The sequence below is a fragment of the Carassius carassius genome, chromosome 42 (genome assembly GCF_963082965.1).
Source record: "Carassius carassius chromosome 42, fCarCar2.1, whole genome shotgun sequence".
In the NCBI taxonomy this organism is placed as follows: domain Eukaryota; kingdom Metazoa; phylum Chordata; class Actinopteri; order Cypriniformes; family Cyprinidae; genus Carassius; species Carassius carassius.
In genome coordinates, this window is record NC_081796.1 from 21,137,939 (window position 1) to 21,259,983 (window position 122,045).

General features: G+C 39.0%; 2 protein-coding genes across 7 annotated transcripts; both read right to left on the reverse strand.

Annotated features, from left to right (window-relative positions):
• Nucleotides 1-9,878: 9,878 nt before the first annotated feature.
• Nucleotides 9,879-24,510, reverse strand: LOC132124192 (noelin-3). Of its 2 annotated transcripts, none has more exons than XM_059535092.1 (6): nucleotides 24,082-24,510; nucleotides 14,871-15,014; nucleotides 12,545-12,700; nucleotides 12,114-12,333; nucleotides 11,298-11,404; nucleotides 9,879-11,123 (listed from the first exon to the last, which is right to left on the reverse strand). In XM_059535092.1, the coding sequence occupies exons 1-6, from the start codon at nucleotides 24,148-24,150 to the stop codon at nucleotides 10,446-10,448; spliced, it is 1,374 nt and encodes a 457-aa protein (XP_059391075.1). In that variant the 5' UTR covers nucleotides 24,151-24,510; the 3' UTR covers nucleotides 9,879-10,445. The 2 variants fall into 2 exon arrangements, with proteins under 2 accessions (XP_059391075.1, XP_059391076.1); XM_059535093.1 differs by lacking the exon at nucleotides 24,082-24,510 and adding an exon at nucleotides 18,885-19,093.
• Nucleotides 24,511-49,551: 25,041 nt separating this feature from the next.
• LOC132124164 (collagen alpha-1(XI) chain-like) lies at nucleotides 49,552-121,495 on the reverse strand. 5 transcript variants are annotated; one of them, XM_059535041.1, is made up of 67 exons: nucleotides 120,998-121,494; nucleotides 116,965-117,129; nucleotides 115,609-115,822; nucleotides 106,966-107,128; nucleotides 100,431-100,556; nucleotides 98,091-98,177; nucleotides 97,003-97,095; nucleotides 95,049-95,348; nucleotides 93,866-93,928; nucleotides 93,718-93,759; nucleotides 93,560-93,622; nucleotides 92,146-92,220; nucleotides 91,118-91,201; nucleotides 90,344-90,400; nucleotides 89,219-89,272; nucleotides 89,084-89,137; nucleotides 88,879-88,932; nucleotides 88,743-88,796; nucleotides 87,767-87,820; nucleotides 87,615-87,659; nucleotides 87,416-87,469; nucleotides 87,301-87,345; nucleotides 86,694-86,747; nucleotides 85,469-85,513; nucleotides 84,494-84,547; nucleotides 84,129-84,173; nucleotides 83,660-83,713; nucleotides 83,529-83,573; nucleotides 82,500-82,553; nucleotides 82,316-82,423; nucleotides 82,098-82,151; nucleotides 80,483-80,536; nucleotides 79,835-79,879; nucleotides 79,686-79,739; nucleotides 79,564-79,608; nucleotides 78,998-79,051; nucleotides 78,862-78,915; nucleotides 78,444-78,497; nucleotides 78,051-78,158; nucleotides 76,512-76,601; nucleotides 72,071-72,124; nucleotides 70,410-70,517; nucleotides 70,140-70,247; nucleotides 69,110-69,163; nucleotides 67,073-67,126; nucleotides 66,862-66,969; nucleotides 64,390-64,443; nucleotides 64,089-64,142; nucleotides 63,905-63,958; nucleotides 63,204-63,257; nucleotides 62,441-62,548; nucleotides 61,678-61,731; nucleotides 61,467-61,520; nucleotides 60,721-60,774; nucleotides 58,322-58,375; nucleotides 57,335-57,442; nucleotides 56,555-56,608; nucleotides 56,363-56,416; nucleotides 55,652-55,759; nucleotides 54,795-54,848; nucleotides 54,458-54,493; nucleotides 54,314-54,367; nucleotides 53,977-54,223; nucleotides 53,414-53,526; nucleotides 52,874-52,942; nucleotides 50,952-51,185; nucleotides 49,552-50,869 (listed from the first exon to the last, which is right to left on the reverse strand). In XM_059535041.1, exons 1-67 carry the CDS (start codon nucleotides 121,116-121,118, stop codon nucleotides 50,723-50,725), a joined length of 5,442 nt encoding a protein of 1,813 aa, XP_059391024.1. In that variant the 5' UTR covers nucleotides 121,119-121,494; the 3' UTR covers nucleotides 49,552-50,722. The 5 variants fall into 5 exon arrangements, with proteins under 5 accessions (XP_059391024.1, XP_059391026.1, XP_059391025.1 ...); XM_059535043.1 differs by lacking the exons at nucleotides 95,049-95,348; nucleotides 97,003-97,095 and adding an exon at nucleotides 97,310-97,474 and having other exon boundaries at nucleotides 120,998-121,495; XM_059535042.1 differs by lacking the exon at nucleotides 98,091-98,177.
• Between the last annotated feature and the right edge of the window lie 550 nt (nucleotides 121,496-122,045).

Sequence of the window (122,045 nt, forward strand, 5' to 3'; positions counted from 1 at the left end):
TTTTAAGTACACAAATATCACATGATGTAATTTCTTTCTACAAAAATGTTCTATAAAAACAGAGTTTAATTGCTTTAAATATTTAGCTACATTAATTCATTTATGTATTCTTGACTTGATTTTAAAGAAATAGTTCACCTAAAAATGAAAATTTGATGGAAAGGATTACTCTCAGGACTCCTTATCCGGAACAAATTTGGAGAAATTATGGACTGCTATTTTGGCCAGAAGTGATGGATTTAAGTTAAAATGCCTTTATGATAGATTTGTTTCTTACAAACATGCAGCGTTTAACTGATGTTAATTGATGGACTGGAGTTGTGTGCATTATTGTGATGTTTTTATCAGCTTTTTGAACTCTCATTCTGACGGCACCCATTCACTGCAGAGGATCCATTGTGAGCAAGTGATCTAATGCTGAATTTCCCTAAATCTTTTAAGAAAACTTCATCTACATCTTGGATGGCCTGAGGGTGAGTACATTTACAGCAAATTTGTATTTTTTAATGGAATATTCCTTAAACAAATAAAATTGAAATATATGCTACTATACTGTATTATCAACAGTGTTTTGTTGATTTAAATATTATATGGTGAGTATAAAAATAATAGGTCTAAATGCAGATTTAAATAAATTGCTAATGACACATTATGTATATTAATTACTCTCAATAATGTGCAAAAGGTTTTGCTACTTGAAGCTAGAGCAGACGGTGACATGAGCACTAAAATGTGTGTATGCTTGATATTCTGTCAGCTGTTTACAAGCCTAGTTTTATTCATTCATTCATATTTTTGAATAGCGAGGGCTGAATGCATTATGTTCTATTTCTCTCTGTGTCCCGTTTTCTTAAGGCTCGGTCAGTCCCCACTCACTGTTTTATGATGAAGTCATTGCTTGTTCCAGCCTGGTCAACCATGACCGTCGAACTCTTATTAACAGCGTGGCAGAATCCCTCAGTCAAAGCAAGAGAGACCAAGAGCTCCTCCACACCTGCTATGTCGGAGTACATCATTGCTCCTGGCATATTGAATGTCTGGATGGGCTCCAGACTCTCTCAGATTGGTGGAGGTGGGGAACAGCCAGAGCTGTGTGCTGAATGAGAGAGATATGAGCAAATAACCTCAGCTGAACTTAGCTATGCTAATCATTATCATGAGATGAAAAACAATAGCATACTGGTGATTGTTTACTGAGCCAAATCTACACAATCAAAGCTTTGAGTCTTTATTTAATAACCCAATGTTTTATTCAAAAACTGTCTGGTCAACCAGCACATTTAAAATATAAGCTAGCCAATCCGGTTATGTTTAAGGTGCATTATCCAGACAGTGATGTAGATGGCGATCAACAGGTAGCCTGTAAATAACTAGAGATCTCTTCTTTCATAGAGTTAAATGGATTATCAAAAAAGAAAAAAGGAAAAAGTTAACATGCATGGATGAATTTATTATAAAAAAAAGATCAATACAATGCATTTAGAAAATAAATGCGGTGAATTTCTATTTCATTTCGAAAGTGTACCTTGTGAACTAATTAAATAAATAAACATAAAAAAATGCAAAAATAAAACAACAAGAAGAAGAATTCAGAGGCAAAGATAGAGGGAGAGAATAAAGTGCATTTTAAAGAATCATGTAGAATTTGTGTTTAATTATTTATTTAGTTCAAATATGTGTTAATTTTTTTTTGTTACGTTTATTTTTTCCGATTTGTTCAATGTTGTATTTTTTTATTTATTTCATTAATATTCTGTTTGAATTGTTTTTCAAAAAGTATAATAAATCTAATTAAATGAATGCAGGAAAAATTGATATTCTGAAATAGTATGTGCACCATATGACCTGACAGATACTTTGAGGCAAACACATGGAAAGAAGGCCGTTACGTGAGAGTGATGGACGACAGCCTGACAGCCCTGGACAGCCCGAGTCCTACTGAAATCTTTTTATGTTTGTGTTTCAAGAAAATCATGCCCGTAGCTTTCGGTAAGCCTTCATCACCCTCTCGCTTGCGGTTACCATGGCACTAGTGCGTTAGGTCAGGCCGGACCCACAGACCTTTCCTCTGAGCATAGCAATCCCAGAGGACCGTATGATGAGGACTAAAATGACAAAAACAAAGCAGATGAACAGTGGGCCGCTGCCACTGCATTCCTTTTCATTTACTGCTTTTCTTTTGCTTTAGCAAAATAGACTCATGATTAGGTTTATCTACCGTAGCAGGGAATGAACATCTAGTCCTTGAAATGCACCAGACTTTAAAAACATCTTATGTGATTAAGCATCTTTCATCTCTGTGGCCCATCTATCATGTCGCAGACTGTTTCTCTCGGTCGAGAAGCAAGATGATGTTATTTATAAAGAAAGACGTGCATTGAACCATGTGCTCTGTGACACATTCACATGTTATTTTTCGTTGTGGAACAAAAAGTTAATTTGTTTAAAGTCTGTGCATAGAGGGGAAAGTAATTACAGAGCCAAAAAACATTTTCCACATGATACAGAATGTTCACTTATGAAAAAACAGGTGAGTGACTCTGGTAATTAATTTCCAAGGAGACTGAATCAACATATTGAAATTAGCGATGTTTATTTGAAGTCCTTCCTTCTGCGGCACATTTATGATGATGCTTTATGGAATGGAATAGCCTTTTTTATTTAACCTTTTAAAATTGTTTTTGTGTGTAATCTTATTATGTAATCCAATTCCAAAAATTGAGTACCTATAATTAGAATGTATTACATTTTTAAATGCTCTAAAATAATCATATTACAGACACTTTTTTTTATAGATTACATACATATATAAATTTTTCTGTGTACAGTCGTGACCAAAAGTTTTGAGAATTACATAAATATTAGTTTTCAAAAAGTTTGCTGCTAAACTGCTTTTAGATCTTTGTTTCAGTTGTTTCTGTGATGTACTGAAATATAATTACAAGCACTTTATATGTTTCAAAGGCTTTTATCGACAATTACATGACATTTATGCAAAGAGTCAGTATTTGCAGTGTTGGCCCTTCTTTTTCATGACCTCTGCAATTCGACTGGGCATGCTCTCAATCAACTTCTGGGCCAAATCCTGACTGATAGCAACCCATTCTTTCATAATCACTTCTTGGAGTTTGTCAGAATTAGTGGGTTTTTGTTTGTCCACCCGCCTCTTGAGGATTGACCACAAGTTCTCAGTGGGATTAAGATCTGGGGAGTTTCCAGGCCATGGACCCAAACTTTCAACATTCTGGTCCCCGAGCCACTTAGTTATCACTTTTGCCTTATGGCACGGTGCTCCATCGTGCTGGAAAATGCATTGTTCTTCACCAAACTGTTGTTGGATTGTTGGAAGAAGTTGCTGTTGGAGGGTGTTTTGGTACCATTCCTTATTCATGGCTGTGTTTTTGGGCAGAATTGTGAGTGAGCCCACTCCCTTGGATGAGAAGCAACCCCACACATGAATGGTGTCAGGATGCTTTACTGTTGGCATGACAAAGGACTGATGGTAGCGCTCACCTTTTCTTCTCCGGACAAGCCTTTTTCCAGATGCCCCAAACAATCGGAAAGGGGCTTCATCAGAGAATATGACTTTGCCCCAGTCCTCAGCAGTCCATTCACTATACTTTCTGCAGAAGATCAATCTGTCCCTGATGTTTTTTTTGGAGAGAAGTGGCTACTTTGCTGCCCCTCTTGACACCAGGCCATCTTCCAAAAGTCTTGGCCTCACTGTGCGTGCAGATGCGCTCACACCTGCCTGCTGCCATTCCTGAGCAAGCTCTGCACTGGTGGCACTCCGATCCCGCAGCTGAATCCTCTTTAGGAGACGATCCTGGCGCTTGCTGGACTTTCTTGGACGCCCTGAAGCCTTCTTTACAAGAATTGAACCTCTTTCCTTGAAGTTCTTGATGATCCTATAAATTGTTGATTTAGGTGCAATCTTAGTAGCCACAATATCCTCGCTTGTGAAGCCATTTTTATGCAATGCAATGATGGCTGCACGCGTTTCTTTGCAGGTCACCATGGTTAACAATGGAAGAACAATGATTTCAAGCATCACCCTCCTTTTAACATGTCAAGTCTGCCATTCTAACCCAATCAGCCTGACATAATGATCTCCAGCCTTGTGCTCGCCAACATTCTCACCTGAGTTAACAAGACGATTACTGAAATGATCTCAGCAGGTCCTTTAATGACAGCAATGAAATGCAGTGGAAAGGTTTTTTTGGGATTAAGTTAATTTTCATGGCAAAGAAGGACTATGCAATTCATCTGATCACTCTTCATAACATTCTGGAGTATATGCAAATTGCTATTATAAAAACTTAAGCAGCAACTTGTATCCAATTTCCAATATTTATGTAATTCTCAAAACTTTTGGACACGACTGTATATATATATATATATATATATTTTTTTTAAATATATTTATACCAACTAAATTAACTGAACAGTGCTTCATCAGTATCCTTTTCAATCATGTCCACACTATTTTGACACTATGCAATTTAAACACATTCAATCAACAAACAACACAGTCCTTGCACAAACATGCATGTTCATTTTATCATGTTCATCATGAACATGATAAGAGGTCAGGGCAAACAGTGATGGTCTTTTTGAAGCAGAGTTTTCTTTGGTTTCATTTGACCAAGCAAATAAAACCTTCAATTTAATTTTGGATTTGGACTGCATCTGTCTGGAATCAACCAGTTCCAATTTGTTGTTACATTTGCTCGCTGCTGAGAGTAATTATAGAGGCGGAAGAACTTCTGTATCATTGATCAACCATGTGGGATAATAAATATCTTCAAGGAAAATACATGTTTTGGATTTCGTGACTTTATTGCAGCTGCAACAATTATTCTCTGTTACTTGCAACATTTCTTTTGGCTTCTCTTATCTTTTCCTCTTTTAGGACCTTGTTGTGGTCTCAGGTTCAAGCTGAGTGAGCCTCTTATTCGACTGATCCATGAGAGTGATCAACAGGGGAGTGATGGGTTTGGAGGGAGACAGTTGCTGGCAGTACACCTGGATGGCAGAATCAGGCACTGGACTCATTATTCTCAATGACATTTTAAGCATCCCTTTATAGCAATCTTCAAATGTAAGTCAATGACAAAGAGATGAAAAGGGAATTGTGTTCAGTACAGCCAGCCAACTAGGTTCAACTGATGTGTTTCTTTTTTTTCTTCTTTTTTTGGTTGTCCCAGGACCGCAAGTTATCCAGCACCAGTCTATGGGCCAGATTTGCTAACAGCTTGTGCTTGTGCCAGCACAAAAAAACTAGTCAGTATTTACTAAAGGCACACAGTGAAGAAATAACACTGAAAAGGTATTTACGAAGTCATTTTTGTGACAAACCTTACTGAATATCCATTTGTTTGGCCCAATGTGTATAGATAATTCAGACAAACATCCACATTCACCTGCTGCATTATGTAATATAGTGATCAGATTTGCAATAACACAATAGCAACCACCTATTAAAAAATAAAATAAAGTTTGTATATTTTGCTACTCATTTTCTGTATAAAAGCATAGCAATCCTTTGAAACAACACTTGATCAAATGGTGTCTCTTTGATTGGAACTGATCATGTGGAAACTATTAATTTTCCAATTAAGCGCCATGCTCAGTCTACGTACCTTCTGATGTAAATATTACATTGTTCCCTCAATTTGCATTTATAGTGCTTCTCAGCCTAGCTATAAAGACATGTTTAGCACTTAGTTTTACTATTAGTTGACCAGCCATTCTAGCAGATAAAAAAAAAGACATATTTTCAGAAACCCCCACGATCACCCACACCCCCTGAGAAGAGAAATCCATACAAACAAATCCTTCTAACAACTTCATGAAGCTTCAAAAGGGAAGGACTCATTCACTCAGAGCAGAAGGAAATAAAGTAGTGTAACTAAGATTTATGAGGACAATTTAATTTAAACTAGAATGTAAATAACAAACAGAATGATTAATTCTCTCCGGAAAGTGACACATTACGTTTGTGTTGCATTAGGAAGGCTGTGAATAAGCTGAAATCAGTTTTCATTAATACAGAGACAACTTTTCTTCTTTATCCTGGAGGAGTCCAACAATATGACACCACACGGTGTGGAATAGATCCATGTCAATAGTCTATGGGATTTTAATAGGACCTATATGAAACTGTTAAACGAAACAAAATTCAATACATTTTGGATGTATAAAATAAAGTTAAAAGGCATAAATAAAAAATTGGATGTATAAAATAACTAAATATAAGATGACATTAAGAGGCCCATTGCCTGATTTTGTGTCCTGTGATTGAATACTGAGTTTTCGCTCTCTCGAATATGATTTTTTTTTTTTTAAGAATCTACTGGAGCTACTAAAAAGAGCCATTTGTTTCACAGGACTATATAAATAAAAAAATATGTTTTTTTTACAATTCAGAATGTTTAAAAAGGCTATTTTGATTAATGTCTCAAACATAACATACCAGAGAAATGCTGAACAATGAAGGCGGACTTTTTGATTTCCATATTTTGGCTCCCTCATAAACAGGTCCGGTTGTATTGCATAACTTTCAATCGAAAGATTGATTTGCCTGTGCCTTTTGTTTCATTTCGGTTATGAAACTACCCTTGTATGCAAACAGCACATTTAAGGTGGCCTCATTGATTTTATGCTTGCATTTTCACCAGCAGATGACCACAAATTATCACAATGTCACCCACCAACTTGATTTATGTCCATTTTATTTTGATTGAGTCTGTGGTGTTTTCATGACCATAATCTCATATTCTAATCAGTGGCGGAAAACTCAAGGGTGAGGAACGTGGCCTGCTGGCACGTAAAGACCGTTAAGAAAACAGAATGATAAGGATAATAATTGGATTTTTTTTTTTTTTAATTGGACATTGAGGGAGAGAATATTAATCTGACACTGTTATTTTCGATGTGACCTGATTAGGCAGAAATGGACTGTGGGGTTGTGCTGATTGTGCCTTGTCTTTTCCCCTAGCATCTTTATTGAAATTCATGGCAGTGAAAAACCTTTCCCTCAGGCACTTACCTCTCTCCATTTCAAAGATCCTTCACAAAGATTCGATGTGCCTTTTTTGAGGGGGACTTTAGATTTCCTAACATAGCACTGGGCGACACACCAGCAGTGGAGAAATCATAAAGAATACCAATAATACAACACTGGGGAGCTGTTAGAAACGGATCACACCTACACGCACACTCAAGTACATAGAGAAATAACAGGTTACCATGATATGGAAATCAGCTGGGGTTTTTTAAAACTCTTTTCAATGTGAAATGAAATGCAGGCTGCTGTTGATGTGCCGGTTAAATAACTCTTGGCTTTAGTTTGGGCCAGTGACAAGATGGCGAAAAGCAATGTTGGAATGCTAGGCTTGTGTGGGGAAATAATCAAAGGTTGTTCAAAAATTCCGCTCTGCATTCATAATGTGGTGAGAAATTGAACATGTATCATTAGACTTGGCTTTCACCCTTTTTTTTTGTCAAATTGTGTTGAATTCTCTCTAGAGCTGTTGGGATTTTGGAATAATAGCAAAAAGAAAGAAAATAAATGGACCCATACGAAAATCACCTATAACTCAAACAAACTGACAAACCCAATTGTGAGTTTATGTTTAGTCATGTATATTTATATTTAAAATATAAATTAAAATATAGGCATAATATATGAAAATATTGACATTTTGCATATTAATCCATGTAGCCTACCCCCCTAAAATAGGCTACCACTTTTAATGCTCTGATGCAAAGTAAACCACAATTTATTTTGAATGATATAACGCATAATTAATATAATATAAATAATATTGCACACCTTTTAAATGTGTCAAATCTAAAATATGGTTTAATACCATGTAGCTTAGAAAATATAAGCACAGACTCAGGCACAGGCTTGACATTTATCCTGCTTGAATTCGTTCTAAGAAATGCACATAACTTCATAAATACCAAACTTTCATCTGTGAATATTAAATATTAAAACTATAGTGTTTTTCTTTCATTTTCCGTGACTGAAGCAGTCAAATGTAACACATCAGCGAGGCAAAACTAACGTCTATTTGCGAAAATGTGCTTTGATGCGCTTGTTTGATAACTTATGGTTAAAGCACCACTCAGCGGTCAAAAGCTGCAAATGCACTTTACAAACGCCGCGCCGGCGGTACCCGTGGCGGTAAAAAGGGCATTTTGAATGTCTACTTACTGTATATAATAATGTAATGTTTATTCTTGTTTTTTTTTTTTTGGCAATTGTAATTAATTGCCAGTCTTAATACATACGATTATGAATTAACTAATGTCTGATGATGCTGCATATCTATAAGCTTAGAACTTTAAAAGCAGTGTGATTAAACTAGAAATTGGCCACTTTCACAAGAAAAGCAAATTCCTTAAATCGAGAATCAAGTCGACCATCAGATGTATTGTGTGATCTGAACTTCCTGCTGGGATATAAGCCTGCTGTTAAAGAAAAAAAAAATTTCTCCCTCAAGAAACAGCAGCACTTTAAGAAGTTTATGTCTTTCTAGTGAAGATCTGACACAGACTGATGTCTTAGATCAGTTCTGCAGACAGATGTCTTTCAGGAAAGGTGTGAAAGCCAGATTGGTGTTAGATTATTCTTCTTATTATATAATTGACCCAGTGTTTTTCATTTGTTTGAGAAAACTCAATAAAATAAGAACGGTTTCTAAAAGTCACTGAAAAGTCTGACGTTTGTTCCTTTTATTTTGCGTTATTATTATTTTTTAGAGAAAGCTTGAACAAATTACTTGGATGAACAATAGATTTAAAGTGTGACTGCATTTCTGATTTCTTGATGATTGAATTCTGTGCTATTGATTTTCATTCAAACTCAAAGTTGAATTTTTGTGACAAGATATTTTGGAGAGATTAGAATAATTTTCACGTGACTAAACTTTACGGCAAATTAGTTTTCTGAAAAAGCTTGCAAATATGAAGTCCAAAGTAAGGCTAGAACTAAATGTCTGAATATGAATATTGCTCCGTAATACTATAAAATAGTAAAGTGAACCTCTCAGTGAATTTAACGTCTGTATGTGAATTGAAGTCTCATGGGATTGTAATAAAAGGGCTTTAGTTTCCTCCAAGGGGAAATTTTTCTAGTGGGTTACAGAAGAAGAGGTAAAATGGATCTAAAAATATCTGTGAAAGGATGGAGAATAGAAATAGTAGGGCATCCCACAGAAGTTTTCATTTTTTTTGCACATTCTCTGGAATTTTAAATGAGTTGCAGTGTGAAGCAAAATACACTCCATTGCCTTAACTAAAACCGCCAGGTAACTGTTTTACAGGTATTGCAGTGGTAGAAATATAGGAAAAATATTGCATTTTTGGATTTAAATGAATAGTTCTCCAAGTTACATTTTAATTTGAAAAAAAAGAAAGAAAAAGAAACATCAAAGCTAAAAAGCTATTTAAACTTTCTGCTAGCAGATATGTTACAAGACTATGTCGCAAGAAATATTCATGATAAGAGGAAACAGCATTAGTACTGTAAATCCCTGTGGGTGATCTATTCCCAGTGCAGAATTGATGGTAGTAAAAGTGCATTTAAATTCCCAGTGCCCTAGCAGACATGAAGCGAGAGGAAATTGCAGAGAGGAGTTGAAATCATCCCCTCCCAGATTCTGTGCCCTTGATCTTGATTGAAAATGCCAAAGGACAGCATTCAAAGTCATTCAAACGCTACTGCAGTCTGGCTTGTCACAATCATCAGCAAATGACCTCATTATAACCCCCCTGATTTCAGGCTGAATCCCCGTGGAATTGTTCTGTCGCACACAGCCATTTTCTCTTCTGTTGTTTGCATTTATGGAAATAGATTTGTGGCTTGGTTTGGTTTGAGTTGATTTATTGTTTTGTTCTAGATTTAATATAAAATATTTCCTCTCACAGTGACAATTAATTTTATAATCGTTTACATAGGTTCATATTCAGGGCTCTACAGTTTGTACGACTAAACTTGACACAGCATTAGGTTACCAGGAGAGTCTGGAGAAATCAAAGTTGCCAAAAACACGTCACTAGATAAGAAAAATGGAATTTCTGATATACAAAGACCACATTACGGATAACAAATGGCGAAAGAATCAGACATTCATGCAGTAGAGCAATTCGTCTGTGGCTCACGTTGTGAAATATTGCAAGTAAGGCCCAACTTTTAGAGCATCTATGAGCAGATAAATAAAAGAACTTCAAATCATTCTGTTTGTAATGGCGTTGCATCATCAAGTCTTCATGTGTCATCAGTCACAGCAAGGTGATGTTCGACTCAGACGTCAGTCTATGGTGGAGTAAAGGCAATATATCTCATTAACTTTGGGAAAAGAACCATAAATGAGTAGAAAATAACAGCATAAGTTTAAACTGAATCGTCCTTCTTTCTTTTATCCAGAAGTCCATTAGGAGTCGTCTTCCGTTTTGATGACATGAAAAAGCGTGACGTTAAAAATGACCTGATGTCCATTGTTCCAGGCATAAAGTGCCCGTTCTCGAGCATTGTAGTCGAGCATGGAGATGTGAAAGTACTGGTTGTGGAACGGGATGTCAATGTACTCGTACGTCGAGGTCTTTGTGTTGTAGGAATAATACACCTTGGCTCCGGTCAGGTGAGAATTTGTAATGTAGAGTGTGCCGCAGATCATGAAGGACTCACCTGCGTTCCTTTTGGAGTATTCCGTGTTCCACGTCTGGAGAACTTCCAGTGTCTGCGGTTCTAACTGAGAAATCACAATGTTTCCTGCGTTCTGATTGGTGGCATATACAGCCCACAAACCCAGCTCGTCCGCCATCAGGTCGATGTCTGAGAAGCCTCCCCAGGTGTAGGGGTAGACGTTGTGGAAGCCGGCGTACTCCAAGGCACGCTGGGCGAGAACCCGTCCAGACTCGAAGCTGTATTTGACAATGATGTTGCTCTGCTCCTTGTTGTAGTACAGAGAGCCGTTGTAGACCACATGGTTGGTTCCAGCCCATTTAAAGGGAAGGTAATAGGTTCGCGATTCCAGGCCGGAGATAAAGTCTGCGATGCTTTTGTACTCTCGAACCACCTTGCTGTTGGTGTAAGTGTCCATATACCAAACCTGTGGGAATATTACAGAGTGAGAGTATGTAGATGAGCGGCACACTAAATTATTTTGCACCTGGTTGAAAGTGGGTGTTAGTAATCCTGGGGATGAAGAAGATCAATCAGGTACTGTATATGGCAGAACATTCATCAGACTGAAGAAAGTGGTGCTGTCCACTCCAGAACTCACCCGGTTATTTCTTGGAGATGCTAGAGGGTCGGTCATCCATGCACCAAACCGCGTTCCAGATGTCTTTATAGTCACAGGGCCAGTGATTTTCATTAATTTCCCACATGCTGGGGAAAAAAAAATCTTTATTTTAATATCACCATCTTCTCTTGAATGGCTGATTCAGTAGAAGCAATTTCATGACTTCTAAAGACTGTTCTTTCAGTGCATGTGAAAAACAACAGCAACTGTTAATGATGTACTAGCTTAGTGCATCCAACTCCCAGTGCTAGGATGTAATTATCAGAGATATTAATAACATATCGGAACATCTGTTGAATTTGCCTAACCAACTTATTAATATTATAAGGCTTTTTAGCACTTCATCTTCAGAATCCCAGGTGTCATTTGAGGACTGTTAAAAACACATTGTTATTTAATTGCAATTAACTAACTAAATATAGGCAGAATATTTTTTTTTTTTAACTGAGACATCACTTTAAGACAGTCCAACTACAGTTAAATCCCTGCATTTTATGTATATTGCTTCACTTCCATCTCCCATCAAGCTGCTTTCAAATGAGATAGATGTATATGCCACTTAAGAAACTCACCTGGGCAGGTGAGCCTGAAACCAAATTAGCCTTGTTGGTCACTAACTGAAAAGTTCAGTCAATCATAGCAGAGGTAAATTACATATTTTGAACATTTCCCACTGTATCTTTAAATGAAAATAATGAATCAATCAAAATGAAATAAAACTGTATTAGAATATGGTCCCTTTAAAATGAAACAAAAATGCTTTAACTATGCATGCTGTGGTCTATACTAACTTACTGAGTTTACTCATGCAGTTTCGTAGACGGCTGTCCAAGCTGAGGACTCTCTGATAGAGCTGCTCATAGTCATAAGCTCCCAGCTCCTCCTGGATGCCCGTCAGCACGGCAGACAGATTCCTGATTTCCTCTTTGAACTGTGAGATCAGCTTAGCATCTGTTTTGTACTGCTCTAACACAGGAATCAATGGCTGGAGTTCATCCATACGATCTTTCAGCTCCTGTGGACACACACCCACACAGATGTTGTTACACTTTGCACGTTGGTCCCAATAAACAGTGTTTAGCCGTAATCACATTTCATGATGTAGTTATAGTAAAATTCTATTATACATACATTTTACCTTTTGACATAACACATCCAATATTCATGGCTAATGCTGATGTTTGCATTTCCAGCAGCAGGTCTTCTGTAACCTAATAAAAATGTACCTGAAAGTTTCTAGCCATTGTAGTTTTCCTGTCCTCTTCAATTTGCAGGAACTTGGTCCGTAACCCTTTCATTTGATTTTCCATTTTCATGACATACTGGAAATCGCGCTGTGTACGCAGATTCAGGACTTCAATTGACTGAGACATGTTCTGCACCTGCGTCACAAGACCACAAGTTAGATAAAACTAGGGGTCAGTAAAATAAATAAATAAAAAGTAAGTAAATAAATACATACATACAAGTAAATAATAGTAATAAATAAAATCATAATGAAAACAGCATAACTGTATTCAGCATTGATAATAATAATATTTATTAAACTGTAAATCAGCATATTAAGAACGATTTCTGAAGGATGTGACTATGAAGACTGGAGTAATGGCTGCTGTAAATTCAGCTTTGCCATCACAGGAATAAATTACATTTTAAAATATATTCAAAAAGAAAAGTTATTTTAAATTGTGTTAATATTTTATAATTGTATTGTTTTTACTGTATTAAATAAATGCAACCTTGTTGAGCATAAGACACCTCTTTTCAAAAAAAAAATTATAAAATAAAATAAATAAAATCTTACTGACTTTTTTGATCTGCATTGTAGATGTAAAATGATCCATGATATTTTTTAACTTTTTAACACAAGTAAATGATAATCCATTGACAGTTTCAACAACTGGTCACCATTTTTTCACATTACTTGGGCTTCATGAGGGTGAGTAGATTAATTTATTATTGTGTGATCTATACATTGAACCTCGGCAGGTCTCTGTAAGACGTAATGGGAAGCACTTTCCAAAGATACATTTCTTTGCATAAGTTATGGATAAACTGACTACAGTTAATGAATCTTTAAAAAGGGACTGATTTAAAAACAACAACAACACCAAAAACATAAACAGTGGCTCCAATCTCACTGTGTTTGTCCCCGTCAAACGTTCTGATTTGCTACCTTGACTGGGGCGCGAGAAATGCGGAAATCCATGAATCATGAATGAGAGGCGTCCTCTATAGGCCCTGACTTTCTTTTCAGGCAATAGGGAAAATGGAGGCGTTAATAAATGTACATATCAATATTAACGGCAGTCAGGCTCCCGCTGGATTGAGGCATGTATCATTTATCATAAAATCAGGTATTAATGACCTGCATAAAATCAGCCTCTTGTGAACACAGCTGAAGCATCCATCAGCGCTTTTTCTTTTTTCCTTGTGTGTTTAATGTTCCTAAGTGTGAATTAGATGGATAAAAAAAGGATAAAATCGATGGGGGAGAAGAATATTTAATGTGATTGAAAGACTGAGAGAAAGAAAGAGCAAAAGGACAAGTGTGTGTGTGTTTGTGTCATGTCACGCTATTGAGGAAGTATGAGTAAATGAGAACTGTCTTTAAATCAAGGAAACACACGAGATAATCCACAATAGGCCCTTGAGCCAACTCACGTAAACAACAAGTAGACCTGACCAACTCAAACTGAACAGACTAGGACTTTTAAACACAGATGAATCAATGGAACATAATCAAGCTAAATGAGGACAGGAACATGATCAAATAAGGACACACAGGAACGAAAACTGGGGCAAAACAACACAAAACAAAACAGGTCACTAATCCTGACAGTTTATGTCAGGATTAGTGGCAGGCTACAGTAGCTCCTGAACTGTGTGAGCCCCTGAGGCAAAACAGTACATTAGTTGTCCACACAATGTATACTAGCCAAGTGATGCCTGTGTGTGTGTGTGTGTGTGTGTGTTGTTTGAAAGAACCGAAAGTGAGAAGAAATGCAGAGAGAAAAAAACTTGTGCTATTATTAGGTTTTGCAATGTTTTGAATATTTTTTTTCACAGTGCATGTGCTAGCGATATAAAACTAAGAAAGAATGTCAATATCATGATTTTAATGTGCCGTCTTGTTAGGCCATTAAGTTTCCAAAAGATTGTTCCATTTGGCTAGTTTTTCACCCTTTAATGAGTATGAGAACATTAAGACAGAAATATTCTAATGACATTAAATATCTTAAGTATTAAGTTGCAAAAATAGCATTAGAGTTGTAAGTTTGATTCTTAGTTGTGACGATGGGGCGGGGCCGAGAGACGTGGGAACAGGAGCGAGGCCGGTGGAGTGATTCGAGATGAACGACACCTATATATATATATATATATATATATATATATATATATATATATATATACACACACACACACATATATATATATATATATATATATATATATATATATATATATATATATATATATATATATATATATATATATATACATCAGAAAAATAAAGAAGTGTGCTAAAATGTGTGTGTTTCTGCATGAGACCTTCTCCAGCAGCTGTCGGAGCTGTCTGCTCTTGGCATCCCTGGAGCAGAGGTTTTGTTCCGGTGCGACCACAGTGCAGATACAGCGTCCGTCGGCATCCTGTGCCGAACTATACACCTGCCATCCTTCCTTGGGACCAATTGTCTGGAGAGACACACACACATACATCCAAAAAATTAAAATTCTGTCATTATTCACTCATCCCGATGTCTATTCAAAACAGTATGACATATGACTTTGACGGTATGACTTTCTTCCACTCGAAAGAGAAGACGGTTCCATGCAGTTACAACGAACAGGGGAAATTAATACCTCAAAAAGCATACAAAAGCACCTTAAAAGTACTTTGGAGAGGTCCATGTTCCTTAATTGCCTTATTCCAGTTTACCTAAGTTGTTCAATAGCTCTGGGCAAAAAACAGGCAGGAATTTACATGTATTACGTGTACATATCTGTCCGATTCATAATGAAACTGGATCAGGTGTTTCATTAAAGGATCCAAATAAAACAAATTATTTGTTTATGGATTGGACAGTGCTACTTTTCATGAAAATGCCAAGGAAAACTAGGGCAGATGTCAAGATTTTCAATGCATTTCCATCTATTGGTTGCACAAAGCTATCATAACTTCAAAAGACTAAATATTTCACACAAGTCATATTGATTGCTTTTTATGGTGCTTTTGTGCCTTTTTGGAGGCTTGAAAGATTTAAGCTACGGCAGAAAAAAAGTCAAACTGGTTTGGACTGACATGAAGTTGAAAAACTGACTGAATTTTTTTATTTTGGGATGAACTGTCCCTTTTACTTATCATTGAACTCACTTATTGTATTGTGCTGTAGGCAGGTAAATATGACAGATTTTATCCACTGGGTGAATTCAAAGGAATGTTGTTGTAAATTCTTCTTGTGCAGCCTTTAGATCACCTCCAACAACAAGGCTACGGCACGAATGCTAAAACCCATGATTGTCATTTACAGTACATTAAGCATACGAAGGCCTTGCTAACTATTAAAGAGTTTTTGCGGACTATAACAGTCAAGCAGGCATGCCATTTCCTCCAGAAAGCAGTTTCTCAGGAGGTGAATGAAATAAATTGCTTAGGTGGACTGAAATCCAAAGAGAAAACATCATAAACCCGCTTTTATCTATTGGAAATCTGTCTAATACTGGAACCAAGAGCCAGTGACATCATAAAGTGGGCGTGTACCTGTCAGTCACAATAATGCCAGTGTTCTTTCGCTGTAATCCACTTGCACTGTAACTGATCCAATTGACCAGCTTTGATGTATAATTTGCACAGTCGAGTCTGAGAGTTGATATGCGAGACTTGTAACTGTGCACTCAATGGATCCACAAATACAAACAGGGCTTAAAAAATAAACAAAAACTATACACGAAGAAAGAATTGGGATAGTGAAAAGACAGGATGGAGAAACGATGGGGAGGTTTTGTGGATTCACTTGAGAGGAGATAAAGATAAGCTGAGGACAGAGGCATTCAATGTCCTCAATGCATGTGCACACACTGATTTTACTGTCACCATCCTTGACTGCCTCTGCTTCTTATTTTTTTCTACCGCTGTCACATATTTTCATTTTCTTAAGAAAAAAATTCTTCTCCATAGATTTTTTGTGTGTGTTGTAAGTTTTACATTGCTGTTATACAAAATATTTGCTTTTAAAGAATTAGGCAAATGAATAAGTTACTCATTCATAAAGATGGTCACTTGTTTTGATTCTGAATTAATCTTTTTTGAACGAATGAATGGTGACTTCTTCATAAAGGCAGTCAATAGTTTCATTACTAAATGAATTAGAGTTTTGAATGAATCAATTAAATGAATGATGACTCACTCATAAAGATCATCACATCTTGTGTTGACAGCCCTGGTGTAACGGAGTGACAGAGACGTGAGACGTGCGGATCCATATGCAAGCTTTTATTCCTTGACATGGTCTAAACATAGACAGGGTCGAAACAGTAGCAAACAGGTATGGTATGGGCAAGACACAAGAATACAGTAATCCAAGGGCAAGCAAGGGTTGTGAGATCAGCGAACAATAGAGGGCTAGACAGAAAGAGATAATTCAGGCACAGATAATAGTCCAGGCAGGGGAAAATGGAGTCCAAACGGCAAGATGGCAGGGTAATCCAAAAACACATGCAGAGATCGACACACAGGAAAACAGGCAAGGAAAGACTAGACTAAACTAGGAAAATAGACTGGCTATGTATTGCAGCTAACACTGGGAGAGGGAGAAACGCATAACAAGACATCAGTATGAAAAAGGAAGTCCAATGCTATTAAAGCATGTCTGATTGATTGTAGCAGTGTGTGTGTATTTGGTCTCAGTTCATAGACCGTATTCGTGACAGAGCCCCTCTCCAAGGAGTGACTTCAAGACACTCTACACATTACACAATCCAGGAGGGCGGTGGAGCGGAGGCGGAACAGGGGGAGGGACGGAGAGCCAGGTCCATGTAAAGATGTAAGACCCTGGGAATGAGGCAGGACCTGCAAAACAGGTCAGAGGATCCAACCCGGCGGAGCAGAAGACCACAAGAGCAGGACATAAAATCACCACGGCTGAGCAAATGGAGCAACAGACCACCACAGTAGAGCAGATGGAGCAGAAGCCCTCCACGGCAGAACAGACAGAGTAGGAGCCCTCCAGGGCAGAGCAGGGAACCACCACAGCGGAGCAGACAGAGCATGCGACTACCACCGAGGAGCAGACGAAGCAGAAGACCACTAGGCCAAAGCAACAGGCCAGCAGATCGTAGCTGATGACCAACACAACAGAGGACATGGAGTGTTTTCCCACCAGGGCGGAGCAGATGGAACTGGAGCCCACCAGGGCAGAGCAGACGGAACTGGAGCCCACCAGGGCGGAGAAGATGGGACTGGGACCCATGGCAGAGACTGGGGCCTAGAGAAAGCAGAGACAGACAACACAGGCAGTGCATTCATGGTCTCAGGGACCGAGGCAGGGAACACAGAGTTCATAAACGGCCTCCATAGCCATGACAGGACAGAATGAGAGTTTGTAGACGGCTTCCATAGCCGTGACAGGACAGAACAAGAGTTCGCAGATGGCCTCCATAGCCGTGACAGGACAGAACAAGAGTTCACAGGTCGATACCATTGACACCTCTGGAGGTTCTGCAGCAAATGCTGCCACCTGTTGAAGTTCTACAGCAGTCCCGTCCGGGAACAGGGAGAGCTCAGCAACGATTCCTTCGCCCGCTACATAACCAGCTAAAAGTTAATTGCTGGGCACCACCACAACGCAAGAAGCTGAAGCAAGCCCTGCCGCTTCAGGAGGTTCTGCAGCATGCGTGCCGATACCGAAGGACTGACCATGAATATCTGGGTGCAACAGACAGGATGAGGCAAGACTCTGAATGATCAGCTGTGACATGACGAGGCTCTGGCAGATCGACTGAGATGTCACGAGGCTCTGGACGATGAGCTGAGACCTGACGAGGCTCTGGAAGATCACCAGAGGCGTGATGAGACTCTAGACCAGCAGCTGTGGCTTGTCTTGACTCATGAAGCTCAATCGTGACTTGATTGGCTTCAGGAAGATCAGTTGCGACTTGACCTGACTTGTGAAGGTCAGCAGTGACTTGACTTGTGAAGATCAGCGGTGGCTTCACCTGACTCGTAAGGGTTCAATGTGTGGCTGCCATTTTGCAATCGGGCTCTGCTGTTGCTGCCATTTTGTGCTCTTGCTCTAGTGCGGCTGCCATTACATGAGTGAGTGCGGTGTTGCGGTCCTCCTCCGCAACACCCAAAATAAATGAAGAGCCAACACACAACAAAGCATAGTCAAAAAACTGACAGAGTGATGAACATGGACCCTCACGTTTAATCTTAGACCGAAGGGGTTTTTATGCCATCACAGAAAATCTCAATCAAAATAATGTCCGTTAAATCAGAATAGTCAGTGATGGCTAAAACTTGTGTGCCTTGCTTAAGGGCAAACAATATTCTTGTTGTGTCCATACCTGACAAATGTTCCACTGGAAATCTGCTGGATCCTTGTGTGGCTGAGTATTCTGTAACGAAGTGTCAGAGACGTGAGAGGTGCGGATCCATATGCAAGCTTTTATTCCTTGACATGTTTGAAACACAGACAGGGTCGAAACAGTAGCAAACAGGTATGGTATGGACAAGACACAAGAATAATCCAAGGGCAAGCAAGGGTCTCTGATCAGCTAACAATATCCAGAGGGCTAGACAGAAAGAGATAATCCAGGCACAGATAATAGTCCAGGCACGGGCAAACAGAGTCCAAACGGCAAGACAGCAGGGTAATAAAAAAACAGAGGCAAAGATCAATACACGGGAAAACAGGCAAGGAAAGACTAGACTAAACTGGGTATGGTATGGACAAGACACAAGAATAATCCAAGGGCAAGCAAGGGTCTCTGATCAGCTAACAATATCCAGAGGGCTAGACAGAAAGAGATAATCCAGACACAGATAATAGTCCAGGCACGGGCAAACATAGTCCAAACGGCAAGACGGCAGGGTAATCAAAAAACAGAGGCAAAGATCAATACATGGGAAAACAGGCAAGGAAATACTAGACTAAACTAGGTAAATAGACTGGCTCCATATCGCAGCTAACACTGGCAGAGTGAGAAACGCAGGACAAGTTGGCAGTATGAGAGAGGAAGTCCAATGCTATTAAAGCATGTCTGATTGATTGTAGCTGTGTGTAATTGGTCTCAGGTGTATGGTGTGATTATTGAAATGGCGGCTGGGAAATGTAGTCCAGGGTATATTGTGTGATGTGAGAGTCTGTGTGATGGATGATGACCTCTGGTGGTGAATTAAGCTGGAGTCTGATGATGAAATGGGTGAACTGGCTGATTGACAAGAGACTGGTTCGCAACCACGACTGGAGCAGGACGTTTCAGTGCTAAGTGTCAAGTGTTGACAAGTTTGTGGTAATTATGAGATGTGAAAAAACTAATTTACTCTCACAGCGTAGGATACAGCATCTTCTCAACATGTTAACTACACAAAAATTTTACTGTTTGTGGGCAGGCAAGTTGGCGATATAGAATGTGTGCAGACATTATGCAAATGTATTACTTCATGAAATAGAGCCGTAACAGAATAAGATTTGAAATTCTGATGGCTCATTTAGGCGATTGCGAGTTGACTCTTTTTTTTTTTGACACACAATAACTTAATTTATAGTGCACTGTCGGCTTCACAACTTTGCAGATAGTTTATGTTCACATACAGCTACATGACACACTGCATGAAAGATAATAGCTGAAAAGGCATAATAGGGGCACTTTAAGTAAGATAATACCATATTGAGTAAATAGCATAATATAAAGTAAAATAACACAATACAATCGATCCTGAATGAACTGGTGTTTTAAACAAATCATTTGAGTGAATCAGTTGACTTGCTCATAAAAATGGCCACTAGTTCCATTCCTAAATGAACTGGTGTTTTTTGAATGAATCGTTAAGTGTATAATAAAGTGACTCACTCATAAAGGCAGTCTTGCTTCTTTCCTGAATAAATAGGTGTTTTGAATGAATCATTTGAATAAATAGTAACTTGCTTATAAAGGCAGCCACTTGTTTATGTTTCTGAATGAATCAGTTTTGAACAAATTGGTTGAGTGAAAGGCACTCATGTGTCACCACCAACCGGTGAAATTACATAACTTGCATTAAGAGTGACTGAAAAAATACCCACCATTACTGCACAGACTGTCAGCCTGTCTTCTATTTTGAATTGCAATGTTTTTTGAATAGAGTAATTTATGATAAATGCAGTGTAAGGCAGTTATACATGTACAGGACATTTCAGTTATGAACTGATGGATTCTTTTACAGTCACACAGACTATGTCACCTTCCATTTAAGTCAAGAAACAAATTGTGCACGCCATTCAGACAGAAAGGGAGAGATAAAATATATCACTACGGAGCATGGAGGAATATACACTGATCATGATGATCATGTCTCTTAAATGGACTCCCATTTCTGTCCTGATGGTGGAAATCATAATGTAACAGTTACTTTTATGACTAAATTCAAATAGTTGATTTGAAAAAGTTTTTGGGAAAATATGTGTAAAGTTGTACATTTGTGGGTGTGCTCACACACTAAATACACGGGTTCATGATATTGTGATTTAATGTGATAAATACAAAGCAGAGAAAACAGTCCTCTAATCTTTTGTTCTCGCTAGTATTTGGCTCTGCCGTGCTTTGTATCAAGTGCTGATATCAACGACACCGGTTTGAAAATTAAAAGGCTTAGCCTGCTGCTTACAGAAACTGAAATTATTTTTTCTTTCTCCCTTTCTGATAACGCTTGCGTTCTTGTGCTCTGACCTCTAGACTATATCTCAATATCTGAGTACACTTCTGAAAGCTATCGAGGCATAGAAAGATAAACCAAAGGATTTAATTCATTATCAGCCATCTTTATAAAGTCTCAGCGAGGCATCTGTAGAGTACAAAGTGAGGGTGTGGCAGTGTTCGTGCATAGCAGATTTATTAGTTATTGTAAGGGTATGACGGTTTATTTCATTCATCATGTGCGTGTTTACTATGGTTATCGGTACTGCAAAGGCAAATGAAAATACATGTGTATGGTATGTGGTGACTTTCATTCATTCGTTTTTGTTGGCAGTGTTTGGATTAGAAAAGTAGATATTCAGCAAACATATCTCTTGAGATTTCATAAAGCCAGCTATGCTCTGGAAATCTTTTATGAATGTCACATATAGGCTACATCAATATTTTGATGTATTCTGGGTCAGATGATGAAAGATATTCACAACAGTGTTATTTTAGTATCATTGAATATAATTCATTTATAATTTGCATTTGTTTTTTGTTTTATTTATTATTATTATTTATTTTTATTTTTGTGCCATTTTGTTGTCTTTGTCATTTTTGTTATTCTTTTTTAAATAAGTCATTATAGTTTTAATGAATTACTATGTTGGTTTTTAGTTATTTTAGTAGATCAAGTTAAACTAAATGAAAATGACCAGATGTTTCCTTGGCAACTGGCTGAAATAAAATATGTTTTTGTATATTTTACTTTATTTACTTTATTTCAAGTAATGAAAATGATAATGATTTTAGTATTTTGTGAACAACACCACATTAAGAAACGTAATGACGATGGATCAATACATGACTGAATTGACTTTTCCATTGAAACTCATGCAAAAACTGTCATGCTATAAAAGTTAACTCTGAATGCTAAATGTGGTGAAGGTTTGTATTATTATGGATCCCTGCACTGACATTGGAATGCTGTATCCCGTAGGTGTGTAATGCAATTTGTCCCCATAAAAAGCACATTTCAGCATGTCAAATTAATCATCATGAATCACTCATCCCACAAGCAACAACAATGTAATTAGAAGCCCATTACACTAGCGTTCATTCAGTTTCATATATATTCAAACAACTCAAACAACCTCTTGCTGGGGGTCTATGGGGTATTTGCAATTTTTTTTGTATGTGTTTATTTATGGACCTTTTGTCAACTTTTTGAAGACTTTACATGGGGAGGTCAAACAGCCGGCACAGAACTACTAGCTTAGTTGTTTCATGGTTAAACAAATGGTTCAGACTAAAAGCAATTCACTGTCTAGTCCATGCAGGCTTATGTCTGTATGCGATTAGTCCACTTCAGCACTACAGCAGTGTGGACAGCTCCTGTCCACCTATGACTAAACAGCTGAAGCACATCCCCTCACTCATTTTAGCACTTGTTACATCCTGCCACAGTGATTTATTTTCAGCAGAAGTATCTTTAAATGAAAAAGTCTTGCAGTATTATTTAAAAACACTTAATGAAAAGAGATAAAGTTATTTTCATGAAAATGCTATTTGCAAACTAAATATAACATATTTTTGTTACATATTGTATTTATATTTTATAATTTATTATTATATAATACTTTTTATTTTATTAATATTTTAATGCCAAAATTTAGGTTAACCTTTTTTAGTATTTAAGTTTTAATCAACTCAAAATGAATATGACAGAGTCAATTCAATATAATGCAAATAAACCATTTTAAATTTAAATGCATTTCCTTTCAATACCATCCGTACCCTTCCCAGGGTGCACTGCGGTGTGAATAATTATGGTTGCATTGTCTAACAATTTGGCAGTTTTATTTATGCTGTTGTTGCTTTTGTCATCACTTGTTGGTTTGTGCATTTGTTTGGGCTTAAAATCATCAGTGTTGTTACCTTGTCTGGTTTCATCTGTGAGTTACATTGTAGTTACTCCATTAATATTTATGTCACGTTTATGTAATGAGTTTTCATGTGATGCTGTCATTAGACAAGCATTGGACTTTCCAACAATGGAAACAATTTGCTTTTCATCTGATACTGCATCATAAAAAATATCTTAGTTAATTTATCTAATTAATAAATGTTTAATACTATTCATTAAAATGTATTTGTTTTGCAACAACAGAATTTTTATTCTATTGTTCGTTCTATGCAGTTTCTCATTTTGATTATTCAATTTGTGGAGCCCATTTGATTAATTATTTTAAAGATTTTATTTAATTAATAATATTGCTTTATATTGCTTCCTTTATCATTTTTACAGTGACAGGTTATTCTGCTTATTTACTGTTCTGGGCAGTGGACCAGAATTTATCATTACACCATTATATTCACTGGCTGGTGAAATCATATCATAAGTATGCATCCATACTGCCAACAATGTAAAATAAAAATCGACAAAATTCACATTTTCAATGCTTAATAAATATCTGCTGCATGTCAGTTTATCTGTTTATAACTCACCAATGCATTTCTAGCAAAACTGGAAAACATCTGGAAAGACAAATGGTGCTTCATGCTTGAATAAACAAACGTTTATTATCTGTGCAACTCAGATGCAATATATTTATTTTCCTACAACACTTACATATCATATTTCATATGATGCATAATACTGAGGACTCCAGTGTTAGAGGACCCTATGAAATGTTAAATAATTCTAGACCAAATAACATATTTGATGCTGCAGTAGGCAACTTGCTGTAATTTTAAATAATAACTAATTTATTTTCCACTAAAGCATATGCAGTCTGTTTCAGATATACCCACACAGAGAAACAAAATCAAGAAATGCCTTATACTGAAATCTTTAAGCTTGCAACTCATCACATCAACTTACCATGGATGGATACAGTCCGAAGACGATGAGGAAAAGCAGGGGATTTAACGCACCGAACAGAAGAATCATGCTGTCACGACTCTATCGCACTTTTCTGGCGTTAATATCGCGTCCTCGGCGTGGCAGATGATGCCCGAACAGAACAGGGCGGATAGATCCACATTCATTACCGTGCTGCTCCTCCGCGCCAGCTCCCTCGTGCAGCCAATACTGGGCGCGCACTGTCCAAAGTTCCGACCGCACGCGCATGAGGATTCAGCAGACAGTGCGCTAGTGACCATCCGACACTACCACGGAGACCTTCACGGCGGATGTGACATCATTTGATTATTCCAAACGTTAACTTGTTGAGCAACGTTGCTGAGTGTACGCGGCTTACTGTGGAGTCAACACGCCATAGTTCCAAATGTACGCAACACTTTGGTCATTGAGCTGAAATGGTCATGTTGTCACGGTTGCCTCTGGTGTATGGAGCAAAGGTACACGGCAAAAGTTCCACATGGAATTGCATATGGGAATGTGTGCCTTATGGCAGCAGAAGCAAAGATAAGAGTGAGATAAGAGTGAGACGAATACTTTTTGTCCGGGACCTAGGGATGCTGTAAAAGACGCGAGACTCAAGCAAAACGGTCAAACACGTCCGTTCAGCGCGTTAACGTAGAAAAACAAAATAAATGTGGCGCAATGGGATGGAAAACGCGTTCTGTACGCGTTCTATTTTTACACTAGTAATTTGCACGCAAAATGCTACCTGTTAACTGTACAATTTTTGCGACTTTGAGTGGAATTCACTGTCAAACTCGGTAATATGCATACAGTGGTGCTTTTACTCCGAGTATGCAAGGGAAGCAGTGTCTCCTCAAAAAGTTGGATGTAAAATTAAACAGCGCAAATATGACAAAATATGATATTAAAAGTTTAAAAGGCAATAATGTTTTTTATAAAGTAACACTGTCCAACAGCGACACCCGCATGTAAAGTTACAGCGAAGGCTTACCTCCCTTCGGTCCATTGACTTTCTACAGAGACCCCAAAGCGTGCTGTGACTTGAAGGCTCATTGAGATAAATGGGGGAAAGTCACTTGTCTCCATCCTATATTGGATATACAGGTCCTTCTAAAAAAATTAGCATATTGTGATAAAAGTTCATTATTTTCATATATTTTAGATTCATTGCACACCAACTGAAATATTTCAGGTCTTTTATTGTTTTAATACTGATGATTTTGGCATACAGCTCATGAAAACCCAAAATTCCTTAGCATATTTCATCCGACCAATAAAAGAAAAGTGTTTTTAATACAAAAAAAGTCAAGCTTCAAATAATTATGTTCAGTTATGCACTCAATACTTGGTCGGGAATCCTTTTGCAGAAATGACTGCTTCAATGCGGCGTGGCATGGAGGCAATCAGCCTGTGGCACTGCTGAGGTGTTATGGAGGCCCAGGATGCTTCGATAGCGGCCTTAAGCTCATCCAGAGTGTTGGGTCTTGCGTCTCTCAACTTTCTCTTCACAATATCCCACAGATTCTCTATGGGGTTCAGGTCAGGAGAGTTGGCAGGCCAATTGAGCACAGTAATACCATGGTCAGTAAACCATTTACCAGTGGTTTTGGCACTGTTAGCAGGTGCCAGGTCGTGCTGAAAAACGAAATCTTCATCTCCATAAAGCTTTTCAGCAGATGGAAGCATGAAGTCCTCCAAAATCTCCTTATAGCTAGCTGCATTGACCCTGGCCTTGATAAAACACAGTGGACCAACACCAGCAGCTGACATGGCACCCCAGACCATCACTGACTGTGGGTACTTGACACTGGACTTCAGGTATTTTGGCATTTCCTTCTCCCCAGTCTTCCTCCAGACTCTGGCACCTTGATTTCCGAATGACATGCAAAATTTGCTTTCATCCGAAAAAAGTACTTTGGACCACTGAGCAACAGTCCAGTGCTGCTTCTCTGTAGCCCAGGTCAGGCGCTTCTGCCTCTGTTTCTGGTTCAAAAGTGGCTTGACCTGGGGAATGCGGCACCTGTAGCCCATTTCCTGCACACGCCTGTGCACGGTGGCTCTGGATGTTTCTACTCCAGACTCAGTCCACTGTTTCCGCAGGTCCCCCAAGGTCTGGAATCGGTCCTTCTCCACAATCTTCCTCAGGGTCCGGTCAGCTCTTCTCGTTGTGCAGCGTTTTTTGCCACACCTTTTCCTTCCCACAGACTTCCCACTGAGGTGCCTTGATACAGCACTCTGGGAACAGCCTATTCGTTCTGAAATTTCTTTCTGTGTCTTACCCTCTCGCTTGAGGGTGTCAATGATGGCCTTCTGGACAGCAGTCAGGTCGGCAGTCTTACCCATGATTGCGGTTTTGAGTAATGAACCAGGCTGGGAGTTTTCAAAAGCCTCCGGAATCTTTTGCAGAGTTAATTAGCTGATTCAGATGATTAGGTTAATAGCTCGTTTAGAGAACCTTTTCATGATATGCTAATTTTTTGAGATAGGAATTTGGGGTTTTCATGAGCTGTATGCCAAAATCATCAGTATTAAAACAATAAAAGACCTGAAATATTTCAGTTGATTTGCAATGAATGTAAAATATATGAAAGTTTAATTTTTATCATTACATTATGGAAAATAATGAACTTTTATCACAATATGCTAATTTTTTGAGAAGGACCTGTAATTAGTTATGATTGGATGTGATTGATTCCTGCGATAAATTCTGCCTCTTGTTTTCGTGCAAGCTCTTGGTCTGAAGGAAGAAAATTATGGTTTTATCGACTAATTATAAAGTAAGTAAGCATCTCTCTGCTTGGATACCACTATTTTGTGTCACGTCAGAATAAAACTTAAAATGGTCTGAAATGAAAGATATGTCCTCGTGTCTGTGGCAGTGTTTACAGAGCTTTTATGACGATACGTTGACTATTAAAAAGAACAGCTGAACATAAGTTAACAAAAAAAATATATATTGGTAACATTTTATAAAGTGTAATTTTATGAGTTAACTAACATGAACAAACAATGAACATGTATTACAGTATTTATAAATGTTTGTTTACATTAGTTTATACAAATAAAGTTGTTCCTTGATAGTTTATGTTAGTTCACAATGCATAAAATAATGTCAACAAATACAACTTTTGATTTTAATAATGCATTAGTACATGTTGAAATTAATATTAACTAAGATTAATAAATGCTCTAGAAGTAGGCTATTGTTTATTCTTAGTTCATGTTAACTGAAGTAGTTAACTAAGAATTCCAGAATATTGTTCAAATTGTTACTGCCATTAGTTATTATTTTGGAATAAATTTAAAAATGCATAAAAACCCTATGAAATATAGACTATAATAGTATAATTAGTATTACAAATATTAAATAAAATACAAAATAGAATTATATTTGTTCTCTTTTATGTAATATGTATATATAATTATATATTTATATATAAATCTGCCTCCTAATTTTAAAACAGCACCACACTCCATATAACTATGCATATATAAGCATACAGTTGCAATACATGCATAACCATTTTCAATGTAGTTTTGACAGAAATTCAAATTGAAGTAGGTGTTTTTTTTTTGTTTTGTTTTTTACAGTGTGCATGCTATTTTGTGTTTTTTTTATTGCATTATTTTTGTGAGATGCATTTCACCTACAGTATATATGTTTATAAGTCATGGTTTTTCAGTTTACAGTTTACCACCAGCTTCAGTTTACCACCTGCATTATTTTATTGAATGTTAATATATTTGAAAGTGCAAAGCAAATTTTAGTAGTTGAAGGTTGTTATATAACAATGTTAAAATAAATACGTAAAATAAAGAGGTAAACACTGTAAAAACAAAATTATGTAAAATTTACGGTAAAAAACTGGCAGCTGTAGTTGCCGTAATTTTACCTTAAGAATACAACATTCTATTTTTAAGGTTTTAACTTAAATTTACAGTAATTTCATTAACTGATGTAGTGTTAATATACCAACCAGGGCCGTCGCAAGTGGGGTAAAAGGTGGTGACGATTATAGGGGCCCACGGATGAGTGGGGGCCCCCGGCGATCTCAACCGTCTGGCTGAGGCTAGCCTAAAACGACGATCAGGACAGTTGACAGGCCACTGCTGCGTGTCGTCACGAAAGCTTATAATTTTCATATGTTTTTATGCCTGGCCACTTTCCAGTTAAAACATTCAAAAGAGTTTAAATCATTCAAACACAAGACGCGGAAAAGCTGAAGTGGTTACTCGCGCGATGTGTTCAGTGCGCACGCATCTCACACTCTCAGAGCCGCGTCTCACAGACAGCGACACTGAACCGAGCTCTCGTTTGCGAAGTTCTCCTCGAACTTCCTCCTGCACCTGAACGAACAAATACAAATCGCAGTTTAAACAAACAGAAAAGGATGTGAAAAAGCCCAATTCAGCACCGCGGTGTTCTGGCGTTTAGGGCTCAAGCAGAGAAAGGCATCTCAAAACACTTGAACACAGAATTTGCCTCTTTTTGCTCTTGTGCCAACAAATAAATACAAAATATGTCAAAATACCCATCTTGGAAAGTATGTTTGAAAAAACTGTTGGTTATGTCTTAAGTGAAAGTAAACAGTTGAGAAAAAAATCGGATGTGTATTATATTGGATGCATTCATTGTCTCATTGTCACTGGTACAACCTTCACCAGGGCCCCGCAAACCCCAGCTACGGCCCTGATACCAACCTACTGAAGTACTGAAATCTGTTTTGTACCTTTGTAATACACTGATAACCACCAAATTCAGGTGGTGATAAAAAAAAACAAAACAAAAAAAAACACTGAAATGTAATGCAGAGATTCTGGAAATGTTAATTCACGGTTATTCACTGTAAATTATACTGTCTTTTTCACTTCCTGTAATGTCCAATACAGTTTTTCATATAATAGTAGGGACATTTACCGTTAACCATTTAACAGGTTTTTACTGTAGCATTTTTACAATCTTTTACCGTTAAAATCACTGTCATTTTCTACAGTGCAGATACACAGTTAATTTTTCAATTTAACTTTACTTAAATTTTTATGCTGATAATACAATGCAGTTCTGACAGAGACAGAATATACTGACTTACAGCATCCTAAAGTGTTAATGATTTATGCAAAATGGATGCCGAGCATCTTCCAAAACCACCCTCATAAGTTGAACTGATTTCCATGGGGGAAGTCTACGTGAGATTCATTCAGGCAAAAGTGGTTACTCAACACACCTACTGCCAGGATAATATTTCAATATGACACAGTGGGTATTCTTTAAAGACCTGGTCATCCATTGTTATAGATAACTAATACTTTCTTTTTTTGGATGAATGCAGTTTTTAACCACCTGCATTTCACTCACTTTTCGCAAATGTTAGGCACATCAGTAATTATACAGCCAACAGCATAATTAGACCCTACTCTGGTCTCATGTGGAGCAAGTAAAAGCTTTCCATGAGAGTTAGCAGCTTGGGTAGGACAACAGAATCTAATTCAAGCTAATATTAATAAATACCAAAGCAGCAAAGGAATGAAAGTTTCTATATGAAGAATGGTGATCTCATAAGGCTCATATCCTGAGCTGTATTCCCCTATGAAAAGTTATTGTTACTCTAGTTAACGAAATAATACAAATCAAAGTTATGAAAGTTCTCCGCCGTACATGGTAATGGTTGTTGGGTGATTTTGTTCACACACAGCAAATCCTCATTGCGGGCAAATTATGCTTGGCAAGCAATTTGAGTTCATCACTTGCAGAGCATCTTGTTTGAGGACGGTAATTTGGAGAAATTCTCATCTCCCATTTATTTGCACATACAGCCTTCTGTGAGACAACAAAGTCAAGTGTTTGAAAATGAGCTTTTGTTGAATCTTTCTCTGCATGTTTATGTTATTGTAATTTGCCCTTTCATATTTCACTTGCATTATTCATGAATCTAACAAAGGACTCTATAAAACTGTTTACTTTTGCTAATGATCAGGAGACGGTGTTGTTCCTCACAAATTCTACTTCTGCTCGTCATCTGTTCAGCTCATTCTGCTCACTCTGTACTTTTACATACTAATAAGACTAGGATGCTGAAGCAAGTTTGAGTGCTCCTGGTCTGAATACATGCTTGTGGTGTTTTTTTGAGAGTACATGAGCGTGTTGTGGTCTAGTGTTAATGAGCTTCCGAGCACCTGAGCTTCCCACACCACCTCACGATTTCATTAATCTCACTTGCCCTCCTTGATCTTCTCTCACTCACCCTTTCTCCTTTCCATGTGACTTGGCATAGTTTTTTTGCTCTCTCTCTTATTCATTATTGCTTTACTCAGGAGTTCAGTTGCTCAGCAACACCTGCCGGCTTTAAAATTTGTGAGTTTCTGAGTTTCTATTTTGTTTCACTAAACAGCTGAAAGGCACAGTTTTTTTTTCCGGCAGGTCATCACAATGATCTGTTCAGTTCTCCAGTCCAAGGTCAGAATGAATCTTGTGTCCAATTAATTTAAGGAATAATTCACCCAAAAAAGAAAATTTGCGGAAAATCAGACCATCTAGGACGTAGATGAGTTTGGTTCTTCATCAGAATAGGTATGGAGAAATTTAGCTTTACACGACTTGCTCACCAATGGATCCTCTGCTGTGAATGGGTGCTGTCAGAACGAGAGCCCAAAAAGCTGATAAAAACATCACGAAAAGTGAAAAAGTCTATCACATGTTGTCCTCTTGCATCAAAATCCACCAACATATTTGTTTAGAACTGTTTTGGTCTGTTTTGTCTTGTAAACAGTGTTTGATTTGTGCCTATTTCTCTCCTGATTCAGAAGAGGAAGCCTGATTCACTGGAAGAAGCAATGTGGAAGATTGGAAAAATATATATGAATAGAGCAATAGTTTAAAGAAGAAAAAAAAAGCCGTAATGATGAATTTGCTTAAAAACATGCAGCTTTTCACATCATGACATGTTCATTAATGGACTGGAGTGGTGTGGATTATTGTGATGTTTTTATCAGCTGTTTGGACTCTCATTGTGACGGCACCAATTCACGGCACATGATCTATTGGTGAGCAATTGATGTAATGCTACATTTGTCCAAATCTGTTCTGATGCAAGTCAGATACTTAATATCACAATCAACCTTAATACATTGATTTGCACCAGCAAATCAATTCTGTTGGGGTTAAATCATGTAGAAATATTTTAAAGTAACAATTGCTGGTTAACACTTTTCACAGGTATCAATTTTTTTTTTACCTGCATGTAAATGTAAAGTTTCAAATCCTTGGCTGAGTCATTCTCCAGTAACAGGCCACAATTTAGCAGTATGCTGGCTGCTGGAAACATTACACTATTGAGAAATTAATACATACACTGTTAAGAAATTAATGCATACACTATTGAGACTATTGAAAAAAACTATTGAGATTCATGTTTCCATTGAGTATGAATAATAATTACATATATATTAGTCTGAAAAAAAAAAATCTGGAAATAAATGTTATATGCAGCACTAGTGGCTTTTGAAAATTAATAAACTAAGCTTCATTAAACCACAGAAGTGTAGTGGTACTGCTCTAATTTCCGCAGCGAGTTAGAGGAGGAACCCAATACAGCAAAATCAGTTTTCCCTGCCTGAGCTTCTCTCCAGTAACAGAGTACAGGGAAGCAGTCTGTTCAGACAGAACTGATTGCCTGAAATGTTAAATTTTGCACCAGCACTTCTAAATTTATTATGGATTTTAATGCAAGTTTGTTAATAGTTGATTTTGATATAGATTTTTTATTTATTTATTTTTTTATCTCCAGTCAAGCAGGTTTAATTTAGGTTTATCACTTTAATATCTGGAAAATATTACTAGAAGAGAGAGAAATGGGATGGGTGGTCTCAGTATTTCAGATATTAATAGAGTGCAGTATTTGAAAGCGTGTGTAGTGGCATTGCATTGAGATATAATCTTGTGTGGTCGCAGCTATCTCCAGTAGCACACACTGATTTAAAACAATGATACAAACCCCAAGAAATGCAGAAAACAAAAGCAGCTACTTTCCCTCTCATAAATCACTGAAAACCTCTTTTCCATTACAGCTGAACAAATAACAACTCCGTATTACAAAATACCTAAAGCACCGGGGGGCTTCTGCAACAGTTGATGTTCTATAATAATCAAATTTTAGCTTTATCACAATACTCAGCTTTGTCGAGGAGACAGGAATGAGAAGTAGAGTGACAGTATCAGAAAAAGTGAGAGACAGAGAAAATGTGGATGGAATGGAGAGATGGAAGTTCAAGGTGGGTAATTTTTACTTTATTAATACTGTATATTCAGTGTGTGATATTTGGAATAGTAAATCCCAATTCATAATATTTTGAAAGCAGTATGCATATTAGTTCAGGTGGATTGTTTAATTTTGGCAAAAAAAAAAAAAAACAACAACACCAAAAACTAAACAATTGCTTGTTACAATATCTAAACATTTGTACAACAAACTAAATTAAGCTAAATTAATAATGATATTTGTGTGTTATGCTTTTTTGGCATCACAATAAAAGACTAATAATGTTTTCACTGTATTTACATACTGTGTGTGTGTGTGTGTGTGTGTGTGTGTGTGTATATATATTGTCGCGGGCTGAAGAATCACACGGCAGGCTGTGATGAATTGTTAAAGCCCCGGAGGGTGTGTTTATTAATGACAGTGATCGTGAATGTGCCAGTAGTGTCCGGTGCTCGTCCTCTGTGCTGCGTGATCCTGTTTGCCGGCCGGCTGAGTGCAAGGGGAATCGGTGTAAGGTGCTCAGGTGGCGGGCTGGTCGGTCATTCGCTTTCTGTAGAGATAAGAGACACAACATTAGCTGGCGTTGCTTTGGAGATCTTTCTCACCCGTGTCCTCGGGTACAGCTTTTGTAGTCCTCGTCTGAGCCCTTTCAGCTGGGACCGATCAGCCCGCGGTGATTGAGTATTTCAGCTCCAGGACTGCCCACTTGATGGCCAACGCCTCCTTCTCCGCCGCCGCGTACCGCTGTTCCGTTGTGGACAGCTTTCGGCTGATGTAAGCCACCGGGTGTTCCTCATCGTCTCGTATTTGGGATAACACAGCTCCCAACCCGGTGTCGGATGCGTCCGTCTGCAACAAGAAGGGACAGTTAAAGTTAGGGGCCCCGTGCAGCCCGAAGGGGAGAACCCGGTACTGCCAGTGGCCACTGGGGGTGGAGAAGGCGGTCTTGGCTTTGGTGGGCTCTGTTAACGGGACCTGCCAGTAGCCATTGGTGAGGTCGAGTGTGGAAATAAACCGGGCTCCCCCCAGTCGCTCCAGCAGCTCGTCGACACGGGGCATCGGGTATCCATCGAACTCTGAGACCTCGTTAAGGCGGCGGAAGTCGTTACAGAACCGGAGGGTGCCGTCCGGTTTTGGGACCATGACGATGGGACTGGACCACGGAATGCGGGAGGGCTCGATGATCCCCAACTTCAGCATCTCCTGTACCTCCCTTTCGACCGCGTGTCGCCGGGCCTCCGGGATTCGGTAGGGCCGCTGTCGCACGATGGTTCCTGGGGGTGTGCGTATGTCATGCTGAAGTACGTGGGTCCGCTTGGGACGTGGGGAGAACACATCGGAGAATTGACCGACCAGATGTTGGAGCTCCCTCCTCTGGGCGGCCGACAGTTGGGGGCTGATGTCAACAACCACGGGAGAGACGGCGCCGAGTGCGGCGACCTGAGTCCTCGTTCCCTCCCAGCGCTTCAGGAGATTAATGTGGTACAGTTGACTTTCCTTCCTTCGTCCAGGCTGGCGTACTCTGTAGGTCACGGGCCCCACTTTCTCCGTAACGATATATGGGCCTTGCCATTTCGCGAGGAATTTGCAAGCTGCCGTGGGGACGAGTCACCTGGCTGGAACTCCCGTGGTTGGGCCGCCCGGTCGTATCTTCGACGTTGGGCTTCCTGGGCTGCTGTCAGGTGTTCCCGGACGAGGGGCATGACGCGGTCGATTCTTTCCCTCATTTCCCTCACGTGCTCGATCGTGGTCCGATGGGCGGTCGGCTGCTGCTCCCAGGCCTCCTTGGCGACATTGAGCAGGCCACGGGGCTGCCGCCCGAACAACAGTTCGAAAGGTCTGAATCCGGTGGAGGCCTGGGGGACTTCCCGGATGCCGAAGAGGACATACGGCAGCATTTGGTCCCAGTCCCGTCGGTCATCCGCAGCCACGCGACGGAGCATCTGCTTCAACGTCTGATTGAATCACTCGACCAGCCCATCGGTCTGAGGGTGGTAGACGGTGGTCCGGAGCTGTTTCACCTTAAGGAGGATGCAGAGGTCAGCCATCGTCCGGGACATGAAGGGGGTGCCCTGGTCGGTCAATATCTCTCGGGGGATGCCGACCCGGCTACACAGTAGGAAGAGCTCCTGGGCGATGGCCTTGGAGATAGCCTTGCGCAGTGGAATGGCCTCGGGGTACCGGGTCGCATAGTCCACGATGACCAGTATGTGTTCGTGCCCCCGGGCGGACTTTGGCAGCGGCCCTACTAAATCTATTCCTATTCGCTCAAAGGGCACCTCGATGATGGGCAGCGGAATGAGCGGAGCTGGGGGAGGAGTATGAGGCGACGTCCGTTGGCAGTCCGGACACGCTTGACAGAACCGTTTGATCTCCGCCTCCATGCCAGGCCAGTGGAATCTGTTTTCGGATCCGTTGGGTAGTATTCTGCGCCCCCAGGTGGCCAGCCATCGGATGGGAATGGGCGAGCTTGATTACCATCTGGGTCTTGGTAATCTCACCTCCTCCCCTTTCCGCTGTGCGACACAGTACAGCAGGCCATTCTGGACCACAAAGTGTGGGGTCGGGTGCAGTGGTGGAAGGACCTCCTTTCCCTCAAGCACCCGTACTTGCTTCCAGCAATGTTTTAGGCGATCATCCCCGAGCTGCTCCTCCACAAATTTTCCCCCACCCCTAACCTGCTGGAAGACATCATAAAAGAGGTTAGAACTGGGGGGGGGGGGGGGGGGGACTCACCATCTCGGGCGCTGTCTGAGGCCAGGAGGACAGGGTTCCGTCGGGGAGCTCGGCGGAGGTCCTTCTTTTTCGGGCGGTTCCCGGCAGGGCTGGCAGGCTGGGTAGCTTGGGTGAGGAGTTGCTCCAAGCCTGGCCAGTCTCTCCCCAGCAGCACAGGTACCGGTAGGTCCTTGACCACGCCCACTTCCAGGGGTCCGGTGCCGGTCTTGGTGGAGATGGTCACTACTCGGGTAGGTACACTCTGGGTGTCACCGTGGACGCAGGTGATGGACATGCGAGCCTTGGCTGCCGCCCGTGGGGGAAGTATGGAGGACTGGACCAGGCTTACGGCGCTCCCAGATTCGAGCAAAGCGGTAAACGGTCGGCCGTTGATGAAAACCTCGGTCTGGGGGGCCCCTCGCGGTGGTTCCAGATGCACTGCACAGCCTGCCAGCCAGGGGCGATTGGGTGAGGGCGGTGGCTCCGTTGGCATGGGCTCATACTGTATGCCGGGAACCGCCGACCTGCTGACTGCGCGCTGGGTGCCCTCTGGCGTGCGTCGCTCCTGGTACACCCTCCGGGGAAACGGCGGTGCTCGCTCCCCAGCCTCTCGTCGCAACGTCGCCTCCGCTAGCTCGACTGCCTCGACGAGTTCTCCTACGGTCCCTGGGTTCCTCATTCCGGCTGCCTGTCGAAGGGGGCGTGGTAGGGCATGCAGATACCGGTCCACGACGACGCGTTCGGCCACTTGGGCAGCGCTGGGGTCCCCGGTGAGCAACCAGTGATGGGCGAGGCGGTTGAGTTCGGCGGCTTGGGCATGGGCTGGCAACCGGCCGTTATACTCCCATGTCCGGAATAGTTGGGCCGCAGCTATGGGAGACAGCCCCACACGGGCCAGGATTTCCTTCCGTAGTTTGTCGTACGATTCTCTTTGGCTCGCTGACATGGAGAAATAGGCCTGCTGGGGTTCCCCTGTCAGCAGCGGGGCCAGTATCCGTGCCCAACTATCGCGAGGCCAATCCTCCCGAGTGGCTACGGATTCGAACATGCCGAGGTAGTGTGCCGCGTCGTCGTGGACAGTCATCTTCGGCAGGAGCTGGGTGGCTTGAGCGCGAGGATCCGGCAGCGGGACTCGCTGGGCAGCCGCGAAGCGGAGAGCGGCGACTTCACGCTCCGTCTCTCCCTGCCAAGTGGCCATATGTTCCACAATTTGCTGCTGTCGAATACTGATCTCCGTCAGGTGTTTAAGGACTTCTTCCATAGCTGGGGAGGAGTCAACGCCTGACGACACACAGAGAAGGGGGAAGACAAACTAACAAACCGGTGAGGTTCTGGAGCGGTGATGCCGGTGATTCTTCAGCAGTTTGCCCGCATTCTCCACCAGTGTCGCGGGCTGAAGAATCACACGGCAGGCTGTGATGAATTGTTAAAGCCCCGGAGGGGGTGTTTATTAATGACAGTGATCGTGAATGTGCCAGTAGTGTCCGGTACTCGTCCTCTGTGCTGCGTGATCCTGTTTGCCGGCCGGCTGAGTGCAAGGGGAATCGGTGTCCGGTGCTCAGGTGGCGGGCTGGTCGGTCATTCACTTTCTGTAGAGATAAGAGACTCAACATTAGCTGGCGTTGCTTTGGAGAGCTTTCTCACCCGTGTCCTCTCGGGTACAGCTTTTGTAATCCTCGTCTGAGCCCTTTCAGCTGGGACCGATCAGCCCGCGGTGATTGAGTGCAGGTGGATCTCCTCCGTTGCCAGGGCGACGCTTATAGGTGCCCGGGACACGGCTCCCAATATATATATATATATATATATATATATATATATATATATATATATATATATATGCAAACATAGAGTTCTTTTTTAGTATTATTGTCCTTAATAGTTAACAAACAAAGTGCTTGTCATTGGAAACTTGAACTTGAAACTGGTTAAAACACTGTTTAACTCATGTGGTATCGAGATTGCAATTTTATTTTTGTGATGTGTTTGTCCCATTACTGCCATAATTCTTACACCAAACTAAGTACTTTCCACTCACTAGTGGAGTACATAACTGTAGTGCATAGTAGTAGTGAGCAAATTATGATGTAGTCAACGAGCAATTAAACTGATTCCACTGTCTCTCCTTTTCTCTCTCTCACCTCTGCAGAAAATAAATAATGTCAGTTTATTGCAGCACAGAGTTTGGTCAGCCCGTCCCATGATGCACATCTCAATCATCCCCATCATATTCCTGTGCTGATTAGTTTAAACAAAGTGCAGACAGAGTGCATCACGGAGAAATGGCTCTCAGGGGTACTTTCGTTTAAACCCCCAGCATGGCGCAATGCATCCAAATGCCTCCTGACATCACTGTCTGCCTGCAGGGATGAGGAAGACTTGGTTGATCTTCCTCACACCCTGTGTTGAATTCTACAGGCTCTCCTGTGCACCTGCTTCATAGTTTCCCGCTCAAAGAAAACTGGCTGAAGCAGTGCTCTGTCTCACGGCCCATCAGACCAAAGCATCCTGTTTCTGTTGTTGAGGTGCTGCTTCATGCTTGCACAGGGGATTCGGCAAATCCCTTTGTTCCCAATTTCCTCCTTCCTGTTTTTTTTTCTTCTCCCCCCTCTACTCTCGCCCCCAGTGGAATCAAAGTTCTTCTCACACAATCACTGATTTTTAGCAGGGCTTATTTTTAAAAAGATATTCTTTCATTCGGCCTCCCTCTGGGCTCAGAGTCTTACTTTCTGTAATGGATCTAGAGAGGTCATCTTTGATCTTACATAAAATACAGGCAAGAATTTGAACTAAAGGAAAGTTTTCTACAGTTCAGAACTTACTGAGTCATGCAGCAAATGTCCCTCATTGCATAAAACCCACCCGACTCATTGTTTTTGTGCAGGCTTGGAGTCTAATCGTATACTGGATCATCAGTCTGTCTATGAGGACTAAGATTGAACAAATTAATTCTGACCGTAGGGCTGGACACTACTCGACTCCGAAAAACATAGGTTAGAATTGATTGCAATTTAAGTTAATCTACTGACAGAAAGGTTTCCAGACTGCTGTACAGGGCATCCAATACAGAGTTAAATATATCTGGAAAATAATATAAATTTAAGGAAAAAAGTGATGATTTGAGGCGACGGATTTTATAGTGTATTGTAAATTATGTTTATGAGTTACATATTTCTTTTGAGTCCATTAAATTAAAATATTTCTTAATATTATTATTTTATTATTATTATTATTTAGCTGAAGGATGTGCGCTTTTGAAACACTGCTTTGTGAAGCTTTGGAACATTCTGTGGTTCAAACTAATGGTCACATGATTTCAGTAAACAAGAATTCATTACAACGGTTTCAAAACATTTGGAAATTTTAGTAATTATTACCAGCATAAAAATAATTTAGTGAAGCAATAGGTTTCTCCCATCACCACATTACAGTAAAGGTTCTTTAATGGCACTGATGGTTCCATCAAGCACATTTTAAAATCCATTTGCATTTATATTGGACAAAAGCTTCTAAAGGTTATACATCCTTTAGATCAGGGGTTCTCAAACCTCTCCATGAAGTACCCCAAGCACTGCACATTTTGTATGTCTCCCTTTATCTGACACACCCACTTCAGGTCTCACAGTCTCCACTAACGAGCTGATGAGTAAAATCAGCTGTGATAATTGAGGGAGACATACAAAATGGAGGGCAGGGGGTACTCCATTACAGGTTTGAGAACCACTGCTTTAGATTATTAAAATGGTTCTCATAAGATCTGTTTATTTAAAAGTTATTTTATAGCATCACTGGAAAATAATAATTTTGAAACCTTTATTTTTAAGAGTGTATAAATGGCAGTTAACTATTAGCATTAGCATGTGCTAACATCACTTTACTTAAAAATAATAATCTCTCTATACTATATAAAATAGTATAATCACTCCAGGTTTTTGCAGGAGGTATCTAATGCAGAACAAACAAGGAACATTATTTAGCTGACTGAATCATTCTCCAGTAATAGGCCACAATTTAGCAGGCTGGCCGCTACTGCATCACATGCATACACAAAAAAAACTATTCAGATCTACAATTGTATATTAACAGAACATTAAAATCCTCCCCTATCTTGTGTAAAACTCTTTTCTTTTCAAATTCAATTCATGTAAAAAAAAAAAAAAAAAATTGTAGAGTCACACTGAAGGCATCAAGGGCTATTTGACCAAGAAGGAGAGTGATGGGGTGCTGCGCCAGATGACCTGGCCTCCACAGTCACCGGACCTGAACCCAATCGAGATGGTTTAGGGGTGAGCTGGACCGCAGACGGAAGGCAAAAGGGCCAACAAGTGCTAAGCATCTCTCGGGGAACTCCTTCAAGACTGTTGGAAGACCATTTCAGGTGACTACCTCTTGAAGCTCATCAAGAGAATGCCAAGAGTGTGCAAAGCAGTAATCAAAGCAAAAGGTGGCTACTTTGAAGAACCTAGAATATGACATATTTTCAGTTGTTTCACACTTTTTTATTATGTATATAATTCCATATATAATTCCACGTGTTAATTCATAGGCATTTGAAGGCATTTGAATTCGAAGGCATTTGATGCCTTCAGTGTGAATCTACAATTTTCATAGTCATGAAAATAAAGAAAACTCTTTGAATGAGAAGGTGTGTCCAAACTTTTGGTCTGTACTGTATATATATATAAAAAAAAAATCAATTTTCCATTTTCCAGCTTCTTCTTTAACTAGGACTTAATAAGCAGCTGTGAGTGTCTGGTGGACACATCAATTAGTGCAGTTAATTTTAGACGTGTGCAGATGATACACGCGACAAGGTTGGAAAAGTTGGACTGTACATGCATATTCCAGAGGACCTGATGATTAAATTTACATTATTTGCGTAGTATTTTATTTTATTTTATTTTTGAGCTAGATGCCTGATGGTGAAATTTATATTATTTATATTATTGTATGTGTTTTTGAGCAAGATGCCTGATTGCAATTTAAATTATGTGTTTTTTAACAAAATGAAAATAGGGGGTATTTGTTAGTGCTTAACATTTTGTTATTTTTTGCTTAAAATGAGGATAATTTTTAAACCAATGGGACCAGATTGTTTATACCTGATAACGAATAGGCCATTCCATGATAACACAAGTTTTATTTTTAGAAGAAGCTTGACCAATATGTTCTTTCTGTTAAAATCCCTTATCGCTGAAGCATGTTTTATTAGACTGTGTTGGGTTTATCCCCATGAGAAACCCTCTTTTACTCAGAAATATTTAACTTAAACAAAATATAGTTCTATACTTTTTAGCAAGAGCATATATATATATATATATAGTGACATGGTTGAAGGAAAATTTTCTCACCATGAAAATAGTCATAGAAGCTTGCATGATGCATGATTTAGGTTTAGGATAGCATTTATATTATTATTATTATTATTAATAATGTATTTATTTATTTATGTATTAAATGTTTTATATGTTGCTTATTGGTAATTGCAAATAGCATTGTAATGCCCAGTCACCTTGTCTTTCATTTCCTGCCAGAAACATGTAATTTATAGTAAAGGGAGAAAAAAAAAAGCTAGCTATAAAACATATAGTCTACAAATCTACAAATAGTCATGAAACACTTAATTACAACTGTTTTACCAAAAACATGACATAATTGGTCCTCAAGATAGTATCATAAATAATTATAGAAAAGTGTATGGTTTAATTTTTTCTAACATTGTCCTCTTATTGTAAATATAAAGGTTCTTAGGTTCTCAAATTGTTGAGTTTTTGTGCTACAACATCACAGGATGTAAGACACTAATTCATATCAGACCTGAGGCCACTTCAGCATAAAACGTTTAATGAAAAATGCTAAGCGGAGTGACTGTAGCCTGGGGAGTTACATAAAATCCATATAATCCTTTTACTTTCCTTGTCAGCTCCTGTCAAAATACAAAAATACGTTCCTCATATGGGAAATAACAAGGTCTAATTGACTAACAATATGCAAGTGGTCTGAGTGTTGGAGCCACAGGAGCTGTCATCGACAGTCTGCTGGAAACACAAAGCCACGCTAGACACTATAGTCACTTTTGTTTCCACAGTTTCCAACTTGCTGTGGATTGGCAAAGAAAGCTTCCAAACAAATATAGCAGATAGAGCCAAACAAATCAGGTTCATTCCACAGCTGAAGAGTCATTATACACAAGTCGGTTTATTACTTTATTGGAAATATGAATGGAATCTTGGGGTTGTGGGTTGTTAAAAAATATAAAAAGCAATGATAGATGTTTTATTGAGTCAGTTTCTGTGTGAGTGTCTGTTGGTGGATATCTGATTCATTTATTAGTGCTGCTTTCTGAGGCTCATATTGAGCAATTACACTGTAATGAGTTTCCCTTGACGACTGAGATCATTTATCTATCAACAAACTGATTCAATAGAATTTATCAGACTTTTGTATCAGAGGACAGTTAAGGAGAATTGATACAGACTTTCCAGCGCTACATACTGTATGAAAGGAAGTGAGAGAATGTACCAGTGCACTAGAATGAATAACATCTTGCATGCATCATATGAAGAAAGTAAGAAGACCATTTAGGTGAGTGTGTTGTGATTGTGTTTGAAAGAAGTAGAGCCTTCGATCACACTGCACTGTTGCTGAAAAAGTAGCTACATTACTATGAAAATAGCTTGAACTACTGTCACACTTCAGAAAATGTGGTTAAATTTGTATGAAAAGTATGGAAATTGGGACAGAGGGTATATTTTTGTTGTGTCATTCGCTTGCAGTGTGGGTATAGTGTTAAAGTGGGACAGAAAAAAAAAGAATTATGTCTTCTGCAAAACTCCCTTAGGGCAAAAGACAAAGCAAATTCACATCTTATAGTAAGCGCTGGCAATGACTATATGATTGGATAATTGCCCCAGACTTCAAACCATTTAAATATTTGTTTCTTCCCCACTGAAGTACACAATTCTTTAAAATATCATCTTTTATGTTCTACTCAAAAGAAAGAAACTCATAAAACTTGAGGATGAGTAAATGATGATCTATCTATCTATTATATATGTATATACATTTTTTTTAATAGTTACATTTATCGTTCTTGGAATGTATGGGCCTTTATGCTCAAAAGTGTGTAATTTCCCACCACCAGCAAAGTACATACTGTACTGTATACAGTATGTATACTGTAGTAAAAGTATACAAATTGATACACAGCCTACTGTATATTGTTACCATCATAATCAAGCTGCAAGCATTGTGATGTAGACAGCATTGTTGATCAAAATGGGAGCAATCTTGTTGTCACATTTCTTGCTTGCAGTTTAGACACAGCGGTACTTTTAAATTGAGGCAGAGGGAGTCATTCAAACACAAACCCATAAAAAAATCCCAGACAGTCTCCAGACTTTTTTTTTTGTTTTTGGGATGTTGTTTGCCTTCTTTGACATAACTGTGTCTGCTATGTGTACTCATCAGCCGTCTAATCTTCTAATCTTTTTAACATGAGCAGGGAACTGCAGTCAGGCTGGAAGATGCCCTGTGATTGTTGACAGTTAAATCTGAGAAAGATCTCCTGTGGCTGATATGGTTTGGTATTCATCACACAAATACCACATGTTTGCATTAACATAAATATGAATTCATGGAAATGCTCTTCATCCTGTGCAAAAGACCTTGCTCATTTGCAAACTATAATTCAGGTGAGGTCAATATAATTTTCTTGTTCCTGGAAATGAGTTTGAGGACACTATTGTATTCTCTCTCGAAATTATATAATTGTATTTTGAAATTTCACGTTTCATCAGTATGTCTTTCAAAAGAAAAAAAGTTTCTCTTTGAAACATTTTATTGAAGTGAAATTAGTATCAGCTTTTCATATGAGGGTACAAAGCCTTGTGCCTTTTTCCGGGAACATTCTTAAGTTTCATATAATGGAAGGAAAATGTGTTGCCGATGCTGTTTCATGTCATCTCAGACCTGTTTACTGTGAAGTAATCAACTTCCAATTCCAAAGAACAATTTTAGCTAATGACACTGAGCAGAGCCATGTTTAATTCCTTAAACAGATAGCCGTAATTACTAAGCCATCTAAACACAGACTTTCATGGTCATCAATAATTTAACCAATCCATACTAACAGCACTTGGACAGCAGCAGGCTTGGCAGAAGATTTATACCGATCTGTGGAGCACAGTTCCCTCTCACAGTGTCAAATAACTGCTAGATTCTGGCTTAACGGCTCTGAGACAACACAATAACACTTTATTTCTACTGCACATCACATTAGATCTTTTTGTGCCATTGTTTAATTTGAGTTAACTTAACTTCATCAGTCAGGCAATTTAAAACTAGCCACTGATTCATCTTTAGACTGTTGATATGGGATTAATGTAACTTTAATATTATGTATTGACTGCTGGCTGAGGCCTGGCTTCAAACCAACCTACAATATGGGGTTATTCTCTCCCAAATAGGATCAAAACCATCATAAGTTTCCTGGAACATCTAAAAAAAAATATAATAATAATAATAATAATTATATAATTATACATATATATATATATATATATATATATATATATATATATATATATATATATATATATATATATATATATATAATTTTGTGAGTGAATTTTTGCAAAGCTTGACTCTGCATCAAAAAAAAAAGTCAGCCCAAGAGGACGTACATCCATAAAACATCTTTTCACAGATTATTCTATGATGAGAGCCACTTTGCATTCAGTATTCTCCTACATGGGCTCTCAGTTACCCGTCTTTTGATTTGTACTTTGATCATAGTTGTGAGGTGATACGCCTCCTCACTTGGAGAACACAATCTTCTCACCTGTCCCACTCAGCCTGTCCCACTGGTGCCGCTGACCATCTTCTGAGAGCCACTAGCACTGAGGTGGATGCGCCTGGAGGTTTGAGCGTAATTCGCCTCGACACTTGGCTGCATCACGTTACAGTCCGTGGCAGCAGGACCTGATTGAACTTATTCAAATGCTGGGGTGTCTTTGAAGAGGGTAGATGGGAAGCTTTGTAAGGCAGCCCAGTGGGGCTCCGTGTTGACAGTCTCTCAGGTCTCTAAGAGAGGGAGACCTCGCTGAGTGCCTCGGGCCCTGTTCAGCATCGCTTTTCTTCTTTCTCTGATCACCTCGCCTCTTGTCTCAGCTATACCCTTGAAGTCCGTGTGCGCTATGAAAGACAAACAAGTGACGAGGGCTCACTTTCTGCCAGATTCACGTCAGTGTCAGTGTCTTCCTTATATTTCAATATATTATATTTTATTGATATCCTTGAGTACTGAAGGTAGTTGATATAACAGAGTGCAGACATCAACTTTAAAAAAGACAATTTTGAAAGAAGGGAAGATGCCTTGATTCAAGTGAGTATGAATGCAACTTAAAAAAATTTATGATTAATAATTAATGAAAAATGGGTAAATCATTTATATATATATATATATATATATATATATATATAAATAAATGATAAAAAAATAAATAAATAAAATAAAAAGAGAAAGGACATTCTCCAGGCCAGTGTTATTCAATTATCATGTTACATACACATTATATTTTGACTCAGTTTTAATTGGTTCCCATTTAAAGGTACAGGTTGTAGGATCTGCCACTAGAGGGCACACTACCAAAACAATAACAATCGTGTGGTTTGATGACTTGATGGGATTTGTTTTGTCTTATACCCAACAATACAGCAAATATAGTTTGACAGTAAATTATCAAATTAATTGATTACTGTTTAGTCAGATGATACGAAAACGATTACCACTTGTACAACAAATATATACACTCATGTACATTCAAACATACATAGCAAACGTGAGTTCAATGATTTGCGTGAGTAGATTACATACAAAGTCAATGCAAAGACGCGATCAGACTATGGATCAGACGCATCCTCGCGTGGGTCTAGAGATGCGATGCCCCGCGTTTGGCGTGTATGCCCCATAATACTAATCTTGCTGATCGTTATAATAGCATACATTTTCTGTAAAGATACGAATCAAAACAACTCACCTGTCGAGTATGACACAACTGAGACCGGCATCTCTTTCTAGTTGACGTTTGTCACGAAGTTTGTCACGAAGTAATTATGTTCCATAAATAAGTAACACAATCCACCATAAAACGTGCAAGAAGTAAATAAGGAACTGCTTGAAGCAAGCTAGTGGTTTGCTGTACGCTAGACACTACTTCCGCATTTGTCCACAACACTGTTGTCATGTGGTTTCTATGTCAGTAAAGGCGTAACAAAGGGTAACGAACGTCATTGACAGTTGACTGCACTGCCCCGTGTCACTGTTTAGAATGGGAATTTCTCATGATTTAATAATCGATTGGTTTAATTTAGGTGAGTTTATCGGTTAATTTAGAGAGAATTATCATATTTACATTTACGCATTTTAGAGCTTTTATCCATAGTGACTTACTTGCTTGCATTCAAGGTATGGGTAGATATTTTACTTCACAATCCTCTTTACATTCCAAATGCAATTTTACTTTATTTATTTATTAATTGTTTTAAACTGTAGCTATTTAAAAATGGCTTTACAAAGGTTTTAAAAATGTGCACAAAGCAACATGTGAACCAGGACTGATATTTCCTCAAAAATAATAAGTGCGTAGCCAAACACATACACCACTGCTATCAGACACTCCAAGATGTACACACAAGCTGTTATTACAGTGTAGTTCAAAGATCAGATGCTGTCTTTGGATCTTAATGACACTTGTGAGCAGTAACGTCTCATTAGTTGATGCCTCTGCCATAATGAACACTTTTCCACCCATTAAACTCATTCGTTGTGCACATGAGAACACGGGGCAGGTGAAGGAGATTAGCAAATCTTCTTTTATTAAAGGAAAACCATTGGCTAGTCTCCTCCCACGCACACTCACAGTCTCAGAGACTTAGCTGCCCTGACCCTTAACAGCCTGAGATCAAATGATCAATAAACAGCAGACCATTTGCCATGTATCTGGATGTTACAGCAGACTCATCACAATGCAGCCATTTTTTTTTTTCATTTGATCATTGGTTTTCAGATCGATCCTGACAAATATATGGTAAAGCTTTCAGCACATTGGGTATTTAAATTTAAAGGTAAATTATTTAAATGCATTATTTAAAGGGTTTTTAAACCTTATCTCCCAATATTTCTCTCGCTCTCTCTATGCATATATATATATATATATATATATATATATATATATACATACATACATACAAACACACACACGCGCGCGCGCTTTTTTTAAATAAAGGGATAAAGACCTGGAGAAAGCCTGCAGTATTTTTATTGACATATTTAAAAGAGTCTTAACATTGACAAAGCATAGGTAACAAATATACATACTCATTTTCACAAATACACATGATAAAGAGATATAAAATAATATGAAAATTGCAGTGCATCTCAGTACTCACAAAGATGCGTTCTGTGTCCTCGTGTCGTGTCCGAGTTAGCTCATCTAAGGTAGCCTGGCAAGACTGGTCTACATGAGAACACAAGTCTGTTTCTTTGCATTCTTGGAATTGAGAAACAGCCAGTGTCTTTATAAATGAGTCACTGAATCATTTACTTAACCAATTAATTTGAAACACTGTATCACAGTGCTGCACAGCCTCTGCTGAGGCTTTTGTTTAAAACTATTTTTTTTAGGTAGAACAATACAAAGTAAATGGCAAAACTGTGTTTAAAATGTAAGTTTCTAAATCTTCTGGGTAAGAAACTAGTAGTAGATATTGATCTGGTGTTCACCTTTTTACCGAAAATCTGTAGCTAAATTTAAATGATATCGGAATTTGAACAAGAAAAAACAAGCTTTTGTTGGACATTTGATTCAGAACCATGATGGTTACAGTTTAGTGTGACAACTAGCCCTGGTCACTTTTACAATAGTAATAGTCTAGTGTTCATTCTGCACTGGTTTGAAATCATGCTTGGACTGTTGTGAAATTGCCTGTGAATTCTGACATCCTCAAGTATAAAGGAATTTAAAGGTGTCAGGCCTGAAAAGATGTGTTTGCCAGTAATAAAGCTCAACCACCATTATATACAGTGAGCTTACAGTATATCTCTCCCAGTGATGAGATGTTGGTGGCCATGAAGTTCTGAAAGTTATGTGTACAATTACACCTGCCCACCGGCGTTAAATGCTCATTACTGTAAATGACAGCAAATCCATACACCACCTGCTGTACTTCCCATCATAATCAGTGTTGCTTTTACAACACCTCTCCGCTTGTGCATTTTTCTAATAGCCAGACTTAATTACTTGCATACAGCTTCATATCCTCACTGCAGTAGAAATCCCAATAGTGTGAATTTCTCGTTAAGTTTGTTTTAGAGTCTTTTTAATGCACGGCTACCTTTTAGGTTAGCAATTCAGAATATCTGCTGCTCTTCTTTCAGCGTTTCTCTTTGAGGATTGCCTTGACTGACAGCAACGGAAACTCTCCTGCTTTTTATTTTTTAAATGGCTGGCTGTTTTATGATTTGAGGCTTAGCGTTCCTTTTGAGGGAATTATGGGCTGGCAGTTACGTGGCGTCTCTCTGTACCCATGCAGCTTGAATATTCAAAGTTAAAGCTATTGGCCAGCCTGTTTGATCTTTGTTGATCTGCCTTTGAGGAGACGGAGAAGAGACAGACAGGTCCCATACGGCCCCTGATGTGAGATGTGTGGGTGTTTTTTTCCCCCTACATTCCACAATAATGCTGCAAAAGACAACCCATGCAGAGAATTAATTGAATGTTTTCATTGTTGGACAGCTCAGGTAATTACTGATGAAGTAAGGAGACAAAACACAGGCAAAACCTCTGCTTTAGTATTATTTTTGGGGAACAAATTAGACAAACTACATCTTTCAAGTGTCCATGTACCCAGTAGAGCAATGCAGTTGATGGGGGTGGGGCTTATAGTCACATCTTCTCATGATTGGATGATACATGTGTCCATCTGACAGTAGCTTACTGTTGAATCACAGGAGGGTGTCACTGTCAATCATTGTCTGTCTAATCAATCAACATAAAGTCTTAGTCTAGCCAAAATTCACTTAATAACAATGTTTGGCTCATTTTGAGTTAGACATGACCAGGTCAGAGATCTGTTAACTTACTATATCTGAAACACTGAATCAGAAAGAGGCTCATTCGTACTTAAAAATGAATCATTCAGTTCAGGTTTTCTCCCCAAATAGTAGATACTGTATCTTTATTCATGCATTTACTTTGAGAAAAAGGCTTTCCATTGTTTGTCTTGGCTGTGTGCTTAGGATGTACAATTTCTAACCACCAGCAACAATAATATAGAGGAGGAACAGCTTCCTGCAAGCTCTACTAAGAAAGCATGAACTGATTTTATAAGCTTTATAAACATGGATATTTTCTTTGGCACTCACACTGTATAAGAACAAAAACACACTCCCGCAGGCACATGTTCTTTTAAGCATTCTCCGCTTTATGTTTGTGAAGCTGACTAAGCATATATTGTGAGAAAACCATTTCACTTTTATCTCGACTATAAAGAGGTTACCAGACTTTGATTAGGCAACAAACCTCCAGACAAGTTTTGAGTGTGAATTTGTTCAATTAAAATGCATCTCCCACTAAATTGTATTTTTAAGTCACTGTTATCAAGTGTTACACCATTGCCCTGTCATGCAGAAAAGTTATTGAAGAGACTAAGATGCTGCTCAAATGGAGTCCATCCAGAGAGATCTTTTCAAAGATCCTTTGAATTTTTCTTTTTAAATGCTAAGCAGAGAATGCCTGCCACAAAGGCTCATGGTGAAATGGCAAACTCAAAGTCTTTGCCTAAAGAAAAATATCAAATTGGCATTCCTTTGAAAGCTTGAATAGAGTTGTCCAATAATAATGCATAGAATTCACTGCTGATCTAACCGTTGAGGATACAGAGACATCAAACAGCGGATAGAGAGAGGTTTATTCTTACTATACAGGCTGAAATGGAGATGGGGATTTCATATTAAATGCAGTGCCTAATGAGACTCCATGTGTAGGTCCCATCAGATTGTGTAGCTTCCAGCACTCGATTAGGAAAGGAGCCAGAGGGACCTGTATGAAACGAGTATTAAAGTTTTTCTAAAGTAAACACGCTGTTCTCATCCTGTTCAGGCATCCCAGATGACCTGCTAATGAGCTGTAATGCATGATAAATGATACAAGGAAGTAATTAAACAACGTGTTATGCATGAACTAGCAAACATTTATTTTAACCATAGCAGTTTTGGAATATTACAGCTCACTTATTGGCACTAAAATGATGATATCTTTGAAACTGAAGGTATCGGTCAAATTAATTGCACATTTAAGATGTCATTTAAAACTTTTTTTATTATTATTTATTTTTTTACCATAATGGATAAAATCACACAAAGGCACATACTGAACACACGGTCTGACCTAAGGAGGCAAACAAACAATCCACACCTCAGTTTCATGGTTGGTTGGAATCCAGTTTTTAATAATGAAATGAATTATAAAAAGCACATTTAAAACAATTTCTCATTTTAGTTACAAAAATGGGTCACCGAAAAGGCCTTAGCATTGCATTCACAGAAGGTTTTGAACAAAAAAAAGAGGCCTAACAGATGTTTTTTTCCCCCATTAAAAATATTTAAATAAAATAAAAAATCCCCACCCAAAATATATAAATGTAACTGTATAACCAAGGTATATACAGGGCACACCAGACTTGCATCAGTATGGTTATTATCAAGATTTGAGGTATACGACGGATCTACAACTGAAAAAAAAGAAAGAAAAATCCTAAAAACAAACAAAAAACAAACAAAAATTTTATTAATGTGAATGAATGGCAAGATTACTTAAATCTAGCACAGGAGACAACATTAGTTGTGTTGCATGTGCTGTTGAATCTTCCTCTTGTGTTCAGTGGGCCGAACTGGGAGCGACTTCGGGATGGTCAATATATACAGTAAAGGACTTACATTACAATTAATAATAGGGAAATGTTTGAATGCTGTATTTTATTTGCTTAATAATAAGTACACAATATCATCCACACAATATCATTATTTAATTCTTTATTTACTCAGTTCTATAACTTATAAATGTTCATGAGGGATTTGGAAATTAAGACTCAGACGAAATTGTACACATGCAAGTTTTGAAGTGGATTCAGAAACACCAATAATGTACAAAATAATAATTACAGTTTTATTAAAATACATCCTCTTTCTCATAGCACCTCTTTTTTGTATTTTTAACAAGCACCACTGTTGTCGTCTTTTTTCTTTTAATTTATTTATTTTTTATTTTTTGCGCTGCACCGATAAACTCCGAATGAGAGGTCCTCTCTTTTTCCATCTCGTGGACCTCCCAGGTTCACCGCTTGCCTTGGCTTGACGTTGTCCTTCACCTTTTCGTTCCATAACAGGTTTCATGTCATGTGATCCTTGCCCTACAAGGGCAACAAGTATTTTCCTGGGTTATACATGGTAAGACGTGTTCGCTACCCCATTTTTTTAATTCAAAACTTGCATGTAGCATGAACAGGGGCTTGATGGTTTGATGAGATCAAGAAAAAAAGTCTTGACTCGTGCGCTAACCCGTCCTGTCCTGCCAAGTTATAGATATTTTTTTCTTTGTCTGTGTTTTTTATCCAAGGAAGCAGACTGGACCAACTTCAAATCCAAATTTCTGGTTGGGATCCCCAAAGTCAGGTATCATCACATCAATGATCGGAACCTGATCGATCTTGGGAGTGTTGATCTCCAGTACAGACTTTCCATAGCCCTTCCTCATCTATAAGACGAGAAAACCACAGTCAGAAATGTGCACTGCATATTTAAATGATGCATATTTAAATCTATGTTGAAAGACTCACCGCGCAGCCGTCTGAAAGGGCCTTGATGAAGGGGTTGTTGTCATATGACATCTCCTCGTCATTGGAGCCGAGGAAGCGTAGTGCCCTGTTGTAGCTGTCCGTAGTGGCATCGTGCCAGGCGACCGACTGGTGGCAGCTGTAGGTCAAGTTTTGCCTGGCGGAGGCTGTCAGTAGTTTGAGAAACGTCATTTGGACCATGTTTATTGAGTTGCCTTCTGCGTCCACGTATGAAAGCTTGAGGGTGAAAACAAAAATATAAAGGTTAGAAAGATTTAGAAAGGTTAGATGGAAAGGTTTTCAGGATTCAACATTTAAGAGTTTGTTCAGCAGCAGCAACATTTTCACTTGGCACACCAAATGTTTTTGTATTTGTATTTATATATATATATATATTTATATATATATTTACATAATAGTAATAATAATAATAATATATACAATAATAGTAAAACTATTATACAATAATAGTTTTACAACACATTTTACAACAGCAATGTTCAAAACATTACACAAAGCCAAACTATTAACTCATTATTATTATTATGTTTGGGGATCTCAGTAATCTCCTCTTATTTTTTAATTTATATTTGTTAATTTTATAATATAATATATTTTATATATATATTAAAAAAACTGTATATTATTGAGGTCCCCAAACATAATAATAATAATAATAATAATAATAATAATAATAATAATAATAATAATAATAATAATATCTGCAGTAATAGCTGGACATTTTACAACAATAATGTTTAAAACATCACATAAAGCCAAACAATTAACTCATTATTATTATTATTATTATTATTATTTTTATTATTATGTTTGGGGACCTCAATAAAATCCTCTTATTTTTGAATATATATTTGTTAATTTTATAATATAATATTAATATAATATAATATAATATAATATAATATAATATAATATAATATAATATAATATAATATAATATAATATAATATATAATATAATATAATATAATATAATATAATATAATATAATATAATATAATATAATATAATATAATATAATATAATATCATTAGTGCTGTCAAACGATTAATCACATCCAAAATAAAAAGTTTTTGTTTACATAATATATGTGTGTACACTGTGTATATTTATTATGTATATATAAAACAAATACAAACACATGCATATGTACATGTATATATTTAAGAAAAATGTTACGTTTATATATTAAATATATTTATATATAATATAAAATATAAGAATACACATATATAAATGTATATACATGTAAATATTTTAAAAATATATGCTGCATGTGTGTATATATATATATATATATATATATATATATATATATATATATATATATATATATATATATATATATATATATATATATATACTGTGTATATATATATCCACAGTACACATACATATATTATGTGAACAAAATTTTTTATTTTGGATGCGATTAATCGTTTGACAGCATTAAATATACAAGATTGCTTAGAAGTATTAATTTTAAAGCAAGTCACAGGTTTCATAGGGTCCAATACATTGATTTAAAACGGGTAAAGTTGGAACTCTGAATAATAGAAAAACATTGCTTCTGACAAAGTAGAAAACAGTAGGAACAGACACCAGAAGCATAAAACCAGTATGTTTCACAGAGGTGCAGCGGCACCTTCATAACTCTCAACTACATCAAACATGAATGCGGTGTGTATGTGTTCTTGTGTTTGTGGGTGGGTGTGCTCTGCTTGTTGATGGACCCAGGGCTACAGTGACAGCAGTATTTAAAAGCTCAGCTCTTACTGGTGTCTATCCAATGGTTGAGTAAAGAAAAAAGACTAAGCAGACCACTCAGGTCCTTTTAGTTTCGAAGGACAAGATGGTGTTTTTCATAAAGTAGGAGATGAAAGAAGAACGAGAAAGTGCACTTACTATTTTGCCACGCTTAAATTCACTGAACCAGGAGCCAGGAACCTCTTTGGGCCATGAAGATATTCTTACCTTAAAGATGAGAGGAAGAAAAACGTGAAAAAACATAACAGCAAAAGACCAGCTGTGCGTATAGATTTAAATGAACAGTATATCCACTTTAGCAGAAAATGTAATAAAATTAAACCCAGTTATTTTTTTAACACAGCATCTGTTCCAGTAATAGGAATGCAACAAATTTGATCTAATTTGAACCTCTATTCCTGATCATTTGGATCTGAATGCACTGATAAACATTACAGTATAAGCTGCTGGAAAGACAAAACATTTCAAGTAATTCTAAAAAAGTAGAAGTGCATATTTATAATTTTTGATTTATAAGGGGAAAAATGTGTAAGGATCTACATCTCCAATAAGTAACAATCATACTAATAAAAAGGCTCTCCTGTGGTCTTTAAGTGAAAACGCATTCTATATGACAGAGTGAAGATGTTGTTATCTTGTCCGGCTGTTATTGGCTAGTTCTTCCAGAATGCCACTCACTCCATTTGACTTTTTATCAGGAAAGATGCAGGTCTCGCCTCCTGCAGTGAAGTTGCAGTACACTTTGAAGGAGTCCCCGGGGCATCCCTGGTTGGGATCGATGTAGTATTCACCTGAGAGAAAAAACCTCATCAGACATCAGTGTCTAGAACGACCAAAGGGTACAGTCGGAAATCATTTAGAACACATACTATTCATTTCCACATCTAAACACACACACTTCACAGGCATCAGCAGTGGCGATGCATTGTGTAAATAAAATAGCAGGCTTATGCGAGTGCGGTAAAACCAGCTCTGAAAGGTCAGTGTAAGAGCTGGCATTTTGTAAGCCATGGTTTGGGAGGGAGAGGTTAGCTCTTGCTGGAGTCCGCAGAATGCTAAACATCTTCCCAATCAGCCGTCAACTGCTGCTGCTGTTATTCAAATCCTCCTGAGTGACAGGTTTAGAATTTTAGAAGCACAGCTAATACCTCCTGAGTAGCTTGGAAACCAGCAAACGCTGCATGTTTTCCAGATTTATCTGTTGAACAGTGTCTCCTTTACCCCCCACCTCATTTGCTTACCATCTGAGAATTCTGGGTGAGCGAGCTGTAGGTCTTTACAACTTCGTGTGGGGTTGCTTTGCGTGCCCATGGGGTACTTCATTCGCTCGATGTCCTGTTTGAGGTTATTCAAGGAGCCGAAGATGTCTTCCATGCCCTCTCCGTAGTCCAGCATGGTGTCGGCCTCGTCCGCTTGCATGTCAATGGAGCGACGGGATTTCTTGGGCCTCTGGATAGGCAGAGGCTGAATGATTTCACCAGGAGGACCCTATGGAATGAGAAAATGAGTGTGCGCTCCATGAGCCTCTTGCATCTTATATAATTAAAATCTCCTTGAAGCAAGCAGAAGTTCACTTACAGGAGGACCAGGAGGTCCGGCCGACCCGGTGTCTCCTTTTTGACCAGCAGGACCCTGCAAGAAGACGATTTAAAAACCATAAGTCCATTTCTAACGTCATTATAACAAGCCCACCGAATTGATTAGTGATAAAGTGGTACTTACAGATGAACCCTTGGATCCCTTTGGTCCTTGTGGACCCTAAATAAAAAAAAAATGGAAATGCATTTTATGAACACTGGCTTGCAAAATGTACATATATTAAGAGTTGAGCCTGCCAAATATAGTTACAATTTTGAATTTGTAGAGAAAACTGAATGAGATTATTTACTTCATTAAAATTGTTCTAATTGTTCCTAAATGAAATTAATATCAATTTACACTAACATCCAACAGTTTGGAGTCTCTTATGCTCACCAAGGCTGCATTTATTGATAAAAAATACAGTAAAAATGTAGTACAACATTGAACGCAAGATGCCCGCAGCAGAGCAAAGACTCACAGGCAATCCAGGAGGACCAGCTGGGCCAATCGGACCAGAAGCACCACTGATACCCTGCAGTTTAAAGAGCAGAAGGTTAGAAACTAGAACATATTATCGATTTGTAAATGGATCTATAAAACAAGCTTGTAAGATGTTGGTTAACTTTTAACAACTGTGAAGTGATTGTCTTTAAAACTACAATTCTTTTGTCACAGAGATGAAAATGACTCTTGTTAATTATAATGCTATGGTGTGTATTACACACTGATCATTACATTTCAATATAGTTAAGGACTTTTGAGCTAATTCTTTGGGGAGAAATGCAGCCTCTGTTGCAGTAACAGATGCAGTAACAGATCGCAAATCTGTCTAGTGGGAAACGTTTTCAATTTTTATTTCCAAACTCACATAAGGGGAGACTATAGTTTCATTAAGCTTAATCATAATTGTTTTTAAAGTTGCATTGCTTTAAACCACTGAAAAAAGGGCCAGATGAGTCCAGTGCAATTTCTAATTGTTTATTCATTTAAGGTTTTGCATAAGGCAGATGTTGTATGGTTCTTCAACGAGGCATAGAATAACAAACATTTCACAGTTCGACTTTGAAAAAAAATGTAACCGCACTGGTGTTTGATGGGAACGTCTGGTGTAATAGAATTACCGCTGGCTCTGAGAACCTTTCATGACAGCTTCATCCATAACACGATTATGATGATGTACACAGATGCAATAAGTGCAGACGTTATTGTCTCATTGGGTCGTTACTTTAATTTACAAGCATTACAGGAGGAGAAGTCCTGATTGGTGCGCTGATGGAGGTACAACATTTGTTGTGTGGTGGGGTGGAAAGGACAGATAAATCATTAGTGACTCACAGTATCACCCTTCCCGCCAGCAGGGCCCTGAGGACCAGGCATACCCCGATCTCCCTTCTCTCCCTGCTCACCGGGGGGTCCGATGAGACCAATAAGACCAGGGTGACCCTAGAAGAAAAATGCATATGATGTTGGATGTCACAGATCAGAAGATCAGCTGATGGTCAACTTTTATGCAATATGTACAGACAGCAATGGTTTTATGAGCACAAAGCCTCATCCCAACAATCAAAGACTATATACATTATAAATAAATTTTTATGGCTCAGTACGAAAAAATAAAACAAAGACAAAAAAAAATAACAATTTAATTAAATTAACAATGTAAAAAATAAACGAAAACTATATAATGTATTTACATTATATGAATAAATATATTTTCATGGCTAAATATGAAAACAAAACAAATAAACAAACTCCCTAAAACTTAAAAAAAACTATTAACAGATATATACAAAAAACATATATTAAATATTATTTACTTTAAATAAATACATTTGCATGGTAAAATATGAAGAAATAAAATATTTTGCCCAACTTGTGACACTAAAAGACAATAACAGACTTTAAACTTTTCCCCTGGCTGTGAAACTTTTCCTCTGGCTTCCTGGAGTGACCAAATCTAGTCTTTATCTTTGACCTTGAGCCTCTCTGAAATGTAAGACACCACATTAATAAAAATGGCAGGAAAAGAAATAGAATGTCACTCACCTTCTCACCCTTAGAGCCGGGGTCTCCTTTCAGGCCGGGGAGACCAGGAGGTCCCTAAATATCAAAGAACCAACAGTAAGAATTCAATTTGCACACATATACCCACATGTACACGAACACACACAGCAAAGAGAGAGAGGGTGAAAGGCAGACAGAAAGAACGAGTAAGGGCAATGGGGTCTCTCTTCTTACCATTGGTCCAGGTGGGCCGTCTTGTCCAGGAGCACCAGGAAGTCCTTGTTCACCCTGTGAAAATCCATCCAATTACAACAGCCATTACTGCACCTTTTTTATTTTTGTTTATGGTCTGTCATTGATTTACTGTGGGCTGGACAATGATTAATAGCTCAGATACTACAAAAAATGTTTTCAAATAGTCAAGAAACAGATACAGATTGTACAAGAGCAAGTTACAGATTGTAAACTCAAAGAGAGGTGATTTATTATTCCGTGAGGTGTAACATATAATTCTGTTCTTGTGTGCTTGTGTGTGTGTGTGTGTGTGTGTGCATTTAGGCTATTCAGTGGCCACACAAATTATTTTAGTACTTAAGCCACACTTAAAAATGCATGAACTCCATTGTGTTGCTTGTCCGCAGTGCAACGAAAAGAATCATAGCTGAACTTGTACACTGACAACTTTAAGACCAAAAGCCACTTGCACTGGCAGTGGTGAGTAGTAATCAGTTCAAATTATTGGTAAAATGCCATGTAACCTAATTAACATTCATGAGCTTGAGAATGTTTAAAGAAAAGGTTAAACATCATAGAGGACGCCAATTGGTTTCAATATATATATATATATATATATATATATATATATATCTATATATATATATATATATATATATATAATACTAAATTCACAGTACTGTAAGTGCATCTTAAGTGTCCTAATACTATTAAGGGCCACTGTGTATATGTGTAAGTATTAAGATGTGTAGTTAGTTGATGAGTGACACGGGGACCCACCACAGGACCAGGGATTCCTCGTAGACCTTCAGGACCAGGCTTTCCAGGAGGGCCTTGAGGGCCAACTGGTCCAGTTTTACCTGGTGGACCCTCAGCTCCTGCCTCACCCTTAAGAAAAGAGAGAATACATTTTAATTTTAAATTAAATTAAACATAATTGTCAATGTGATTTGTTTTTCAAATAATTTAATATTTCTATTCAGCGATGAATTAAACGGATCAAAAGTGACACTGTTATACAAAATAATAATAATAATAATACGTTTTAAAAAATTATGTTCCAGATAAATGCTGTTCTTTTCTATTTAACTTTCTATTTATCTAATGTATGCAAATTTTTCTATTTCTATTTCTATTTCTACAAAATGTATCATGGTTTCCACAAAACTATAAGGCTGCAGAACTGTTTTCAACACTGATAAAAAAAAATAAAATAATAAAATAAAATAAAATAAATCAATCTTGAGAATCAAATTAGCATATGAGAATGATTTCTGAAGGATCATGTGACACTGTGGACTTCAGCTTTGCCATCACCGGAATACATGACATTTTACAATATATTAAAATAGAAAACAGTCATTATAATGTCATTATAATACTATTTCACAATATTCCTGTTTTTACTGCATTTTGGATCAAATAAATAAATGCAGCCTTTGGAAGGGTAGTGTACCTTTTAGAAATTATTATATATTTATATAATTATACTGTATAATATAAATGACTAATTAGAGGTGAGAAACATAAAAAACATAAACATACACATAAACATAAAAAAATATTGGCATGCTTCACATATGCAATTTAGGTTATAAGGGTTAAGCTGATGAACTAGAGCTAAAACACAGCCTACACACTTCAGTCCCACAGTGACCGTCTTTCCACACTTATTAACAGTGAGTCAGTCCGTCATTCTGTCAGAGATGTGCTTTTCTCCCATGGCTCGCTGTGCGTTAATTATGGCAGTGGAGGTTGATGCATTACCTTGGCGCCCTTCTCTCCTTGTCTGCCTTCAGCTCCAGGAGACCCTGGGGGTCCCTGTGGATAGAGAAAAGGACATTTTATTTGAGATTTTTTTCTCGGCTGGGCTATAAAACAAATGGGAAAAAGGTCATCACGGTAGCACTTCCGGGATCTTGCTTGATGGCTATTAATGGGCAAATGGATCCACTTGAAGGTCTTTTGTGTTAACATATACTCATTCATTCTGTCATCAGTAAAGGTGACCAGGGCTAGTTGTCACATTTTCACATTTTTAGTGAATATTTCCTTGAACAATTGGCTACAAAAAAAAAAAAAACTTTCCTTAAAGGAAATTTGGCTATTGAACATTTCTACCATTATATTCATAAAAAATATGGTTAAAATATTTTTTTAATGTTAAAAAATATGGATTTCTACTACTTAAAAAGTGACAGCTTGCTCCAGCCTGACACTTATGAAAAATGCCCTTGCCCTGGCAACAACTTTCCAGTTAAAATCTACTTCATTAAATTGAACTCAATGTTTGAAACTAGCATATAAAACAACTGCTAGAGAAAATATACATTTGTTTAATTGGACTTTTGACCTTATACTACACATAGTTGCTGAGATAAAACCTGCTTGACAATTTCCCCTCGACTCCCCTGTGGGATTTTAATTGAATGAAGACCAGGAAAAAATCAACTAATGACAGCTGGAAGATTCACCAAATTCAATAATTCTCAAGATAGTTAATAGTCTAGGGACTGTCTCTTGGGTCCAAGACTGAACAGACGGCAAGAAACAAAAAGAGAGAGAATAAGCAAAGGAATCTCCATATTTATTTCCAACCACGGTCTGTAAAATGCTGAGAAAGCAGAACGTCTCCGTGTTTGATGCAAAATAAGCTCTAGCCGGAATTATTGATGCAGGAGACTTAACTCTACAAGATGAGTCTTCCTGTGAGCGTCTTCCTCTTGCAGGATTAAAACACCTTTGATGATGAAATGGCAGTTTCTCTAGCCACAGTACATCAGCCATTACTATCCATGTATGCTGATAGAGTGTATCATTTTTCCAGGGAGAGCTCCATCAAGCATATTGCGAAAGCGAGTGGTGTTTTCTCTACATTTTGCATAAATAATGGATGTGTGTGTGCAAAGAGATGCCATAAAGCTTTACAGAGGAATAATGGGATAGTACAGTGTTGCTAGGGCTGGCTACTAAAATTCAACCAGGGCTGTTTGCCATATAGTAAGAGTCTTTACAAGAGGATCTGTGACCCCTGGAGACTCCAAAGTACTACTATGGGGGTACAGCAGTTATTTATACTTGGTACTAACATCTGTTCTAGCTGATCTGGTCAAAACTGATACACTAAATAAATAAAAGGTCTAAAACATCAGAAAGACGTGACCATAGCAAGAACAGCCCACTAACCTGTCAATCAACCATTGCCAGTTTCATAAAATAGGTTCACTTCAAATAAAACTAAGGATAAGAACTTTAAGATAAATGTTTTAGTGCTTTCCACATTAAAATGTGCTAAATAAAAGTAAAATACAATTATATGATTTTGTGCATCAAGATCACAAAGGGTCGAATGCAAGTTCAGTGTAAATGCAGCAAAATTGATATCACAAGACAAAAGGAACTACTGATATATCACTTGCTGGTTTGATAGTGTGCCGTGAGAAACACCTTAATACAATCTAAATCTAAAAAAGTTAACTTTTTTCCTTCCGGAAAAAATATGTACTAATTTAGTGACTGGCGAAACAACTATTTTCTGAGAGGCAATGGGGTATAATTTGGCAGAACAAATGTCTCTTGATGTTGCAGTGGGAGAGGATTTTGAATTCCTGTCCCAAATGTGACAGTTATATTTCCTCTTCCCCAGTAACATCCTCTACACCGCCGTCCCCTCATCGCTGTCACTCAAACAGGCCTGGGATCAATATAACGTCTGGACTGATTTTCTTCTTTCATCCTGAGAGAGATGTCAGACTGCAGTGGGGGAAATGAGCTCTGGCTCTGATGCCATTTAAACGCTGTTTTCGATTTCAGTCTGATAATTTACTATGCACTATTCATCATCCTGTGAAGGACTTTCTTTTTTTTCGGTTTGCTGTTGAATAGTATGACCCTGAGTGAAAAGCAACGATCATCTGTGCTGATGTCTTTAAACAAAAATGTGACTGTTTTGCATGGGTCAGGATCTTCAATCAATAAATCAATATCAGTATAAGTTTATTTGTTCCAATCTGAGTGAGAAAGAGTATTTTGTCTATTCCTTGGAAAATACAAAATATTGATCATTAAGGAGGCTTGTTTTCCATGCCAAGTATGATCAAAAATACCTGACCAATATACTAAATGGATGCTGCTTAAAATATAATAGTGATGAAGACTATACATACTCTTTTGCCAGGAGGTCCAGGTGGGCCAGCTTCTCCAGAAGGACCAGGAGGTCCCTATAACAGAGTGAAGGAAGAAACTGAAACAAAAACAACACAACTGAACCAAGCCTATAATAGATAATAGACTTTAGGTCTAAAACTAAACTTTTCATAACTAAACTGTCTTTTATAATTTTGTGAAATTCACTGAACACAATTAAGAGACACTGGGGTTTCAAAAGCATGTTAATGTTGGATGGATACAATTTGACAAAATTATTCAGCTGTGTGATTGATTTGATTCTAAACTGATAAACTTCTGATCAGAGAAGGGAAGCTGTAAGCATTTCTGTGAAAGTTTGTTGCACAAAACAAACCTCCCCTCATTAAATTTTCATAGAAGTGTAGCTTATAAATGGGTCTCTGTGAGACACTCACATTTGTAAACCTGCAGATTCAGATACATTGAATTTAACGGTAAATTAACCAATTTCCTCGCACTGGAATATCCAAATTACTGTAATAAATGTTAATAAGGACTGCAGTTTATTATGCTTATGCAATTATGTTTGACTTCCATATTTCAAACAACAGTTTATTAATCTATCTGTACTGTATATATACTTATGCTAGAGGCAAAAACAATGCTTTGCAATTTAATGAAAACATCAGGAAATTGTACTGGAAGACAAACAAAAAAATTGAAAAAGTGACTTTTTAGTAAAATATAGTCAAAGGTATTGCACCTAAATATTGTTAATACTTACAGGTTGGCCAGACTCTCCATCCTCTCCTTTTTCTCCTGGGCCTCCATCTATTCCCTGATAATTTAATAGACAACATTTCAGAGACAAATTAATTTGACTATGACTATTTACACTGCAAAGACTTTTTAATCATTCAAAGTCATATCAGACCAGTAACAAATACAAATAATAATAATTTAAAGGGCTTTTAGTGATGGATTTTGGCACTTACAGCAACACCTGGCTCACCGGGTGGACCTGGGTCTCCAGGAAAACCAACAGGGCCCTATATTAACAGATTGAAAACACGGGTTTAACAGAGCGATGTGTCAATAACTTAAACACTAAATTCTTTTACTATATGTACTTAATGTCCTTAACAATTATTAGGACCTACAAAACAAAATTTATCAGTTAAAGGCACAGTAACATTTCAAATGAATTGCAATCTTTTATTCATCTTGGACACATATAATGCTTTAATAATTTCTAATTAGAGGAGGATGTCTCATATTTGGGTCAGTTGTGGCCTAATGGTTAAAGAGTCAGACTTGTAACCTGAAGATGTCAGGTTCGAGTCTCAGGTCTGGCAAGAAATGTTGGTGGAATGAGTGAATGTACAGTGCTCTCTTCCACCCTCAATACCACTACTGAAGTGAGACCCTAGAATAAGGCACCAAACCCCCAAATGCTCCTCAGGCACCGGAGCAAAAATAGCTGCCCACTGCTCTGGGTGTGTGTGTGTTCAGTACTGTGTATGTGCACTTGGATGGGTGAAATGTAGAGCACAAATTCCGAGCATGCATTACCATACTTGACAACACGTCATGTCACTTCACTTCAGTTGTCACTTCTCTTATTTAATCAGCATAATCCATCTAAAAAAGTGTTTTTTGTTTTTTTATTTTTTTCAGTGAGGCTCACCTCACTGTTGTAGCGGCTTCTAACATTTCATGCCTTATACATGAACAAGATCTCATGCCAGCTATACTTACAGGATTACCCTTGGGTCCATCATCTCCAGGGGGTCCTTTGGGACCTGCAGGTCCAGCAGCACCAGGTGGACCAGCTTCACCTTTCTCACCTCTCTCACCTTTTGGGCCCTGCAGCATATATAATAAAGATGAAAGGGCCGAATAAAGAGCCCTGAGGCACTCCATGAGCAAAAGCCCTGAGAACAATGAGTGCAGCCATGCTCTACATTTTGATATAGCAATTCAAAAGTTAATCAGCCATTCATGTCAGTATTGACAGGTTAGAATTTTGAAAGGCTGAATTTCAGTCTACAAATTTAGATATTCCATAAATAACAAAAAGTTTACTTTTTAGCTTTAGTCAACTGATTTTTCCCTCTGATATCCACTTGTAATGTTACTCAAGGTTTCTGAACACCAACCAGGCATTGCTAATGTGTTAATAGACAAGTCACAGGTTCAAGTATTTCTGGTGTCAAAAATGTAAGAAATTAAGCTGCTTTTTTTCAAGTTTACTGTCCATAAATAGGCATTTTGAGTAACAGTAACAGTACTTTTTTTACATCACACTTATTCTAAAAGTTCAAGGGAAATTAGATTTTTCATGATATGAAGTAACCTATCAACAGTGTGAACAATATTGTATTTCAAATATCACTGTATTAAGCAATTCATTATATGAATATATGGCCGCTTAATTTGAGACAATCAATAGAGCCCGAGACGCTTACAGGAAGTGATTACCCGCACCACCACACAGGTCTCTTGTGAAAACTTTACTTACCCCAGGTCCAGGCTCGCCAGCAGGTCCGGGGTTTCCAGCTTCTCCTTGCTCACCCTGTTAAGGATATTACTAGTTAAGGTATTGCACAACACCATATAATTGTATTGTAAAATATTAACAATATTCCATTCAACTCGAAAAGACAGAATTTCCAGCTTTCTACTAGGTAAAGTGCAAATGAATCATACTGAAGTTAAAGTTGAACTTCCATTTGAAAATGTAATTCTAGTTTCTTCAACTTTAGACAATTAGTAGCACTGCCATTTTGTTGCTTTACCTTATGATTGAAGATCAGAGATGTCAAGTAGTTGCTAATGGAATTAATCATATGTAGTGTTCGCTAAATAAAGCTGCATGCTGTTTCCTGGTTGTTTCGTAGCTTATATGGTCTGGGCTGTAGTGAACATAACATTTGGCTTCTAATGGATGTAACATCATGGTGACCTGTTACATATTCTAAATTCATCTCCATAGCCAGCCACAGCATTAAATATTGATGGCCTATGGGCCTGCCAAATAGCAGTGAAATGGAGGGGTATTTTCAGAACTGTGGTAATGTAGGCATTAATCGTTTTGTTGTACTAATTCAGACAAAAGGATGACACAAATAATAAATGAATGAAGTCTGTAACAGAGATTTGAAACAGGACAATAGACACCATATTTCTGGGAATAAACACTGGAGCTGGGAATATTCTTACCTTCTCACCCACAGACCCCATTCCTCCTATTCCACCAGGAGGACCTTGTGGACCCTTCAATAAAAAAGTAAATTTGTGAAGAGGCATACGTGAAAACCATTAACGCTAAAGCCATTTAGTTAAAGTGGTGTAATTTAATGGATTTGCAGATGGAAAAATGTTCAATGTTGAGTGATGGTCTTACATCAGCACCAGAAGGACCTTGAGGACCTCTGGGACCAGGTGGGCCAGGGGGACCCTGAAATGAAACAAGAAGAGAGACGAATGAGACTTTACTAATAGATGTAGGTTAAAACAAAAATAAAATAAAATTTTACTAAGGCAAAATAAAAATAAAAACCAAATAACACAAGAATAAACCGAACCCTTAAAGGCTTCCTGTATTCATTTATTTCATATTTAAATAATAAGTTGTGTCAAAAGCAGTTGAAAATAAATTAATAAAAACTTACAACTATAGTTAATAATTCGTTAAAACATCTTACCATAGCACCAACGTCTCCATTTTCTCCTTTCTCACCAGGTGGTCCAGGAAGACCCTTTGAAAAAACAAATGAATATTCTTGTATTTATGTGCATTTATAATAATATAAATGTCCATATTTTTATATACTATAGTACACTGACATCAGCAACTGTGCAAACAAATGTGCAAAGTCACACTGTTGCTGTGAGGCAAAAATGGGCCCTCTGATGAAAAGAGAAGAATAATCTGGCTCAGATGCAGTTACCGGAGGACAGCAATAATGCTTCATTTCAGAATTGGCGGAGAAAGCCAAAAGGACCATATGGCAAATGGAAGAGGCAGAGGCGGAATGCGGGAGTGTTTATTGAGTTTCACTGTCATCTTGAAATCTAAGAAAGCAGCTAATATCCTTTGTTAGATTTTTAGCTCATGTTCAATGTGAACACTATATTGTTTGTCACCTTTTCAAAGGTGGCAAATAGCGAGGGGTGAAAAACATAGAGGACATTTAACATTAAGAAGAATATAAAAGGTATTTTATCCAGCACAGAAAGTTATCACAAGTTTCATTTGAACATTTGGGGAAGGACACGTCCCCTATCAAACCACTATTACTCCCTAGGATTTAAGAGAAACATTTTAAATCCAGAACATTGTGGTAATAAATGGGCCACCAAAAAGAAGTTAGACGGGCAGCAGTGTGCAGCAACATTGTATTTGATGCTGCTCTCTGATAAGGGGCTAGCTGAAAAATTAATGGTGTTTTTCAGCTTAATTAATGGCTAATTAAATGTTTTACCCACTAGAAAAGGTGAAACATCAATCAGTGAGCGTAACCAGGGAAGCATTTGTGTTTTAAGGAAGTGCAAAACACTTAATCATCAGAGACCTCGGGTAAAACACATCTGTGCAGATGAATAAACAAGCTAGACATGTGACCCCGGGATCATGCATGTTTGATCCATGACATTTACTCCCTAATTGCTTTGACTTCAGGGGCTGCTCAATCAAAGGTGTTTCTTCGTTAGCTGTGACATGTCAGGAGTGAGGACATCTAAAGTCTAATTTTGTCTGATATTTACTCGCCCAATACCCACATGCCCTGCAGACTTGGCAGACCAACACATTCTCACTGACTGTTTCTCGCTCTGGTAAGTGATCACATCAGGCAGAAGCCATTATTCAAAGACCATTAACATAAATACCCGTTAAAGCCCTTAAGGGTGTGTGTGCACTGCTCTAATGTCTATTGGACCGGGTCACTAAATGCAATTAATAAAATCCAACTGGAAGTGCATTACGCCCAATTAAAACTCAATTGAATCAGATGGCTCCGAGATTTGGTGGCATTAGAGGACTACAGGAGCAGTCGATGCTACTCCATTACAGTGATGACTCTCCTTCAGAGGAATCCGCTAATTGATGGATAGAGAAATGGCAGAACCTTGAGGCTTCCAATCATAATATGATCAAATTAAAGGAGAGATAAGATGATTAATATAAGTCTTCTACAAATACAGTGTTTACCAGTCAAACCTGATATGAATGCCGATTTGTATGGTACACAACATGGCAACTAAACTATATTTACTAACACTAAAATAAATCAAATAAATTAAATTTAATTAAATTAAAAATTAAATAAAAAAAATTATTAAAATATATTTTTTTTACAATAATTTTATAATTATAATAAAATAGTTTAAATTCAGCTTTGCTATCACATGAATAAATTATATTTTAAAATATATTAAAAGAGAATACATTTATTTTAAATTATAATAATATTACTGTATTTTAATAAAATAATTTTACAGAATGTTACTGTATATATGAGTTTAACACAAAATATATGCAAAACTGCACATGAGGCAAAAATGGTGAAGCTGTGGAGTAATATGCAATATTTTAAAGATTTATTTTTTGGCATTTTATAGCCTTTATTGTGACAGTACGTTGACAGGATAGTGAGAGAGAGAGTGGGGTGGGATCAGGAAAGACTAAAGGTTAGGATGCTCGAAGCGTGCTGTATGCTAGCGCACTGCCCACAAGGCTATCTGCGCCAACATAATATGCAATATTTTTTATAGCCTAATAGGTATGAATAAAGCCAGATTATTTAATGTTAGATTTTAAAGTCAATAATGGAAAATAAATACATATGTTTTAATATATCTGATTGCAAAAATATAATAATTAAACTGCAGCTATTATACCACCAGCAAACCAAACCTGAAATTGTTAATGCAATGGACCCAGCTGCTCGTGCATGTCTGTTCTGAGTCTGTACTTATTCACAGAGCGATTCCAGCAGAGGGGGAATCAAAAGGAAATCAATTCACATCTCAAACACCTCCCAGTGCATCTACAGCCCAGGGCCACCAGTTAATGTTGTTTGTGCAGCATTAGTCTGAGTTACCATGGGACTGGGAACTCAGTTCTACACAAAATAAAAATGTTAGCTTATATTTTGGCCGTCGTTGGCACTCACCTGCAGACCAATGGGACCAGGAGGTCCAGGAAAGCCACGGGATCCTTCATCTCCCTTCTGTCCAAACATACCCTGTTGTCCACGAGGACCCGGTTCACCATCAGCTCCCTGAAATAGTCATACTGTAAATCAGAGTTGCAATGCATTTTATGCAATTCAAAATGACAGAAATAATTGATGAGATGATTCTGGATGTGTAGTCAAGACGTACAGCAGGTCCAGGAGCTCCCATAGGTCCCTGAAGACCGGGTGGACCTGGTGGACCCTAGTGGACAATGCAATGAAGAAGGTGATCAGAACAACAGAGTTGTACTAAGAGATGGGAATCCACTGGAATTCAACCACTTTGTATTCTCAATCATTCAACTGCTGACACTTCTAGCACTTTTGCTTGAATAATTCCTTTTAGCTAGGTAATTTCGAGTTAGACATAGCATGGACTGACTGGACTGATTTCTGAACTGGTTTGCAGGGTGCGATTTGTGAAAAAAAAAAAACGGGGGGGGGGGGGGGTGTTTTGAAATATTTTAATTCATAAAAATAAATCATGAGAACATGAACTAGATGACGTCATGCGCTAGTTAGCAAATTTATGACGTAAGTGCGTCGTATTGTATTGCCTCCCTATGCTCACATACTGCAATTTAATTTAGCCATTTAATTAAATTCTCAATAAAACAGTTTTTATTACTATATTTTAATGTTTCTGTTCAACGGAATGAGTATTATAATGACTAAAACGCGGTCCATTAAGACTACATAACCAGCTCTCAAACATTAATCTGCACTAAGTAAATCAAATACACATACGATAAAGTCAGTGGTTGTGCTGTGACTGATGTCGGCTATACTTGCTTGTAAAATAGAGTTAGAAGCAACAGAATATCTTTTTTTTTACTGAAATACTGCTCCTCTCTGCACTCGCTGAACACAGCAGATGCAGAGAGACAGGGTTGGGATGGGAAAAAGAGACCTCGCGCTCGTGCAGAAGCACCAGAGAGTCTCAGAGACTAAATAATGATTGTCCAAGAAGACGCCAAGTTAGCAACTCCACTGCCCAGCGGACTGGCTTCAACCATCTCGAAAGTGTTGATAGGCTATTACTTGTGAGGTGTAACCAATCAGATAGCGCCGTGGGCCGGACATTGAGCAAGTCTGCAGAGTGATGAATACAGAGAGGCTGCCATAGACAGTAAAATAAATGGACACAGCGACCCCGTTGGATTCAACGGAGAAAAATGAAGTCAATTAGAAGCACGCACTTCCTGGGGGTCGGGCGTACTGCGCAGACTCAAACTGAGCTTGATGACGTAGATGTCACGTGAGCAACCTGTAAGTCTTCTAATCGCTGTGCCAAGAGAAATCTGAATCACCCACCGAATCTTCCAGAAAAGGCGAGCTTGAACAGGAGCAAATTCTGGTAAGTATTCTGATTAATTATCTCCCTTGACTTTATGCCTCCACGTCCCCCCGATTGCCTCATAGACAGTAAAAGATTGCCTGCGAGCTTCTCCTCCTGTCCATATGGTAATTTCTCTACTGTGCGACAGAGAGTCGCTGGTTATGACGCAATTGTTAGCCTATTTTTTACAAAAACTGCTTCTACGGGGCCATAACGTAAGATACAAGGTAATGGAGCCTTTTATACATTTTCGTGTTTCTTTAGAAATAATTAATGGACAAATGGAGTCTTTAAACGCCTCAGATGTAAAGTTATTCGCTGTCAAAGTGACGACAAAATGAATGGGAGTCAATGGAATGCTAACAGCAGGTGGGGGTCCGCTAGCCAATGGCGGCGCCCAGGGGTGCTTCAAAAAAATATGAAACCCTTTCCCCCTTGAGGTTGCGTGCGTGCACGGCAGCTATATCAGAGCCAGCCAAAGTAGCACATTTTAAAATAAAATTGAATTTAATCAAACCACGGATCCGTGATAAGTTTTGTGATCCGTCTCGCCACTAGTGTAGTAGCACTGATCACTTTGAGGAGGGGGTAAATTTATCCCCACCGGGGAGAAAAATTATTAAGCAGAGGCAGGGATACATTGACCAGAAAGGGGGAAATCCCACGCATCCCCCCCAGCAAATCGCACCCTGCTGGTTTGTATAACTCATTAATTTGTGAATCAGACTACTGCTTGTGCTGTATGTTTGTTGTTGCATGCAACCAGCAAGGACAACACAAAATAAGTATATTGAATGTCTTTTTTTTATCATTAGAAGAACTCTTAAAAAAAAAAAATTTACTCACCTGTTCACCTTTGTCAGCTTTGCTTCCCTTCTGGCCTGGTTCGCCCACCTCTCCCTGCAAGAGTTTTAAAGTCAGTCATGCAAAATCCATTTTACCTTTCTAAAACTATAAAATGCATAAATCACAGACTGGTGAATATAACTGAAAGAAACTCTATGTTAAAGTAAACTGTTTACTGTGCAGTAAAAGATATGCCTTCGACCTGCATGAAGTTTTACTGTAAATGAAATCATAAACATTGCCTCTGAAAAAACAGACATGGCCAGATAAAGCATTTCTACAACATATTCTTGGCACGTAAACCCATGAAGCTTGTTAGAGGATACCTATGGAGAGACAGCGTTTATGGTACCCTGCGCTAATTTGATTATAGTCTGCCTTTGCTGCTGATGATGATGGATTGGCGGCAGGGGAGAGCGACTGAGAGATAGGCATGCGTTTCAGACGGCTGTGCAGTGTGTGTGTTTGTGATGATGAAGAATGATCGCTGTCCAAAAAGTGAGGGCGAGGAATTCTGGGAAGAGATGTGAGATATACTAGAGTGATAGGAGAGAAATAATTTTCTTGTTTTCTAGTAGAATATTTAAAAAAAATCTTTAAAACAAACAAAAAAATAAAATAAATACTCGACACACAACACAAGACTTTTCTTGAACTAAATGTATTTTTCTTTCATACCTCACTGGCAAATAGTTTTTTAAAAGGAAAAAATATGTTTAAAAACTGTTTGCCAGTAGGATAAGATAGATACATTCTCTGAAAGCTATTTCATTTGACTCATTTTACTTGACTTGATTTTTCGTGGTGCAATGAAGGTTTAGAAGTGATGATGGAAAACTTCTATTTAATCAGTATGAAAGTTAAGATAAAGTGCAATCCATTACAGTCCTGCAGTGGTGGCTTTGAATGTTCTGTTTTAACTGACACATCAAGAGAAGCATTGTATTAATGTATCATCTAGTTTTGGTAATGTAATGTGTCCCCTCTCTACTGTCTAAATGTATTAACATTAATCAAAATTGCAATTAACCTTGTCACCATCTTCTCCAGGTGGACCCTGAGGTCCTGCTGGCCCTGGCAGACCAACTGGACCTTGTACTCCATCCCGACCGGCTGGACCTGGAGGACCTCTCTCTCCCTGAACAAAGACATGTGATAAAAGATATAAATAGTGCTAAGGTGGATGCTATGTGGTTACTATGCTGTAAGAAACCTTAAACTATTCACCGTCACTCATAAATGTCTTATGTAATATGAGAAACACAAACTGATTATCATTGTATCTAATCAGTATAATTACCGGTGAACCCTTCTCTCCAGCAGGTCCCGGGGGTCCCTGAGGTCCAGTACGTCCAGACAACCCAATGGGGCCAGCAGGTCCTGCTGCTCCTCTCTCACCAGGGGAACCCTGTGAAAAGGGTGATTTAACATATTTGACATTTAGATACTCCATAGACATGTACATGCTATACAAGTCTGATTACTGAAGCATATACTACATTAATATGCTTCTAAAAATCTAGCGTACCTCATGTATTAGTCATCTATAAAGGATTAAACTGGTTTCTCCAAAACGTTAGTGCTGAAAATCCAAATGAGGAGCTTTTGCTTATGAATGATTCTGCTCTAACCCCAAAAATCAAGACATTTCAGACAATTTCCAGACTGTTTCTTCTGTCGACTGCATAAATAACTCCATAGAAACATAGAAAGCTAGCTCTTTGTAAAGGTTACGTATTTAACCCTGGTTCCTTGGAGGAGGGAACGGAGACGTTATGTCCCGTCAACATAATTGTTGTACCACTGTCTCGGCTCCTAAGCTTAAAATGGAATGTGTGATTGCACATGTTCTTCCTTATACTGTATACCCACTTTTTTTATACTGTGTTCTGCATTTTCTAAATGCAAAGCTATGGGATTTAGTATCCATTTAAAAATCATAAGTCCTACAACTTACCTCAACAAGCCAATACATTTGTAGTATCATATGTCTGTGGCACAAACAATGCTGGACAGTTACTGATAGTGATCTTTGCCTTTGCAAACACCGCTAATTAAGTCATTGCACTGGGACAATACAGAAGGTCTTCAGCAAATTAGGATGAAATTGCTCAAACAACCTGTGCAATGCATTGCAACTAACAAGTGCAACAAGCTTCCGTACAAGAGTGGGGAGAGAATTATACAATCAGAACGGCACAGCGACAGCTAAGAGGGGAAAGAACAAAAAACTTTCTGTTGGGCGACAAATCTACTCTTAGTGGGCGAACATGCCCTTAGACTTCTTATCTCTCTTTCTAAACGTGGTTTAATTTGTAGACCCCTGCATCTTCATACAAATGCAAATGTATCCTTTATCGGACTGACACAGCTGAATTTAAAACTCCTCAATGACTTTTCATCCATCCATTCTAATCTGGCAGTGCACTGTCAAGGCCTGAAAAAGAGCAATTATAGGGTGACAATACTTATCTTTTTGTTTCCTTAAGAGAAATGAATCGGTAAAGAAAAGAATGTGGTTTTAATTCGAGAAACTCTTGAGGACATTCAACGCCATGACCGTCACATAAAATCTAATGAAACAGCTATGGTATAAAATGCCAAGAGGAGGTAATTACAAACTGGTGCTGTTAATTTATCTCGAGACACTCTGGTGGTCAACATCACACCCTCTAGTGTTAACTAATGCCACTGCATGAGGTATTTTGAGAGACATTGATCCAACTGTCTGGTTCAGTATCTCTCATTTATTGAGAGTATTAATCAGCGGTGTACTCTTCTTTGTTTGTGCATGTGTTCTGTAGCAAAGAACACTTTTAAAATCCTTATTGTGTTTTTGAGCCTTAGATCCTCCTGACCACTCCCTCAACCCTCTCAAAGATTCCTAAATATTGAATGTTGCTTTTGGAGAATAAGCTACTCACACTGAATGATGGGAAACCATGGAAAAAGAGTACTTACAACAGGACCAGGGGGGCCCTGAGGGCCCTCGGCTCCTTTCAAACCAGATGGACCCTGCAGAGAGCAAAAGAGAAAGAAGAACAAAATATGAATGAGTAAACAGGCCTAACAAGAAGGTTCATATCAAAGTCTCAGCATTAGATATTTTTTCTTGAGCATTATCCAGCATGTCATCTATTGATGCTCCAAACCAGATATAAACATGTACTGTAGGTTTAAGTGCACCTGGCCTGAGGAAACAAATCTGTCTGTAGCTCATAACTGAGATAATACATCTACCACACAATATGACCGAAACATAATGCAGATTTCACATTGAAAGCTTTTGAGAATCCACACCGAAAGTGCTTGTAGTTGTGCTTTTTCAAACTTCAGTACTTACATGTGTTGTGACCAGTCAAGATGTACGAAAACCAATAGTGTTTGCCTTCATTATTGACATGAAACCTAGTTTTAGGCATCTCTTATGCTAAGTTTGAATCTATGGAAGCGTGAAAGAGATTTAAGAACTATAGCTTAAATATCAGACTGATTTTAAAACAAAGCTATCATATGGGTTTAGAAATATTGGTATAAAGCACACAAATCCCATTGGGTCTTGTGCTTTTTGGAGCTTGGTCACTGTATGCCTTTGTTTAGAAAGTTGCGAAACATCAGTAGCAAACATCAGAAAAATTCTCCTTAGATATTACATAAAAGAAAGAAACAATGTGAGGGTCAGTGATTTTTGAAATGGCAAAACTCCTATTTAGATGAATTATTATTTTGAGTCAAGGATCATAATGACTATATTTCTGCTCTTTTTCTTGCTCATAAATTTAACTGCTTTAAATATTACCTGGAACACTGTGGGAAATACAAAATCATGAAAGGATAATGCTCTAATGAATTCCTGTGAACTTCTATTCTGCAATTTCATAAATATATACAGATATGCCGATCTCATGCAGCTCTCAGATTTCACCAACAGTATTTGAAGCTTTTTCTTAAAGGGAATAGCTAACCAAAAAATGAAAATACTCTTATGTTGCTGAAAACTTTGATTTTGAAAGAATCTTTGCATAGATTTGCTGTCAAGTCCCAAAAAGTAAAAAAAGCACTATAAACACAGTGCATATGTCCAAATGTTTTCTTTATTCCAAAGTCTCCATCTTCTGAAGTCATGCCAATGATGTTTGATGTTATTGACATCCAACCTGTACCATGTACGCCATATTTGGTTCAAGAGTTGTCACACAAGTAGATTATGACTAACTTTAGTCTGTTCCTCACTTGAAATAGTGTACAAGTTGTATGGACCCATTTTTATTTTTATTTTTATTGAAAAAAAAAAGACTAAAAAAAATAACATACTGGGTTTTTAAATGATTTATATTTACTGGCCTCTTTTTCTCTCACAAGACAGATGTCAACTGGGGAACAGTAAAGATCAAAGCACTGACAAAAGCTCTCAAGCGTGTGTGTGTATGTAAAGAAATTTGTGAATCCATGTAAATTAACTTTTGGTTCTATAAACTACACTTTTAAACTAATATGAAACTAATAGAAAATACTATGTAGTTGTGTATGCTTCATGAACATCCTTGTAGGTGCATCTCTCTCTCTGTGTGTGTGTGTGTGTGTGTGTGTGTGTGTGTGTGTGTGTGTATGTGTTTCAGGGCTCATGGAGGTGCTGTTGTGTTTTGTGAGTGAGGGCTTGAGATTGCCTCTCTAAAGGGCAGACACACACGGTGGTCTCAGTAAGGACTGTTGCTGTCCTAAGAGAGAGAGAGAGAGAAAAAAAATCGCCCCAGAAGAAAACAATCAGGGGCAGAGCATGGAGAGCCAGTCTCTGCCACTGACCTTGAGATCAGACATCAACAATGAACAAATAACATTGTGTCCCAAAATCGAATTGCCAACATTTCCAATGAAATCATTCTCTGGCCAGATAATACATGCAAAAGACAACAACCCAGCTGCATTAAACAATCCAAAGTTAACTTTTTTGGAGGTTATACACCTTATTAAAGTCTTCATAGAGTGTATTGAAGTCCAATTCTGTGGATGTAATATATGGAGAATTTATTTGGCCGGATTATAAACTAAAAGTCTAAAACTAAAAGCCTTAAACCAAATCTAAAAATCTAAATTTGAAACTTAAAGTCCAAGTTGAAAATTAATTTGGTATTTAGGATTGGGCATTTGGTATTTAGGATAGGGCATTTTGTATTTAGGATTGGGCATTTGGTATTTAGAATAGGGCATTTTGTATTAAGGATTGGGCATTTTCTATTTATGGTTGGGCATTTGGTTATTTAGCCATTTTGGATTTAGGATTGGGCATTTGGGGATTTAGGATTGGGAATTTGGGTATTTAGGATTGGGCATTTAATCATTTAGCCATTTAGGATTGAGGATTGGGGATTTAGGATTGGGCATTTGAGGATTGAGGATTGAGGAGTGTATGCAAATTAGGAGGTGTGGCCCAAATACTGGAGGCTGGGTTTGAAATGGCTGGGGCGCAGAGGCACCGTATGGACAGCAGAGGGAGCTCCCAGTGCTAAGGAGCACACTGTAATGAAAGTAATGTAATTGTAATGTAATTCTGTTTCTGTAATGAAACAGAGCGAGTGAGCGGCTTGAGCGAGGACTGTGTGGTAACTTCAACTTAATGACAGCTTTGTAACATTTGTGGCCTCAAACACAAAGTCACCAGTGAAAGCAGGGCTATCGGTCTGATGACGAGAAAGCAGCAGACAGTGCAGCAGGTAAGATGCTAACATTAGCTACTAGTTATATAAGCTGAAATTGCTAACATGCTTTAGTAGGGTATTATTATATTGGGACATGCTGTTTTGTTTTTATAAACTGTTAACCCCTCTGACATTAGTAGATACACCTTTCACATTGCCACTAGATGGTCTTGTTTCTGTTTTTTTTTTTTTTTTTTGTGAGAGAAAAGAAATTAGGCTTGTTCGACTTGAACCGGTGGTGCACACTGCAAGACTGATCGGTTTATTAAAATCAAAGTACTCATTAGCGATTCAAAAGCATAAGGAGCGTCTACTCTCTTTGATGTCATATGTCGTGTGTGTATGTATATACTCAGACCGGCCCGTCTGGCACCAACAACCATGCCATGTTCAAAATTGCTTAAATCACCTTTTTTTCCCATTCTGACATTCAGTTTGGAGTTCAGGAGATTGTCTTGACCAGGACCACACCCCTAAATGCATTGAGGTAACTGCCATGTGATTAGTTGATTAGATAATTGCATTAATGAGAAATTGAACAGGTGTTCCTAATAATCCTTTAGGTGAGTGTATACATATACATATATACATACACACACGACATATGACATCAAATAAAGTAAACGCTCCTTATGCTTTTGAATCGCTCTCGCAGTACTTTGATGTCATAAACCGATCAGTCTTGCAGTGTGCAGCGCCGGTTCAAGTCAAACAAGCCTAATTTCTTTTCTCTCACAATCTTTATAATATATATATAGGCTATATAGCAAAAAAAAATTAAAAAAATCAGAAACAAGACCATCTAGTGCCAATGTGAAAGGAGTGTATCTACTAATGTCAGAGGGGTAAACCGCAGTTTAAAAAAACAAAACAGCATTTCCCAATATAATAATACCCTACTAAAGCATGTTAGCAATATCAGCTTATATAACTAGTAGCTAATGTTAGCATCTTACCTGCTGCACTGTCTACTGCTTTCACGTCGTCAGACCGATAGCCCTCCTTTCACTGGTGACTTTGTGTTTGAGGCCACAAATGTTACAAAGCTGTCATTAAGTTGAAGTTACCACACAGTCCTCGCTCAAGCCGCTCACTCGCTCTGTTTCATTACAGAAACAGAATTACATTACAATTACATTGCTTTCATTACAGTGTGCTCCTTAGCACTGGGAGCTCCCTCTGCTGTCCATAAGGTGCCTCTGCGCCCCAGCCATTTTAAACCCAGCCTCCAGTATTTGGGCCACGCCTCCTAATTTGCATACACTCCTCAATCCTCAAATGCCCAATCCTAAATCCCCAAATCTCCAATCCTCAATCCTAAATGGCTAAATGATTAAATGCCCAATCCTAAATACCCAAATTCCCAATCCTAAATCCCCAAATGCCCAATCCTAAATCCTAAATGGCTAAATGACCAAATGCCCAACCCTAAATAGAAAATGCCCAATCCTAAATACAAAATGCCCTATCCTAAATACCAAATGCCCAATCCTAAATACCAAATTAATTTTCAACTTGGACTTTAAGTTTCAAATTTAGATTTTTAGATTTGGTTTAAGGCTTTTAGTTTTAGACTTTTAGTTTATAATCTGACCAAATAAATCCTCCATAGTAATAAGCCAGGGCTGCTGTCTCACTCCAAGTCTACCTCTAAGATTAGGAGGATTTATTGCAGTGATTTATTCGTGATGGGAGCATGATCTTACTGTCACTCCAGGAAGACCTCTTTCTCCTGGGAACCCTCTCAGTCCTGGAGGACCGTCTTTTCCTGGACTGCCCGAAGGACCTGGATCTCCCTGTGGACAGACAGTTGGCAATTGAATAATTTATTGAACTTCATATATAATGAACAGAAAAATGATGCTAAATGAATTCTCAGCTGATGCTAATGAGCTCTGAACTGATGAAATGATCCTGAATTATTGCTAGCTTCAAATCCACCGTCGCTAGCGCTGGCAGGTCCATTCAATTAATATTTCTGTCTCCACAGCATAATTAAAACTGCAGTGTGTAAATTCTTTATAATGAAACGTGTTTTCAAACAGATATCGAACAATCCATCCATTACATTGGTCTGACAAAAGAAGCTAAAATTTGCAGGACCAAGACAAAGTTTTAAGCTCAAATTTTTGGGGGAATCAAGCTGGAATAGACACATTCAATAACATGTCCACCTTATGTTAATAATGCTAATTGCAAATGAAAGACCACATTTTGTACACTACCATTCAAAACTTTGGCGTCGGATATATTTTTTTTAATGTTAATGGATCTTATGCTTACCAAGTCTGCAATTTAATAAAACATACTGTGAAAACAGCACAAATGACTAAATGATTGCATATTATTGGTAGCTAATTGTTGTTAACAAAGTTTTAGCTCTGATGTGTTGACTGATGTGTTCATTTTTCAGCACAATTAAAATCAAGCCTGCCTAAAACAAGTATTATGTAAGAATCCTAAAGTGTCTTCTTGAGGGCCCAACAAGTGCCTTCGAAGAGTAAACTGCAATCAGACAGGCCTGCCCGAGGGGCTCAAGAGTGAATTTTGAGATTAAAAATAGCTTGAAAGCTTAACACTGTTTTAGCCTTTTGAAAAACCTACACTTGACCTTAGTGTCTCTGCATTTTGATTGGACCATTGAAAGTGTTATATTCCGCTAATAAAAATAGGAAACTAATGAGCGAAATCAGGAAAATGTCTGTAGAAAGACTGTGATTTTGACCACTCAGACTGGGGCATCACACTCTGCCTCCGGGGTGTTCACTCACGTCTGACAGCATGTCTGAAGTGGGCCGATCAAGCTGATTAAAGTGTCTCCGTTTAGAAGTGGCAGAGATTGAAACTGAGACAGGAAGGTTGGACACTCACAGAAATTCATTTCAGCTTTTAAAAGCCATGTCTATTAACAATTTAGACTTCATTTAGAAAGGTAATTCAGCAATTTTCAGTATGGATGCTATAGATCTGGAAATCTTGGACACACTTGGAAAGGACGAGTTGTTGGTCATCAAACTGATTTCCATTTGCTCTTTTTTCTTAAAAAAATTAATTATTTGGGGTCATAAATCATTTTTAGTTCTGTTTGAACTTGTCTTCTAGGAACTTTGTTTTTCGTTTTCCAATAAGAAAGGTTAGAATTTAAGCTTAAATATTGCTAACAAGGCAATCAATTATTTCTGTTTATATTTGCCCTCCATATATTCTATCTGGCTGAAAGTCATGTAAACATGGACGTTATTCACCTTTGCACCTTCTTTTCCACCAGCACCTGGGAGACCTTGCTCTCCGGGGGGACCAGGGGGTCCAGGATGTCCTCTCTCACCATTAGGGCCGGTTTCTCCTGTTGGACCCTTTTAAGCCATTACAGACACATTTGTGAGATTAACAGGCAAATCCTTTTGCTTATCTAAACTATATAACAAAATCAAACCAATTTATTTAGACACCTTAAACATGTCATACATTATCACAGTTTATTCATTATAGTTTAGAAAATGGCAATAAAATATGACAAGAATTCAGAGTTAAACTGTGTCAAAACAAATTCACCTTGATAATGTTAGATAACACTTAAACAAAACATGGTCAGGTCAAAGGTTTTTGAATTTTATAAATGCAAAAACATAAAAACCTACCTGTGGTCCAACAACTCCTCCAGGTCCTGGTGGGCCAGTTTTGCCTTGGAAACCCTAGGAAACATCAATCAATCACATCAAATACTGCCTGAAAATCATCTACTAGTGGACCATCAAGTAAAAATAGATTTTATATGACACAATTTCCCAGGCAAAATGTAGCTGCGATACTTCACACTAAGTTTATTGCCCTTAAATGTGATAAACAAGCATCTCCTACTGGGCCATGTCATTATTAATAAATCTTCTGCCTAGATCAGACATAACCTCCATAACTCCTTCAGATTTACACATAACTCAGAGGCTCATTCAGTCCATGGACACGCTCTCTTCCCATAACTGATCAGTAATGTCTGCTATAGGTTATCGCTTGGCCTATTTGGGTGATCTATAAGTGTGAGTGATCAGAAACACTTACAGTTTCTCCCCGCTGGCCAGGGTGACCGGGCAACCCATCCTTTCCTGGTGGTCCCTAAAACACAGCACAAAGTGAAATATACTGTAAATGGCACATTTTTCAGCATTTAAAACAGTATAGATAAACAAATACTTACAGGGGGGCCCTTCGGTCCAGGGAAACCAACGGAACCCTGGGGCCCTTGAGGTCCCTGAAAAACACAGGAAAATAGATTTATTTGGTTAGAAGTCTGTTGTATTACTTAAAAATACGACAACAAAGCAGTGCAGATGGTTTAAAGAAATGCAATATCAGAAATGTAAGAACAGTCGACAGGCTTCCGAAATGCTTAAAAGCCTTTCAGATTCCAACCGAGAAACAGAATAAATAAACAGGAAAACATTGAAAAATAGAGGACAAAATGAGAACAGGATTTCTTGGTAGATATAAACGGTGCAACATCAGATTTCCAGAGATGTGAGCCTTGGACAACAGCCTTCCAGTGGTCTAATGCTCAAGAGATCTTCATAAATCTATAATAGCTTCCAGACGGAAACACAGGTTTGGTGGTAAGTCCTCTTATCTGGAGAACACCCACATGCTGAGCTAATCCTCTCTGCGCTTCCTGCTAAAGCACCCTCTCTGAGCACTGTACACCATCTCACTGGAGATGGAATGATGGGATAAAAATGTTTGCTGCAATTCATTGTGGGTGACACTTACTCTCTCACCAGGTGGGCCAGGTGGACCATCGTTGCCCGCTGTGCCCTGTTGGAAAATGAGAGAGAGAAGCATAAGGACTGTGCAAGTGACTGAAAAAAAAACAAAGCCTGAAAAAGCAGTACCTTAGGGCCTGGCTTTCCTGTTGGGCCCCTGACACCGCGTGCACCACGGGGACCCTAAAAATTCAGGATATTTAAGACTTTTTGACTTGCATAATTCAATTCAGCAAAATTAAATAACAATGGAAGTGCTGAAGCAGTACAGTACATACCGTCGGACCTCTTTGACCTCTTGGACCAGATTTCCCTGCCACTCCCTTTTGAAAAGAATCAAGAAAAAATAGTGTGTTTGGAAATTGAGGGTGAATTCAATAGCTACACAAAGCAAATCCAATCACTGCAGTTGTTGCCGTTCTTTTTGCCAAGATGAGGCAATGGCAATATTTGTTTCAGATGAGGTATAGTGTGTTAGAAGCACACAAACACATAAACTGTCAATATGCTCTCTGCTCATGAGCAGGATCTAAACACTTGTGGAAATAGCACCTAACCTGATATTTAATTAAGAATAATCATAAACGCTTAGGGCACAGTTGCAGATTTTTCCCATGAACAGACAAACCCAAGGTTTGTTTGCAAGTAAGAGCGATTCCCATTGAATTAATTGGTAAGACTCTCTCGAGGGAAATATTCAATTTGTTTTCTTTAGTCAGCACAATTGAACCTTTCCATGCATGTGGGTTTGAGGAGTGTGATGTACTGTATGCAGAGCCATAGCACTTTTTGTGCTATGTGTCTGTGTTTTTGTACAAAGTCGTCATACAAATCCTTTCATAAAAGGAATCAATGAGCCCTTTTCATATGTTTGTTTTAATGCGCCGTGCACTTCAATCAAAGCAGGTTGGAAGAATTCATCTCACCCTGGCTCCTTTCTCTCCGTTGGCTCCTGGGAATCCGGAGAAACCGGTCGAACCCTGCAAATCAAAGAAAAAGACTTAAGGGAGGAAGAGAAGGCAGCAGGACCTGCATATTAATGAGGGATGAACTCCAAGAGTCCCGACTCTCCTACTGATTCAGACATTTACGTGCCATTACAATATGTAAGCATTAGCATCTTTGGCTTTGCTACTTCCACTGTAGCGTTTCAAATAGCTGTGAGACTGCTTCGTCCCTTTTGTTGGCAAGCTTTTTTCTCAGAATAATTCAGCAGTTGAAAGATGGACTTTGAATGCATATGATATATCCCAAGATAAACAAGGACGATCTCGATTATCAGTGTCCTTGTTTTGTTTGCACAAGACTAAGCGCAGGAGAGCATCAGGAAGGGATCGCTTGTCAGAGTGGAAATACAACAGGGTCCACCGAGGACAGAGGTCCAGACGTTGGACGAAAACAAATGGCCACTCAGTCAGATAAACATCCAAACAGAGTACATATTAAGATTCACTACTGATGAGTCTTAAACGCTCTCATTCTCAACTCTTGTCTGTCTCTTTCTCTTATTTTCAATGCAGTAAATTAAAAACAGCTTACCCACGTTCCTCAATCCTGGCAGCGGAATAAGCATTCAAGAAAGAAAATCAATAGATTGTTTTACACATTCATTTTAAGGTCAGGCCTCAGAGTTGGGTCCTGCAGAAATCAGGTTTGATTTACCACAAAGCATATTATGAAACTATAAAGGTGAGACATTGACGAATAAGCAATACACGCTATAAAAAATGCCACAATTCTGACGCCAGTAACCACTCAGACAGTGATGGCTGGTCTTCAGAAGTGCACTTCATGATAATTTGAGAGTTGGCAGGCTGTTTGAATCCATTCCAGAGATGATGGCATGTCAAAGTGCTTGTAATCGCATCACTTGTCTGTTGTTCATTAATGCTGCTAAATAGAAGCAGATTTACAAGACTGTAAATTTACCACCGGAGTCAGCACCTCCGCTAGGACTGGGCTTTATTCATAAGAATATATTTTCATTTAAAAAATGTAATATTCTAAGGAAAACGCGTTTTATTATCTTATGCCTTTTTAATTCACATGTATATTTATCTTATTTAAGAATGTTTTAGGACACAAAAAATACTAATTATAAATAACTGTGAAGCGCACTCCATATTAATTTACCGAGCAACATAGCAAACTAAAATCTCAGAGACCCTATATTGATGCCAGTATTTGTCATAGAAGGTCTCCAGACCTCCAAGGCCACTTAAGGTCTAGTTTGGGGCTGGCTTGAGCCAGATTGGGTACTGCTGTTACAGCTGATGCAGTTGTTGATGAAAGGCGCTGAGGTTGGACACAGGCATCTGTGCTTCGGCTTCTCCTCACTGCCTGCGTGACCAGCATCCCCAACAGCACATGGAACAATCCTGGCATGAGCTGCTCATTTTAAAAAAGCCTCACTCGGTGCAGCATGCATAATGCATTCTCAGGAGGGCATTAGTTCATGCTAATGAGCCAAGTTGTTGTGTAGCTCATAAGTGAAACAGTCGTGATAAAGGTACAGGTGTCATGTTCAATATAAGTGCATACCTTTGGCCCTTGACGTCCTGGATAGCCGGGCAATCCCGGAACACCAAGTTTGCCCTGATGGAAAACAAGCCAAGGATCATTAGTGCAAGAACATTTCTGGACAAACAAACATCTCATTTGATATTAATATTCCGAACACAAACCCTGCATCACTTCCTGATGCCCCATGCATTGGTAATCAACTAATAATGGTAATCCGTAATTAACAAGCAGTGAACCTTTTCTCCAGCAGGCCCCAGGGGTCCAGATTCACCGTTGGGACCCGCGCGACCCTTCGGGCCCTCTGGTCCGTCCTCACCTCTGGGTCCAGCCAATCCAAGCTCACCCTAAACATGCACAGAAATCCAACCAATCAGTGCAGTCTTTCACGGGATAACATTAAGATAGACACTGTTTATTTACCCTGTCGCCTTTGAGACCCATGTCTCCCTTGAAACCCGGAAAACCATCCTCGCCCTGAAAAGCAGGATGAAACATTAGAAAAAACATACAGAGTGATGAAGCTATAACTTCTGCATATAAATACAGCACTATCAATTCTTTAGCATTGTACTAGATCTCCACCTGCTGACAACAATGCTGTACTGCAACACTGTCAATGATTTCATTTAGTCTAGAAGTTACAATGTTGTGTAAATGGAATAAATTTGTCTAAACCTCTGCTAAAAGCTAGATGTGTGCTAATGGCTAAAAATAAGCTAGCAGCTAAATGTATGCTAATTGTTATGATACACAGTGTTGATCTAGTGTTCTCATTCTCTGTCACCACTCACCACGTATCAGTCTGAATCTTTCACACATGTATAATGCTCTATGCAACTTGTGACCACCTGACAGCACTTGCCTAATGTGTGCTAACAGCTAAAAGTGAGCAAACATCTAAAGGTATGCTAACCGTTATGATCCATAATGTTGATTTATAATTGAATTCTCATTCTGTCACTAAACAACATCAGTCTGAATCTCTCGCCTACATGTGCATGATGCATTCTGCAACCTTGTGACCACCAGATGGCATTGTCAACTCAACAAATGCCTTATTTATTTGGATATGGACATGGCTGGACATTCAGTCTTGTTATGATGGCACTAGAGTATCAATCCCATCCTCAGTTGAGTTACATTCTCAAACTGGTTTTTTCTACATTGTTAATTACAGCCAACTGCAATCTGCACATACTTAATGGTGATGGAGTGATTTGTGTCTTGAATAAGTGTTATGACACTTTCTCTGCATGATTAAACAGCACTTATGATATGATGTTTAAGTGGAGAGAATGTGTAGAGGCTATTGGACTTTTTATGCAGACTTAGTGACCAGTGAGTGTTATTGCAGTGATTCTTAGTACAAGCATTAACTTCTAGCAGATACTGTGGATAAATTCTCCTTTGCCTCATTTAAAAAAAAAAATGTTTTTTTTGTGTGTGTACCTTCTCTCCTTTGCCTCCCTTCAGTCCACGAACGCCATCAGCACCCTGTAAAAGAGAGAGCATGTTATAAACCAAAGATCGCAAACTCAATGCAAATCAATAAATCTATCAAACACAAAAAAATGCCTTACCTTCACACCGCGAGGGCCAGGATAGCCGATGGGGCCCTGGGGACCGGGCTGGCCCTGAAAATGACAACATTGAAAAATTACAAAATGTTTATGGCAAACAACAAATATCTGTGACTGAGGTAACTTTGCAAGAGGTTTACAGCTAAAATACTGAAGAGATACTTTCAAACAATGTTTTCTAAATATGAAATTGAATTAAACAGTCAAAAGAAGAAAATCATAGTCAGGGACAAATATTACTTTGCTCAGACATCTAAAAGATCAAGACCAAATGCTCTGCAAGACACATTTGCATCAGAGAGCAATTTGCATTGGCAATTTTAACGACTTTTTAGCTGCCTGGCATTAGCATAACCACAAAATAAAATATTTTTTTATTACTAATCCATACAGAAATAATATTACATAATATAAATCTGATCGACTAGTACACATTCTGCTTAAATGCCCCCTAAAACTGTTTCCTAACCAAAGCTCCTTTCTCTCCAGGTGGACCCTCTTTACCAGGATGACCCTGTAGAATAAATACAGACAATTAGTATAAAGTGACAGATAGAGAGACATTAGTGACAATAACCATAGTTCTCATATTTATAGTTTGTTATAAATATCTAAAGATTGTGTTTTGAATTGATTGAGCTGCAGATTCAACATGCATCTTTGCTACAATGCTTCTATAGTATCAATTATGTCAGCAAGCAAAATGTGTAAGCAGATAGACAATCAGTTATGGTCTTTGTCCAATTTGTAGTCAACAGGCTGTGAAACATGTTTCAATCATCAGTAGTTTAGCAGACATGAATCACTTCATACATCAGTATTACTGATACTTACAGGAGGTCCATCTGCGCCAGGCAATCCAGGCAACCCAGACCTTCCATGAGGACCCTGTATGAAGAGACAGAGAAAAAGAACTTTGATTGGATTAAGAAGTATTTCTAAGACCAGATGCCCTACAGGAAACAACACACACTGCATCATGAACTAGCTGTCTTATGAAAAATGAAATGAATGTTACAGAAATAAATGCATGCTCCAGTGATGCTTTGAGACTAAGTCACATCTATCCTGCACCAAAGCTCCTTTTGCATTTATTTATGTATCCAAAGCAAAAGAGCAAGAAACATAAATATAAGTGATTGATAACACCGCATGCAGCTTGTTTGCAGAATGAAATCAAATACTTGCTTCTTACTAATTTCAGGGAGCTGTTTGCAAAATGAATGCATGTTTTGCTCTAGCATGTTACACTTTCTCAAAAAAATATACATTTCTCAAAAAGATTTCATAGCATTTTTGCTTTTGACTGCCATTTGTAAGATGATAAAATGTTGTATTATCCTTTTATTACCAGAAAAACTGCCACAAATACACGATTCCTTTTTTACTTGTTCAACTTATTAATTTTCACATATATAAATGATTCTGAAGACATTATGATTTTTACACTCCTTCGCAGATTATAAATTAAATGATATATTATGAATACTTTTTTATCATTAAAACTGAATCTTTATAAAAAAAAATCTGCTTTTTTGTTTTTATGAGTACACTGAATAAATTTGTAAAATTCTTCCTTTTTATTTTTTTATTTTTTTCATCTTAGCAACATTTTTGGCCTTTTTTGCTAGAGTTTTCTTAGCAGATGTATATTATTATTTATTTTTTTCAAGATGCAGGGTTGTGTAATGATAAATAAACCCACAATTTTATATCACCATGATATGTTACATAATCTTTATTTTTGGTCTCAAACTGTTTCAAGGAAACTGCAGAGAATGATATGCATGAAAAGCACGAAAGACTTACTTTTTCTCCAGGTGGTCCAATGGGGCCTTGTGGACCTGGCAGACCCTGCACAACACAAAATAGACAGCAAACGTCAAGCTTTGTTGCCATGGCAGCAGGACGGGGGGGATAGAGGGGCAGGTGTGTGGTAGAGAGAGCCCAAACTGATGACTTACACCCAATAATGGACTTATTGTATTGTCCCTATGTGTGTGTGTGTGTGTGTGTGTGTGTTGGCAGGGTCACTCATGTTTGCACAGTGTGTTTGACGGTGTGTGCATACACACGTGTGTTTACTATGTGTGTGTGTTTACAGTGGCTGATTCAGTGTATTTGTGTATGTGTTGACCAGGAGTTCACTCCAGGGAAATCTGAGCTCACTGCTCTGATTCGACCGCTGCAGGTGGGGCGTTATGAATGAGATGCTTTCAGCTGCCCACTTCCTATCAGCCCAGCAGAGGATTACCAAAATATTTCAGATACTTTCACCATGCCCTCTGAGATTGAAAAATTATAGTGGGGATGAGAAATTTGTTAAATGTATTGGGCTAAATAATAAGTCAGAATTCAGTTAATCAAATAATTAAATATTTAAGCATGTAAAGCAAAATCAAACAGTGCATATGTTTTATATATATATATATATATATATATATATATATATATATATATATATATATATATATATACATATATATATATATATATTTGTGAAATTTTAGAACAATTGAGATACTTCAATATAATTTTATAGTATTTGATAATATTAAAAGAAATTATGTGGTTTGTCATTTTTATTAGTTTTTGTTCTTACACACACACACACACACACACACACACACACATTTAATAATAAATACATAATCTAAACAAAATAATTTATTATTTAGCAATATATATATATATTTTTTTTACTTAGTTTTTATTTTTACTTTTCCAGCTTATATTTTAACACAACATACAGTTACCATATTTTCTTTCCAAATTATTATGGGCATTGCATCTAAGATTACAAAACAAAAAACAAAAAACAAAACAGGGTCAAGAAATAAATACATAAATTAAATTCCCCCTCGACTTTTTCATGATCTGATTTTTATTAATTTCTTTGACATTTCCAAGACCATGGGAACCCTCCATATAAAAACTAAATGTAGATGTCAATCAAACTGTATCTTGCACATGCGAAAAAAATACTAAAACCACCGTGATTCCTTGTCTAAAGTGTGTCTGTGTTTGTTCTCACCTGTGCTCCTGGGATTCCCTGTTGTCCAGGAGGGCCCGGCTCTCCCTGGGGTCCCTGTTCAACACAAAAAGATGGTACATGTCAACTGCACCCTAAATATGTCAAATCACCAGCAATGTTTTATATATCTCTGCGTGGGCTGACATATGTTCTTTAATTGTTGATGTGAATATGATGCTAATACAATGCTAACAAAATTAAGTACTGTATGTCTCATGGACAAAATTAATGCTAAAGTTAACAGAAAAAAAGTTTAGTTCTGAAAAAGCTGTTGAATATATCTGAGGGGTCCTTACTTAACAAACAGATGAATTAACTGTGGTTTTTATTAGTCATAATTTGGTTTTTCGAAAACAGAAGATGTTTTGGTTTTGATACGCCAAATTCAGAACTATTTTATTACACAAGGTTTATTCGTCCACTGGTGATGTCGCTGAGGCAGTAAGTAATGAAATTTAAACTTGACAGTAGTCCTAGTACAAATACATTAAGGCTAAAACATGAGTACAACCCACAGAGATTCACTCATCAAGTAGTCTATTATCAACATCTGCTATGCTGATTTTAATCTACAAAACACCAGGTTTATGAGATCCATGTCTCTTACCATGTTTCCTTTGGGACCCTGTGGACCATCAACACCAGCAATGCCCTGCAGGAATCGATTGTAAAAGGTTAGAAGCGAGCAATCAGCATCATATTCTAAATTAAAAATCACTTACAGGTTGTCCAGGAGGTCCAGGAGGGCCTCTAGGGCCGAGCAGACCTCGCGGCCCCTGAGATAAAAAGAAATGAGAAGGTTCTGATTAAAAAGACCAAGCATTCTCTTCTGAATATTAATAGGAATCATGATAGGCTGTTGAGTGACTCTGCCCTCTGGTGGCAAACTGGAATAAAACATAAAAAAATCAAAACACTTACGCTCTCACCAGCAAGTCCTCTTGGTCCAATCTCTCCATCTTCTCCCTGTAAAGATGGTAGAAACGAAGAGAATATGGTTATTCTAATAGCTAAAACAATGAAAGGATGAGAAGGCTGTTTTTCTTTTTCAGTCAATTCAGAAAAGGCCTTACCCTTGGGCCGTCCTCTCCGGGAGATCCATGGGGACCAGGAGGACCGTTCTCACCCTGCCAGAAAGAGACAGACAGAAAGTGTCATACTTTATTACATCCAACTTAATATATAATCTTTTCCCCTTTGCTTGAAAGTGATATAGGGAGCCATTTTGGATGCTATATTTATTACCTGTGTTGACAGGGAAAAAGGCTGGAAATACCCTACTGTAAATTTTCTAGAGTAGAAGTCGAAATTGTCAGCTAATGTTGTATGTTTGACACCCTTGTTTCCAATGTACAATAAGGATGCTATTATTTTATTATTGTTGTGGTTGAAAATAAAAATATAAAAAAATTAAATAGTAATAATAACAATAATATTATATATATATATATATATATATATATATATATATATATATATATATATATATATATATATATTAATAGACATTTAGTCTAAATCAGAAATCTAACATTTTGCAAAATAGAAAAATGCCATTGTCATAATAATGATAATAATTTGCAATATGCCTCAGTTAAAAGCAGTATTATATGTCAAGATATTCATGATAATAATTAATGTTCTTAATATGTTACAAAAAAATACGATTTCAAATGCTAACTAGAGAGCATAAAATGTTTGCAGCAATCAATTTGTTTTTTATTTTTAAGTTTTAAATTAAATTTAGTTATTTAATATGTAACTATATATATATATATATATATATATTAATTGTCCAACAATTTTTCAATATTTTTATTAATTTTATGTTAACACAACATACAGAGTTATCACATGTCCATCCAAAATCTTATAGGAGTTGCATCTAAGAAATAACTTAGTAATTTGCTTATTGTTATGAATCATTGCTTTGAAAAACTGTTGTGAATCTCTTCGACTTTTCAAACCCCCATCTCAACAGCCTGATGGTTTACTCTTATTTTACAGCATTTGTCAGTTGAATTGTTTTTTTTATGTATTCATACATACCCTGTGTCCCTTCTCCCCAGGCAGGCCAGGAAGCCCATCAAAACCTCGGTCACCCTTTGAAGAAAATGAGGTAAAAAAATTCAAACAATATATTTATAGGTACTATGGCTTATGTGGGTCAGAATATCTCTTGTACCTTAGAACCAGACTCTCCAGGCATTCCACGGGCCCCATCGGCTCCAGCACGACCCTGTCACAGAAAGATCAGAAAAGATACAGTATGACTACTGAAAACCATTATGATTTATGTGTTCATATGCTAACTGAAGACTCATTTAAGTGAACACAAAAATGAATAATCTCGTTTGTGTGTGTGTGAAAAATAAAGAGAATTAATTTACTCTCTTGCCAGGTTTTCCCATTTGCCCTGGTGGGCCTTGGATACCCCTCGGACCCTATGATGAAAAGATATATGATTATTTAAGTAAGTAGATAATTATGAAGGATGGCCTTGGGTGGTGAGAAACGTGTCTTACCTGAGGACCATGGTCTCCACTATCGCCTTTCAGTCCAGGAGAGCCTGGAAGACCCTAAATGTGGTTGACACCAGAGAGAGATGTATTAAACCAAGACTAGACCAACTCAACATGTTTTAAACAGTTTCAGAAAGATCAAAATGCCTACACTATATACAAAGAAACAGCAGGTGGCAATATTTCACAGCATGTACAATTCCTGTTCCTGTACAGTTGATGTACAGTATTTGAAATTATGAGCTGGATTTGTTTTGAAGCTAGTTATTGCACTTTACTTTAGGGAGTTGTGCTGTTTCTTTAGCATTGCACCACATGAAGTTGAATACTTAAAAAAGAAACTGTTGATTTTGAAATTGCTATTATTCCAGACAGACTGTCCTGTTTTTTATTTTATTTTTTTGCTTACGAATTTCAAAGATAATTCCAGAGTTGAGTTTTGCATTTATTTCTAAAAGTACACCCTACTATAAGCAACCATTTGGAAACTTGAAGATTCTCATTTGTCTGCTTTTTAAATGACATATTTAAAGATTCCTAGCCATTACACACTAACTCTGTTCTTTTCTTCATTTCAAAGTCTCTCTTAAATTCCCACCCCTCATTTCAAGCACAATCAATCACGTATAAGTATGACTTGAAATGGCTGTGGTTTCCACTTTTCAAATGCTTATTTCAGGTATTTTTATCATTAGTTTTGTTGCATCTGGGTAGGATTATTACTTGCCCAAAGAGGTTTTAGGTATGAGTTCAACGGCCCATTGTGTTTCAAAATGTATGGTAAGAGCAGTTTTAGTGTAGTGGAGTGTAGTTTTAGCTTCGGTTAACTATAGCTATGTAAAAACTCTGACCTGGCCTCTCAACCCATTGAAAAAACTAGAGAAAAGAAAAGATATGCAAACATTTCGGAGTCCGATAAATGTCCTCTTACAGAGGACTGTATAATCTGAGTTATTAAAATTGTGTACATATAGAGCATAATGAATGGGAGAGTGATGGCATTTTGCATTTAATTAATAGTGATGAACTTTGTTTTACTGTATTAAATCGCATTGCTCTGATTTTCAGTCAGTTAAATGGTGTTTGGATGCCTCTTTTGCAGAGGTCATGGGGGTCACTGAAACTCACCACTGGGCCAGATCTTCCAGTGAGACCCATTGGACCTGATGGGCCTCTCATGGCTAGCTGCGAAAACAAACCAAAAAATCTAAATCACCAAAATATCATCAAACATATACAACAATTGGCGGATATCTGCTCTCTTCCCAGAGGCGGTGGGGCAGAGTCCGCATTTGTCAAGGACAGATCTGAGCACTAATCTGTAGCACCTGTCGGGTCACCCTCCTATGGGTCGTGAACCTTGCTAGTATTTTTAACTAGTCTCTCCGGGAAGAGTTAAAGCAGCCTGTGCTGCTCCGTTTCACTCTTGTTTTAGCGCAAACAAGGCCGGAGCAAATCCCTTCCCGACCCTCTGACCTACAAACAGTCAAGAACCCCCCACCTCCCCCTCAGCAAACAGCTGTGAGAAGCTTGAGGGCGAAGTCGTGGCCTAATGGTTAGAGAGTCGGACTCCCAATCGAAAGGTTGTGAGTTCGAGTCCCGGGCCGGCAGGAATTGTGGGTGGGGGGAGTGCATGTACAGTTCTCTCTCCACCCTCAATACCACGACTTAGGTGCCCTTGAGCAAGGCATTGAACCCCCAACTGCTCCCCGGGCGCCGCAGCATAAATGGCTGCCCACTGCTCCGGGTGTGTGCTCACAGTGTGTGTGTGTGTGTGTGTTCACTGCTCTGTGTGTGTGCATTTCGGATGGGTTAAATGCAGAGCACAAATTCTGAGTATGGGTCACCATACTTGGCTGAATGTCACTTCACTTCATTTTGCCCTTTATTTCTTATACTCACCCTGGCCTGAGAAAGAATGGCCTGAGCCTGGGCCTCCTGAGCCGACACCACTGGACCCTTTTCCCCATCACCACCAAAACGGAACTGTCAGACATGAACAGAGTATTCATTATTATCATTTATATTTAGAAAAACATCATATTATCATACACCACTCTATAAATATTGAGTCAATCAAACATAAAAAGCAATATTCTGACTACTTAAAGGGATAGTTCACCCAAAAATAAAAATGTGATGTTTATCTGCTTACCCCAAGGACATCCAATATGTAAGTGACTTTGTTTCTTCAGTAGAACATAAATTATGATTTTTAACTTCAGTCACCTATCTCTCAAGTGAACCATTGACACTCTATCTACAATCTCAATTAGGAGTGTCAATAATCCATTTGAGAGATAGGTGGCGGTAATGCACTTAATAATCAATAAGTCTGAGATCCACCATAAAGCAAGAAGAAGAAGATGAAAGCCTCACGTGCTTGCTGCTGTGAAGCACGTTGACAAGAGTTCTAGCAGTTCGGACATTGCGTGAATCAGAGGTAAAGAAACTATATAAATACTTTTCAGTTTCTTGCACAGACCGATCATTTTGTGTCTTTACACATCAATGTATCGTCACGAGCCACAGGGTTAAATTTGGATTTGTCTGTGTATGTTTTTTTCACTCTCAGATTATGTTACCATTTGTCATTCATTGTATGACTGATAGACTGCACCAAGTTCAAAGTCATAATTTGTGTTCTCCTGAAGAAACAAAGTCACCTAGATCTTGGGTGCCCTGGGGGTAAACAAATAAACATCAAATTTTAATTTTTGGGTGAACTATCCCATTACTTAGGATTTAGATAGTACTACTAGTAACTACTTAGTAACTACTAAACAACAACATGCTATAAAGAAGTGAAGTATGCAGTCATTATTTTTCATATTTGTATTCTCATAAAATATAACACTTTATACTGTACTATACAGTGCAGCATAGGCTGGAGAGATTTATAAGATATTTGGTGGGTTTAGGGGTCTTACTGGCAGCATCAGCATAGTACCAGGTGGGCCTGGCAAGCCATCCGCTCCGGGAAGACCAGCACGGCCGGGAGGACCCTGAGGAAACGGGAAGAACGGGAGAGAAAAAGAGAAGGGATAACTCAGTAAATTGACACTTCTTGACTTGACAACACAACAGGTAAGAGAATGCCAAGACAGGAATGAGAGAGGGAGGGGGATTGAACAGAAATAACGAGACCGCCTCCTTCCATTACACTTTAGTGGAGGTGTCAATTTTAAAGATACTGATTGTTTTCATTTTCCAACTTATAAGCACTGGGGGATATAACTGTGTAACAATTACTTTTGTTTAAATTAAACTTCATATCGCTGAACAGATGGTTGTCCAATCACAACAAACTATCCCACTGTTTCACTTTCGCTACAAGTTTAGCTTGGGCAGATGTTAAATACCGCTAATAAACAATATTAAATGTCATCCTGAAGTGTACAGGTCTTAGTTTGACAAAATAATTAACAGAAAGTACTCAAGATCCCACATTATATGCATCTGCCTTTGCCTTTTGTGGTTTAACAGTTTTGGATTTTAATGGTCTTTTCTTTATTTTCACTGATAAAATGAACTGTTTTCTGATGCAAATGAGTTATTCGGTTTCTTCATTTGCATTCTTATGTGTGTGCTGTATCTGTTAGAGAGTATTTTTATGTAGATGTGCATTGTGCCCGCAATACGAACCTAACATCAGAACTCCAGACAGACTTTGGAGTTGTTTTGGGAATTTCAAAAAATAATTATCCTCAAACAGTTTAAGGCAGAAGATTTATTGATTTATTTATTTATTTATTTTTTGTGAGCAATGTGAGTATTTTGCACACAGAAATAGATTGAGGGTAATGTGCTGCATTTAATCAGAAATCTTGTCCAATTTTTTTTTTTTTTTTTTTTTACTGAACAATGACTGCTCTTTCTAAAGTAACTTGAATTACTGGGAACATGCTTTGACTGGGGACTTTCTTTAATCTGTGGTTCTAAATAAAGCAACTCAGGGTTTCACACTTAAAACTAAATGTGTCAGAGAGGGTGCAAATGTGCCCTCAGTGTCAAAAATCTGCCTTGACCCTGTTCAGAATAAATCAGCATTATGTTTTGTTTACTAACACATTTTCATACAGCTTATACAGACTGTTTTTGTAAGCCTTTCTTGCTTAGTTTCAAGCACACAAGGTTTTCCTCAAGCCTGATAGGAGACAATATTCACAGATTTTATTTGACATGCCTCATTTCCTACTTTTTTATAGCGACAAATGAAATTTCTGTATAACAAAATATGACAAAGGGAAGATTAAGACCTAAACCTTAACTGAACCTGGTAAATGTTCTGAAAATACATGTGGTTGGCATAGCCTGGAGTCAGAGACTGGAACAAATTTTTACCCTGTCACCAGGATCTCCGGCTGAACCAGGGGGGCCTTGTAAACCTGGAGGACCTGGAAGACCCTAAAGACCAAAAGAAAAATAAACAGAGTAAACAGACAGACCAGAGTACAATGATTACTCAATTACTGATGAGGCCAAAAATGCATGTAATTTACAGCAGGTCCAGGTGTTCCAGCAGGTCCTTCGATCAGCATTCCCTATGAATCACAACAAAACCAGAACAAATTACAGCAAAATTAATACATTTGTATTTATAAAATAATGCATAAGGTGATGGATGCCCAGAATTAGCTTTTCACTCACCGGCTCAATCACTGCAGGTTCACCTTTTTCTCCCTTCTGACCCAGAACTGCACCGCCACCCAACTGCAAACATACAGCAGAGATAAGACAGATCAAATGATAGAACTATAGACAGACAGACAGACAGACAGACAGACAGACAGACAGATAGACAGATAGATAGATAGATAGATAGATAGATAGATAGATAGATAGATAGATAGATAGATAGATAGATAGATAGATAGATAGATAGATAGATAGATAGGGTAAATGTTAGTGCAGAGTGCTAAGTGTATGTAGTGTAAAAATACATGTGAATATAAAAAGTGCTAAAAAAGATGCTAAATTTGGTAACACTTCATTTTAAGGACCAGTTCTCACTATTAACTAGTTGCTTATTAGCATGCATATTACTAGCATATTGGCTGTTTATTAGTACTTCATAAATCATTATTTAGATCCCTTCGTACAATATTTTAGATCCCTCAATCCAATCTCATTCATAAACTTAACAACTACCTTACTAACTATTAATAGGCAGCAAAGTCATAGTTAATAGTTAGTTAATAGTGGAAATTGGTCTCCAAACTAAAGTGTGACCCTAAATTCATAAATAACGTTAATCTCTCTGAGATTAACAAGATGGAAAGTGTGTAACCGGCAATGTAATGGACAGGATCTGATGCCGTTAAACCTTTGCTCATGTGAGCTGTAAGATACAGGTGCTGGAGTGTTTAACGGAGGGGAAATATGAGCTTCTTACGGGGGAGGAGGGGGAGAAAGGTGTGTCTGAACAGACAGCTGGGTCTGTGGTATGGGGTAATTACTGTATCCCGGAGCAATATGAGAGATAAGGTGCTGACAGTCAGAGAGTTCAAACCACAGTTGGTATGAGAGTGTGCATGTAAGTGATCTGTGAATGACTATATGATCGATGTGATCTATAACGTACAGAGACGGGAGGGAGAGAAAACCAATACGCACAAGAGGAAGAAGTGCAGTGGTCTGTTTGTTTCAAAACATGCTAATCACATCCAGTAGAGAAAGATTAGTAAAAACCAATGCACCAAACAGAAAAAAAAAAAATAATAATGGACCCCATGTGAAATAGTGGACTACAAAGCCAACAATGCATGCTAGATTCCCATATCCAACAGTCCGAGTGCTAGACGACACCCTTGTTTGGGGTGTCAATACTTACGTCCAACGTCACTTCTGTTTCAGCGATATCTTTTTCTGCGGCAACCCCTGGCCCAAAACTGTCCTCGTAAGTGGATGTAGGGTTTGGAGCCACATTGCCAAACTCATCGTACACCCCGTACTCATATTGATTTTTGTCAAGCCCAGTCACATCATATTCCTTAAGATCAAAGTCATACTCGTCCACTCCGATGGGGTCGGCAGTGCCGCTGGGCTGCGCGGCCTCCGGGGCAGCGGTCGGATCCAGACCAGCCTGGGCCGTTTCAGTGACATAGTCACTGAAAACTTCCTCTTCCACAGCCTTATTATACCCAAGCAATGCGGCAGGGCAACGGAGGGAAGATGGATGTTAGTTAAAGCAGTTAAAGCAAATACTACTGTATCTAATGCAAAGCAGAAGCAAAATGAATCGCATGAGATATATTTATTAAAGATAGCACATAAATTTTGGGCAGCAACAAGGTTGCAACAACACTTCTTTGTCCCATTCAATGGAAATATATCAGATGATTTGGATTGGATACAAGGATTTGGAGTAATTGGTGGGATGAGAATGTAAGGCACAAATTAAATCTGGTAAAGTAAATCACATTATTATAAAGGATAGATATAAGCAGCAATGTGCATTTATAAAGACACATAATGTATGTTTATAAAAGTTAAGAATGATAAAAAGTTCTGATTTCATAGAAATGCTGTAATATATAAATGAGAACACTTAAACGTTTCTTATTTATTTTTTTATATTTTATAAATGTGTTTTCAAATTTTGGGGGACAGATAAAGTGTTAACTTAATTATTTAAAAAAGCATTATATTGACATATTTAATAATTACACCTAGAAGTCTATGATAGACTTTTAGATATTCCTGTCTTTTTTCGACATTAAACGTGTTATGTTTAAAGGTGAAAAAAGAAGACAGAAATAAATTATGTAAGTCTGAAATGACACTACAACGTTTATGAATACACAAACTGATGCATTAATGAGGTGAACAAATGCAGTAACAGATCAAATTCAACCTGAACACTTCATATAAGCTTTAAAGTGACTCTGCATTTGATTACCATAGCCAAGATTTACAGTACGTTTTAGTACGAAACCATAAAAATAGATAGGAATACTAGTTTGTTTTTATTGCAGTCCTGAAAATGTAGTTAGCGCAAGAGACATATAGAAATGTCTTACTACATTTAATTTGAGAGAAAAAAAACACACCTACACTTTGTATGTCTGTAATATTCAAGATAAACATAGAGCCAAATGGCTGTGAAAGAGTTCAGTTCTGTTGAATATAATTCTGCTAACTAGTGCCAGAACTATTCAACCAGACTACAGCAAGTGCTATGTTTCTTAATCAGAGATCCTCATCTTTGGGTCACTTACTGAAGGAACTGTTTGGAATGCAACGTGTTATCCTCTCAGTGATAGTTAGGGCCAGAAAATGGGCAACCAGTCAACATTTAAACAACCAATTCAAAAACTCCAGCCAAAAATTCAAACATATATAGTTTTGACTCAGCTGTGTGATCAATTCACTGCTTAAATATAGATAGGATGGATGATCATTCCTAAATTTCCTTAAATATCCCTGATATCCACAACAGAAAGCTGAAAACCAACTGCATGACAATCCACACACACACATAAAAAAATATCCACTTGATATTCAAGACATGTCCAAAGTTTCAGACCGGTAAGCATCACAGGAAATGGATTGGCTAAATTTAGAACATGGCAGTTTTATGGTGAATATCAGCTTTATGTTGTTGGATAAAACATTTCCCTTCCAGTGATAGTCCCAGAGTCAATAAACAGAACAATTACCATGAATTGTTTTGTTTTTGTCATTTCATATCAAATACTTCCTCTTCATACGTGCTCCTGGATTTTTCCCCTTTCTGTCCCACATTTTAGTTGCCCTACCATCATAGTATATAATCAAATGATTACCTGGTTTGGTCCAGTGGTTGCGACAGGAGACTGAGTTTTGGAAGCATCTACTGTTCCGTAGTCTGTATAGTACTCCCCATCTACATTGTTAGGCTATAGCAGTTTCACAGTGAGAAGAAAAGAGGAAGAAGATCAGAAAGGAGGAATTAACACAGTTCAAGAAGTTCCACAAGCGTTACAGTCTGGATCCACGAGGACGGCACCTAGAGAAAGGGGGCGGACGCACACTCAGACTATCATCAAAGATCACCCTCACCGAAAGAGAGATCTTGATGGGTTCTGACATGAGCTACGCTTTTACTATTACCCCTAGAATGGCTTTTCTTGGTGGCGGTGGCAGATATCCATATCTTTTCTTCTTAGGGGCTAACTTTTTAGCCTGTTTCGGCTCCTGGTACTTATAGGGTTTGGAAAAAGATTTAGCGGACTTTCTCGTCCTCTTCGTTTTCATGGAGACACTACGTTTCACTCTCTGGAAAAAGGTTATGGTGAAGGGAAAAAGACACAACACATCAACATATCCATGTTAGAATATAAATAAGTCCCCATTTTTTTAAACATGGCTTTCTTAGGTAAATTCAGGATAACTTGCTATACACTATTCTTCAAAAGCTTCCAAGAGCAGTTATCCTAAAACTAAACAAAGCAATCCATGTTAAAAAAAAAACGGCCACCATTTGACTCCTAAGTTCACAAAATATCTCTTTATTTTTATTAAACCCAGTACAGACATACTAGACATTGAGTTTACCAACATGGACAGACAAATATACACCACATGGGCAAAAGTATGTGAACTGCTACAGTAATTTATGGGTCTGGCTATTTAAGATAACTAGCAGGTGTTTAAAATCTAGCATACAAACATATAATCTCCTTAAACAAACATTTTTCAGTAGTATAGGGCGTACCAAAGTGTTTGCTGCATTACAGGACACCTCTATGAAAACGGATTGGAAGAACTTGACTGGCCCAGACTAAGCCCATGCCACATACTTTTGTCTATGTAATTTATACAGGTCAAGGAAAGGGGGCGGGGCCACCCCATGATTGACATAACAAACACATCTCTCGTTTCCTGCATTTACCTGCGGCTCAGAATATTCATCTGTTGCTGTGGGGGTCGCTCCCTCATAATAATCATATAAATCACCATATTCAGCACCAGTTGTGTACTGCACACAGGGAGAGGATGAGAGAGGTTAGCAAAGCATACAAACGTCAGGTAGAATGTAATCTACCCTTGGGTGCATTACATACTTTGATGGTTAGATTTACTGTATAGCTGGTTTCATACAGTGCAGATTAATTAGACACAGGTTTATCATAAACAGCATATTTTCCATTATTTTTTTTAATGCTTCCAGTTAAAGTAAGCAATAATAAAAATAAACAACCTAAAGTGAAGAACTATTATGTTTCTGTTACGCTCTACTGTGTGAGTTCAGCATATAAAGAACATACTGCATTAATTACGTTAATGCATAACATGTTCTTTTATTTACAGGTGGGTGATTAAAGCCCTATAAAAACTCCCTGCATGTCTAAAGCAGAGATAACAGCCATATGTTGGCTGCTTTCTTAACTGAACCCCCCCTTTTTTTCTCATCTTTATTTGTGTTTAAAACCCCATCTGCCTTCTAAAGCAAAGGCTGATTAAAGGCTTAGATCTATTGAAAGAGTCCAGTCTATTTGATTTTATCATTTCTAACACATTTCACAGTCCTATTAGCTATAAAACTTCATTTGTCAAGTAAGAGCTTGAGCTGGGATGAGGGATTTTATACACACAAAAGATGTACATACAAAATGTATAATTGGCATCAAACATTGCATAGATGTTAAATGTTAAGTTTTGAATATTAATTTAATATAAAATAATATAAAATAAATAAAAAAAGGCATTCATCAAATATGATACATTTTAATGAATGGATTTATGTTTTTTTGCTAAAGTTTATGTAATGAATTCTCTGTTTCTATTCCTTCACTACAAACTGCGGCTGCTAGACAGCAGGAAGGATGATAAAGCCAATGAGTCTGGCTCTCCAGGGCTTCATCCATCAAACACAAGTGTTAATTCTCATACAGCATAAGAGCTCATAAAACAGCCACTGCGCTGATGATCTGGCCCTCTTCCATGGCTGGTGATCACTCAGCATTGAATAGGATACCATTCAGCCAGGCCAAGGGTGATTTATGAGCAGAGTATCTCACACACGCTCACCGAAGATGCGAGAAAGAAGGTTGTTGATTTCTCACATACAGGAAACAATCCTCTCCCTGTTTCAGCAGGATATAACGGGTTAAACTGACTTGCAGGTGGTGCCTGTGTTTACAGGAGTCATCACAGAGGTCAGAAGTGGCAAGGTGTGGCTGACCTTTGACCCGTTGATATGTTTCTATGTACTGTACAGTACAATAAAATTCCAAAATTTCAGTCAGTAAATGTTTTTGTAATAAATTAATACTTTTATTCAACAAGGATGCATTAAATTGTTCAAAAGTTACAGTAAAGACTTTAATTAGATTTTAGATTTTTTTTATAATAAAAAAAATCTATTTTGAATACTGTTCTTTTGAACGTTCTAATCATCAAAGTATCCTGAAAAATCTTGGTTTCCACAAAAATTATAAAGCAGCACAACTGTTTTCAACCCTGATAATAAGAAATGTTTCTTGAACCTAAAGAATCTTCTGAAGAATCTTGTGACACTGAAAACTGGAGTAATGATGCTGAAAATTCAGCTTTGCATCACAGGAATAAAATACATTAAAAATAATAATAATAATCAAACAGAAAAGTTGTTTTAATAGTAATAATATTTCACTGTGTTACTTAATGAAACATAGTTTTTACTGTATTTTTTGAGCAAATAAATGCAGCCTTGGTGAGCATAAGAGACCTTCAAAAACATAAAAAAAGCTTCCCAATCCCAAACGTTTGAACTATATTATATTATATTATATTATATTATATTATATTATATTATATTATATTATATTATATTATATTATATTATATTATATTATATTATATTATATTATATTATTCTTTTATCTATAATCTATGGATGAGAGAATATTTCCTTCCATAATGACCATTCCTGACTGTTGTGTTGTTTCTTTCATTTGTTAAATAATAAATAAACTAATAATAATAACAATGCGCAAAAGTAATTTTAATTTAAAATGCAGTTTTGATTTGTAACATGTTTAGCCACTACATAATTCCTGTATTTTGAGTGTTATTTCATATTTTTGATGACTTGAATGAATGAAGTATGAGAGTCTGTGTGTCCAATCACTTGACTGGTAGTGTTAAAAGTGTCAACAGTGTCCCAGACTTCCAGAAACATTTGGTGTCCTTGATTTTGCAGGAAAGACCATTTCCTCTGCTGGTCAGTGCAAAAGGTCTATATACTAACCTCCTCCCTGGGCTCCTGTGCTTGCAGCGTGTCCTTGTGGGGGACGTCACAGTCTGGGCTGTAGTGTTCACAGTAGTCGTAAGCTGCTTTAGGGTCGGCCACAATCAGCAGTTGTTGGATATCACCCTGAGGGGAGGAATAACAGGAAGATACATGAGATACAAGTGTCAAAACATACATCTGTTATTAGTACTGAAACACATTTATGTAATATATTTTCTGCATGAAAAAAATAAAAAAGCCATCTTATCCTGGTTGGTCAAAACATAAAAAAATACCACTCTTGTACTGCAGGAAATACAGGCAATGTATATATAATGGGAAGGCAACAAAACAACAAATGACCAACCACTTTCACAGAGAAGGAACGCAGGTCAGATTGTTCAGGAAATTGCTGCTTTATACGCAGGTAAATAAAACGTGTTTCCTCATGAAACACCTGGTAACAGAAACGCACAAGTTTCCTCTCAAATAAAATACTGCCTGCTTAACAATGCTTTGGCAACCATGCATATAACCTTCTGGTCAACAACACATTAAAAACATAATTAAAGAAAAAAAAAACACATGCATGGTCTTTCTTCGAAGAAAGGAGTTTTTTGTGGAGTTTGTTTCTCGCCATTGTTGCCTCAGTAAAAATAGCATACATTCTTTCTGCATTATGATTGTGATGAGTTGGGAGGGGCCGAGAGACGTGGGAACAGGAGCGAGGTCCCACGAAGGAGATGGAAGAATATAAAACTGGAGCGACGACAGTGAAGGACGAGAGAGGACCAGGCCTGGGTTTTAGTTTGTGTTTTGATTTTTATTTGTGCGCGACAGTCGTCCGCGAGGGGCTGTTGCGCTGTTTTGTGTTTATTTTGTAATTAAAGTCTTTATTTGATTGTCCGCCGGTTCCCGCCTCCTTCTTCCCATGATCATGGAGTTTAATTGTTACAATGATCAACAACTGGATGATAAAAGACATCATTTACTGTATGAGGTTTGGAAATAAGTGATTACATTTGTGCATTTTTAGGCCACGTGTCTTTTATGGGCAGTAATTGGCAGATCCAGAACTTTCTGGGGTGATTCAGAGTGACCCGGGTTTGTTACGGGGAACATGCATGACTTTTACAGTACAGTCCACAAGTAGATATGGGGGATGTGTTGGAACCTGAGGTCTTTCCTTGGCACTGTCACAGAGAGAGAGAGAGAGAGAGAGAGAGAGAGAGAGAGAGAGAGAGAGAGAGAGAGAGAGAGAGAGAGAGAGAGAGAGAGAGAGAGAGAGAGAGAGAGAGAGAGAGAGAGAGAGAGAGAGAGAGAGAGAGAGAGAGAGACTGTGCAATTTAACAGCAAGGCAACCCCGAGAGGAAAAAAAAACAGGCCAAAGCAGGCTTGGACTTGTTAGGGGCATGTGTGTGTGTGTTTGAGTGTGTGTGTGTGTGTGTGTGTGTGTGTGTGTGTGTGTGTGTGTGTGTGTGTGTGTGTGTAATTTTACACCGTTCTCTGTAAACTCAACTGTATAAACAGCAAAATACTCAGGTGTGCCCACATAATAGAGGATGCCTGACCTCCTTATTACAAAATACCACTTTTTATACTTTTATGATTTGATTTATGGAAAAAAATAAAAAATCTTAAAGAATATAACTCCCCATGTTGATTTATATGACTTTCTTTATTCCGTGGTACACAAAATGTGAATTTCTGAAGAATATCCTGGCCTTCTTTTCAATACATTAAAGGTGGATGAGAATAGCTTCACATTTTCAAGCTTCACATTGACAAGTGGTTCGAATGAATGACTTATTAATGGCTTTATGTGCGGAAAGGCTGAAATTTACACTAAATTTTTCACATAATAAATGCTGATTGTTCTTTTGAGTCAATGAATCTTTAATTCAGTCTCTAGTTCTTACAAACTAGTTCTTAGGTTCAACTCTGTCAATAATTCAGTCATAGCAGGTTTCAGTGGAAAACGACATTAACCTTACATTGTAACCGGTCCTTCACACATAGCACACAAGTCATTCATAATTGTGTAGCTTGACAGCCTCAGTTTAAAAAAAATAAAAAAATAAATAAAATCATGGTTTGTGTGCCAAAAAGTCATACAGGTTTGGAGTGACATGAGGGTGAGTCATGATTATTTTGATAATGTTTAGGTGAACTAACCCTTATTATCTCATCCAAATCATGCACAAAAAAATCATAAAAAACAACATATCATTACAGTTGCTGCAATCATGTCCTTCCAAGCCATGTGTGCATTGATCACCTGTTGCCCTGTTACATACAATACATCATGAAAGCCAGGAATGGCCCCAAAAACCAAATTTGGCATTACAGTCTGGTGCCAAGATAGAAGGAAAGGCAGGGAGATCAAGCCAACGGCTGAATAAAAGTGACAGATATTACCTCATTTGTCACCCAAGCAACTTAAACAACTCCCTGGACTCTGCAGAACTTATTCGAAGTAAGATATGCTTGAAATCCTGGTCTAATAGTAGCAATTAGTCAATTCATACAGACTTAAGCAAATAATTCAGAAAACTCAAGCCCACTGGTTGATTTACAGAAAGGCAGTTACATCTGACTTGTACAGAAGCTTGTTTCGGCCATGGAATAACAAATAATAAAAGGTCGCTGCAATTATTTTCCTCGGAATTGTGAGAAAGAAATGTGTAATTGTGAGATAAAAATGTTTTATGTGGAATTGACAGCGGGTCTCTCTCTATTGTCACAAACAATATTTAACAACCCTTTGCCGATACATTGGATGCAGTAACCCAGGTAAAATGCTATTGGGTATCCATGCAGTAATATACCAATATCTTTAATCAACATTAACCAACAGCATCACTTAACAGCTTTTCACTAATGACCTATGAGTCATTTGAAAACATCTCAGCTTTGTACTAAAAAGATTTTAGAGAGCCAATGGTGCTGAACACCAAATTCGACACAAAAGAAGCAGTGAACTTTGATGTACCCAAGGGTACAGCCATGACCCGAGCAACCAGGCAACACACCCAACACTATTACCTGTGGTCAGTGCTACTTCCTCACCTCACAGACACTATAGTAATTACAACCTGTCCTCCAACCAATACGCTCGTATAGGTCTTTTGTCCAAATCCCTGAAATATGACCCATAAGAGCGAATACTACAATTGCGCCCCTATCGGCAAATGGTCGTTTTCATATAAATGTTTTGTACTCTTTTATTTACACTCTGGTTTGCATTTCGAGTAGCTCAGTTGGTAGATTAATGCCCAGGGAACAGACGAATATGTATATGCTCAATAAATCATAATTTAGCATGATTTCTGTGAGGGTTAGGTTTAGGGGTGGGGTTAGGTGTGGTCATTCGAACGAATAAGCCACCTAGTAAAATATGTAGGAAATACTGTGAGATCGGTGTAAAAAGCCCACACATTATATTTAAATAAACGTGCGTATTGATTGGTAATGACGTTATACGTCATTTCATGATGACAGACGCAACGCGATACTGTCATTATTTTTATGCCCGCTAGAGGGCGCTTTAAAACGTAAATATAGGTCGTAATAAGGTGCTTGCACAAACTACCTATATGGTCGTTTTTTGTTGGAGGACAGGCTCAGTAATTAAGATAGCAAACTGGACGCTTAAGAAAAATACGAGGATGTGTTTTTGAACTGTCATTCAAAGTGTGTCAACGGCCAATGCAACAATTCATTAAAAAAATGCCTTTTGCCAACCATTTTTGTAGGTTTAATTGATTTGGTAGGTGGAGGCCTGGTTGTTGAAGAAAGGTTCTTATTCATTATGAGACAGAAATGAGATGTGGAATTAAGTGTGGTTAAAAAAATAAATAAACGCCATGTCATGTTATATCATTTTGTGGGCCAAAATCCTGCAAATAGCACATTGTATACTGTCAAACTCTGCAAAAATCAAAGTTTTCTTTACAGGCCCTACAAATCATTGATTCATTCAGGGCTAGTAAGAGACGTCGCTCCTACAGGTCTGACCAGGTATTTCCGCCATATTTCCCAAAATACACTTCAGAAGTAGCCATACAGTGGATACAGTCATAGCGTCCACACTCTTACACAGAGAACTCTGTGTTTCCAACCATGCAAATCCCAAATGACACGCCAAATCTAAATACTGGGCATACCTCGAGTAGCTTTTCTTTCTTTCTTTCTTTCTTTCTTTCTTTCTTTCTTTCTTTCTTTCTTTCTTTCTTTCTTTCTTTCTTTCTTTCTTTATATATATCTATCTATCTATCTTGAATCAATTAACATCAGATTCACAGCAGCACAAATTTAAGGGTCAATCAAATATTACATCACTATACTAACAACAAGAAGTCCCTATTAAAAGTACTTGCAATAAAGCAATATGAAACAATAAGACATTGTTGCCATCCCCCACTAAAAAAGTTCTCTGTGACATGGGTAAACACATACCCAAGCCCTCCTTCTTAGCAAGAAGCAAAGCATTTCAATATCACCTGTCAATCGGCCCATTGTACATTATTATTTACAGCTTTTAACTCTTTTTGACCCTGCACTTTCCACACGGCCTCAGCTATGAGTTTTAAGAGAACAAACCCACACACAATACCCTATGAAACAGCAAGCTACACATTTGCACCAAAATCAATCAAACCTACATTTAGCTTAACTTGAGAGGTGTTGATTTGTTTAAAAAAAATCCAGAAATAGGTTGCTAAGCATATCATAATGATATCATAACATGCAGTCATGACTATGGAAATATTTTAATATTTTGCATTAATAATTTTCTTTAATCGAGGTGATGGCAGGGCTGCTGACTTCTCCTTTAAACCTGTAATTTGTCATGTCTGTTAATGAATACTTTTCCCAGACTTCACATATGACATAAATATGCCACACCTAGGGAAATCTTGTTTTTTGTGCAGTTCAAGACAATTGGCAAAGTGTTTACACTTTTTTTCCTGATGCTTTCCACTCATTAAATAAAACGGATTTGTGCCATATTTAGCTCAATCCACCCTTTTTTTTAAACACTTAAACCACCAAATAAATATATTCAGGCTCTAAGTATATTGTATGATGATGCAGTTTTACTGAATTTACAGCATTAGCCATGTCAAATGAAGGCCTCAGCTGAGCAATCCGTGCATGAAGAGGACTCTTCTGGCTTTGAGGAGCTTTAATTACAAGGTGAAAGAAGCCTTCATAACAGGAAGCAAGGGGAAAACCCAACCTCTTAAAGGTAAACAGTGACACAAGGCTTGTCTGTGTTACCCTGAGTAAGCTCATGTCCAGAGGGACAAATATTCACCTTTGCCATTATGGATATGATTTCCCAAACTAGTAAAATCTAAAGAAGTTTTGCATCTTTATTATGTGAAGAAGTTACATTTTACACTAATAGACTTTAAAACAACTTACATCGAAGTTCATGTATTGCTAAAGTGCTAAAACGCTAAAGCAAATAGCTAGCTTGTGGCAAACAATGTAAAGGCTTACATAGCATCTCATAAACTCTCAAAAGTCTTTAATTTTATAGTTGACCTTTATTGTTGTTTAACCCTCAGAAACTCATGAGATTGCAAAGTTTTTGACATTTTGGCCAGACATTTAGCATGATTTTAGCAGGCTGGGACACTCAAAATGTAAATCCATTCCTGCTGCTGAAAAAAGAAAGAAAGAAAAAACATTAAACCAACCTAAGCTGGATGGATGGTTTTAGCTGGACTTCCTTCCTGGTCAAAATCTGGTTCAGCAGTCTGGTTTTAGAGGGTTTTTGACAACATTTTTAGCAGGTAAGGCTGGGAGACCAGCTGAATAACCAGCTGAATCAAGCTGAACATCAGCTTGGTCAGTCTGGAAGACCAGCCGGACAAGCTTAAACCACCTAAAACCAGCCAACCAACATGGGCTGGTTTTACATTTTTTTGTATGACACTGTTGCTGTCATACAAGTGAAAAATTGGTATTTAAAAGGATAGGCCACTCAATAATTTAAATTCTGTCATCATTTACTCACCCTCATTTCTTTCTGTTCTATTTGTTCTGTGGAACATAAAAGAAGATATTTTAAAGAATGATAGATAAACAGATTCTGTTCCCATTGACTTCCATTATATGGACAAAAAATACAATGGAAATCAACGGCAACCTGAAATTGGTTACTAACAATCCTCAAAATAACTTGTTATGTGTTCCACAGAAAAACATTTCGAACAACACGAGGGTTAAATGATGGAGTGAATTATATTTTCATTTATTGTGTGCCATTTAATCCACTAGATGAACAAAAGGAAATACTGTATCTGAGTCTCAATCCAATTATTATTATTTATTTTTGTATTTAGAAGGCTGTTTATTTCTGCTCCATGCTTTATTTGTCATTAAATGGCAAAGCATGTGGAGACCCCGGGAGCTTAATTAGAAATTTAGCTCTGGTTCGCTCTCCTGTTCTCAAATGAACAGATGTTGTTTTAATGCTGAAAAAAAAAACACGCAGCTCACACCATCAGGCCTTCAGAGAGATGATAGTGTAGTGCATTACCTCAAACGCTTCCTCATCCAGGATCCTGGTGCCAAAAACGGTTATACCATTGGTGTCAATACCAGCATGGTCACTCCTGCCCAAAGTTTTTGTCAGCTTCTTCTTGCAGTCAACAACGATGGTAACAGTTTTCTTCTCAACACTGATGCCTACACGATGCCACCTGCAATGAACAGGAAGTGTAGGTGATTACAAACCCTGCAAATGGTTAAAGGACATCACACGTGAGGCATGCCTTACTTTAAAACCTTAAACAATTTGTCTCCATTCTTGCGATATAACATTCCTGAGTGGACCACATTCCAGCCTTCAAACTTTAGCCTTGTTTAACACTGGATTAAACTCATTAAACTCTAGACCAAATCCCCACTGTGAGTTATTCAGCATGACAGGCACCATGAACATTGTAGAAAGTGTGTGTCAGGAAGGTACGGCAGAGAAGCTCAACTGTTGAGTCAAAACATTGAGCTGGGGAGGGAAACAGTTGACGGATTTGCGGTAAGAAGCCGCAGCAAGATTTCAAAGGCATATCAATGGTGCCCACAAGGGTGATCAATTTTCCATAATCCACTTTATTAGAAAGAAAAACCTTTATTCTGGCTTGTGTCTTTAAAGTACTTGGCAAACTTGAACCAACATAAGCTTTACTGAGTCTAGAGACCAACATTTCTGGATAATTTAGCTGCTAACAGAATACAATTAACATAGTTAAGAGCGATTATGTGAATGACTGATAGATGGATGACGGTGTAAAACCACAATATTGTACTTGATGCCTTTAAGCATTAAAACATCATGGGAATATTCTAGAATTTTAGCTAATACCTGGACTTGCCAAAAGCTATGATTTAAATTCACACATTCTCACACTAAAATTGACCCATTTCCGTAAGGACGTACTGCGGTATAATTCATATTTTCATGTACAATTTACATAAATTATGTCGACAACACTGTAACATTTTCAGATTATAATACTATATGAGAGATCAACACATTTTACACAAATTAACCCAAATGCTTTTCAGATTCTATACACAAGATCAGATTGCCATCATTATGAGTAACTATAACCATAACCATATCCTAAAGATAAACCACAAAACATACGAAAGTTATATTAAAATAGTGAAAGATAATCTATTTAGCAATACAAATGATTTTTAAAAAGCCACTTTTACCCGTAATTCTTTCTGCACGAGGGAACTGGAATGAAAGTATTAACCCAATTAAGGTGCATTTAACCTGAAATCCTCATCAGCATTATAATCGTAAATAAGCACTATGATCCCTCACAGAAATATTGCTGTTTTTACAGCAAAATGCCCCATTGAACTGATACCAACAATAAAGCCTCTTAAAACCTAATAAGCCAAAGCACGTCCATTGCTTTTAATTAATTTTAGCATTTGAAACATTCACATTAAGGCTGAAGGGGTGTCGGGACAAATTAATGTGATTTTATCTCATAATTGTGACTCATGACTCATAACATTGACTTTATATTTCACTATGTGGTTCTCTTACGAGAGCTCTCTCGTACTGCGTCTTAGCTAAGACGCTACGGGAAAAGTCTCTTTTCACGAAATACTGAAGCAAAAAATTATCCTTAATTTTGTATTTTTGTAAAGCGCATTTGCAGCAGTACACAGCCATAGGCGAGACGGCTCGTTCGCTCATTGGCTTGTTCTGCGGCAACTGCACAGCCTATCGAGCGCGGGCTGATGCAACATCAGACCAATAAGGGCGCTTCGCGCCCTTCTTGCCACTTCCCGCCGAAACGGGTGTGGCCCAACCTATAAAAGGAGCTCGAAAAGGCTGACTCACCTGATTTTTCATCTCTTCAGCGAAGCTCACGCATCGCTGGATCACGGAGGAAGCAAGCGCCGTCTGAGAAAGCACATCAGCAGGACGAGCCATTCTGAAGCTGCTGGCATCGCCGCCTTCCATTGCCGTTCCTGCTGCGCTATCCGGCGCCTATATCCTTTCAATCCTGTTATATACAAGCTGTTCTTTATGTCTGTGTGTGTGTTCGCCCTGCGACACACACTCGTAAAAGAGCTCGCGTCTTTTTTAAGATGCCTTCCTGCGGCTCGTCAGAGCCCCACTCAGCGAGGGAGACCGGTACGTCATCTGTGTCTCCTGCCTGGGTGAAGATCATGCAGCGCTCGCTCGCTGACGGCGGATGCCCCCACTGCGAGCTGTTGCCATGGTGACTCTGAGGACTCGCCTGGCCTTTTTCTCTGAGCCTGCATTCTCCGCTGCGCTGAGGCGCCGTAAAAGCATCGCTTCCAGCGGATTCCGGAACCGTCTTCAGCTCAACCGAGCTCGCCGGTTCGCCCTGCTTCACCGGCCCCCCCCTGCATCGCTTCCCGGTGGGCAGCGCCCGCTGTTTGCCGGCGCGTCGTCCGAGGAAGTCGATCTCAGGGCCGCGTCGGGGGAAGAGGACACGCGCTCTCTGCTGGCTTCGGGCAGTGATGGCTGGGCGAGCTCCGAGGATCTCGCGCCTTCTGCTCAGAAGCCCAGCAGACGAGCTGACATCGAGAAGGAGCCGGGGCGAATGCTCGTGTTGGCCGCGATGTGTCTCGGCCGCGAGTGGTTTGCACCAGCGCCCCCCCCTCTCGTTCCCGGCTGGATGGTATTTCCCTTTCGGATGAGCGTACTTCTCAAAGCCCGCCTCATTTCTTCCTGAGCTTCACGAAGAGGTGGCGAAGGCTTGGAACGCTCCATATTCAGCACGAACTCGTTCGTCTGTCTCACTAGCATTCTCCACACTGATGATGCTAAAAACAGGAACTACCACTCACTTCCGCCGGTGGAACAGGCGATAGCGACGCACCTTTGTCCGCCCTCTGCTGGACGGCGGCAAAAGCGGTGTTGCCATCTAAAGCCTCCTGTGTGACGCTGCGTCGGCACTACTAACGATGGCTGCTTCATTGAAGCGCAGGTGTACGAGTTCCGCTGTGGCCGAGCTCTCACTCAAGCGCGCCGCTGTTTCAGTTCCAGGAATTGTGACTGTCTCAGCGTTTTCTGCAATGCGCAAGCCTGCACAGTTGCCCGCTTGCCTGCACACAAAAGCCGTTATCACAACAGCTTCAGCAACGCAGCTCGAGACCCCCGTTCTCGCTCTACTGGCCGTCGCCCCGCGCCGCGGGGACCGCGGCAGAGGATTACGGTGAGGCCGGGAGCCCCGAAGCCATCCTGGGAAAGCCATCTACGCATGCTGCATGACGCTGCGTCGGCACTACACACGATGGCTGCTTCATCGAAGCGCCGGTGTACGAGTTCCGCTGCGGCCGGGCTGTCACCGAAGCGCGCCGCTGTTTCAGTTTCCAGAGATTGTGACTGTTTCAGCGTTGTTTGCAATGCGCAAGCCTGTACGGTTGCCCGCTTGCCTGCACACGAAAACCGTTATCACGGCTACCCAGATATTTCCCGAAAAAGGTGTAATTTCTGGTGTCCCGGCCACGGCCGATGGTGCTATAAATGTAGTGACGATGCCCACTGCTCAGTGCCCATCTCCGCATATAAGCACAGCCCTTCACACAGGGCTCGCGCCTATAAAAGTGACTCAAGTCGATCACGCGCACTACATAGTAGACGTGCCCACTCCTCAGTGCCCACAATCACTATGTCACACGCGTCATGTGGTTTCTGTAAAAACGAAACCCGTGCACGTTCGTCCGGCCACGGCCGATGGTGCTATAAATGTAGTGACGATGCCCACTCCTCAGTGCCCATCTCCACATGTAAGCATAGCCCTGCACACAGGGCCTGCGCCCATAATGTCGACTCAAGTCGGTCGCGCACACTGCATAGTAAACGTGCCCACCCCTCAGTGCCCACAATTACTATGTCACACACGTCATGTGGTTTCTGTAAAAACGAAACCCGTGCATGCTCGTCCGGCCACGGCCGATGGTGCTATAAATGCAGTGACGATGCCCACTACCCAGTGCCCATCTCCACATGTAAGCACAGCCCTGCACACAGGGCTAGCGCACATAAGATCGACACAGATCGGTCGAGCGCGCCGCATAGTAAACGTGCCCACTTCCCAGTGCCCACATACACTATGTCACATACGGCGCGGGGCTTCTGTAAAAATGAGACCCGTGCACGTACATTCTGCACAGGCAGACAGCGAGTTGAAAGTGGTAAAAGTGCACACATGCAGCCCACGGTTACTCGCAGATATATCGAGTCCCACGGGACCCGCTCAGCCTCCCTCCAGTCGGTTAAGCGCCGGAACGGGGTCGAGGAAGAGCGATCTGCCCGCTGTGATCAGCGCGCTCCCCGCCTCAGATGCGCAGCACACTCGAGCGCCGCCGTTGCCCAGTCAACAGAGCGCGTTTCGCATCCAGCCCTTAGCCATTCATGCAGATGCATGGTCAGTGCTTCCAGGGGTTTCGGATTGGGTGCTAGGCATTATAAAGAGAGGCTACTCGCTACAGTTTTCTCGACGCCCACCGTGCTTTTCAGCGCGCGTCGAAACTACGGTCAAAACAGAAGTAGCACACATACTTCGGGCCGAAATATCAAAACTGTTGAGCAAAGGGGCTGTAGAGCCTGTGTCTCAAAGCGAGGGGGGGCTGTACAGCAGATACTTTCTGGTGCCCAAGAGAGACGGGGGTCTCCGGCCCATACTGGATCTAAGACAGCTGAACAGGCATTGATGAAACACAGTTTCAAAATGTTCATGACCAGGAAGCTCCTCGCGCAGATTCGCAGAGGGGACTGGTTCATGTCAATAGATCTGAAGGACGCGTATTTTCAAATACAGATAGCGTCAAACCACAGGCGATATTTGAGATTCGCCTTCGAGGGCCAGGCATACCAGTTTGCAGTCCTGCCATTCGGCTTGTCCGTAGCTCCTCGTACGCTTACGAGGTGCATGGATGCAGCGCTCGCTCCTCTTAGACTCAGAGGCACACGAGTGCTGAATTATTTGGACGACTGGCTGGTTCTGGCCCGATCATGAGCGGAGCTCATGGACCACAGAGCCGTTTTACTCGATCACCTCGAGAAGCTTGGCCTCAGTGTCAATTGGGTGAAGAGTTCGCTGAACCCCAGTCAGACGATCCTGTTTCTGGGTATAGTTCTGAACTCGTGTTCCATGACGGCGCGGCTGTCACCACAGCGCGCGATGGGCATTCAGCGTGCAGCGAGTTCTTTCCGCTGTGGCGCGACTGTGTCGCTCAAACACTGTCAAAAGATGCTGGGTTTCATGGCCTCAGCATCTCCGGTTCTGCGGCTGGGCCTGCTCCGCATGCGCCCCCTGCAGTTCTGGCTGAAGGCTCGAGTGCCGCGCAGAGCGTGGGCGTCTGGCCGGCTGCATTTCAAGGTCGATCAGAGCTGTGTTGCGGCTCTAGCACCTTGGACAGCGAACGGCTGGTACCGATCAGGTGTAAGCCTGGGGACTTCCCCGAGTGTGAAAATGGTGTCGACGGACGCCTCCACTTCGGGATGGGGAGCGCTGCTCGAAGGCAGACCGTCCTTTGGCCTATGGTCAGAACGGGAAAAGCTCCATCATATCAACTGCCTGGAAATGCTGGCAGTGGAGAATGCGCTGACGCGCTTTTGTCCCCATATCAAGGATCACCATGTCGTAGTCCGTTCGGACAACATGTCCGTGGTGTCCTACATAAATCGCCAGGGCGGTCTCGGGTCCCGAAACCTGTACAGGCTGACGGAACGCCTCCTGATTTGGGCTCAACGCAACGTGCGCTCGCTGAGAGCGGTGCATGTGCCTGGACTGCAGAATCTGGGTCCAGACAGGCTGTCCAGAGGCAATGTCCCTACGGGAGAATGGTCTCTACACCCGCAAACAGTTCGGCTGTTGTGGGAGAGATTTGGCATGGCGGAGGTGGACCTCTTTGCGTCCCACGGAAACGCTCACTGCCCCACATTCTTTTCCAAGAACGAAAGCGCGCTGTCACGGAAATGGCCGTGCTGCCCGCTTTATGCGTTCCCTCCCGTCTCCCTCCTTCCGCAGGTGATAGAACGGGTGAGAGAAACGAGATGTTCAATACTGCTTGTGGCACCTCTTTGGAAGAACCATCCATGGTTCCCAGATTTGATGCAATTAGCAGATGTCGCCCCATGGCCGGTACCGTTGAGGAGAGATCTCCTCTCGCAGGCCAGGGGCTCGATTTGGCACCCTCGACCGGAGTTGTGGTCCCTCCATGTATGGGCACTCAACGGTTACCCGCTGATCTCGCAGGGGGAGTGCTAAATACCATCACTCAGGCTAGAGCTCCGTCGACACGACGTCTGTATGCCTCGAAGTGGTCGGTGTTCTCCAGCTGGTGCACAGCTCGAGGTTATTCACCCCTTAGTTGTGAGGTGACGGAGGTCCTCTCCTTCCTACAGGAGCTGTTGGATAAGGGCAGAGCCCCATCCACGCTCAAAGTTTATGTGGCGGCCATCGCGGCGTTTTCTGAAACGGCGTCCGGTCAGTCAATAGGAAGGAACGATTTAGTCATCCGGTTCCTCAGAGGAGCTAGGAGGCTGAATCCTCCCAGACATCCGTCAGTCCCTATGTGGGACCTCGCGGCGGTTTTGGAGGCCTTGAAGGGTCCCCCTTTTGAGCCTATCCAATCGGTTAGCCTTCAGCATCTGTCGTTCAAGACAGTATTCTTGTTGGCTCTCGCTTCTGTGAAGCGTGTGGGTGATTTGCACGCGCTCTCGGTGAGCCAGTCGTGCTTGGAGTTTGGGCCCAATGACTCAAGGGTCATACTCAAACCTAGGCACGGTTATGTGCCGAAATCCCTCAACACACCGTTTCGGGCTCAGGTTATTGCCCTTTCTGCCCTGCCGGTGTCAGGGGAGGATGGAGACTCGAGTCTTCTTTGCCCTGTCAGGGTTTTAAGAGCTTATGTGTCTCGCTCTGCTGCCTCTCGGCAGACGGAGCAGCTATTTGTCTCGTTCGGTGGACGTTCCAAAGGAATGGCTGTTTCGAGACAGACTCTATCCAGATGGATAGTTGACGCCATAGCGTTAGCTTACGCTTCCAGGGGCCTTCAGTGCCCGTTGGGCGTCAGAGCACACTCCACAAGAGGCGTCGCCTCGTCGTGGGCGTGGTCTACTGGGATCTCCTTGCAGGATATATGTATGGCGGCGGGTTGGGCCTCGCCGTCTACATTTATCAGGTTCTATAACCTGGAGGTTCCCGCCTTGCAAGCAAGGCTGCTGTCGGTATAGAAGAATCAGGGCCCTGAGGGGAATTCTGAATTCATGAGCGCTAGGCGCTGCCGACTGTTATATGGGCAGTATTGCGTAAGACCCGCATTGCCACATTGGTCAGGCCTTGCCTCGGCTGTGTGATGTCATATTGCCGCATCTACGGATGCTGCTAGATATGGGACGGAGGGTTTTTCCCCCTTTTTTTTTTTTCTGTCCCGGACTCTCTGTGAGTCCCTCAGGTGACTGTGCACTGTAAATCCTGGGCGTTGCTTCAGGTTTATCGGTGTGTGATCCCTGCGCGCACGGCGTTTTACATCGGGTTCCCGTAGCGTCTTAGCTAAGACGCAGTACGAGAGAGCTCTCGTAAGAGAACGTACTCGGTTACTAAACGTAACCTCGGTTCTCTCTAGAAGAGCGAACGAGTACTGCGTTCTCTGCCGTGCGTACGATTCACTCTGGTTCGCTTCGGCGATGAAATAAATCAGGTGAGTCAGCCTTTTCGAGCTCCTTTTATAGGTTGGGCCACACCCGTTTCGGCGGGAAGTGGCAAGAAGGGCGCGAAGCGCCCTTATTGGTCTGATGTTGCATCAGCCCGCGCTCGATAGGCTGTGCAGTTGCCGCAGAACAAGCCAATGAGCGAACGAGCCGTCTCGCCTATGGCTGTGTACTGCTGCAAATGCGCTTTACAAAAATACAAAATTAAGGATAATTTTTTGCTTCAGTATTTCGTGAAAAGAGACTTTTCCCGTAGCGTCTTAGCTAAGACGCAGTACTCGTTCGCTCTTCTAGAGAGAACCGAGGTTACGTTTAGTAACCGAGTACGTTTTTTATCTTAAAATTTTGACTGATTTCCTCACAACTGTGCTTTCATATCTCACAATGTGACTTTTTGTCTTGTTTGAAAATTTCTCACAACTACCTTTTTTATTTTCTACTTTTAGACAAGAAAACGACTTCCACAAATATATCTTAATGTTGGTAAGAGCTTCCTGATGATGTTACCCAAGGGATTAATTTCTGTGGTCATGCATCTGCCCCACTGGATCCAACTTTCCATCTTTCTAAAATAACAGTACTCTTAAAGATCACTGCCGAGGTCAGATAGCCTACGGCCCTGTCTGCTTCACTCTGTCAATTCAGAGTCACAGTGAAATCTCCTCTGGCTTACCTCACAGAAGAAACCACATATAACTAATGCCTCAATAGCCACCTGAAATTCTCATTTGTCTACCTATTAACTCTCTTCAACCGAAATGACTCTAAAACAAAACTATCTTCCTACACATATAATTGCTGAGGACTACAGTGTAAAACTTGGGCCTGGCAACAAATGACTTCCTGCTGATGACTGACCTCTGTCTGACCCTGTCTGGAGTCAGACTCAGTCTTTGTTTCTGAGGATGGATCTAAACAACCTAAAAAAAGGCTGCTGTATTTTCAACCTGCTTTGTGACTTACTTTCCATCGGCCAGGTTGAGGGAGCGGAACAGGGGGTAATCCTCCGGGGCAGGCTTGCCTGTCTGGTCCTCGTACAAGAAGACAGGTGAGCGGCCCACCTCCACACCTAGTTGCTGAACGCCTTTCTCATTGTAGATGGACAAAAGGAAGGACTGGATTCCAGCTTTGGGCTTGATGGTGGTTAGGATGGAAAAGTCTTCAGGAAACACACCATCTAGAAAACAGCACAGACAGAAAACAAGCTCACTGAAGGCTGCTTTGGGTTTTTGAAGTCCATCCAAACAGCTGATTGCAATGTTGAAACTGGAAACATAATGGAAGACTAGGAGTGCCACTAAAAAAAAAATAAAGGAATTAATTTATTAATTAAAAAAAATGGGCAAAATATATGTAGAAAAGAAATTTGCAAGTGATTAAACATTTGTCATCCATAAAGCATTCTCTTGCTTTAATAATGCAATTTAATTCATGCAGTTCTTTAATTGATTGCTTTATTAGTGCATATGCAATGTTTAACTGGCATATGCATTGTTTAACTGGCCATTTAACCAACTGGTTAAAGGTCTTTAATGGCTCAAAATGAGAAAAAAAAACATTGACATATTATTTGACATATATTATACACATACATTACAAACATTGAAATATTCATTTGATATTTTATACAATTTATCAGATGTAAAACAAACGTAATTGATCAGACTTTTAATATCCAGCTAAAAAGGAGTTATGCAAGCAACGTGATAATAAACACCAGATAATAAACACCAGACCAATGGCATTATGGGCTGAACAGATATTAACATACATTAATAAACATGCATCTGTTTTTCACCATATAAAGAAACATCTGCAACATTATAACCACATTCCGATTACATAATGCATCTCAAACCTATCATAAAACTCAGAGGACTTAGAATATGGTACACACTTTGTATGGGGTATTTTTATTGGGATTAATTGGTTCATTGATACATTTACATTTGTACATAAAAGAGCAGCTTTGACAATCTGCAAAACATCTTATTTTGTTTTGCACAAAATAAATTAAGTAATTTGGAATGATATGAGGGTGTGTAAATTACAGGATTTTCATTTTTGAGTGAACTATCGCTTTAAAAGTTTCTGTTCATTTCGGCTCATGCAACTCAGCAGACAAGCCATGCTGTTGTAAAGAGATTTCAGCCAAGTTCTCCTGTCGCTTAACAATACAAGCGTCTGAGTGAAACATGGCCCCGCACAATCAGGGATGGCATCTGCTGTCAAAAACCTTGGCAACCACAACAAAGGGCACATTTAAACGCAGCTAAACGTAGGCAGCGTATGGAGACTTGTTCATGGGATTCAGCTTACCTGGGAAAAGCTGCTTGGTTGGGGCACTGATCTGGGCATTCTTGCCTATTTTGTAGGCCGTGTCCGGCTGTGATGCCCTTCGGTTTGAGCAGAATCCTGAAGTTCTCTGTACTCCTTCTGGGACAGTGGGAAATTCTAATACTTTAAGGACATCCACAGGTTCTGCTGTAAAAAATATATAAATAAAAAATGTTACACAAATAAGGAGAAATGCATTCATTGAACTGTATATAATAATACTTTAAAAATACTTTTTAAAAACTCTCCGTTTTCATTTTTTTTTTTAATTAAACTTCAGCAGAATAATAAACGTTTCTTACATCTAGAAATATAATAACTAATATACAACAATAAAAATGCAAGCAACATTTGAAGACTCTTTTAGGACTTTTAAAACTTATTTAGTATAATACTATAATACTATATACTAAATACTATATATTTATGATATTTTATTGAATCAAGAGTGCATCAAATTTAACATTGTTTTATGACCCACAACCACAAAAAAAGAGGCCAGTATCTGAAATACAATATGTTTTACTTGGCTATATGACCAAACTCAAACCACTGGTCTTCATTCCTATGAGATTTGACCCTTGTAAAATATCTGATTCCCTCTTCAACTCTTTGGAAGATACTTCAGCAACAGCTGGGTTAAGTAAACTTAAACAAATGGTTTCATATGGTTAACGAAGCAAGATGAAAGACAAACACTGTTCACCCCAGATCACCCTGAAACTTCATTGAAGAACTCAAAACCTTAGAAAGCACCATGGAGAAGAGTTTCTTCATGATTCATTGCGAATGTATGGCACATGTTTGGCTGTTGGGTGTTATCCAGAGTCTACCAACAGTGCCATATGTGTCTTCTGGGACTTGAGTGGACTTTGGCATCTACGTACCACATAAAACTGAACGCTGCAACCGCCAAAAATAAAGGGCTGCTATGTCTAAAAAGGCTGGATTGGATCTTAGGGAGGTCTAAAAAGCTGTAATAAAGATGCTAAGGCATTCCCGCTGCTGAGAAAACATTTACCACCCCATTTAAAAACTTTAAAAAGCAAAGCCGACAAGCCATTCTCCTGCCGGTTCTTTGTGCTCATTGAAATGATCCCCCACTATATCTGCGAGACTCAATCTGAGCTTTACACCGAACATACAAGCTAGACAAAAGAAAAACCTCAAGCTTAACCAATACAATGACAGAGCTGAGGAAGAGAGTTGTTGTAAGGGATCTTCTGGAGACGTTCTGCATAACCTCAGGCCTCATATATTCCAGACTTGGTGCTGTAGCCTGAGTCTGACCTTTTGCCATGCAAGTGCCAACGAAAAATGTCAATACTCCTAAATCCTTTGGAAAGCCAAGTGAGAATGAACCATCATTAGGAAAGAGCAGCTGATGATCTGGTGTGATTTTAACCAGACTGCTGTGCAAACACACACGCTGATCTTTTTCACTGTCATTCTTTGCATTAGACAGACTGGTGTGTGTGTTTGGGGAGAAGGTTGATTAGACATCGGGTGTGAATTTGGAAGGAGGTACTAACTGAGAGGGAGAGAGATCATCAAGATCATAAACCAGCCATTATTTCATTATATGGAACACCTAAAAGTGGGAGGGGCTTTTTCTACAGGAGGTTCTCCAATTGTTTTATAAATAGTTCTATTAAGAAATTCACCGTTATGGTAACAGGAAGACACAAATGTACCATTAAAATAACTGATTTCCTGATGGATGCGCTTTCATTGGTTTCAGTGAAATACATTTCGAATAATATTAGAATTTTTTTTTAAGGGTGATATTGAATGGAAAATGCTGGAGACCTTTTTACCTGCTGCTCCTTGAGACTCTAATAATAAATTCAGTCAGAATGTCTCTCTCTCTCTTTTTTTCATCCACTATCTCTCTCTTTCTCCCCCTTCTCCCCTCACACTCCCCTCTTTGACACATGCATGCCGCTTGAACAAGACCACATTATGCCACGGGCTCTCCGTGAGGCAACCTCACTGAAGGAATTTATTTATTTTTTGCAAAAAAAATGTTTCCCCATGTCCCCCCCCCCCCACCCCTTTCGCGACTGTAGAGAAACATCAAAGAACAATAAAGCCTTTCAACCATCTGCTTCCCAAGAATACTGTTCAGTTATCCTCATATTCCAGTATGTTCAGTTCAGCCAAAAATAAAAATTTTGTTACACTTGGTCTCCCAACTTGTTGCTCCAAACACTTTTTCTTGCGTGAAACCCTGAAGTAAGCAGAAGCAAAGTGGATAAGGACCCAACAGTGACCAGCCGCATACTTTTTTTTTTCTCCAAGACTGTTCATAACTTTAAGTCAGTCACATAAAACACAGATAGACATCCATAGAGTTTTGACTCATGAATGTATCCTAAATGTTCTTGAGACCTGATCGGAACCGTCTACCATAAGTGTATGAATTGTCTGAAGGAATGCACATCTGAGGTCCCTCAGCCCCAGGGCCTGAGAAAACATGTCAGTACACTGCCAGCTGAAGAGGGCACCCGACAGAAATGCCTTTATAAGCTATGAACCGCAAGAGATGTAACGCGTAGCTTCAGAACTCAAATGGGATTAATACATTTTAAGATTATCAGATTTGATAGAAAAAAAGAGAGTTATTAAGCCTGTATCACTCACACATTTTGGTCATATTCAAGCAGCCTTTTAGGAATGTGGAAAAATTAGAACAACAACAATATATTATTTTATTTACATCTGTAATTTCGGAACAACATAAATGCCTAATTGAATTTTGCAAGGATCTTTGTTCCTGAAAGGGTGAGTGAGACCTATCATAAGGCCAGGCTGGGGCCCCTGTATAGCTCAGGGCCCTTTGAAGTCTTCAAAATAATAGGGATGAGCAGAGAGGTCAGTCATCAAATAATGGTAAGGCACTTAGTAAAGAAACATTCCCACTGGGAAACTCATCATGAGGACTGGGAGACATGGGAGTCGGAGTGTTGCAAAAGCCATCGCTTGGGCTAGGGGTGAATGGGGAAAGGGTGATTCTGACTGTAACCCACTGTGATCTATGCTATTTATTGCTTTGACACACACACACACACACACACACACACAAAAAAGAAAAAAGGAAACCACTCAACTACATTCATTATCAAATTGCTTGTTGCACTTATGATCAGTCGATCAGTCACGCCCATTGTTAATTGGACCTCCCAGGTCTCAGTTACTAATCAAATTCATATCAAAATGAAAGATTTTAGGATTTTAAAAAGAAAAATCTTGTAAATGTGGCCAGAACACTTAAGACTTTTGAGCATACATTAGTATCAATTCCTGACAATCTCCTTAATTTAGCTCTCTTTGAATACACATACTTTGGCTCACCATCACATCCCTAGAATTACACTATTCAAGCAGATATTTTATTTTCCTAAATGTAAGGCATGGATGTAAAACCCTGAGGAATTCCACCCTGCTAACCGTGTCCACACACACCTAATGGACCACAGGTTCAAACAATGAGACCCCCCCCCCCCCAAGTTAATCCTAAACTGTCTCTCAATGACACTCTCTTGTCACATTCCTCCTGTCCACCCTCCCATAGAGTGTATTAGAGTAGAAAATATGCATAAACAAAATACAATTATGTGTTTTTTTTCAAGTCCTGCGCAAAGTCTAGTTGTTGGTAAATAAGTGTATACTTTCACTACTAACTGCTTCTTTTATTTTATTTTATTTTATTTATCTTTATCGGTTATATGTGCATTGCATTATCAAACGTATACTTACCTCTCTTTTGGGAAAATAGCTGGTTTCTTTTTAACGAACTCCACAGACTCTTCTTCATTTTAATATTATGATGTTAAATAGATATTTGGGCACTAGTAATATTGTATCTTGCAGCAAACACACACATACACGGGATACAGATCTGCGATCACCTGTCTAAATTAAACGTGTAAAAATCCCCAGGCGCAAATGCGCATCCCTGTCTGACAGTCCATATACAACTTCATCAAAAGTTCGGAAGTCTGTCTTTCCTTACCTGCTCTGACATTTGGAGTCTGCAGAACCAGGACGACTGAAACTGTGATGAATTTGAAAACCGTGGAATCCAAAAGCCACCTTTTCGTTTTACACATTAGGGACCACCTTGGCCTCTCCATGGTCGGGCGCCCACAAATGTGCACGAAACCCGTGGCGACCTCTGCTTATTAGAAAATTATGTCCCTTCTACAATCCCAAATGTGCCTGATTTGCTCTAAACAGCCATAGGTGAGGGGTATTTTGTTTTGCCGGCCCCCCTTCGATCCTCCTTTCCTTGCGCCCAGCCTTCAGACTGAAGGGACTCGGGCTTTAATCAAAATGAGACGCGGAGCGCTCGATCGCCTCACCGCCAAGAGGGCTGGACTCAGACCCTGGATTACAGGAAAATGACAAGGGGAAAACACCCCGATTAGCAAATCACGGGTCCTGAAAGTTTGCTAGGGATCCACCCATCAGTTTTCCAAAGCCTCCCCTGGACGCCCTCTTGAGCGTCCCCCCATGAATGCCGGTAGAATTTTCCCTGGAGTAGCCTGGGAATAAAAGAGAGAGCGAGAGAGAGAGAGAGAGAGAGAGAAAGAGAGAGAGAGAGAAAGAGAGAGAGAGCATGCAAGCAATCCCAAATGTTTGCTAAATTTCGGATTAGGGCATATTATGCATGTTTGCATCACCAACAAAACAGTGGAAAATTGTATTATAACTTTAATGTATATACCCACACAGTTTTGTATTTTGTGAAGGCGACAAAATATTTCCTAAATGGCGAATAGGTCAGTTTTACATTATTCTGTCGGTGTTTATTGTGTGATAAATTATTATTATTATTATTATTATTATTATTATTATTATTATCACTGATAATGACCAAAAATCAGCACATTTTCCAGTTTCCGAACGTGTTCCTGGGTGAGCGATCGGTTATACAGATTTTCCCATGATAACGGCCATTATTCAGAAATATTAGACCGCTTATTGAAGCGACTGACCAATCAGAATCAAGTATTCCAGAACGCCGTGTAAAAATATTTCCGGATGATTCCATCAATAAG

Excerpts from the sequence above, each read along its gene's own strand:
- LOC132124164 (XM_059535041.1), bottom strand. The coding sequence starts at position 121,118 with ATGGAGAGGCCAAGGTGGTCCCTAATGTGTAAAACGAAAAGGTGGCTT. Across the intron at positions 89,273-90,343 it reads CTGGAAGATCTGGCCCAGTG|GGTCTTCCAGGCTCTCCTGG; the intron begins GTGAGTTTCAGT and ends AACCACATTTAG. Across the intron at positions 84,174-84,493 it reads CTGGCGCAGATGGACCTCCT|GGTCATCCTGGTAAAGAGGG; the intron begins GTAAGTATCAGT and ends TTTATTCTACAG.
- LOC132124192 (XM_059535092.1), bottom strand. The coding sequence starts at position 24,150 with ATGATTCTTCTGTTCGGTGCGTTAAATCCCCTGCTTTTCCTCATCGTC. Across the intron at positions 12,334-12,544 it reads CAATGGCTAGAAACTTTCAG|GAGCTGAAAGATCGTATGGA; the intron begins GTACATTTTTAT and ends GTGTGTCCACAG. Across the intron at positions 11,124-11,297 it reads CATCTCCAAGAAATAACCGG|GTTTGGTATATGGACACTTA; the intron begins GTGAGTTCTGGA and ends ATATTCCCACAG.